We start from the raw sequence: 144179 nt of genomic DNA, 5'->3' as shown, positions 1-144179 counted from the left end.
TCTGCAGTGTTACTACCATCCTTTCACTGGAGCCAGCAGGGTAGCAGCTGTCTGATCCTGTGTGCATTGAGAATTGTCTGTATACGTGCAAATAGTTTGAAGTTTGGTTTGGGGCTTCTTTATTAACAGTATTAAAAAAATGATGATCTTCCTGACACTGCTGTCATGCAGCCTGGTATTTAGCGGATTGAGAATCTAATGGATACAGATCAAGAACTGTGTAGTTCTCATACTTTTTTTTTACCATTTTACTTAATACATTTTATAGATCATGCTTAGAAAATCTGTTTGTAACTAACTCCAGTCTTTCCGAAGATGGGACTGAAATTATGCCTATGGCTCTCCATTCTCTAAATAATTGATTTGTACCTTCAGTGTATTGCTTATCTTTTTTTAGTGCCTTGAGGAATATGATATTACTTAAAAAGAGGAAGTTGGGTCTGCCACAGAGGAAGCATTATATTATGGATTAAATGCTGTCTTTGTCTTTTTTTCTACTGTCTCTCTTGTTACATGTATGCTTTTTTTTTTTTTTTCTTTATACAGTTTCCAGTGGTATATCTGTGTTGCTGAGAGCTGTAGTAGTTTGGGACATTCTGTGTGTAGTTCTCTGGTCCTCTTTTCAGCTATTGATCTTGGAATGTTTGCTTCTGCAATTCTCAATTTGAAACTGGATAGGTAGAAAAGTACTCTTCTTTCTGTTCACTACTGCTTCCTGTATTAGATCTTATATTCGCGTGTGTGCTCTGAAGTTTTGGCTAGAGGTGTCCAACAGGAGAGACTATGAATGCTGAGAGTTGGGCAGAATGTTGTTCTTACATTCCCCATCTCAAAGTGTACATAAGGGAGATCGGATAGTATGATTAGCTGTGTTCCTGTACTGTGTTACCTGCATGTCCTTTCCCACTGGGAGAAATCCTTCTGACACACTACAACTGAAAAATGGATTAGCAACTTGTTACCCATAACTTGCTTGCATTTATTTTTTTTTTTAATAGCAATTTTCAGGAATAAATGGAGCTGGGAGTTAACCTTAGTTAGCTTAGAGAGCTGTGAATGATGTGAAACATTGTAACTTTAAAGATTGCTATCCTGTATGTAGGTTGAAAACTTCCCATCAGTGGAGATTATATCATCTGAAATCAGAGTACTTTTTGTGACATGCATGCAGTTAATAATTAGTGGACTATCCTTTGTTGTTTTATCCATGTTTACTCTTCAGGAGCTGCTTGAGTTGGTTTGGTAGTAAGATTGATATTGTTGTTTAATAATGACACCCCAAGTTAGAAATATGAATCCAGATTTTTAAGCATGTCTTTGGCTTTTCTTATGGAATCTTAGAAGACTTAGAAAACACTTAGAAAAGAGTGTCTTCTTTACTAAGTTTTGTATAGTGTGATGAGCATTTTCTACCTGTAACATTAAGTTGTAAATGTATTGAGGAATATTTTTCTGTTCTTCTGCCATACCTTACTGATGCAGAATGTTTTGGTATTCGGAAGAGTCTTGATTTGGACATGGTGGATTCTTGATAAAAGGATTTTCTTCCTAGAGTTTGGATCTTGCATACTTGGTCTGCAGAATGATACTGGTATTCTGTTATGTGCATGAGCCAGAGATCTAAATTTTAGATCTGTTTCTCAAATACTGGTGTCTGAAGTTCCCAGCTGCAGATGCTACACCCTGCCTTTTTGCTTCCCTTCCTTATAGAACTGATGCAACTGGTTGTGGGACATTCTCTGGCTTAAGATTAAGCCATTTTGTCTCCAGATCCTGTAAATGGTTGCACTGAATGGGTAGTGACAGTGATATACAAGTAGTGCTGCCAGGTGTGCATTCCTGGCAGTAATTCTCAGTGTTGTTGCTGTGGGACCAGCCAGTCCGTTCCCTTAATACCCAAGAGGATCTGCTGGCAGTTCTGAAGCATCACTTACATCTGTTCTGCCTGCTTACTAACACCTAGGCGTGGAGTCACCCACTGCTGATAGTACTAGCTACTTTCCAGGAAGTAAGTGATGAATTTCGGAGAGTTTCTTGATTAAAACTTCCGTGTTTACCTTGATCATTAATTTAAGGAATGGCTACCATATTGGCATTGCACTGATTACGGTTCTGTCAAGCTTTTGCTATGCTGCTGTATATTCTATATACTACTATATATGTTCTGTGTATACTACCATATGCCTCTATGCATTTTATTATCAGAGGTGCAACAAAGACACGAGAGTCAACGTATCCCAATATGATATGTAGTGAAAACAACAGCGTTCTGCTATTACAATTTTCTGACCTCTCTAATACAGCTGCTGCTAAAAAGCGGTGGTTGTGAATACTAACAGTTCACCCTTGGTCCATGTGACCAGCTGCGTTTAGCACTGCAATAATACCAGTGTGTGGAAATCTTTCCGAACTTTCTTGTACTAATTTCTGAGCTTCTTTTTCTTTTAACTACAGTAGGTGGGCTTTTCTCAGTTGTTTTTCTTTACTTGAGAAGGGAAGGTTTTTTATCTTGTTTGTTTGTTTAATATATATTTTGGATGTTTGTTTTCCCAGTCTTCAACTTGTAAAATCAAATTTTAAATTGAATACTTCCCCTTGTATATAACATCATTCAGTTCAGCATTAACTATTGTAAGTGGAATGTTTCTTGTTGTTTTTTTTTTTAACACCACTTTTCTTCCCTTTGCTATCACTTCCTCTTGGAAAAAGAAGACCTAAGTTGCTTTAGATCAATCAGAAGACTTACATAGAGAATGTTGGAATTTTCTGGTTACGCATGTACAAGTCCATGGATTGTCTCCTGCATCCTGCATATAGTTTAGTCTTAACCTTTTTCCTATGATGGGATGCAGAAATCATCTGGTTTCTTTCAGTAGTTGATTATGAGAGGGGTTTGATGTGTTTATACTTACATGGGAGCTTTGCATGAGAAATCTCCAGTGCCAAAATGAAGTGGTTGGGATTAGTCATTTCAGCAGTTTTTTGAAGGTCTTTGCAGTGGGAAAAACCTAATCTGTGGGGGAAAAATATCAGTAGAAGAAGTTAGGAATAATGCTGAATGCCTCGCTCGCATCTTTCATCTAATTCTAACTTCGCATAACCTACAAACTGAATTTGTGCACGATCTTTTGTGTTTAAGCATGACACTGTTAACTAGAATATTTTTAAAAAATTATATCCCAAGGTTAGTTTTGTGGCATTTGAAATAATTTACTTAGTGATCAACAGGAATAGGGGCCTTCCTACACTTTTCTTCTGTTTCTGTTCCTAAACTTTATTACATGTTTCTGTTGTCTTTGACCTGATTTCACAGTCTGATTCTTCTTTCTTTCTTTCTTTCTTTTTTTTTTTTTCTGCCCCAACATGCAATATCAATTTGACATTAAGTTCCGTTTTATACAGAAATATGCATGGAGAAGATATATCAGAACTCCTTAGAAACCATTAAGTCTGCATTAAGTTTAGTTGTTGAACTGTGGGCCGTGGTTTAGTGGGAAATATTGGTGATGGTTGGACAGTTGAACCGGGCGATCTTGGAGGTCTTTTCCAACCTTGGTGATTCTATAAATGGCTCAGATATTGGTGGATAATTTCTGTGCGTAATGGTTTGTTATTATTTGACCTGTTTAAAACTGTGGCTTTGAATTACGTCCAAGCCTTTCAGCCACTGAGTGACACAAACTGTAATTTAATCTCTCATTCTTCTCTTGATATGGCTATGTGCTATGAAAATTCAGATGCCTTGTATGTTACGAAGTTGACTCTTTTGTTTCCTTTATTATTTTATTTTTAGCATGCAAAGTTAACTTCCCTCACTTATGCTCAAAGCCAATCAAGTTCTGTTTCATCAGGTTGCAGCGTGAAAACCCGTTCTCCTCATGAAATATTTCATCCAGAATCTAGCTCTATAATGGTACTTGTGCCACACTGTCATCCTGAAAAGCAATGAAAGTGTCCTTGCATGTTAGACTTAAAATTAAAAATTGCTAATCATGTTCTGAAAATACTTTACAGAAGTTAGAATATTCATTTTAAAATCAGATTTTCTTATGTTTGTTGGTTCTACTGATGTGTCACGTTAATTGAAAAGATGAAGTTTACTTTGTTCTGATGTTTCTTCTTGTAAGAAATTTCTTGTTTATTTTTGAAGATTGGGAGTCAAGAATTTTAGGTCTATTTTTACTATTGTACAGAAGGAGAGGGGAGATTAATTTCAAGGGATACCTCAATGAAAGAGCTGCATTTTTAGCTGCACAACTATGTTCTGTAGCCATCCCTCTGCGTACCCTGGCGTTAGTCAGGTGAATTACCTGCTTGATGTATGTAGTCAAGATGCCCCAAACTGGATGAAAGGGGCAAGAGCAGTAGTACATCATTCTTGACATGGAATGATGTCTCTAATTCTGAATATGGAGTATGACAGGCAGAGTATGGCACTTGTGCTGGACCTCACTGCATTGCAGTGTTGTCCTCCTGCAGATGGAAACAGATGTGTGGCACAAGAAAATGAGGCATTCCTTTACAGTCTGAATGTGATCCATGGCAGAAGTTATTTACAAATAGGCATGTATATAAAAAATTACATTGCATATTTTAGTAGTGCTGCTATTACTGCCAGGTTATCTTGGGATGCAGTTAGAACATGCGAAAATCCCAGATAAACTGAACGAAATCTGTAATGCTGCCAAAAGACTTATTTTCCTGGATCGTAAAAACTGTTTTGATTTGTCACAAACTGACCCTTAAAGGTGAGCTAGGTTATAGCTCCTGCCAGCAAAACTTGATGAATACTTTGGAAAGATTACAGGAATAAGTTGCCAGCAACTTTTAGATCTAAAGGGACATTTGGAGATGTAAAGACAAATATAAAAACAGTTAAAGCAATTAAATACTTGTGGGGTTATTTTTTGTTTGTCAACTAATCTGAATGGAATTTCAGCCAATGGCAATCTTCCAGATAATTCACACCTCACTGTTAACAATCAGTAGCAGTAAGACTGTATGTAAATGGAGTTAATGTATGTTAATGTTAATGTTCCACAAGCATCTGGATGCACTTTTTGATTGAATTTGGACAAAATGCAGGAGACAAACACAATTAGAAATTGTTTTGCTTTTAAATATTAAGGTGCTAATGAATTAAAGTATGTATTATAATGTGGCTTTTAAACTAGCCCATCATCTACTTTTTAAATAGTAGACGTTTCTGTTCTGTGGCTTATTCAGCTACAACAAATCAATGCAAATCAGTTCTGTCTTGCCAACCCTTGTCCTTAACAAGATGTGAATGTGTTCCAACTAATTACCATTTCTTGTGTCACAAATGACATTCCGTATGCAGTGTGGTCAACTCAGTTCAGCTGCTTTCAGCAGTAAAAATGCCCATTGTGGCACACATTCTGCTTGCGGAGTTCTGTTCTGTAGTTTATTCATCTGGCTCAATTCTTAGGGAGGCCTTTATACCAAAGAAGATATTTTGGAGGAAACAAAAATAATTGTTCTTTTGGGACACTGAGGAAAAACTCTTTACTGCCAAGCTTGCCAAATTGTTACACAGCTGTTAAGATGATATAATGGCTTTTTTGTTTGACTAAGTTTGTAAATATGAACTTCCTTCCGCCTGCATTTATAAATAATGTAGCTGCAGGCAGAGATCAATTTTTTCTGAATTTTTGTTGAGGTAGAGCATCTATACAATGCTTACATATTTACATACACAGTTTATATTTGATTGAAATGGATGACCCAGTTTTCTGTGAACTAGATATAACCTCTTCCCGAGTCCCACCAAAGCAATGTATGTCCTGGTTTTACGTAGCAGAAAAATACTCATTTGTGACAGTTGTTGAACAGAATACCCTTAATTCCAGGAGGTGTTTGCTGTGGTGAAATTGCAATATAACCTACTTAGACTTAAAAAAATCGGCTCAGAGTGGTTAGTAGATACTATTTCTTTTGTGTATGTCTGGTATTCCTGCATTTGTTGTGAAGCCATGTTTCCTGCTGTTTTCCAAATTGTAGTGGAGGAAATGACAGCACTGGTGATCAACCTTACGGGCACAGGCTTAAGTAGTTTGGAAAGGAACTGTGATTGACTACAGTGATACTGTAAGCTGAGGTAATGTTTTGACTTAAGAAGGGCACGGCTCTTTGAGCACTGATGCAAAATCAGCATGTCTTACAGTATAAGTCTGCATTTAGCACTGATTTTTCTAACTCATCTTTAATATTTAGAAATTACATGTAATTATGTCTATGTGAGGATGTGGCTGTTTATAGTCTGTGGGAAAGAAATTGGAGGTAGCATGTTTTGATGGTAAATAACATACATCTATCAATGTTCCTGTATTTGGCTGCTGAGGACTCTTTGGGAAGGTGCTATGTGGTGAAGGCATTGAGCCATACTGTAGGGTACCATTCTTAATATCTTTGAGAGCTTCAGAGCTCCAGACTTTTTGTGATCACAGTTCAGTTATTGTAAAAGGGTATTAATGCCCCACGTGGATGAATGCCAGGGATTGTCTCCTGGTCCCTATAAATTTGTGTTTCATGTGAAAATTAGACTATTATACAGTCCTATTCAGTTGGTCTTTCCTTGGTGTTAGAAACTGCTCGTGTACCTTTAGTATTTAAAGCAAATAACAAGCAAACAAAAAAAAAAAAAAAAACCAGAAGTTTGAATGGAAAAAATTTTGTTAGCCATGCCACTTTCAGATGGTGGCCTTAAGAGTAGCCACAAATCATACAAGTTGTGAAAAAAATTTTTAGAAGTTTGATTTACCTTAAACTTAGTTTAGCCAACTCTTGGCATTGATTTTCTCTTTGCCATCTAAAATCTGAGTTCCGTTTATCACTTTCACGCAGCATTAAACTTAGATGACAAACGAGAATAATAGGATACGGAGTGGTAGAACTTATAATTTCCTTGAAATAATGCTTTTGATGTGGAACACAGTGTGCAGTGTACATATGCCCCAGTATAAGGCTGCCTTCAATCACTTGCTTTGGATTATGTTCCTTCACTGAATAAAATTGGGGTAATTAGTTTTAACCAAGAAACTTAAAAAAAAAAAAAAAAAAAAAAAGTTCAGATTTTTTTTTTTAATTATTCTGTTTGTGAATGGCAATACAGAGTCCATCAGCTCACATTTTGTTTTTTTTGTTATTGTTGTTTTGTCAATTCCCCTCTCCTTTGTCCCCCACCTCCTCTTGATGTGCAGCACCAAAGCAGTCTACTGTCTTAGTTTCCATGTGCAAGAAAAACTCCATTCACAAAGCTGTGGAGTGTGTTGGCAGCAGACTTTCCAGACAGTACTTGTCTATTTGACTCGGGTGCTGAGCCGTTTAGACAAGGCCTCTGCAGTATAGGATCTGAACAGTGTTTCCTTAGGAATGCTGGCCTGATCCCTGTGAATTAAAATCTTTCTGTTGTAAGTCCTTCTTTAACAAGATTCAGCTGTCAGCTTTGTCCTCCATAGTTGTCCTACTGTATAGAAATGTCATGTTCACGTCCTTGGTGATAAGATTTGCACTTTCTTTTTTCCTTTGCTTTTTGCAGTGGAAACTGTGTTTTGTTTTTTTTTTTTTAATGTTGTCAGGAATCAGTGCTTTAAAACATTGGTTCTGTGTTAAATATTTACATTCTGCCTTAATCTCCACAATTAAATCCTAAGTCAAGTCATTTTGATGTGCATCAGTTGGTGCTTAACTGGCTTTTAGAAAAGGTCTCAAACCTTTTACATAACGAAAACCTTTTTATGTTGAGAGTGCTTTATTGTTTAAGCTTTTTTTTCCGGGAAGTAGAATCCACTGCTAGTGTTCTTCCCTCTTCTCTTCCTCAGGCTCTGCTGCCATGATTTTTTTAGAAGCTGAAGTAATGCAGCTTTTCAGCATGAACGTGTATCTGTATAGCACATATTAAGTGTACAAAATTAATTTCTTAAAATATTTTAATAAATTTGGAGTTTTGTGAGACATAAATTGGAAAATAAGAACAGTGTTCAGTGGACAGCACTTTCACGCCTATTAATTGGCCATGTCAAATTTGATACCTTTATACTTTTCAGCCTTCATCAGTGATGAGTGAGCCATTCTGTATCAGCCCAGGCTTTCTCATTTTCAGAAATTCATACAGGCTTAGTGGGAGAATAGTGGTGGAATTACTACAGACTTTGATACTTTACTGGACCAGATGTCTCACAGAAGTTCCTCTGGGATTTGAGGTCACTTCTGGAATGGCTTCTCTCTTTCTGAGGAGAATGAGAGCAAGTACTGAGAAGAGTTTTTGTATAAGTACGGGACTTTTTTTTTTTTTTTTTTTTTTTTTTTTTTTCTTCTTTTTATAGGGTTGTCAGTAAAACAGCTTAGATTCTGCCATATCAACAAAGAAAGAGTGAGCTGTAGTTAATGCAACAGGAAGTTGACCTTCTGTTTTTATTGCATGTGAGGTTAATAGTGATAATGAAATTTTGCTTAATCCTGTTTACTGCCAAATGATCTCTTGGTCTTTCATATAATAGAATACTATTAGAACATATATATAATAGAATTTCTACTAGAATCCAGCCTTTCTGTCCAGTCTTGGCTCCTGGAAGTTCTCTCTGCCGTGTTCCATTTTGGTGTTTCTCCTAGACTCTCTGTGTTCTCCTCAATGCAGTCCTTCCAAGTCTCCGTCAGGATGCAGATTCTCCATGGAAAACTCCTTACATATTGTATCTGTATTTTCTGGTAATGTCCTTGTGGATTTCCCCTGCCAAATTAGTTATCCTTCTCTGCCATGTACCTAAAGAAATTACCCGTTCTTCTGCATTGAAGAAGGTGTTGAAACAATAATGGGGGTAGAAGGGGATTTATGTGTCTGCTTGCAGTTTGCATTGAAATTGGGGGAGAGAAATTGACTGCCAATTTGAATTCCCAATAACTTTGTCTTGCTAGTGGTTTAAAATGCAAAATTAATTGCTCTGGTATAGCTTGTGGTTTAGATAAGCGTAGTTTTTGTTTCACTATTATTGTTCTTTTGCTCAACTTGTTAGGAAGGGATTTAAAGTAAAGCAGATGTCTTGTAAGTTAAGTTGTGTTTTTCCTTTTCTTTGATAATGTCTCAGCCAAAAGATTATTTCCCTATTCATCCTCAAAACATTTTTTTCAAATGCTTGATGACTAATGATAAAACCGTGCTCAAAATGTGCTGACTCATAAATGCTAATAATGAAATGTTAGTGTACTTCAGGTTTCAAATTTAAGTTGTGAGTTTTCTGAAAAATAGGAGGACGTTTTATGGGGATGGTATTTCCAGCTGTTCATAATGCCTTCTTTACATCTGTCTTTAAAAGTCAGACCAACTATCCTTGAGGTACTCTACCGTCTGACCTATGAATCTGGGATGGGGAGCAGAACAAACCCCCACAATTCAGGTGGAAATAGTCCAGATGGAGTTGTAGGTCTCTGTCTCAAGTCTGTGGGACCAGATGGGATTCACCCAAGGGTACTCAGGGAGCTGGCTGAGGTGATTGCCAAGCTGCTTTCCACCATCTAGAGGTGTTCCTGATCGAGGAAAGAGGTCCCAAAGGATTGTAGACTTGCCAGTGTGATTCCCATCTATAAGAAAGGTATTAAGGAGGATCCAGGGAAGGACAGGTCTGTCAGCCTGACCTTGGTGCCAGGGAATGTTATGGAGCAAATCATCTTGAGTGAGATTACACAGCTTGTGTGGGACAGCTGGGGGATCAGGCCCAGCCAGCATGAGTTCATGAAAGGAAGGTCCTGGTTGACCAACCTGATCTCCTTCCATGATCACGTTACCTTCCCATTGGATGAGGGAAAGGAGATTCTGGGCAGGTGGGCATCAGCCTCTTCTCCTGCGTAACTAGCAGTAGGACTAGAGGGAATGGCCTCAAGTTGCATGAGGGAAGGTTCAGTTTGCACATCAGGGAAAAATTTCTCTCTTTCAGAGTGGTCAGGTGCTGGAACACAGTGCCCAGGGAGGTGTTTGGGTCTCTGTCCGTGGAGATGTTCAAAAAATGTTTAGATGCTATACTAAGGAGCACGGTGTAGTGGGGAAATACTGGTCGTATGTGACCATGAAGATCTTTTCCAACCTTTGTGATAATGTAGTCTTAATTCTTAGCAGAAATCCTAAATCACCTTCCAGCCTATTGCAGCTGAGGTTAAAGAGTATATAACATGGTGTGAAATTTTATATAAAGCAACTTGTGAACAGTGTCGTTTCTTTTATCGTAATTAAAACACTGCTCATCATTTTTTGAACTGTGGCTGATATACTGTTCTTATGGAAAGGGATTTGGCAACTTGTTTTGAGTCCTACTAGATAGTAACTACATCTTACAAATTGTTGGTGTTTGGTGTGGTATCTTAAATGAGCACTGGCATAATTATTATTTTTAACCTTTGTCAGGTCCCTTGAAGGTCCCTTGGGCAAAAGATAGTTTTTAAGTGTACTGAATCCAAGTACTGCATTGCTGTCTACATATGATTATGATGGGTTAGCTGAGAGCCTCAGGAGGAAATATGCTCACCTGTACTGTAGCTTATTAAACATAATAAAACATCCCCCCACCAAAATACACATCCCTTCATGCAGTTTTATGCATCATGAAAATGTTTTGTCCATATTTGAGTTGAATTTTGCTTTTGAATGACGTTTTATGGTGCATTCGTAGAATAAGACAGCTTTGCTTTTGTTGTTTGCTTTTGGTTGGTTTTGATATATTCTTTTTTTTCTTCTAATTCGTTTAACTTCAGCAGCTCTTGAAGAAAGAGAAGGCCAAATAGCACACAGCAGAACTACCAGCTGTTAGACTTCTTGAAGAATTGTTTGGACTGTTGCAAATAGTATGTGTGGAAATATTGCCTTTATAGCAAAACAGAATTCTTAAACTGTTTATGCAAAATACCATGCATGTTGCATTTTATGTTCTGTTGTTATATGCAGGATGTTTCTGAAGATGCAGTTATGGATGTGAGCAGTTCTCCTTGAACTGTTTTTCCAAACAATGCCAAGTTTGCTTTGTGTTCTTTAACATGGCTCTTATCTGTAAATTGAAAATTGGAAACTGCCTTTTTTCTTCATTCTTCCAACGTGCCTGCTGTAGGCTTGCTGATAATTGTCTACAAAAATGTGAAAGGCTTGTGTTCTCACTTGAATCATTAAGTGCTTGGAAAGCTCTCATAGAAGTTCAGACATCTAAATTTGTTGTAAATTTCCACCAGATTTGTCAGGAATGATTTGCCCTTGGTGAAGTGATGCTTGCTGTCACCAGTTGCTTAGCTGTAGTCCGTTCTAGCTCTGTCCCTCAGATCAAATTGTCAAGAAATGTCACAGGGCTTTTCTCATTTCTAGTCAGTATAGACTTGAATCACCTCATAGAGGCAGCACCTAAACTATTTTTGCTTGGTCAATTCTTACTTACTGTAGAGGCTTCAGCAACCTTTAGCATCTCTTTTTTTCTGATGAAAACATTGTTGCTGTCAGTATACCTGCAGAAGATCAAGGGTCTGCAAGATTTAGGAAGTGCATTGTTGAGGACTTTGAGGAAGGTTCTGGAAGAAAAGCTCGAGTGGAATAGCATAAGTTGTTGTGAGTTGCTTATGGAATTTCAGTGGGGAAGAAAGACACTTCTTAATGATTATTTACTAACTTAAATTTTGTCATTTATTTGGAAACCTTTAAGACCAGGTGACTTGGTTATGTATTTCTGCCTTCTGGAAATACTGTCACGGTTGTATTCGAAGTATATCTTTGTTGGAGTCAAGTATGTAACTAACCCCGACTTAAAACTTGAATTTGTACCTTCTTGAAATGCATAATAAAGCTTAACTTAACGATGGAACCTTTTTTGACAAGGCTGCAGCTACTCTGAGATACTTTGTTTCACTTACAAGGCAAAATGCATTTCTGTCTACTTCCTACAAAGATGAATTATGCAGATTTGTTCTCCTAGAGGTTGCAGCCTTATGCTCCTGTTAACGTTGTTGTGTAAGGCTTAGTATTGCTTCTCTGTTTGTACGTCAGCTTGGTAATATTTAGTATTTCTTTTTGGGTGTCAGGTGTCAAAGTTAAAACTGAATTGGAAGAGATGCTATAAGTGTGCTACAATTAACTGCATACAGAAGACTGTGGGAAATGGGAACTAATGTATGTTTTTAAATGCATAGCTGTGCCTAATGAAGGCAGGCTGTACTTCTAATACAGATTCACAGCTATACATTTTCCTGGCTTGCATAACCTCATTTTATTTCCGTATTTAAAATTTTAAAAACTGGTAATATGAAGATGTTGGCTTCTGCAGCTGGCGATGAATTACATTCTTTTGGATAACACCTAGGTTTCGTTGTGTTATTTGGAACAGTATTTTTAGCAGACGTGACTTTTGTATATATGATTTCTCTCTATGCAGCTTTTTACAACTGTCTTTGTAAAGAATTTTCTGTTATCTAGGATGCTCCTTATACAGAACTTAATACCATTTGGGTTCTCTGGCTGAAATCTTGGTTCTGGAAATTGGGCACAGTGATGGATGAAGCCCTGTCTTTTTAAAGCAATGCTTGTTTGGCTAAATATGAGACGGGCACTGAAATGTATTGGAGGAAATAAAGGTTTTATTGTGTGCCTTCTATGCAGAGCAGATTTCAGATGCAATTAGATAAATTCTTCAGTAGACTTTTCAGCAATTTTGGCTTGTCCCCTATCAAGAAGAAGCATCTTCTAAGTGTATTTTGGTGTATAGGAGGTCACTTTATGGAGGCTAACTTTAAATTTCATGTTATATGATCTATCTATCTATATAATATAATATATATATATATATATATATATATATATATATATATATATATATATATATATATATAATATGTAAAACTAAAAGTACTACAGTCTTAATGAGAAACTAATCACGTGGAATACAGGGTGGACTTCTACCTGATCCACTTCGTGTTTTACCTCTCTCTTGTAGCTATCAAGCAAAGAAAGGGTGGGGTGGGTATTTTATAGGTGTTCTTGCTGTGGCACATTAGGGGAATTTCCTGTTTGTTGGAAGTAGAGATGATGAAGTAAACATGCTAGGATCTTCACTTAGTTTATTTCAGGAAATTGGTGGGTGACAGAGTAAACTAAAGTTAGAGAGAGAATGTTTGATTAAATTGATTAAAACTTTGATTAAATACAAAAGGAATCAGTAGTTGCAGTGGGTGTGCATGTGAAAAATTGTTTTTATTCCTTGATACCATTAGCCAGAAAGAACTTATTTTCTGTCATTTTGTCTGTGAAGAGTGCTGTGATTTCTTATTCCTGCTCAACAGACTGACTGCTTTAATTGAAACTTTTGGTTCTGAATCTGAAGAAAATTAGGGAGCAACTATGGTACGTTTGGTGTTTTTGTAGTTCAAATCTCTGGGATAGTTGAACAGGCTGTTATAATCTGAAGGGTGCTACAACTCTAGCGTGAACACCTTGTGCTGTTTAGAAAATTTCTGTTTACTGTATACTGCACTGATGTATTTTGGGGGATTCCAAGAACACTGAGACAGTTTGCTTTGATGTCTGATATCTGATTAAGACTTCTCTTGTTCCAGTTGCTTATTCAGACAGTTGTTAAATGAATTTTAGAAACTCTTAATTAAAGTTGTGTTGTGTTGCACAAATATTTGTATTCCAAACTGATAGTTAATGTAAAGAAAAATATTTTTTAAGGGCTTACTGAAAAAGTTATTATTTGACCGGGCTTAAACACAAACAGCTGGAGGCAAAGCCAAGTTCTTGTACAGACATGTGCTTAATTTTAGGAGTAGGGCTAGAAGTCGTGCTGTGTATGCTTGATTGACTGTTACTTTCAGCAGTTTTTAATTGATTGTTTATTGAAATTTCAACCCATCTGCAATGCAAAACATGCACTTCCAGTCGTGAGGATTTCTTTTCAGAGACTTTCTTACACATTACTCACATTGGTGAGTAAAGGAGGGACAGTTGCATGCTGTCTGTTTTGTGCCTCCCAGTTAAAGCTGAGAATAAGGCCTTGCAGTGAGGATGCCTGGTTTTCAGATTTAGTGGAGTTCCACTTCTCAGGCTAACTGCCTGGTCAAGTAAAAGAGTTGGAAATGAAGTAAGTTCAAAATGCATATTGCTTTTTAGACCTTTTTTTTTTTTTTTTTTTTTTTTTTTTAATGCACATTGCCTAATGCTGTCTTTCCTATCCCAATTTCCTTGAATGGTGAAGTGTTATGCATCTTGTGTTTTGATCTTGACTTCCTATGTTTGAAGATCATGATTTTTTGCTGAAGTGCAAAGCCACGTTTTAATTTTGCAGGACAGATTAAAGGTGAACCCCATGCATTACTGAAAACTCAGTGCAGACATTTCTGTCTTCAAATTGCTACTAACTATTTTAATAAATAAGTGAGGAATGAAATAGTTTCCTGAAGTAATGCTGACTCCCCCGTTCAGCAGTTGGGGAGAAGTTGAATTTGACAGGACAAGTGAACAGAGTTGTGGCAGATCATGTTGATTAATTTAATGAAAACATTATTGATGAGTCAGGGAAAAGGGATGAGCTGGAAACAGATAAACTTGGGTCAGAGATTGTCACATTCCCTTATAATCCAGTAACAAACTACTGAAATAGATTCTTGTGACTATTGATGTGATTAAATGCAACTATTTCTTTCCGGATCTTATACGGAGACAGGTAGAGATGGCTGCCAGGGACCTTAGGGGGTCACCACAGTGCTTCTGATTACGTGAGCCTCTTTGTAAGTGCAAGGTATAGCTCTTACTTTTTTCATTTCAAAGCTACTTTGCGGAAATAATTTGTTGTTTAACTGGTAAAAAGAGCTCACAAAAATGATTTTTAAGCTGTAACAATGTATGTTGTCTTGATGCATTAAACAAATACAGAATTTTGACAGAATTACTGCCTGAGCAATTTCAGAAGCATACAAACTTATTGACTGTTCTTTCTATTTTTACTGAAGTGGCTAAAGGTTTTTCTTTCATCAGACATTCCATGTGTTTTCAGCATATTGTGTTGAGGACAAGCCTAGAAAACTATTGCCTGAAGCATGGTTTGAAAAAATAAAAAAGAAAAACATCAGCTCAAAATACTATGTTGAAAGAGGCCTTTCCATAGTACAAGACTTTTATTTGGGATGTCTTGAATTTGATTTTTTAGCTGACATTTTCTACCTCAGCATTGCAATTTGAGAGCTGTTGGAATGTCTCTGATATAAGAGCATTGGGATATATCCAGCCTGTACCTGTGATGTTTGAACCTAAGAACTCTTGTTCAGGTTTTCATCTAGATTATTCTTGATTTAAGCTGGTTTATAGGACATTGGATTATACACAGAGAACTTCCCATAACTTCTAATCTTGTTCCAGATCTTTTCTTTCCTCCTTTTTAATTTTTTTCCCCTGAGAGTAATAGATTTCAGAATGCTTTAAGAGGAAGTGTTAAGAGGAAATTAAGAGTCTTGAGAGGAAACATGGAAATACTAAAATGCGTGATCTACAGTTCATCACTTACTTATTGATTCAGTATTAAAATCAAAGGAGAAATGTTAGTGTCAATTATGGCATAAGAATTCTATATATATATAAATATATATACATTTTTCTTTTTAACTGAAGGGCATGAGGACTTTTTCTTTGGCATGCGAGCAGAGGATCAATATGAAAGAAATAACTTGTTTGCTCAAACCGCCTTTCGTTGTTTACTGTAACTTCAAGGAAATGTGGAGAACTGTGAATATGTGTTTTGGTTGTTTTGCAGTTGTCTATCAAATTCATTTACTCCTCTACAAGTAACCCCCTCAAGCCCGAAGTTGCATTTTACATTTTCTTTAAGCAGTCAGACAAATGAGTGTTATGGGTAAAAAACCTGCTAGAATCTTTCTTGTGTGGTGCGTTAAAGTGGTTTTCTGTCATGTGTAACTTCTTGAACGGGTAGTGGATGCTGGCATAGTCACAAGTGGACACAGAGCTCTAACTTCTGAAAATATCCTTGTATGTTCTGTGTAGTTCTCTGTGTTCAGGAGACTAGGTTTTCAAAAGGCAGAAGTTCAGTTGGTTATTCAGATGGTGTTTTGACCATTTGTGTATTGTTTATCCCTTGAGTAGATTTTTTTTTTTTTAAACCAAATTCCATAGTTGCCTTGAAGAAGCAAATCCTTAATTCAGTAACAAGCATAAGCTTGTACAAAGTTGTTCATGAATAATAAGAAAGGGTGGAGGAGAAAACATCAGTTGCATGGAAGAGAGTTGGTTTAAATATTGGGGTTTTATGCTACCAGTTTTCCTTGAATATACTTAGCATTGTTAGCACAAAATGTGTGTTATGCTGCTTCTAGAAGTACAGTGAATAGACACAATCTTGAGCCTTTAAGGACATTGGCTTTTCCAGTTGTGTTTGCAATTCTGGTGTTTTTTTCCGGTTTTTTGTTGATTTTTTTTTTTTTTTTATTTTTTTTTTTAATGTTTCCATAATTGAGTAAGTGTGGCACGCACAAATTCTCTGATGGTTTTTTCCTTTTTTTTTTTTTTCCCCATAATGACTATTTCAATGCAAAGTGCTTTTATTAAAGGAAGTCCTGTTAATGTAATGAAACTTAACTAATGTCTTGGGCTGGGTAGGTTTAAGGTAAGAAATGCAGTGTTGAAGTGCAAATCTTCAGTACAGGGCCTCAGAGAAAGACACTGGAAATACTTTCAGAACTTCTTGGTGTCCGAGAGATGGGCTGTTGCTTTCTTATAGTAGCAGTTTAGCTTTGGAATTCTGCAGTGGTGTCTGGTTGCGCAAATGTCAGAAGGGTACGTCTGAAACATTGTTTGTGGGCTTTTCATGTTGCCTTACATGTGGGCTTGTGGATTTTTTTTGTTTGTTTTGGTTTTGGGTTTTTTTTTTTTTTTTTTTATATATTGCATCATCTTGTGTTCATCTCAGCATACAAAATTGACAGATTGCATAAGAAAAAATTCAAAAAAGTAAATGCTTTTTTTTCTAAATGAGTGATAATTTTTTACTTTACTGTGTATTTAACATAGTGTTATGTTTAAATGTTGCAACTGTTGGCTTCTACTGAAAGTCTCGTTGCCTTCTCATAAATAACACTGGAGTACTGGGCCTCGTGCTTTCAAAGGTGATCAAACCTAATGAATTGTTTTGGAAACGAGGGGATTTATCACAGATTATGGATCTGCCTATTTAAATAACGTTTCAAACGGATCAAGCTGGCTGATGCACTCCAGACTGGATAATAAGATAATACATAGATCACACTTCAGTGCAGGAAGCCTTACTATTGTGTGGAAGGCTACACCATGTTGAGACCTCATTTTTATAGGTGTCCTAAAATGACATGCTAAGAAGCCCTTTTCATGAGGGGTTAAAGACTGAAAGCTAAGTATTTTTACAGTCTGTGATGTCTTCATATGTTACAGTTGATGTTCTGGAAAAATGAGAGTCAAAGTGCTGCAATGAAAAATGTTCCTTGAAAGGGCACCTGATATTTGCAGCTTAACGTAATCTCATTAGTGTGTTGGTTATTCTCATTCAGGTTAGTCCTATCCAATTTGTTATGACAGCAAAACAAAACCAATGAGGGTTGACAGAGCGTTAGTGCTGAAGAGAAGCAGACATCCAGGAGTCATGTTTATTGTAACTGGTTTAGATGGATCTTACTAAGGTAGAAATAGAAAAATGCTTAAGGTCAGAATTTGTGTACGCCTTTAGAAAAAGTCTTTCTTGAATTGTTGCTTGGCAAGGGTTCTTGGAAGAATAAGAGATCTGGAAAGCTGTCAGTGCTGTTTCACTCCAGAAGTAGGGTCAAATTGAAGTTGTCTCTGCCATCAAGTGCCCCAGTTCAAGGACAGAGTTTTGAGAATTTCCCATGATGGTTACTGTGTAAGTGTTTGAGCACCAAGTTTAGTCACTGAATATGTTCAGGGGAGGAAATAGCCAACAATTTTGAATGTCAGAATCTCTTTAAAGAGCCTTGTTGTGTCATATTTGGGGTGCAACTAGAATCATAACAGGGTATTATGTGAGAGAACAGGTTAGAACCTTGTTGTACAAATGACACATGGGCAGCGAGCCTTTGTTGTGCTTTCTCTGACTTGAGTGCTTTGTCCTACTGAGTCTGTTCAGTTCGTTTTACTGCTGAGCTGCCATTGAGGAGTCAAGCACAGATGAGCATTTGACTGAAATTTCAGTGGGCGCATTCAAAACATTGTTCTGTATTACGGATTGCTCAAATAAAACCTGAAAGCTGCTCATTTCCATTAAATTCTGTTTTGACAGGTGCTTGAAATTAATAGGACAAAAGTGTTGAAAAATGGCTTAAATCTTAAAAGTACTTTGTCATTTCTCCCAGTATGAGCTAAATAGAATTATGAGCTACTTAAATTCTACTAACCTGCAAGTGCTTTAGAACTGTAACTGGCTTCTGTTTTCTATTTCTTAGATTAACTTGGTTCCAAATGATTTCTTGAAGAAGAAGAAAAAAAAAAACCAAAAAAAAAACCAAAAAACATTTAAACATCTGCAGTTGTCCTTTCTTGTTATAGAAGAAAATGTCATAGCCTTAGAAAGGTCCTAGTTTGCTGAAGTATGACCTATGTATGATGTGTTTAACACCAGTGTGAAGATTTCTCTAAACAGGAAAAGTTTGAACTTCTTAATTTTGATTGGGATGTGTACTGGTTTTGAGTTGTTACTGTTTCTAGTTCTGTTACTGGAAAGCTCAGAAAGTCTTAGTTCAGTGTTTTATCTTCTCTGCCTTAATTCATCAGTTTAATTCGTTAGTGGAGCTTGTGTGAAGAGATCCATTTTAGAGGACTAGCAAGTTAATATTTGCCATTTCTTAAGTGAGACACTGTCCTCTGTGTGCCTTTTGCAAGCAAACATTGACAGACTTAGAGGATATGCAGCTGACGTTAGAAAGCTTGGGTGGGGACTACAGGGAGCTGGCAAATACTACAGGATTTAGTGCCAGGCTTGCTGACACAACAGTACTTTGCTTGTAAAAGTTTTCTTTAGGTGGCTAATTCTGTCTTCAGAGTAACTGGAACTGAAGCAGTGTCTCTAATGCCAAGTTAATATAGCAAAAGGAACAACTTATAGGAAATTGAGAATGTTCTTATGACTAACTATTTCTGAAGATTTGAGTTGTGGAAAGAAACCAGCAAGCTCCTCTCATCCTGAAAGGATGAATTATGAACAGTGTCATAGAGTGAATGCACTGCAGAACAAATTCCATCTAACTGTAGAGTGTCATAAACAGCTTGAAGAAGGAAAAGCTAGCTGTGCTGTGTAGAATGTCTGTAAATATTGAGCTCTGTCTGTTTTATATCACAGTATCTGTTTGATTCACCAGTTTATAGCCGTGTTTCCTAAGGCACATTTTTAATAGCTTCCCTTAACCTTCACATAAAAATTCCTAACATCAAGTATAGTTAGACATTGAGAAATGATATATTCTCAAATGAGAACAGTTGCTGTAGTTTATTTACCACATCACCTTAAGTATAAAGTGTTTTGGCTTGAATCTACAATACTTCTGGTCCTCATAAAAGCCTAGGGGCTAATAAAGCTTTCAAGGGATGTGAAAATCCAGCTTCTGTTTGTTTTGCAGAAGGTCAGGTAGAAAATATCCCTCACTGTCTCCAGTTCTGTATGTGGAGAGGGTTTTGGGGTAACATTATAGAGCAGAGCCTTTGAGTGGTCAGGTGGTGGTGGTGGAAGTACGTCTACGCCTGACTTAAAAGGCATAGAAACTGGTGTGGTCTTGGTGAAAGTATGCTGCCTGATTATATGAGCATGTCAATATTTTTTGGATTTCAGTATCACTTGTAGATTTTTCAGAAGAACTTTCTTCCCTTTCCGGGAGTGCCTGAAATACTGAATAGTTTCAGAATAAGTGTGGGGAGAAATAAGAGTCAGAAGGTGAATTTAATCTGTTTTGCAGCTTCACTGCAGAATGCCATGCTATGGTAGCTTAAATATTCATAGAATCATGGAATTGTCTGAGTTTGAAGAGACCTTTAAAGGTCTAGTCCAACCCCTCTGCAATAAGCAGAGACATCTGCAGTTAGATCAAATTGTTCAGAGCTCCATCCACCCTGAGCTTGAGCTCCTCCACATATGGGGTACCCACCACATCTCTGGGCAACCTGTTCCAGTGCTTCACTACCCCTATCATAAGAAAAAAATGAAAGCTTTTCTCATATATCCAATCTAAATCTCCTCTCTTTAAGTTTGAAACCATTTCTCCTTGTCCTATCACCACGGACCCTGCTAAAGAGTCTGTCCCTTCCTTTCTTACATCTCCCACTTAAGATACTGGAAGGCGGCTATCAGGTTTTCCTGGAGGCTTTTCTTCTCCAGTCTGAAAAGCTCCTTCAGACTGTCCTCTGAAGAGCTCTCTCAGACTGTTCTCACAGGACGGGGGGCAGGGGGGAAGGTGTTCCATCCCTGGGATGATTTTTGTGGCCCTCTTCTGGATGCACTCCAACAGGTCTATGTCTCCTCTACTGAGGACTCCACATCTGGATGCAATACTCCAGGTGAGGCTTTACCTGTGCAGAGTAGAGGAGCAGGATCACCTTCCTTGACCTATTGGCCATGCTTTTGATTCAGCCTGGGATATAGTTGGCTTCCAGGGTTGTGAGGACACATTGCTGGATCATGTCCAGCTTGCAGTCTACAGTCCTTCAAGATTTTTGTCAGGACTGTATGCAATCTTTTCATCCCCCAGCCTTTATTGATAATAGGGATTGCCACAACCCAGGAGCAAAATTTTGTACTTGGCAGAATTGTTTAATTTTGAGTTGAAGAAAGTTGTCTCAAGTGATGCTTATGCAAAGCAGCTTTATTCACTAAACCTGTTGCTGCTGTGGTTGCTGTGATATTGGGGAGCAGTGGAGCATTCTCTTGCTGCATCAACAGCACAGTACTTCTAAAACAGGGTATAGTAGCTTCCAGACAGGCTTGTCATGTTTGCATCTGAGCACCTTACCTGAAGAAACTTGCAATTTTATTTTTGGGAAAGGGTAAAGGACTTGATTTACAAGAAAAGATTTAAGATTGTAATGTGGATAGCTTAGTTAAGTAATGTTTAGAAGATTCCGAGAGGAAAAGAGAATGTTTTAGTGTGAAAGACTTGGTAAAATGTAGAGGATTAAACGCAAATAAAAAGCATGATTAGAAAATGCTAAGCCCAGGGAGGGCTTGTGGTGGATGGAGTGAATCTTTCCAACGAAGAAACCTGGTTGCTTGGCATTTTTAAAATTAAGCTGAGGACAATATGTGAATGGGTATTGGGAAAATTCTTGCAATTTAACAAAGATGTGCTTCTGTTTCTGTTGAGGGCATGACTGTGAAAGAGCCTCCTCTGTGTTGTGAAATTACAAACTGATCTAGTGTCATGGAGTAAAAAAGAGCAAGTCTGATGTATTGACAGTTCTACTTTCTTTGAGCTGCCACACTCCCTAACACAGAAAAAAAAAATGTCATGCTGATGAAGACAGCATTTTTTTCTCTTCCTTGTGAAACACAATTGTTACATGAATTAGGGGCTTGGACTCGATGATCTCTAGAGGTCCCTTCCAACCCATACAACTCTGTGATTCTCCTGGGTCCACTGCTCAAGCCTGTCCATATTATTGCCCCTTTAAGATAAGGTCCTGCATTCTTTTCTCCCACAAAAGTAAAATTTCAGTAGGAGTTTGAAGCTGCTTTATCTAGAGCACCTAGATGGCAGTATCTTGTACATGTGGAAGGCTCTGTCTTCTGCTGCCCTCAGAGTAGTAGGTTGCCTCTGGACTTCTGTTGCCTGATTACTAAGGTGAAATGAAATATAAATAATACAGGAATAGAAGTAAAGGTTGTTTTAAATCATGGAGGTCTTTTTTTGCATGAGCTACTGCTATAAATAGTCTAAAGCTGATTGAACAGAGAACACTTTTGTAGTCTTTGGTAATCTCTGTCATCAGTTCAACTCTGCAGTACAGTGATGTCTTTCAGATCAACATTTGTCTTCTCAACATTTGTCTTCCTGAGGACTAGCACTTAAAACGTTGCTTCTAAGTTTACAAAATTTAAAGTGGTGCATTTGAAAGCCTGTATAGCAAATTTCCATGCTGTCCATGGGTTGACCATATCAAGGGACACTGCAAGCTATGGTTTGTTGGGGTTTTTCTTTGAATGGTCTGCTCACATCTCTTTGAGTGTTCTATATAATATTGCAAGCGTTTACTCTTTTTTTTTTTTTTTTTTTTTTTTTTTTTTTTTTTTTTTTGGTGCCTAATCACTCCTGAATTGCTACCTATATCATTTTCTGTCAGAGTATGTTAAAATATCTCTAAATTCTTGTAATGAACAAATCCTGGGTTTAAAAGTGTGGATATACCAAGCAAGGTGTGCGTGTCTTAACCCAGTAGAAGGGGCTTGGAGGATGTGTTTGGGGTAGAGAGGCTTTTTTAACAAATTTTCTTTCAGTTCATAACAGGTAACCTTTGGAGAATGTTAAGTCTACTTTGGTCACTCAGCCTTGTTAAATAAAGGAGAGTCAGCTGGCTGTAAGGGTGACCATTTGTTAATAGGTGAGGGGTTTCTTGGTCAGATGGAAATTGTGTACTATCACTGAAGTGATCTGGAGAGTGTCCAAGATTTAAACAACTTGATTGCTCATATTCTCTGTAGCTTGCTTAAGCATTTCTGTTTACAGATGTGTAAAGTCAGCTATTTGTTGCGTAGTGGGATTGCACTTCCTGTAGGTCAGCTGAATTCTTTGGAACAGAGTCAAATTTTTTTAATGTAAAGTCTGTAGACTTTGCTGATAATAGCTGGCAATGAATACATGTGCAAAGTTGAAGAGAATTCTTGGAGAAAGAAGGCTCCAGGGAGGCCTCGCTGTGGCCTTCCAGTACTTAAAGGGAGTATGCAAACTGGAGAAGGAACGATTGTTTACAGGGATTGATAGTGATAGGACAAGGGGAATGGTTTTTAACTGAGACGGGAGATTTAGGTTAGATATTAGGAGGAAGTCTTTCACTCAGGGGGTGATGACACACTGAAACAGGCTGCCCAGGGAGGTCGTGGATGCCCTGTCCCTGGAGGCATTCTATAAGGTTAGCTGTTGTATTAAGTGTTCTGGACTTTGTCCTTCATCTTTTTTTTTTTTTTTTGCATTATTCTGACATGAAGTGGAATGTAAGAATGGCTAGTTATCTATTGCAACTTTCATGCTTACTTTTCAGAAGTGAGCACTATCATCAACTTAGTGTGAATGTGCAATTTCTGTAGAGCTTATGGACAAACATGCCTTGACTTCAGAATGTTTTTTCAGGAGTATAGCAGCTGACACTAGCTTTCTTGGACACAGATACAGTTTGAGTATTACTCTTTTTTTTTTTTTTTTTTTTTCAGATGGAGCAATTATCAGATGAAGAGCTTGACCATGGTGCAGAAGAAGACAGTGATAAGGAAGATCAGGATCTGGACAAGATGTTTGGAGCCTGGCTAGGAGAACTGGACAAACTCACACAGGTTGGGGAGGTTTCAGTCATGTCATAGAATATTTATAAATAATTATTACATGTTTATTTTCATTTGAAAGCTAACTACTTTAACCTTAACGAGGATCTTTTTGAACACTTCAGGTGAGTATGAATTAAGACTTTTAGCTGTGGCGCTTTGTCAGGGTCAAGTATATATCCTTAGCTGTTTTATTGTGTGAAGATAGAAGATGCCTCTCTTCTCAGTTCATTAGCACTACCACTTGGAGCAAGACTAGATGTAGCATATGACCAACTCAGTGTTCTTAAAAGAGTACTGAATTAACTTATTTTCCCCATTTCCAAGTTGTTAAATTTGTTTTTCACAATCTGATAGTTATACCACTCCCGAAGGGTACAATCCATTTGGAAAACTATGGAATTGATCTTTTGTCCTCATGTACGTAGAGAAACACAGACTTCAGCTGGCTAGTGCTAGGCTGTATCTCCAAACACACAGTTGGGCATTGTCTAGTGGCAATGTAATTGAATCTATTTGTTTGCACCTGAACAGCAATAAGGAACAAGAAAGTGTGAATGATGTCAATGATGATGTGCTAAGGTCACCTGATACACCCTAGAGGACCATTATTCCAGAGTGCTTTTCCAGCATCAGAGTGGCAGCTAACAGGACACCTTTTGGCATTTTTTTTAGTGCTTTTTCTTTTCTTCACAAGCAAATCTTACATTTTGCACGGTATGCCAGAGTTCCAAGATAAAAGTCCATTTCTCTGTGATCTCCTGCTTTGTTTTTTCCAGCCATGTGTGCTGGCTCTCGTGAACAGTATAATTCATTTTCTCATTCTTTGTATAGATTTTAAGTAATGATGTGATGCTCCAAGTTTCAATAAGCTAGATGGGAAGAGGCTTCTCTCATCACTTCGTTACTGTATGCTTGGGGGAAAAGGAAGAATCTTCATCTTATGAGAAGACTGACATAAAATGGAGTTAATCATACAACAGAACATTTCAGATTCAGTCTCATGCATGTTATCTTTGGTTTAAAGGACTACCTGCAACTTCTAAATGCAGATGGCCTTTTAAAATACGGGAAAATGGGGCAATAAGGAATCCTACCTTTTCAAATGAATAGAAGATAACCTGTAATAAGTCTAAATATCGTAATTCTTATTGTTTTTAACTCCCTGTGAAAGATTTTTAATGGTGAGAGTCCTTTCAAAGATCCTATGCCTTCAGATTGCCTCTAATGGGGATCTTCATGTAGGAGCACAGTTGGTAATTGGTTTTAGATTTTTGTTCTTGCTTTCACTTCAGCAAATATGAGTAACTTCCAAATATGTGTGTCTTACTTAGGGCTCGCAGCTGTACATTTAATATACAGACTTTCTGCTGATACCTGAATTTGTGTCCTAATCCATGCAGAATGCTTAAAAGCTGTTTCTCACTTATGTACTGCTATGCAACACAGTCTACAGTTTAGTCATTCAGTTGAACTTCTGTCTTTTGTAACTACTGAGAAGTGACATTTCCCCCAGAACTTTGAATAACCTCATAATATTTTGTATAAACAAGTTAATGCAGTCTGTTGTGTCTCAGATTGCTTGTTTGGTAAATAGTTATGTCTTGATTCAGCTGAGGACCCAGTAAAGGGGCGTGATTAAATTTAATGAGCTCCAAAGAGCGTTCTGGTGTAGTTTTAGCATTTGTTGCTGTTTATCAGCAGCACTCTGAAAACAGTGGGAGAAGAATTTTGTCCCCGAGTTCCTTGAACTTGTAACTTCTTTTTCAAATTTTCTACTTCTATGTATTTGTTTTGAGAAGATTGAAAGTAAGACCTAGATTCCTTTCCAGACAGGAATTCTTTGTTAAAAGATATGAAATTGTTAAGATGCCTTTGAGATAATTTGAATTCACTTTGCCCTTTTTAACCCTTTGCCTAGTAAAAGCATTATAAAATGCAACCATGAAATTTTCAACACATGTGAGCAGTGTCTGCATTAGCAATTGGTGTTTGGTTACCCTGTTCAATGAAGTAAGTATTCTCATTTTCCAGAACTAGTCTTTTAGTGCTGTTTCAGTTCTCAGCAGCTTCCAAAAATGAAATTTTGCATTATTAATTATGGAGATTGTTCTCTAATAATACAAGGGCTATTCCGAAACTAATGCCTCCTATTTCATTATGTTGGTCCACAATGTCAGAGGTGGATGTTGGTAGTATGGTGGTCGGGTTGAACCTTCCCACCAGTATTCAGTTACATTTTGTTGTTGTGTAGCAGATGGCAGCCTTACAAACTGGTGTCTGACATGGAAGTGCGTATGAAACAAAGGTGTGTTGTTGAACTCTTCCATGCAGGAAAAAATGGCATCCATTGACATTTGTCCATTTTTGCTGAATGTTTATGGAGACCAAGCAGTGGATGTGTGTGCAGTGAGGCAGTGGGGGCTGCATTTCAGCAGTGATGTAAATGACATGAAAAATAAGTGATGTTCCAGACAGCTGAGGAGATTTTTACAAGCACAGCGTGCAGGTTTCTGTTGGTTGCTGGTTAAAACAGAACAAAACAACAACAACAACAAAAACAAAACAAAATAAAACAAAAAAACTTAAAAATGCACAGCTAAGAGTGGTGACTGTGTTGAAAAACAGTGTTCAGTAGCCAAGAATTTACTTGATCAAATAGTGTTATTGTGCTCTTTACTTTCATGGAAATAAATAGGAGGCATTATATTTGGAGTGATCTACCTAGTAAGAGTATATCCCAGTTATTTCAAAGGATAGAATCATACAATGGTTTGGGTTGGAAGGAACCTTTAAGATCATCTAGTTGCAACGCCCTGCTATAGGCAGGGATACCTCCCTGTAGCCCAGGTTACTCACAGCCCCATCTTGCTGGGCCTTGAATGCTTCCATGAAGGGGACATTCACAACCCTGTGTACTAACATAATTGTTCTTAAATTTAATAAAACATACTTTAGATGTTTTTATCCAGAATATGTTTGCTTTGCAGGCAATCTCTTGGTTCAGTTGAAAGGAATGATCCCTAATGTGCCTGCTTTGTTTCAAGTTTTCTTTGCTGCCTGTAGGGTTTTAATCTGATATTTTTCAACAGTTCTGTATGGAATGATATATAAGCTCTACTAGAGCTGGTTTTTCCACATAATAGAAAATAGTTCTGGATCACTGCCTTGTGATCATTAACTGATGACTGCCTTCCTTAAGCAAGGACACAGAAAATAAAAAAAGTGTGGATAAAAAACTTAAAACTTTTTGTGCTAGAAGATGCTCTTCTTTTAGACAAACGTGTATTTGGGAAAGCTTTATTATTAGAAGTGTTGCTTTTATTCACACCCTCTGCAGGCCTGTCAAGCAACGCCAGGAGCTAGATTCACCACATAGCACTTCTCACTCTGCAGGTGTCATGCAACTTTTGGGTTACCCGTTGGATCATAGTGCCCTACTGCTTGCTTCTTACTGCTGCTGATTAACTGCAAAGTTCTATGTCCATTAATTACCTTTTGATTTCATGTTCTGTTTTGTGTTATTTTTTTTTTAATCCCTTACTAGATGTTGTGTTGTTTTTTTTTTTGTTTGTTTGGTTGGTTGTTTTTTTGTTTGTTGTTTTTTTGTTTTTGCATATATATTTTTTTCAAAACACTATCATATTTGGGAGGGGGTCACTTTCACAACTCCATATTTTTCACAGAAAAGGCTTATGAGAAAAATACCTAAAATAATTAAAAGTAATTAAAGTAATTAAAAATCTTTTTTATAAAAAAGGAGTTCTCCATTGAGCGCTTTTCTGTGCTTATACCACAGATATGCTCATAATCAAAGGATGCATTTCTTGGGGTGTCACAGTTTGCATGTGTTTAACTCCTGCACAACTCTCTGCAGAGTAGATGTTATGGATAAATCAGCTGTGTTACGTATTAGCTCATTTTGAAACACAGCTGAAACATGCATTCAGAATTTGTTCCCTTTTAAATCAGTAACAAGAAAGATTAATATCTTTTCTGCAGCTAAGTCTTTGTGATGTAGTGACATGTTTTTTAGTCAAAATCCTGGAAAAAAAAAAACACCACGCTTTTGATATGCCAGGAGCATATCAAATTGGTTATAGAGAAAATTTATTTTCATCAACCTTGAGGATTTCTTTGTCAATTTATATTCTCCACCTTTTCTTATCTTTTTCAGAGTTTGGATTCAGACAAGCCTGTGGCACCAGTGAAGAGATCACCTCTCCATCAAGAAACCAACCTTGCCAACTTCTCATATCGTTTCTCCATGTACAATTTGAATGGTTCGTTGACTTATTTACCTTCTAAAGTATTATTTTAGGGGGGAAAAAAAAAAAAAGTTGTTTAACCATAAATGAGAACATTCTGAAATGGTTTCAAAGAATGTTAAAATACACTGTAGCTAGAAGTGAGAATGTGTTTGATAACAGCCTTGCTTTCTTATGGCAGAGAGCTTTGAATGTTCTCCAACCTTGTCTTTTATAGCACCTGGTATCTAAGAATTGTAGTCCGATATTTATAAAGAAAACTTGTACTGGGATCTGGTCTCGTGAAAAAAGGAATTAATATGTATTGTAATAAGTTGTAATACAGGAAGCTTGTAATTTGGAGTTTGAGTGTGTGTATAGTATTTTTTTAGTGTTGTGGGTTGGTTTTTTGTTTTTGTTTTTAAAGTAATGTCACATTTGCTAGCAAAACACATTTCATTGAGAAGCTGAAGCATGATGTATACATTTTTAAATTCTGTTTACAGCAGAGCAGTTTCAACCTTTCAAATGTAACTAAAAATTCACGAGTTTCTCCTATCAGAAAGTATACTTACCCTATATATATATATTTTTTCTTTTAGACCAGTCAAGAATACTAGTGCAAATAAACTTAGTGTTTATCAGTGAGGACAGGTTTTGCAATATAGATGGGAAAATACAGCTTCCTTGGCCCTTGTCTTTCAGCTATTAAATTCAGTAACATAAAATGAAGAGCTGCTTAGAGAAATAAAGCAACCCTGCTCATACTAAAAACTCTTCTTCATTGCAGAAGCTCTGAATCAGGGGGAGACTGTGGATCTAGATGCACTCATGGCTGATCTCTGCTCCATAGAGCAGGAACTCAGCAGCATTGGGTCTCATTCAGCAAATAATACTGCAGTGAAACGCCTTCCCACAGAATCCAAAGTTCAGAAACCACCTAGTAGCCGTCCTTCTACTAAGCATGGCAGTATGAAAGGATTATCCTCTTCATCTGGTAAGGTTACTAAACCATCACATGCCAACGTTTCTTTGGATGACATCACTGCACAATTAGAGAAAGCTTCTTTGAGCATGGATGAGGCAGCCCAGCAGTCTGTAGCAGAAGATGCCAAACCAGTAGTTAATGCCCAGCACAGGAGGACAGCATCTGCTGGCACAGTGAGTGATGCTGAGGTGCGCTCAATCAGTAACTCCTCCCGTTCCAGCATAACTTCTGCAGCTTCCAGCATGGACTCTTTGGATATTGATAAGGTGACAAGACCTCAAGAACTGGACTTAACATCACAAGGGCAACCAATCACCGAGGTAATGTCATTAATTTAATAATTCTTTTGGTGTTTTTTTTTTTTTTTTCAAGTATTTTTTTTTCTTCTTTTTTCCCCCCTTTCTTTTAGGCTGATACTCCCTGCTAAACATGTTTCATACAACAAAACTGATTACAGATCAGGATTGCTTGCACATGGGCTACACACTGTGGCTTTTTTTTTTTTTTTTTTTAGCTTTTGTCTATCTGCAAGGAATCTTAATGTAAAAGGTGTTGTTGTAGTTCTTTTTATTTTTTTTCCAAGAACTTTCCTCATCTTTTCATCTTCCATATCAACTCATGTCTTCTAATGTTTTATATGTAATGTTTTTCTTTTAAGTAAATCCTATATGCTGCTTTTAAATTTAAATCTAAGAAGTATGCAGCTTTGAAAAAGGGAATGAAAAGTTGAAGGACATTACTACAGTTGTGTTACTGTATGCTCAGACTACTGCATGTGTGACACATACTGTGAATGTCTGTCTGGAGCTGTAACAACAGTTCACCACTTCTTAATATTCCTCTTAAATGTGTGGCAAGGAGGATTCTTCCAAACAATGCCCAACACAGAAAACCAATTGGTTCATGGTAGAGCAGTACCAAATTTGAGATTTGTTCGTGTGCATTGGTTAATAATAATCAGATAGCAATTTTTTTTTCCTCAGTAAAAGCAGAGTAAGTTTGAGAAATGTTTGAGAAGTGCTGGTGTGTTACATGAGAAATGGAACATTTTCCATTGAATTTCAGAATTTAAGGAGAAACAAAAACCTGACTTATTAGTCAAAAGACAGCTGTACTAAAACAAATGTTCACTTTCAGTTTTCTCTCTACCAAAAAGACAAGTGGAACAAGCTAAGTTCACCAAATCAATAATAAACACTAATTTGAATGAATTGCGCTTAAACCACGTCTTTATACATCTGCACCAAAATGTCAGCTGATGCAAAGAGTGAGTGATGCAGACTTATCAGTTTCATGGTAACTCATCATGGTGATACTTTAAATTTTTATTTGAAATGGTGAGAAATGTGTTACAGCTTCTTACAGAAAAAGCTCATTATCAGTATTTTCTATTATTTTTGGATTTGTATTGAGCGTAGAAAAACAGAGGTAGATAGAAATGTGTTCTTTTCTCTTTCGAAAGTTGAAATGCAAACCTTTTCAATATTGCTGTAGATTAGAGCCCAGTTTGTGACAGTCTGATTGTATTGGTTTTCATTTGTCAGTCATCTTGTTTCTGTGATATAAGACTTACTTTTCTTTTGGATCCCTGACAGTCATGCTGACAGTCATGGAGATATCTCTTTTAATGATTAACTTCGTATGATAATGCACTCTCCTCGAGCTAAAATGACTTTTCTATTTCTTGAGTTCCTCTCTTCAGTGAGTTGCATGGTATAAGAAATCTTTATTTCACTTATTAAAAATTTAAGCTGTTCTTGGTAGTTGATTTTTGCAGGTATCAGTCTAGATATCAGCCTCTCTTTTTTAAGAAGTGATATGCTGAGGCATCAATAAGGTTACCCTTCCAGTCTCCCATTTTTCAATTCTTTGCATGGAATAAAGGATCAGCAAACCACTTGCTCCGCCTGTGTGACTGGATGTTGTTGAATCAATAGGCACGGTTCCAGAAGTTTGTCTTCACAGGAAGCTAATCCATATTGCTTCAAGTGTTGCAGTTGCTTTCTCAGTTGCTTTCTGAGCTCTTTTAGTCATTGACTTAGAGGCTCAACACTTCCCCCCCCCCCTCCACCCCCCACAAGCTTTAGAGGCATTTGAGAGCTGTCTTTGTAAACTAGGTGATTGCTTCTCGGAAGAATGTGGCTATTGTTTCTTTGCTCAGATAAGCTGCTAAGAATGACTCCTTCAAGGGAGGTAACCAGAAAGTGGTGTTAATTTGAGAGCCAAATTCTGCTCTCTACTTGAGAGCGAAAACCTTTCTAGTGATCAACAGTATTGCTTTGTTCCACACTGTCTGAGCTGTCATCTTAATTTCAGTAGTCTGAGGAAAGTATTTATCTGAGAGATTTTACAGCAAGCTTTAGAATTTATATTTAACTACTCAATATAAAATCTCTTACTTGATGGGACTTCTAGTATGAGGATGTTTTTCTTGTCTCAGTGCTGGTGATCTGGCTAAATGAAATTTGTTCGGAGTTTTGGCAGATTCAGTGGTGGTGGTTTTTCAGTCAAAGTAGTGTTATAAGTGGGCCAGAAACCTAAGGATTTGGGTTTGTAGAATCACTGGGTTGGTAGAATCACTGGGCATCAACAAGGGAGTTTTTTCTTTTGTTCATTTAGTGGCTGAAAACTATTGCTTAGGACTCTATTAATCTTCATGTTTAGGTTGTGAACTGAAACATTCTTCCCTTGTAAGACTGAATTCTGTCCTCTCACCCACATAGTTGATTCGGTTGTACTGTTTCTAATGGAGGACATCATTCAACCCGAGGGAGTAGCTTTGGGAGAGGACCTGCTGCCAATGTGGGGGAAAAGAAAACCAGCAAAACACTAAAACCACTTGGTTTTTTTTTTTATTATTATTATTATTACGGAGAAACTGGGAGAAGCTATACTTCATGGCTTTAGCAGATGCATTTTTAATTTGTTATTCCCACCAAATACTTTAAGTTTGCTCTTTTCTTTTTGCCTGTCTTCCTTGTGGCCTTTCTGGTCTTGAGCTGACCTTTACAATTCTTTGCTGCTATGGTTCTTGTCAAAGAGTCAGTGACTTGGCAGCTCTACCCTTTTGACTGATCCACTCTGTCCTCTCCAGGCAGTGTAAGGACTTAAAAATAAATAATAATAATTTAAAAATAATAATAATAGAAATTGTCTTCCACAACTTAGTTTTATAGGAATCACTAGAGGAAGGGAATAACATAAGTAAAATAGAGGACTTCTGTGCTTGCCTGAAAAAGAAGATTAAGCTTTGTAGTTACTAACTTCAGTATTCTATCTTGGAAAATAGTTCTGCAATGTGTTTGAGCCACTTGGCCTGGAAATGTAGGGAAATGCTGTGAAGGAACGACCACGCACTGGCATGACTAAAGTCATGGATATTCTGGCACCCTTTCTGACCAATAATAGTGATAGATATTATGTAAAGATCTGCAGTTCTATAGCCACCAAAAATGAGAGGGAATGAGGGAGGATTGCTGATGTGTGCAGATACTTGGGGGGGGGGGGGAAGGGGGGGAGTGTGTAAGCAAGAGCTAGAGGGAGTATATCTGTTCATGGTAATGGATTCTTCAAATCTTCTTGACTGAGCAGTAGGAATGGCACTTGCGTTCTTACTTGTCCTAGCAGTCTGTCGTGTATGGACTTCATGTTATGGAAAATGCAGTAGCATCATGACAAATAGTGACTCTCAATGATCCTGTTCACCAGGACCATCCTTGTTGGTTCACAATGTCCTGAATTTGTGTGTGCTGCTTCCAGGGGAGTTGACTGAAATTCCCTGAATTGTCTAAAATCAGTTTTATTTGTAGCCGTAATTATTTGTTTTTTCCTTTCTTAATGATTCTTAATGTTACCTATTTGGATACTGTGAATGTTAATGACTTCGAAGGCTTCTTCTGTAGTCTCAAGATTTTTTGTTGGTGGTACTAAGTGTTGTCTGTCTGCACTTGTGCTCTTATCACTCAGCATTGCTGAGTGAGAAAAGTTGCTTCCACCTTCTCAATGCTCTGTCCCCTGCAGTTTTTACTCAGTTGAAATTGTTTTCCACAAAACTAATTCCCAAATCCGTGCTCCAACTGTATTCTTTTTAAATTGATAGGTTGCTTTTCATCTTCCATGTTTGTAAATCTATAATGAGTGGCATCCACTTTAAATGTTAATTTCTGCTTATCAGATATTTTACATGAACGTAGAACTGAATGAGTGTAGCAGTAGCAAGAATAAGGAAGAGGAAGCGATGGCTGCATGAGTAACTTGTCCCCTTCACCTTCCAGTGCTAATTGTTTCTGCCCTCCATTCCTTCTGTACCCCTGCTACCAGAAATTCTGTTTTTGCAGTGAGCTGTGGTAGATCAAAAGGAGAAGGAAGTAGTGGGGAAAGAATAGAGAACTGTGTTGATCCTGCTTGTATAGCTAGCAAGACGTCTGATGATTTAAAAATAAAAATAATAAAAAAAAAGGCCTGCTCATGATCAGTCATTGTTACTGTCCTGCATATGCTTAATGAAGGCATCACAGATAAGTTTGAAGTCTGCCATCTGGTCTGACTCAGTACAGCATCCCTCACCACCTCCCTCCGAACATGATATAGTTCTTTGTAACCCAATTGGCATAACTAGAGATCCTGACTTGCATACGAAGATAACTTCTAATTTGACGTAATAATAATTTAGCTGACTGTACATTTATATAAATCATAGAATCATCAAGGTTGGAAAAGACCTCCAAGATCATCCAGTCCAATCATCCACCTATCACAGTATTTCCCATATAGAATCACAGAATCACCAAGGTTGGAGAAGACCATAATCTGTATTGGCCAGAAACTCCTGTGGGATAAAGTAGAAAATTTGGAATGGATATAAGGAAAAACGAAGTTTGTGTTTCACAGCCATTTTGCCTTGATTCTCATGTGGGTTATTTTAGTTTCCACACAAAGGAGTACAGAAGCTTTTCTAACCATAACAGAGTATTGTGGGCCATGTTTTCTGTGTGATTACTAAAAGTGTTGTATTGCACAGAAATGTGGCTAAAATTGTGTGGATTTTTTGTTTGTCAAATTAAAATAAGTGAAAGAGAAATAAGGATATAAACATTATCTTTGTATTGGTAGGTCTTGATTGTGTGATCGGTGTATCAGGTTGATTTCATGATTTCATCAGGCTGCAAATTTAGAACTTGTGCAATGTTTTCCATGTAGGAGGAGACTCATGAAATTGTAGCAGGAAGCTGGTTAGTGTAAAAGGAGGAAGAATATATTTACCTTCTGAGATTTCTAGTCAGATTTCCCTGACACTGATGATTAAGCTTAAAAATTTCTTCCCCAGAAAGAACAGAACAGGAAAAGGAAAAGGAATAGTATACTTGTGTACTTTGATGCAGCTGGCTAGCAAAGTTGCTATCAGCACAAAACCTTCAGTTATGGGTTATTTTGTTACCATCATCAGGTTTAACCCTGGCCGGCGGCTCCTGACCACTCAGTTGCTGCCCATTCTCGCTGAGTGGAATAGGGGTGAAAATTAGAAAGGTAAAAATGAAAGAACTCATGGATTGAGTTAAAGACAGTTTGCTAAGTAAAAACAAAAACAATGTGTGAAGGCAAAAAAGGGAATTCATTTGCTAGTTTCCATCAGTTGGTGGGTGTTCAGTCACAGAGCTCACTGTGTGCAGTTATTGGGAAGGCAAGCACTGTCACTTCAAACTTCCCTCTCTTCCTCATTCTGTACCCCAGCTTTTATTGCTGAGCATGGTGCCAAGTGATATGGGATATCCCTTTGGTTAGTGTAGGTCAGCTGTTGTAGTTCTGTCCCCTCCCAGTTTTCTGTGCACTCCAAGTTCCTTGCTGTCAGGGCAGCATGAGAAGCTGTGAAGTCCTTAGTTCTGCTCAGCAAAAACAGCATTTTCTCAACACCATCAACAACGCAAAACACAGCACCATAGATGAGTGTTTGTGAAGAAAATTAACTCTGTCGTAGCTAAAACCACAACACTGAAAACAAAAGGCATTGTTTATACCTAAACATTGTTCTTCTTTGCTGTTCTGTGGTGTTGGAGTCTTCTTTGGACTACCGAATCAGCTGCCTCTGCTGCCTGTTGATTTGCACAGAAACTTTCATGGTAGCCCTTTGTTTGTCTCCGGAAAAGTAGTGCTTTATCAGTAAAAATTTGCCTTTAATATTCTCATTCTTTCTTCCTTTATCTTCTTCTGAAGATATCAGATGCTTAATAGTTTCTCAGGTGCAGCTCTTGTGACGTCTTAAGATGAAGGCACACAGTTCAAGCTTCATCATTCTCCACTTTCTAGTTACCAGCTTCTGTGGAGGATGGTGTATGTGTGCTGTTTTGATGAATAATGCTAAAGGGATGCTCTTCTTATCTGCAGTCCAGTGGTCTTTGTTATCCTTTTAGCTTCTTCTTTTTCGTCTTCACATGCATTGCTTAGAGAAATCACCATCACTGACTTCTGTCAGTTGTGGAAGGCAGTTTAAACCAGGTACTGCCTCAGAAACTTTTTTTTTTAATAGATCTCATTGACTTCATTTAGATTCCACAGTTTTAGAGAGATCCTTGTTTTTGTGGCAGAGTTTACTAAGAAAAAAATAGAACGTTAGTACAGACAAGCTGAGAAAATGCTTGATTAGAGGCTAGAACTCTTAATTGATTAATCTACAAGAGGAAGCAAAACCTGATCAGTGACAAAGTATATGTAGACAACATACATCTCAGAAGAAGCCAATAGACCTGGGTTTGGAAATTCTCGTGCTTGCACTATGATGGTACCAAATTTTGTCAAAAACGCTGGTGGGAGTTGTACTCTATTTCTGTTGTAGAGCAGTACATTCACTGGAAACTACAAGCTGTGATTTAGTGGAGCTTTTGAAACTGTACATTTTTTTTGTAGATATACCACTCTACTTGAAACAAAGATAATCAAAGATAATTTTTTTTTTTTTTTTTTTTTTAACTTATAATTAGACTAGGGAACAGAAATATCACATCTGTAGGAAATATGCAACAGATGACTTGTTTGTCTTTAATTCGGATTGCCAAAAATCAAATTTGGAACAGATGACAAAAACTGAGAACAGAGCAGTCAACTGTGGGGCATTAAAATCTAAGAGGACAAAGGAATTTATGCAGTTTGCTTCAGTTGCATATACTGTTATGATATAGGACAAAAGCTAGGGTTTGTCTTATTAGCAAAGGAGTTTGAACCCACAGAGTAAGACTGTGTTCTGATGAAACAGCTGAGAAGTGATCTTCTAGCTGCATCAGTATTGTGCATGCTGGTTGGTGTTCAGTCCCTAACAGTATAATGATGACTGCCTGTGAATAGAATTGCATACGTTTTGTTTTTAATTAACCAGACTTACAGCCTTGATTACATTTCTTTATGTTGAACATTTTAATTAATCTCATGTTCTTAAAAGTTCTTCTAGGTTTTAGAGCATCCATATTAGTGGGTTCTTATCATTTAATTGTTTTCAGATTTTTTTTTTTTTTTTTTTTTTTTTTTTTTTTTTGCATATGTCCTGTGCCCTCCTAATTGAAAGGGTGAACAGCTCCCCAGCTATGCATATCCATTGTCTTCTAGTGATGGAATTTTTGATGACTTGATGTCTATAATAAGTTTTTTTAGAACTGAGGTATAGTTTAGTTGTCAACAAACATGGAAGATAAGTAAATGTTACTGCATAGTGTAAAAACAAACAAACAAAAAAAAAAGCTACACATTCCTCGGGTTTCTTAACTGCTTTGTCTTGTTTTCTTGTGTTGTAAGTAAAATCATCCATGGTGTGATGTCTTCATAATTATTCCTGTAATTAAAGCAGTCCTTCATCAGTCAATTGTAGTAAAGTTTGTGGGCTTTTATCCTTCCTTTCAGTGTTCCGCTTAAGTAAACATCTCTTTTTGGACAGGACAGACAACTGTTTTCCATGAAGCTACATTTCACCTTATTTTTTTTTTCCTCCTATGTTTTTTCTTTTGGGAAAATTCCACTGCTTGAAACCTCTTTCCCGCAGACATATTTTATTTGGGATTTCATGTTCAGTTTATGCTCATTTTGATTTGTGCTGTTGCTGAGTTAGATAGTCTTGCCCCACCTTGTGTTGGCACTAGTGTTTGTGCAGCTGCCCAGTGATTTGTATCAGCTCGTGGTCTCCCTGAAAAATAATCCTTCTGCGTTGTTCCCTGATCTCTTGGATGATGTGGTCAAAATTGCTGTTGACCACATGAGAGGTGCATGAGCCTATGGTTGAGGAAGGTTAGAATTGACTCCTGAAGCAGTTCTGCCTTAAAGTTCTTCGCTGGTAGTGAAACTAAAATTGAACTGTTTACCAGCATTTACAATCCTTTCTCTCTGTCCTCCTGTGTTTCCCAAGGAGTTTGTGTACAACAAGAAACCTTTACAATGTCTGCTCTCTCTCTTGAGAGGCACATAGATGAACAAATAGTGCTTCTCCTGCGCATAGTTCAGCAGTTTCTTGATGTGGAATGTCTGCAGACTTGTTTCTTTAATTGCAGCATATTTCAGTAGGATTATGCTATAATAGTCAGAACTGACATAAAGTTATAAGGATCCATAACAGTTAAGCAATATGTGCTGTAGATTAGATTTTATTTCATTTTTTTTACTCCTGATACAGTTCAGAGGAAAAAAAAGTAACAAAAACAACAACAGCAAAAAAAAACAGCTTCTAAACTGAACATTTGGAGTTAGGAAATTCCAATTGCCTGTTGTGAGATGGAGTTGCACAAGTTCCAGGAGGGCTGGCCACTTGGGAGTGCAGAGTAATAGTTCTGGATTGTCACTTCCAGTGTCTGGCTCCAATATGCTCTGCAGCAGCCAGGCATTGCAGTTGTAAGAAGATTCTGCAGTTTTTGGTACTCTCCCAACCGTGGCCCAAGCATTCCTGAACTTGGCCAATCTTTTGTTCATGGTTAGTTGTTTGCAGCTCAATTGAAAGACTGGGCAGTGCCATATGAAAGAATTCAGCCTTGAGGTTTTTAATTGTGATGGACTGGGCTTCAGTAAGGCTTTGTAGATTACAGTTTTAATTCTGAAGGCTCCTGCTCAGAAAAATTTAGTTAAGTTCCCATGGACCAGCAGAATAATGGTCTTTGAGGATGTCATTGACAACAATCCATTTCATGGTCAGGCATACAGAGGTATTAAAGCCTTAAAAATAATTCTGTTTTGAAGGAATTAATAGTAACTATCCTTTAATAGTAAACCATCATGGAAAATTTCTGTCTTGGTTATAGCTTGGCAAAATGTGTTTAAAGAGCTGAAAATACGTTGTATGTATGGAAATGTCAGACAATTCTGCTCTGTAATGGTGCAACATTAGTTTCGAAGTGATGGTAAGACCAGATGATCTTAGTGACCTTTTCCAGCCTTAATGATTCTATCATTCTAAGTGTCTGTATTCTTTTTCTGGCGTTTTGATAAGAATAAGCTGCAACTTCCTTTTCATTTCTGTATCTATCAATCCCTAACTCGGTAACTAAGTTAGCAAAATTAATGTGCCTGAAATAAATATCTGTACCTTTGATAGAAAGGGGTAAGCATTGAGTGCCACACTGGAAATCTTTAGACACTTTAGACACTGACTTTTAGGAGACGCATATATCCTATCCAAAGACACTGCAACCTTTACTCTTAAGAAAAAAAATTAGGGAAATAGAAAAATGCTTTCATTTCTTTTTTAAATAAATAATGGTACGAGGGTGCTTGGGTCTAGAGTAGTATATCCAGCTGAAGAAGAGGTAAATCTGTATCTGCTTTTTCTTGTTATGTCTACTAATTGTCACTAAAGCATATTTATGTTACTTCCTAGTATGAAGAAATTGATGCAGAAAGTATACGAAGTGACAGGCTGTTGTGTTGTTTTATTTAGAGATTTTAACACACAGCTGTTATTTAGCATTCTCCTTGGACAAGGACTACCTGGGTTTGTTTGTGTGTGTCTACAAATGTTTTACTGCAGTGTTTTATCTTAAGTTAATGATGATTTCCACTCTTCCTTGCATCCGATCTCTTTCCCTTCCAATAGGATGAGAAAAAACCTGAATCTCGTCTTTGAGTCATGGCTGATTGAAGTCATTGATCATTTGTAAGAAATTGGCATAAGGGACACTGCAGTTTTTAAATGTAGTTTGGTTTCCTTTAATTTCATTAATTGTCATCGCTTTTTTTATTCCCTTTCCTGACTGAGAATAAAGGCTTTCTTTTCTTCCCCTTTCTTTTCCCCTCTTTTCCTTTTGCATTTTTTCCTCCTCATTTTCCTGCTTTTTTACTCTCTCTCTGTGGGACATTCCATTAATCAGTCCAAGCATCCCATTAACTCTTCAGAAGAGGAAGCTGAAATGACTCCTGTAAGTTACTGTCACATCTATGTATAGTTTCAGTTTGTTGGCATTTGTATCAATTTGCCTGTAATATAAAAAATCACATTAATAACTTCATTTGAATCCTCTGGTACTATGATAGCACACTAAGTACATTGTTAAAGTTAGACTTTCTCAATCTGAAGTTGATCATTACCTGTTTTCTAGATAATTAGAGGAGCCTACTTGAAATACACTTAAAAGTTTTTTTCTTTTCTTTGGAAGCATAATTGTTCCTGGCAGTCCGTTGCAAAGGAAGGCATGAAATGAAATCTTTAAGTTATATATTAATCACTTTGTAATGTGTGTTCTTATATATGTCCCACATGAAAACACAATCTCAAAGAATTTGCAAAGAAAAAATTTGGTTCTCCCTTCCCCTCTTTGTACTCTTTTTGGGACAGCGTTTAAAAAAAAGTGTGTATGTGTATATACAAAAAAATAAAATACAATTCTTGAGTTCTGTTTTAAAAATAGTGTATTCTAGCTGTTTCTGCTGATTGTCTAAAGAATTCAATATACTGATGTAGTCATAAACTGTGGTAGTTTCCTTTTTAAGAAAGTTTTGTGAGCGTAGAGGTTTTTATCAGACACTGCTCACTGCATTCTGTATTTTCCTTATTTAAGTTTGGTTCCTGGTGAAAGAGGTAGGCTTTTTAAAAAAAAGTCTCATTGCGTTTCTTAGCTGTCATCAATTAAATTCAAATTAGTGGCACAAGAGTGCCACCAGCTGGTTTAACTAGATATGAGTTACTATTAAAATGTGCTGGGAGAGAGACAACTTTGTGCCAGGACATGAGATCCCAATGTTGCGGTGGGAGCAGGTGGAAGGACACTGGATGGGTTTCACAGTGGATGACCAAGAAGGTCTCTCAAGTAGTAATTCATGTTTTGGCTTTGTTTTCCTAGATTTTATTGGTGTTATTTGTTTGTCAGGGAAAGTACTTTGGACAGAAGATTATTTATAGAAATTAGGCATTTATGTTGTCAGAACTTTGATTTAAATTTGAACTTTAGGAGTAGGGAGGAGGGATGAGCCATTTAGATCCTCATCGTGGTTCAGTGTAGTCATATTATCTTATGGCATTATAACAGAATCACAGGATCACCAAGGTTGGAAAGGACCTGAAAGATCATCCAGTCCAACCGTTCACCTATTCCCAATAGCTCCCACTAAACCATGTCCCTCGACACAACATCCAATCTTTCCTTGAACACCCCCAGGCTCGGTGACTCCACCACCTCCCTGGGCAGTCCGTTCCAGTGCCTGACCACCCTTTCTGAAAAGTAATACTTCCTCATGTCCAGCCTGAATCTCCCCTGCCGTAGCTTGAAGCCATTCCCTCTGGTCCTATCACTAATGACACGGGAGAAGAGGCCGACCCCCAGCTCACTACAACCTCCCTTCAGGAAGTTATAGAGAGCAATGAGGTCTCCCCTGAGCCTCCTCTTCTCCAGGCTGAACATTCCCAGCTCCTTCAGCCTCTCCTCATATGGCCTGTGTTCCAGACCCCTCACCAGCTTTGTTGCCCTCCTTTGAACAGAATATTTATCTACCTCTGAACAATGGAGTATTCCTGGGAAGCCTGTATTAAAAGGCAGCATCAGTTCCCCTCTGGCATTTGATCTGGTCCATCCTCTAAAATAGACAAAATATTTTACAATTGCAGTTGTAAAGGAATAGCACATTGTTCCAAAATGAAACATCCTCTAATTTTTTTTTTTTAAAGGAAACTTTGTTTATAATCCCTGTCTGCTTACTGCATGAACTAATTTTTTTTTTCTCTGGGTTTATGTAGATCAAACATTTGAAGTGATATGCACATGTTTAGCCAAGCTATGTAATATCTCAGAACTCAGCTGGTTTGCTTTACTCCATCTAATCATTCTAACTTCTGGTTATCTGGAGTACTGTAGAAATGTGTTACATAGAAGTAAGGAATTTGTCAAGACATTGTCAAAAGATGCATGTGCATGATTCTATATGTTTCTCTCCAGCTCAGACTACGCATTTTATTGGCAATACTTATTCTTATGAAGGACCATTATTCTTAACAGCCAAATAATTTTACTGTGGTTATCTGTTTTCATATTTTGTTGCAAGTCTAGCAAAGCAGTATTAGAATAGAATAAAAACTTATTACTGGATAAATATGGTGCTGTTCTTCAATATAAGATGGGAACAGCCAAAAGGAACAGTGATAGGACAAAGGTTAAATTATCTCCCTTAAGCTTCTCTGTTGGATAAGTATTTTCTGGGAAATGGTATTTGCTTTTAAATAGATATTCCTTATACTAAACCCTAGGAAAGAGGTTGTGAATGTGCACTGTAATGTTCTTTTTACCCTACTGCACAATTCATTAAGAAAAAGTGATGCAACTTGTCAGAGATTGTGATCAGTGATTAGAAGTCCATCCAGAAAGTCTTTGAAAGAATTGCTTGAACTTGTCTCTCTCTACGTGGTAAAATCAATCAACATGGTAGTAACAGCTGAGACATGCAGCCACAAGGGAAGAAATTTGCAGTGTAGTGATGGTATGTGAGATACATTCAATATTCTTGTTTAATACCACGTATCAATCTGATTTCCTCAGCAGAATTGTGACTGAAATTCTGTAGACCGAGCTGATGATTTTGCTGTTCTGTAATAGATGCTGCAGATGATGATCCCTCTAACTCTGTTATTCTTCAATTTCTATGTTTAAGAAACGTTCCTTACAGGTTGCTGCTTGTTTTGTTTCCTTTTTGTACAGTTTAAAGTGTATTTTCTGAGAAACTTGCGTTATTTTAAAAAAAAAAAAAAAAAAAAAAAAAAAAAAAAAAAAAAGGTGGGGAAAAAAAGCTTAGTTGTCAGTAAAGTTTAGATTATTTATGGTGACATCTTTTAAAGTAATAGTCAGCATAGAAGGCATGGAACCAGTTCCTTGCCTCCATGTGACCAGCTTTTAGTAACTTTGTACAGCAGAAGCAGAATTTTCAATTTTACAGGACTGTACAGGATTTTTGACAAATGAATGTTTTTGTTCTGAATGTTCTTTAAAAATAAGTCGTTTCTTGCAGAAAAGAAACCAGTAGCAGGTAAGCAAAGCTCTTAATTCTATTCCGTGACCTTTTGTTCAGAGAAAGTTGATTAAACTTGTGTCCTCTTAGTGTGACTGCTTTTATATGAGTGTTAGGTTTGTATTATTTGGGAATGTTCACATTTTTATGGGAGGGAAAAGAACAGAAGATGTAGGTGCATTGTGTTGTTTTTTTTCCCCTTAAACTCTGCTTATCTTCTGTAGTCAATATGCTATAAAATTACTGACTACTTTTGACCTATGTTCTTTCTCTTTCTTTCTGAACAAGCACTCCTATTTGGACAGGGAAACCTCCCTCCTTCTGAGAAACATTGCAGGAAAGCCTTCTCACTTGCTGACCAAGGTGATGCTTCTTCTTTCCACCTGCATGTGACTGTTCCTATGTAGAAAGTAGCTTTTGCGGTATGCTGTACTCCTCCCACCCCTGCCCTTTCCAGGAACTTTTGCATTTACTTAGATTATTTTCCTGTTTGCCCAAGGTGTTTTTGAAGAGCATTTTATTGTCTTTGCACGTTTATCAAAGTGTTCAGTTTCTTGGCAAATACTTAATAATTATATCAGCAGGTTAAAAATGTGTTAGCTACAAAGGAAACATACTGAGCTAGGAGCTGTTTTGTTCCTATTCCCATTCAATACTTTAAGAAAATAAAGAAGAGCTGCAGTGGTAGAACATAGGTGAGAGTATTCTGTGCTGTTAAAATGCACTAGTATCCTGTACGGAAGCTCAGTCGCTTTATGAAGATAAACTGTAGCAAGTAATAGAATTAATTTATTTTAAAAAAAGGCAATTTAGATATAATATAGGGTGATAGTGTTATAATAAGACAATGGTATAGTGAGCCAGGTGTAGACAAAGCCTGATCATAAATACATTTTCCTTATGGGTCAGTGATCTATTAAGAGTCCACAAATTGCTGATCATTTCCTCTGGTTCAATTTAAAAGTTGCAATTTTCATATGTGTTTCCCTTTGAAACTAGATTAGGAGAGATAGAGCAAGCCAAAAATCTCCCAGATGAAAAACAAACAAAAAGCATGCTGAGATGAAGTGTATGCACTTTCACATTGGTGAGAAAACTTTGTTCGATATCTGAAGTGTCAGATATGTCTGATGCTATTTACCTACTTATCTAACACTCCTTGTGTTATTTTTCTAAAAGATGACATGGAGAAAAAAAAATATCTTGAACAAACCTGAATTTGCCAAGGTAGATTTTATCACTTCAAAACAATAGAGAGAATGTTTGATTAGCTGAAGTAGTTTGTATTTTCCAATAAAAGTTTGGAAATACTGCTTCCTTAGATATCTGAAGATTCTTCCCAGAATGCCCAGTGTGCATCTTGTGCAACAGTTTTTGGCTCTCTAAATAGCAGATGAAGCCACATAGTTTTCTTCTTTTGTGACTGTTTCTTCTAAACCTCAAGTCTATGCTACTTTCCCTTTAGCCTGTCAGCTTCCCCCATTCCATCAATATATACACACACTTCCATAACTCTAGCATCAGTAACGAAGCAAACAGCCATCAAGCCAGCAAATCTTGCTTTGTTGCAACACAAACAGAAGCCATAATATTTTTTTTGCCTCCATCTGTTTTCATATCTTCCCTTTAGGTTATTTAAATACTGAATGTGTATTGGTTACCATATGGAACTTCAGGCTTATTTAAAAAAAAAAAAAAAAAAGACAAAATATCAAGTCTATCAGATTATGTGAGCACAAACTACTTTGTATGAGTAGTTCTAACAATACTCGTGAAGTTAATTTTTTGGATTTTTAAACCTTTGTCTTATTTGGCTTCAAAGCCCTTTGAGTCAGGTGCTTATGATGATTTTCCTGACATTCTAAGGATACTATTTCTTGTTAACTCAGCATAGGATTATCTTAGTATAGCTGAGCCCTCTACTGACTATCGAGCATACAGTTCTGGTGTGAATACCTTTAGTGGTTCCCATCTGACCTCCTGTAGACAGAAGTTTTGTTAGTAAAATGATATGATTCGTAGAATCATAGAATGGTCTATGTTGGAAAGGACCTTAACAGTCATCTAATTCCAACTGTCTTGCTATGAGCAGTGATTACATTCCACTAGATCAGGTTGCCAAAAAGCTGCATCGAACCTGACCTTGAACACTTCCAGGGATAAGGCATCCATGGGTTCTCCAGAAAACAATTCTGTTCTTCATCTCAAAAACCTCCAACTCCTCCTCACTGTCCAGCTTGTATTTGTGCTTGGAACTGTACCGACCCAGGTGCAGGGCTTTGCACTTGGTCTTGTTGAACAGCATGTTTGTACAGACCTATCTCTCTCTATCTCTCAAGTCTGTTGAGATCCCTCACAATGGCATGCCTTCCTTCGGGCATATCAATTGCACCACTCAGCTTGATGTTGTCCAGAGTACACTCAGTCCCACTGTCCATGTCACTGACAGAGATGTTAAACAATACCAGTCAGTACAGACCTCCAAGGAACGCTGCTCATCACTGATCCCACTCAATCTGGACGTGAAGCCTTTGGCCACAACACCTTGAATTTGGCCATCCAGTCAATTCCTTATCCACCAGGCAGCATGTCCATTGAATCCACATCTGTCCGTTTTAGAGAGAAGGATGTTGTGTGGTGCAAAGCATTGCATGCTTTGCAGTCCAGGTAGGCCTCATCCTTTGCTCTTTTCCGCTAATGCTGTAATCCTGATGTAAAGGCTACTGAGTTTGTCAATCACGTTTTGCCTTTGGTGATGCTTTCCTGGCTGCCTCTGATCACCTCTCTGTTTTCCCTGTGCCTTGTGGATCATCTGCACCGTGATCTTGCTAAGTACAGAGGTGAGACTGGCTGGCCTGTAGTTCCTCAAGTATTCTTTTTTCCCTTTTAAAAATAGGGGTTATCTTCCTCTTTTTCTAGTCACTGGACTGCCACAGCTTTTCAAATATGGTGGATAAGTGACATTGTTGTGACGTTAGATAAGCCTCATTATGAGAGATGCCATCTTAAGAAATAGGGCTTTTACTTGCAATTGTACTTAGGTATTAGATCTGTTAAATGTATGATCACATTACAGCTCTAATCTGGTGGCTCTGGCCTGCCAATTAGTTGTTTTATGTCTTACTGTTTCTTGTATTCTTCCCCTTCATTTATCTACTCCTTATATTCAGAATAAGGAGATTTTGAGAAAGAAATATAAATCTTGTTCTCTGATAATGTAACTCCTTTTAAAAATTCTGGAAATGAACTAGGTTCCTGTTGCTTTGCATTCGTGCCTAGACACAATTCATTTTGCAGCACATGGAAGGTTACAGCCCCCCCCCCAAAATATATATATCTTTTCATAGTGCTGGTCTCTTTATTTTTAAATGTAGTTCTGTGCTTTATTGCTCACAGCATTTACCCCACATCCCACCCTCTTTTCTTTTTTTTTTTTTTGTGAAACAGAAGTGAATATATATCAGTGAGATAAATTACAGAATGTTGAAAACAAAGCAATTAATCTTTAAAGTCTAAGCTTCAGGCTTGTTTGGAAGTAAGCCATCTAACTAAGCTATAGATTTTGAAGTCTGTAATTCTTTATGGCTATGAAATACAGAGCAACACAGACACAAATATTTTTGGGAGAGTATTCAGAATATATTCTAGCCTAGGACATGCAAATGGGAAATAAAATTGCATGTCACATTTCTGAGTTATCGGTTATTTAACTGTTCTGATGTATGTGAAACTTAGACTACATTCAGGAAGACAGGTGATGGTGATTTAGTGATGTAAAGCTGCAGATACGAATGTCAGCATCTTCAGAAAATGTCTAGTAATGTCTTTCTCGTTGACCTGAAAGGGAAATAATCTTGTTATAAGTGCAGATTGCCCTGGTTTTGTAGGTTTTGGTTACTACACTGTGTAATCCCTCCAGACTTTAGAATAAATCAGCTGCGAAGTGATCTTCATGCATCTCAGGTCAGTCTGGTTCAGATGTGCTTGTTACTGAATCTGTGTAAGTGAAATCCTTTGCACTATTTTTTTTTTCCCCACTCTGAAATCACTACTGATTTTGTCAAGCCTAGTATAGGCACTTTTTCAGGGAGACAGCATAACATATGTCCTTGTTGCATAAGATTCTCCTCTGTCTTACATTGAAGTATGCCTTCAAAATGGTATGAGGTCTAATTGGAGGCCAGTACCCAGTGGTGCACTGCAGGATTCAGTAGTGGTCCAGTACTGTTTAACATCTTTGTTAATGATCTGGTTGATGGGTAGGGCATACCCTTAGCAAAACTAGGAGGAAGGGAGGATATACTAGATGGTCATGCTGCTATTCGAAGGAACCTCAACAGGCTGGAGAAGTGGGCTGACAGGAATTTTGTGAAGTTCGTTAAGGGGAAGTGTGAAGTCTTGCAGCTTGGGAGGAACTGCCACAGGTACCAGTGTATGCTGGGGGCTGCCCAACTGAGAAACATCATGGCAAAATAGAACCTGGGGGTTTTGGTGGGCATCATCTTGACAGTGAGCCAGCAGTGTGCCCTTGCCACAAAGAAAGCTAACAGTATCCTAGGTTAGATTAGGAATGTTGCCAGCACATTAAGGAATATGATGCTTCCATTTAACCAGCACTGGGGTGGCCGCACCCACTGGGGTGATTCTCCAATGTATGATAGTTATGGAGATAGTGAATGGAGCCCATTAGAAGATTCTGAGGCTGAAGAAGCGACTGAAGCTTTTATTCTAAGGGGAAAAGCTGAGAAAGTTCAGGGGTGATCACATCAATGTCTACAAATACTTGAAGGAAGTATATAATATGGGATGGAGGTGGGCTTTTTTTCACTGGGACATGACAAGAAACCATGGATATGTGCTGAAATGCAGGAGGTTCCCTCTGAACATCAGGTAGACACTGAAGTTTACTGAGTGCTGGCACAGGTTGCCCAGAGAGGTTATGAAGTCTCAGTCCTTGGAAGTATTCAGTAGCCTTTTGGTCATGGTCCTGGGGAATCAGCAGTAGGCGACCCTGTTTGAGTAGAGGGTTGAATAAGCTGACCTCAACCATTCTGTTGTTCTCTGAAAAGTGGGAAAAGCAGGTTTCCCAGAAGTAGAGAGATACATTTTCCACATTTTGGACAAAACTAATTGTTTCATGCTATATGATGTCCTGTGTAGCAGTAAGAGCTGGGGGAAAAGGCAAAGAAAGAAGAGGGATATTTGGAATTAACTTCCCAGTTAACTGTTGTATATAATGAAGAACAGTTTTCCTGGGAAAGACTAAACATCTTCCTGCAGATGGGAAGTAACAAATAAATGAACTTATTTTGCTTTGCTTGCACACACAACTTTTGATTTATCTGTTAAGCTCTTGTTATTTCTGACCACGAGTTCTTCTCTTCACTTCCTCTGAGTGGGATGAGGAACAAGGAGCTATGTGAGGCTTAGCTGTGTACCAGTGATAAGCGCACAACACTTAAATACTTGTAAATTTTGATCAAATGTGGGAGGCTCTGGAGAGGTTTGTAGACGCGCTTCTGCACTGAAGTTCATAAACAACAGCTGTCTATCTCTTTCCCTTCCTTCTTGTCCTTAATAGATGGCAGGGGAAAGATCTCTTCTCTAAGAGCTCTTGGTAAGGGACAGTGTGACTTTGAGATGCAGTTAAAACGTGACTGCTGCTTTCCACTTTTCCTTCAGAAGCCATCATCTGTGTTGGACTTGGTCTTCTAATAGCAAAAAGCTTGTGAGTGGTGCATAGATTTTGGGGAAAAAAGAAACAAAACAAACCTGCATTCATGGGAGCTATTGAGACTGAGAAAAGAGGTCTGTCTGCTTTTGAAATGATTGATGGACACTGAGTGGTCTTCGTAAATTTTTCTCCTCCCTTTTCAGTTAAAGTAAAAATCGCAATCTTGTGTGTCCTTGTTTTCTTGTGTGTTGTATCATCATCATAATTCAAGCATTTCAGGTGAACCATTGTCTCAGACAGTCTCAGGCACAATCCCCAAAACCACCCTACTGTTTCACGTGCGTTTCCATGCTTATTAATGTGATAGAAATGCTGTGACAGGGAGCTAGAGGAAATGCCGTATTGAGTTGGGAAGGGAGAAGGCAGTATGTGGAGAAAGGGCCTGCCACCTTAGCATGGTGAGCTTCTCACTGTGGAAGAGGGTGCTGTACTCTCTAACAGTAAGTGAGCTTTAGAAGAGAGGAGTGTCCTTTTTTTCCCTCTTGCTTTCCGTGGATTTAGATTATTCTTGGTTACTTTGAGGCGAAAATACAATTTAAAAAAAAAAAAAAAAAAAAAAAAAAAAGTTTGAGAATGATAAAAAGTTAATTCTGCAAACACAAATTCAGTGTTCATAAGTGGAATATTGCTACACGTTGTTTGTGTTTTATGAATCTTAATGAATTTGTCAGGAAATCCAAAGCTGTAGTTAAAAATCACTTTTTGAATTGGGGCAGAGGATGATTCTGCTAGCTTATGCACTCATCTAACTTTTGCCTTCGAATGCTGAGTGCATATACAGTTGTTCTAGTAAAAAATAAACAGAAAACTCTTCAGTGATATTCTGATTGATATAGGCTAAATATAGGAATAATAAAGATGTCTTGAGGTTTGGGGAACATGCAGAATTTAAGATGTTAGTATGATGCTTTGAGGCAAAAGGAGCTTCTGCATTAGTTAAAACCCTGGAGTAAAGAAAATCATTTGCTAAACAAGCGATTTCCTTTCTACCTGAGGTGAGATTATAGTTGGAAAAACAAACACTGGATACATGCTTCTAGTTCTTCAATATTGCTTATATACATCTAATTATTCAAGTAAGACTTTACTGAAATAATTTGAAATTAAACATTAAACACATTTCTTCTTGTGTGCATCTTATGATCTCTGTATCCTCCATGTCACTTCAGTGAGGTATGGACTTAGCTGTTTACCTCTTGTTGTTCAACTGCTAGCTTTTCTAAGCACTGTAAACTTTTTCAGTGATATTTTCCTCCTTCCTTCTGTTCTGCCTGGCAAGTAAGAAAAATCGGTTAATGACCTCTTAAAAGCATACAATGAAACAAAAAATAAATCCCTAACCTAGAAACAGTAAGCTTAATTTGAGCAAATTCACCCCTGCCGTAGCACATACGTTGCATGCTTAATGTTGAAACGCAAGCAGAATATCTTTTAATGCACATTTAACTTGGAACTAGAGCAGGAGATTAACTGTCATACTAATGAAATCTAAACTTGAGATTTTTGGAGTTATTTTTTCCAGTGTTAAAGTATAGGGTAAAATAACTATAAGCTGAGTTCTAGTTTAAAAAATAATTTAAAAAGTCTTGAAATTGAAGACCAGCGTGTTGTGGAGTTGTTCTCCTAGTTTTAGTTTGCAGTATGTCAAAATAAACAAGTTCTTAGCGTAAATGTATTACCAAGCATTATTTAAGCAGGTTTACTTTTGTCTGTAACTCCATGTAAACTCAGCAAGGTTTAAAGCCAATGAAGGCTCAAGACCTAAGTGCAAGTATACATATATTCAGTACACCTGAAGTTGTCTTTTGAAGAAGGAATTTATGTGGTGATTGAAGTCATGCATACTGCTGCTAAAACAGTGACCTTTTCCCAGTAGAGGTGGAGAGAAAACACCGTGTTTTGTGGTCTTAGACCTCTGTATGTCCTTTATGTTTTTATATAACGCGACTGTAAAAGCAATCCTGTCTAAATGGGAATTCTGCTGAAAAGCAGTATTTATGCTGTGTTAATTTTCAACAAGGTCACCTCCCCCATTGTTTTTGTGGCTGCAGCAGCTCTGTGAGGCAGACGTATCAGCCATCCCAGGGATTTACACTTGTACATGTCACTTGTGAAATGACTTAGGCAGCAGTTCTGCTTGCCATTTATACGTGTGTTTATTGACAATTGGGCAACATGACTCATATCACTGATACTAAAAGGATTTAGCAGTGAAGGGGAGGTTTTGGGAGTGGCTCTCATGGGGAAATATGGATGAGTGGTTCTACTTGGGCAGTTAAGAATAGAATAAGTCACTGTGAGTTTTGAAGAATGCAGTAGTTACTCTGTCATTTAAGTGATCAAAATAGATAGTTCTTTCTGCTGCTCTCCTGAAACAACATGTGCTGTATCAGCAATGCTGTGGCCTTGGTCTTAAAACTAACTACAAGGTCAAAATGAAATAATTTAAAATGCTTGACTGTCCTGTGCTTTCAAAAATTCTAATTCTTTCTTCCATCCAGACCTCTCTTTATGATTTATAGCTGGCTAAAAACAATTCTTTGTTTTACATCTTCAGTCTGTTTTTTGTTTAAATTTGAACTGACTTTGTTAAAATGTAACACAGTATAAGAACTCCTGATCTCCGAATCCTTATGTAGGTGTAGTGCGAATTGAAAAGTAATTGATGGTAGAATAGTAAATCCTTGGAATTGTTTATATTCTAGCATTTTTAAAAGCATTTTAGGGAGTAATAATGGATTATGAACTTTGAGATAAACAGAGAGATTGGTTGTACTGGCGCAGGTGGATGAGAGGTCCGCAGCTGATTGCTGCTTTCTCTTGGCTGTTGCTGCAGGTACCTGTGTTCAGTACTATGAAGTGCTCTTGCTGGGACGAGCTCTCAGTAGCTGCATTGCACAGGTGCACAGTGAAATGGGGTGGAAAATTGTGCTGCCTGTTGTTAGCGAAGAGCAAAACCAAATGTGCTGTCAACCTTTGTACAGCAATAAAAGTTTATGGTTGAATTACTGAGCAGCTTTTTAAACTGCAAGCCAAGTCTCTCAAAAAATGTGTGATAACTTCAGAAAATCTTTTGTTGATTTTTAAATCAACAAAATCATCCATGCGTTTTTAAATGCATGAATGCATACCATCACTGTTAGAAATATTTTAAACCTCAGGTTTTGGTAATAATTTATTTCTGTAGATGGAAGCAACCAAGAAAGAGTACTGTAGAATTCTAGATGTGTTTTGCATTGAAACAATTTGAAGTGGCACTTTTTTTTTTTTTTCTTTTAATAGAATGCTATTCTGATTTAACCTTTCTATGTTCTGTGACACCGTTCTTACGATAAATAAGAATTTTGGTTCCCTGTAGACTAATTAAAAATGTGTTTTAAGGTAGTTGAGTTCCCAAATAGAGTTTCAAATCAATATTATTTCTGATCAGGTGAAGTTACTGGTACCTTTTATTGTCAAACATTATATTTCTGTGAGGGCAGCTGATTGTCTTACCTAGTTGATGTTTCTTTCCAGTGCATAGTATGGGCACAGATATGAGGGAGTAAAAGCTGTTAAGTAATAATACAGGTGGCAGAGGAAATAGCGTTTTGCAGTTGGTAGGAATGTTAGTAGCTCACTGAGAAGTGGAAAAAAATAGTTCTATGGTTTTGAGTAGTCTAGTTTTAGTAAAGTGTCCTGGCTACTTATTGCTAATTCTTCTAAACCCGTGCGCATAGTGTGAAACTCTATTTGAAGGATTTGTTTTCAGTACTTTCTTTATGCTCTTGTATTTGTCGTATGTCTGTTGGTTGCACTCAGTTGTGAACTGTTGTTGAATGTGTCTTGTCCAAGAGAGTGACTTTAAATAAGTATGGTAAAGTACCTGGTAATAATGTGCCAGGCTACTTAAAATAAAGAGAATAGAGATAGACCATGTGTGCATATATAAAATATATACCTCTAATATGTTATTTTGGAGGCAATGGCATTAGTGTTTCTAAGCGTCAGACACGTAAAGTAACACTTTCTAAAAAATAAGTCTTCATCATTGCTGACAATAAGTTGTGGAATTATAGGTGGGTGAGTTTCAGTTGTGTTCAAGTGTGGTAGCTTCAAAATGAAATCCACTAAAGCTCACCTGGAGTGTGTTTAACTGTAATTTGGTGTGTCTTGCCCCCTCAGGAGGAACAGGCTGCTAAACTGAAAGCTGAGAAGATTAGAGTGGCATTAGAGAAGATTAAAGAGGCGCAAGTGAAAAAGGTAAATTTTTTATGCTGTTTTATGAGATTTTTTTTTTTTTTACACTTTTTCACCTGGAAAATGCAGGCATAATACTTCTCATTTGTGTCTATTACCATTGCAGTACCTTAAAGAAAACAGGAACGCTGTAGTGATCAGATCTGATCTAGAGTGATAATGTACCTTTTCATCTGGACGCCAGTCAAAAAATCCTAGCATATCTAATACAAATATGTTTTGCTTAAGGAATTTTGCAGCCAGTGTGCTGTTAGAATAGTTTGCCACCACAGCTGAAACAAAGATTTAGCCTCCTGAGACTGTCTTTGTGTATTAAGCACTCTCACCTCAAATGTGAGTTTCTTCACAAATCCCTTCTTTACACACGTGTGTCGTCAGATTTTCCAGCGATAAATAGAATGCAAACATTTCAGATTACACAGAGAGGTTACAAAGTGAAGGAAGTCTGACACCACCTGATGCAATATCAAAGATTTTAAGGTGTTCCTTCCAGATTTAGCCTTCTTATTTTAATTTTGAAGCGTTCCAGTAATTTTGTCTTCTACATTTAGTGTTTATAAATCAAAACCTGAAAAAATGTCCTGAGTTGGAAGATGGGAATTAAAACTTAGTACTACTAGTGTATTACAACTACTGCGTTTTAACTTTTGCAACTGAGCAAGAAGTAAAAAGGAAGCAAGCAGCATAATGATTAGCAAGAAAAATCTATTGACTTCAGATTTTTTTATTAGTTGTAAAAATAAGTGCATTTTTCTTTCTGGGCAGTGACCTCTTTAAAGTGGACTCTGAAAAGCCGCTGTGTTTTAAAAGTATATTTGTTGTATACTAATGCTTAATGTCTCCAGGAAAATAAGACAGTGTAGGTGTGCTGCATATATGATAACGTTGTTAGAAAATAGAGAAAAAGCAGGCAGAAAGCTTGACTTGCAAATCTGAGGAAATATGTTCTGTGTAAGTTTGTATAATTCTCGATCTATGCTTGTGCCACCTACATATTTTTCTCTTTGTGAGAAAATTGTCACTCAGATGTTTATGGGTTTTTACATTTTGAGGAGAATGTTGAATGATCTGAATATTTTGTTATTTAACAAAATCTTAGAAAAAGGCCTTAAAAAGTACTTTTTTACTTGAAATGTAGAAAATGTGGTAAGTTGAACCTCTTTGTGTTTTTCTGATTTTCTGCTCAATAGTTGGTGATCAGAGTCCACATGTCTGATGACAGCTCAAAAACAATGATGGTGGATGAGAGGCAGACAGTGAGACAAGTATTAGATAATCTGATGGACAAATCACATTGTGGTTATAGTTTAGACTGGTCGTTGGTGGAAACCATCTCTGAATTGCAGATGGGTAAGTAATTTATTTATAAATGTTTATAATTCTTATCTGTTGATGTGGTACTTATGCATATCTATGTCTTCAGAGTAATTTAAATTCTTAACTTCATAGTATTTAATATCCAGGGCTAGTAATCTTCTTTCATCATTGTGAATTTGTTTGCCAGACTATAATTCTGCATGAACTTCACTACACATTGTTTCAAATGGACGTGGGAATGTTTTCTTCCTTGGTATTAAAACAGTGTCTAAATTTGAAGGCTTGATAGAGGAATTGTAGTAATGTCTATTGACTGAGCCTCTTGGTTTTGATGTGTTCTTCATGTAAGAGTGAGACGAGGAATAAAAAAAAAAATCTCACCATACAAAAAAGTCTGTTAGAGGATAACTCATTACCCTATGAATCTTAAAGATCTCACCCAGACCTTATTAACTTCCTGTGTTGTTCCTCTGCTATCTTAAATCTTAGTTCATTCCCTACAGATGGCATTTTGTTGCATTCACTCTTAGTATTCTTAATTACTGAAGATTTTGAGTTGTCCTATGTCATCTCAGGCTCCTTTAGTAAGAGCTCCTTGATCTGGATATGGTGAGTGCCATATGCTCTCTGTAAAAATGTGGTGTAATTGATTTGGAGAGGAATATGTTTGGTTTTAACAGGCCAATTATATGTTAAGCAAGTCCCAAAGAATTCTGAAAACTTTTTTGCCTGAGTGACAATATGGCCTATGTGAAAGGGGAAATAATTGCTGAGAGCAAGGTGTTACATGAGAATCGTTTAGAGAAGAGTGTTGGTCAGTGATTTCCCGAAGACTTAGGATAAGAATTTTCAGATATTTCTCTACCACTTCAGTAAATTTTCGTCTTTTTAAAAATTCCCCTCTTCCTTTTTGCTGATTTTTCATTGTCCCATACTGGTGATAACCATCTCAACACAGAGGCATAATCCATTTTCCAAATTCTTCTACCATACTCCTACTAACTGTGGTTATTCTACCTTTCAGAAACATTTTGTTTTCCCTCTAAGCACTGTTTATTACTTTTTTTGACACTTTGAGTGAGACAGCAACTGGGGATGTAGATACAAAATTAATGCTGAAAAAGCCGCCTAATAAATTCTTCTAAGAGCTCTGTTAACCAGAGTATATATAAATGTGATTGGTTTTTTTATTTGTTCTTACAACATGTCAGATATTTGTTTGAATTTGTTGTATTCATGTGGGATAGTTAGCTTTGTCAAGTTCAACAAATGGGTTATTCAGGCTTGTTATACGGATGGTTACGTAAGCCTGAACAGAGAGAAGTGAGAATAGTGTGTGTGTGTGTGTGTGTGTGTGTGTGTGTAAAATTAAGCTGGGCACTTGCAAACGTTCTCTAAATTCTTTCTAGTTTGTGTTGTAAATTTCTTCTTCATTTTAGTAGGTCTGGAAGTGTATTTTTTTTCATACGTGCCTCATCTCCCTGGTGAAATTACAGTGTAGCTTATTTCACAGAAAGTGACAGATTAAAATGTTTGCTCTTTTATTACTGCTGCAGAAAGGATCTTTGAAGATCATGAAAATTTAGTTGAAAATCTTCTCAATTGGACCAGAGACAGTCAAAACAAGCTAATGTTTGTGGAACGTATAGAGAAATACGCACTTTTTAAGAATCCCCAGGTAAGCCTGAGGCGTATGTTGAGTGTATGTATGTGTATGTCTGATGGCAATTTCATAATGCTTTTGTTAACATTCATTTTAGTATTTCTATTTTGATACTTGTGTCCATACAAAAATGCCAGGCAACCTTACATCTCAGTGCCACATACATCCATGCTGTGATTGATACAAGATCAGATGTCTAACAGAAAAACCCAAGCCGAAGCTGTTTCCTAATGTATTCATGAGCAATTGTAATAGTGATAAAGGCAGACAGTTTCACAGCAATTGCACTTAGTGCTGTTCACAAAAATAAGTATACAAGCAAGGTATTGGCAGGTTTTGCTGAGAGTATTGCTGCTCCACTGTGTTCTTTGTTTACTGACAAGGTGAACATTCTGAAGAGGATATCCACACACTGTGGTCAAGTGACACGAGAGGAGGACTTACACTTCCCTGTGAAAGTTGGGACTTGCCTCTATTCATCCATGTTCCCTGTTTAGGAAACAAAAGGGTCCTCTTCTCTTGGGAACTGATTATTGAGGGATGGTAATGGAGATTTCAAAATGTTAACTACATATTTGATATCCAGCAGCAGTTCATTACCAAGGAGGCAGCTCTTTGAAGAATTTGGAGCTGAAAAGTTTTGTATGTACTATAATTTGATCTCTTCTAACTCTTAGTAGCGACTTGCCACTTGAGGTCATGTATTATTTTTATATTGATATGGCATTTATGTGGTAACTTCTTGGATCTGGACTCCCTGTTTACCTAGTAAGCTGAGTAGCAATTTTGCATGGACATCCTTTTGTACATTGTAAATTTACTTTCAAGCAAAAACTGAAAATTGGGTCTTACTCCAGTGCTTTGTCAGGAAGCTGCAAAACTCTGCAAAAACAAATTGTTTTAAGACTGTGTTGATAAACATTTACTACATTACATGCAGTATGCACTGTCAAGAGCACAAGACACCAGCGTAAAACCAATTTTTTAAATACACATATTTCACCTTTATTTGAAGGCTTGATCTGGAACTTATGAATATTGTTTTCTTTTTTTTCCAGTAAGATCTAGAGGTTGGGAAGAAGATTTTCATCGCCTTTATCCTTTCCAAGCTGAAGAAAAGCATAGGAGTAGTTCTTAAATAAGATAGAGTACCTGTTGCTTAATAGCTCCTTCTAATAAGACAAGGAGTATTTAGTAGTTTTGTGAAATATTTTTTTTCAGAGAAACTATCAGCACAAGTTGAAAAGACGTGCATTTCTTCTGCGTGTGCTTCTGTCAACACACCAGTAATGTCAAGATTTAACACGTTTTAAGATCCTGTGGCATTTTCAAGTTCACACTACTTTTGTTTCTGGATATGTTACACCAGTCAGCTTGTTGTGTGGAAAGCCAGGAAAATATTATTATGAGACTATTGCTTTAGGATAAGAGTTGGGACTGATTGGCACTTCTGGAAGAGGTGGTTGTTTATTAAGTTCCATGTATGATGTAGCCATCTGATAGTTTCATCTGGATTATAAAGTTTTGTTTAATTAGAGTATCATTCTTAACACCTTGTTTCTTACTCCTATAGAAAGGCAAATGAGAAATGTTATTTGGCTTTATTTCAGAATGCCTATAGAAATCCTGACCTCTCTCTTGTTACAGAACTATCTCCTGGGGAAAAAAGAAACCTCTGAGATGGCAGACAGAAATAAAGAGGTGCTGCTAGAGGTGAGACTGCCAAAACAAAAAGAACATCAGCATTTGAAACTAAACTCTAAAACTTTATGGTTATTGAATCTAATGGATGGATCTGAATGGGAAAATGGAATATGTTACATTTGAGGAAAAATAACTATTTTAATGTCACTGTATTTCATATAAAATAGGTTATTTTGAATGTGTCTTTATTTTCTTTGGCAACCAAAATGAGGTTACCTGTAGTGGTGGTTAAATAGTTGAAATCTGGAGAACTACTGCTTATCTGTTGACCTGAGATGACAGAATTTTTTTGAGCACCCTCCGAATTGCTACTCAGTACGAAATTCTGTAGTGTTGGTTCAGTGACTAGTTCCATGTTAGAATCTTGAGTTTTGTTAGTGAGCAAAGTAGTTAAAAACAATTTCAGTTACACTTTAAAATAAACCACTAAAAATTAGATTTAAAAAGAGTGACAGAAAGGGAAGCTAGGTAATGTGTTCAATATTAAACAGTTCACAGAACTAAGGACAACAAAAAAGGAAGCGTGGAGCAAAGAGATCAAACAAGTTGTAGCATTCATAAGCTGAAAACAGAATAATTTTGAGACTTTTTTGTAGAGACATACCTATGCTGAAGTGTGATAGCTTCCACTTGATCATATTGCACAGAGAAAAACCTTTCCTTAATAAGTGTGCATTCCTTAGATGTGGAATTTCAGTCTCAATAAAAAGCAAAACAAAACACTGCATGCTGTACGTTCTCTTTGTGTCACTTTTCAAACCACCGTTTTTTATCTCCAGGAATGTTTCTGTGGAAGTTCTGTAACTGTGCCAGAAATTGAAGGAGTTCTGTGGCTGAAAGAGGATGGTAAGAAGTCTTGGAAGAAACGTTACTTTCTTCTACGAGCTTCAGGAATCTACTATGTTCCTAAGGGGAAGGCAAAGGTATGCTATTTTAAAGCAATTTACCTGTCTTGTTTATTGCTGAGAAATCATTCGGGCACAAGACTCAGCTTTATTAGCTGTGTGCCCTGCCCAGAGCCTTTAATTAAAAGTGCAGCTTTGTTGTGCAAGTGAATTGTAGATTTACTATAAATTACTGTGGTAACACTTGACATGAATTGCCTAACCCCATATTTAAAAATGCAAGACAACGGGGGTCTGTTTTTTGAGTGAGTTTGGGCTTAGGTGGTCAGAAACACCCAAGATTCACTGGGATTAATTAACAGCAAATGTAAAAGTTCCCAGTCAAATCAGTCCTATTTAATCCATTCTGATAGCAATGCTGAGTAATTGTTAGCAGTCTGCTGTAATTGGTTGTCAAGAGGCAAAATACAAATGAACACACAATAGACAGAATTTGAAAAAGAATATCCTGATTAAAAAGGTTTGATGGAAGAGTTTATGCATGGCTGTATTCCCTTGCTGTACTGGTAGTGTTAGAATCAGATTGAAACTAATGATAGTATCCTATTAGTATTGAATCTTAACACTAAAGTGGTTTTATTTTTTTTTCTTCTTTTTTTTTTCTTTTTCAGTGTTTGTGGTTTTCTTACGTAGCTGTTTTGTAAATTAGTATTTTTGTACTCAATAGGTCTCGCGGGATCTCGTGTGCTTTCTACAGCTAGATCATGTCAACGTTTACTACGGACAGGACTATCGGAACAAATACAAAGCTCCCACAGACTACTGCTTAGTGCTGAAGGTAGGAGAATAGTTGTTGCCTGTTCTCTGTGCTCCTCATGACTTCGTAAACATTTAAATATTGCTCTGAATTGCCAGACTGACGATTCCTACTCTATTTAATCGTTCTATTTAATTGCTATCAAGTATTACACCAAAATCTTTGGCAGCTGCCTTACAGGAATGCAGATTTAGTGGATTTAATGCTCTTTGAAACACTAATGTCGGGGTTTTCCTGTCCTCTCAGAGCATATGTTCAGAGTAGTGCACAAATTGGTATTAGTGTCAAGCCAACCCATATTGCCCAACCTGGGGAGACAGGGATGCTGTAAGGGAAGAAACTTCTTAGTATTAAGACAAATAAAAGTACAAGTAGAAAAAAACGTTAGGAAATCAGTGACCTAATCTTAAACTGTAGAGTTATTAATTAATGCTTTTGGTTGTTTTAGATTGCATCAATTTCATGGAATCATAGTATGGTTTGAGTTGGAATGGACCTTTAAGCTCATCAGGCTCCAACCCCCCTGCTATAGGCAGGGACACCTTCCTCTAGACCAGGTTGCTCACAGCCCCATCCAGCCTGGCCTTGAATGCTTTCAGGGAGGGGGCATTCACAACCTCTCTGTGCAACCTGTTCCAATGTCTCACCACCCTCACAGTAAAGAATTTCTTCCTGATATCTAGTCTAAATCTACCTTCTTTCAGTTTAAAGCCATTTCCCTCCTCCTGTCACTACTTGCCCCTACAAAGAAAAAAACAAAACCAAAAACCTTCCTTAACTCTCACACATTGTTCAAAATAGTGTTAGTTCCTGCAAGATAGCTAGCTACAAAGCTATTTAACATATTTTCACAGTATGTTTGTAGCAAGTAAAGTATTTTCATGAATTTGAAAATGGCGCAAGTAACAAGATAGTTACAGTTCGACTTAAATTTTCCTTCTAACTTGATATCATCTTGTGTCATGTGGTGCTGGGTACTGACATCAGTACATTAAAATGGTTGTTGTGCCTGGAGTGTGTGGCTGCCAGTCTGTGATGTGAAGAAAATGTGTTGCCCTTCTTTTAACAGAGGGCATAATGTTTGGGCCCACTGACAGGTAGACATTGAGTGTCAAGTTTGGGACATGAGATTAAGGAGGAAGGCGTAAAATTAAGATTGGAAATATTTTCTTTGTTCTTATAAGTCACTGGAATAGTTAATTGAATGCAATTAAATGCAAAAATACCACTGTTTGTAGGTATAATTATAAGTTACTTGTGTAAAATTGATTTCTTATGTTTGTATGCCACTTTCTATCTGTATCATTTTTATGGATGAATTATTTTTTTCAAGTTTATTGGTCACCCAGAATAAACCAAAGTTTTATCTCAATAGATTTTAAAAAAGTAATTTATTACTGTTGTGAGCATAAGGGAAGACATGAGAATATAGAAGAAGAGTGTCCTCCACGGAACTGTATGTCGGCGTGAGGGAAGATTTGAAATACTGTTTGTCTCCCTGCAGTGGTGGTTAGTCCATAGGGGGGCAGTAAAGGAGACAACTCTGTGCGCTTTGGCTGTCTTCTGCTTGCAGTGTTTTTACAAGCTGAGACTGTTCTGACCACTTGGTTTGAGAGTAGGAACATGTATGAAGAGCCTCAGGGTATAGAAGGCTCTGTAGGTAGATAAAAGGTGCAGAACTAAAATACTGAAAGACTCACCCTTTCCTAGTGTTTCATACCTGAAGTCAGTGCTCACTGACACGCTGCCAACTGTGTAAAACAGTTCCCCTACCTCCTGAAATGCTTTCAAATATTTGTAAGTGAACTCAAAACATATACTACCATTCAAGAGCAGTAAATTTGTCTTTATAAAACTTAGCAGTTAAATAGCTCTCCTTACCTTCCTACCCATTAAAATAATGGTAATTGTTAATGTTTTTATGCAGCATCCTCAGATCCAGAAGAAATCCCAGTATATCAAGTATCTTTGCTGTGATGATGTAAGAACTCTACACCAATGGATCAATGGCATCCGCATTGCTAAGGTAACATCCTCCAGCCAGTCTTCCATTGTTGTCATGGTCTGTATGAAACTATTTGCAGTTATTTGGCAAAACACGTGCTGAATCCATGCGAATCCTTTCCTTCTATTTCTGGTAACCTTAATTGTCAAATGACAAAATTGGTATCTTGTCTTAATGTTAGCCAGCTCCCTTTTGGGTTTCACATAATTGTTTTCTAATATCTCCAGCTTGTGCTAGGCCCACTTCTTGCATTATCTAGCTGGTTTGATGCTGTCTGTTCTAGCATAAACAATTTTTAATTTTCTTTTAGCAATTCGTTAAGTAAAATGCAAAAGTTTGTGGGGAGGAAGTTGCCACTGCTGTTAAGTAAAGCAAAATGAAATTTGCACTGAATTAATTCTGTGTGAAATCCTTCACAGAGAGCATGCTTTTTTGTCTCTGGGTGTTTCTCCTTTTTCTGAGGGGGGAAAAAGGTGGGACAAAGAAGCTAAAGTTGAAGATCAACAGACCGAAAAGGGTACACAGCCTATATAGTAGTTAGCCTATAGAGTAGTTAAATTTGTTTGTCATTTCACTTAGTATGGGAAGCAACTGTATATGAACTATCAAGATGCACTAAAGAGAACAGAATCGGCATATGACTGGACTTCCTTGTCTAGCTCCAGTATCAAGTCAGGCTCCAGCTCATCTAGTTTGCCAGGTAATTATGTGACTTGTCTCTTAATGGAAAGATTTAATTACTTGTTTTTTGTTACCAAATACTTGGAGACTGTAAGTGAAGGTATTTGAGGGGGGAATGGACTATTAATCTAAAAATGTGTTTTACGTTACTTGCAGTGGCGTATTTTCAGAACTTATAGTACTTTGTCATGAGCTTCCAGAAGAGTTTGTTTTTCTGATACTGATAAGAGGAAGCTTCCTTTCAAATTTGTGATGCCTCTATCTTCATGTATTTGAAAAAAATAATTTAAAAAAAATCCAGCTCTATGCTTTAATGATGCGAGTGGCTTTTGCTGACTGACATTTTTTGAACTGGTAATTGGGAAAGAATCACTGCCCAAAGAGAAACTTCCAGACAGTCTCATCCCAGATTCAAAATGGGGATTCTGCTTCTGGGGCAAATTTTGTGTGCCTGCAGGAATATGCTCTGTTATTGTGTTTTGTCGTCTAGACAGCAGTCTTCAGTGGGCTGGCTGTGAGTGGGAACATACAGAGTAGTTTGTGGGAACAGTGTCATTTGTTGGAATTAAATGTTTATGTAGAGTTCCATTGTAAGCATGGTGGCTTCACTCTTATGTTCAGAAACATATACTGTTTCTTCACTTTCTTTTAAACAGAATCTCAATCAAATCATTCTAATCAATCTGACAGTGGAGTTTCTGACACCCAGCCAGCTGGACATGTCCGTTCCCAAAGTATTGTCAGCTCCATGTTCTCTGAGGCCTGGAAGCGAGGCACGCAACTGGAGGAATCCAGCAAGGTAACAAGAAGACTTTAGTTTGAGAATCAACACACAACAGAATGCACAAGACAGAGCATTACCTCTTCCACCTCTGTCTGAAGTGGGGATGGATTTTTCTCATCTTTTTTACTCTATGTTATTTACATACACTGCCATGTAATTGGTTTGTTTTTTTTTTTTTCCCAGGAATCACTTTTTCAGGGAATTCACTCATAGAACTTTCTGTTCTTGTTTTTATTAGTGTGCTCAGAAGCCTTTTGGTCTTTGAAGGCATGCAGCGGCCCTTCACAATAATCTTATTAATTAGCGTTGTATAAAGAACAAATAAAAAGATCAGCTGTTAGAAGCTAACAAATGAAATTAATTCGCTAAGATTTTCTTCTGTTAACTGGCCACATCTTTCCACTGTAAATTCCACAGACAACTGAGACCTGAAGGCAGGTACACCTGTATAAGGTGCACTCTAGTAGTTTGGATTCCAACGTTTGGTATTATATTGTGTGGAAATGAAGGCGGTAGACACAAGTACTGTTAAGCAACAGTATTAAAATTGACTTTGTTTGAGATTAAAGATTTGATATCTCCTGTTGCTGCTAGAAAGTTACAAAAGACACTAATCCATTTACTCCTGGGGCCTGTGGTGATTTGGTTAGTTTTATGTCTAGTAGTTGACTGGTGTAGTGAATACCTTCACAGACAGCAGAACTGTCCTTTCATCTGGTTGGTTGTCAGGCTCAAAGGAATTTCCTGAACAGCCATAATACTGGTATTAACTGCAGCAGTTATGTACGTTGCGGGAAGGTACCTTCACTCATGCAGTTTTGAATCTTTCTCAGACTGTAGGTTCAAGACAGAAGCAGGTTTTTTAAAAGAAAACCATGGGTCACTACACCTGATGTTGGTGCATCAGATGAATAACTAGAAATAAGACACAACGTTAATTACATGTACAAATGAAAAAGTACAGGTGGCACAATGTGAAAACTGACTTGGCTGTTTTCTTTGAGACTTGGAAATTTTCTGTAGTGTCTGCAGGCTTGGAAGTTATCTCAATGTAATAGCAAAGTAGTACACAGCCCAGGAACATAGCTTGCTAAACTCTGACCCAGATTTTTCTGCTGCATGTGTGCAAAACCTGCTGCATGTTCATCAGCACATGGCTTGTGTATGTGTACAGGATGCATCATTTGTGCAGGGGCTGGATGGATCAAAAAGACAGGGCATGTGAGTCTGTCTAGCATGTTATCCAACAGAGATGGAAGAGTACTGCTATGAGACTGTAATGTCAGTGTTTTCTGAGGTTTTGGTTTTCATACGAGATCTTGCTTCTTGCTTCTATGAAATTTTGGAGAAAATTTGAATTTTAGCACCTTGGACCACCGCTGTTCTTATCCAGTCCATAGTGCCAATGGCAATTGCTCATTTACATAAACCCCAATAATTTTTGTTATCTGATTAAAGCATTTTTACAAATAAAATATTCAGACTATTCCCTATTAAGAGCCATCCATGTTTCAAGCTTTCATCAATTCTAATTCCTTTATTTGTACAAACTTACTACAAGGTGTGTTTTTCTTCCTCACACATAGCACAGGTGAAGGGATCAAAGCAAAACATCCAAAGAATTCAAATGAAATTAACCTTGTAAAATTATTGAAAACCTTGAAGCCATGCTAAGAAAATCCTGAGTAAATTGGTCACAAATTTAACTTAAGTAGAACTACAGTACTTTTTTTTTTTTTTTTTTAACCTGTGCAGGTCTGGCCCAAGGAAGGGTTAACAACAGATAATATTTAACTGTTATGAGAAAGGAAACAACAGTATTGATACAATGTAATTGACATGAAAAAGCACCTGCAATTGTAGATACTGAGCCGTGCTGGTTTAGGGAGATCAGTCTCCAAACAGGATCTTCAGAGTTAGTAATTCTCCAGTGCTTTAGCTTTTGGTGACAGAGCTTGCTTAAGAAATATATAAAGGCAGGTTGCTGCAAGTGTCAAAATTAATGGAGGCTTTGCTCGTTCAGTTGTCCTTTCCACTTCTGCAACTGTCTCTTCCCCATGTCACCCTTTTCTTACCTTCTTCAACAAGCAGGGCAGAACAGAGCACCTCTTGGCTCAGCAGGTTGATGACATTGAGGCTGGTCGGGATGTTGCACTGGTTGGTTCTGCCTGCTTTTCCCCCATTTAAGGGTGCCAATAATTTCACTTCCATTTTTTGAAGTTGAAAATATACTGAGATTTACACCTATCATGTTTGGCTGAAATTGGCCAACCAGTCCAAATGCAACTGTCACAGGAAGAGATTGCAAACAATTCAAATGCAAAAGCTTGTTTACTTAGGAAAAACAGCTGAAGAAACCTCACAGTTACTATTTTAAACAGTAGTTACTGTTATTTTTATAGGATTTTGGGGATTTCCAGATAGCCATGGTGATATATGATAAAAATATGAATTGAGATAGTATGCAGTGCAGTAAGTCGTTTTTAAGATACACAGTTATCTGTTTCAAGGTTTTTCTATAAGCAAAGTCTGATTGAAAATTTTTTCTGATTGTGGAAATGTAATTTGCTTATATGAGAGTGGGAATAGATTGCCATCCTGCAGTACAGTAATCTTTCCCATTGCGTGCTCAATTTGCTCACTGTGAAAATGACTGTCTTCAATGGATGAGGTAAACCAAAGACTTAAGTGGCTGCCTTTCCAAAGTGCCAGTCCGTCCAGTTCGTATTTTGAAAGACTACTCTGTCTAAAGAATGCTGTGTTCACCCGCACACATTCATCACAGCTGGGCAGTGAAAATCTCATTGTCTTGTTTTTCTTGTTAGATTTTGAAAATGTTATTTCAAATGAGATGCTACACATGGTGTCAAAGTGAGTGCTCTGTGTGTTTACGTGACAAGGCATGAGGGACAGTTCCCTGTTTCAGATTCTCTAAAATCTTGCTGAGATACAGAGATAGCTGTTCTTTTTATGTCTCAGTCTCCCTATTTGTTTTATGCTGCTTTTATTTTTCCTGTTGCCTTTTGCTGTCTCAGGTATCAAAAGCGAAGCTCAGCACAGCTAAGGTCAGCACACCTGTGGTGCCTTATACAGGGCAGAATTAAGGTCAGGGGCTGCTACTTGAAAATACATTAACTTGAGTGATTGGGAGAATGGTAATTACAGACTAACAATATGCAAGAGATCAAGATTTCCCCTTGCTTGTGTGAACACGTTGATGTAGCTCCAGAACTATGTACACTCTTGCTTTACATGCTTAATATGACAGGTAGAGGCACACCTACGTTAGTTGTAAATTACTATTTATTGTTTCTTACTCTAACATTTGTGTTATTCCTGTGCATATAGAAACTGCACACCTGTGTTTAAAACAACTATAAGCAAGCTTATGCAGCACAAATGAGCATAATTGGGCTAATTTGTGGCATAATACATACCAGTGAAGTTAGGTTCGGAGTGTGCTTAGTTGCCGTGTTGGTGTTACGTTTCTAATGCATGATTTTAAGCTGTACACTGTGAAGATGACAACTTGGCTTGTAGCAAAACCACTTTGTACTAGGTGATTGTAGTTCTGATAAACTTGAATAATGTCATTACCTTTTTAATTTTTAATAAGAATGTAGGTTTACAATTTTAGAGAAACAATTTAACAAGAAGAAAACCCAATAAGTAGACTAAAGCATTGCCTGCTGCTTTTCCATTGCTGTTTCACTTATACAGTTCTCCCCAGTCTTTCTTTTTTCTAATGACATAATAGCTGCATGCCTAGCTTTTCCAAGCTAACTGTCTCTAAGCGTTTCCTTCTGGGGAAATTTTCTTAGGAGACTTCTACTCCCTCTTTCTGCTCTTTTTTTTTTTTTTTTCTCTTGGCAGCGTTTGATGTCAGAGCATGTGGAATAGAAGGATCTCAGAATCTCCATAGAGCTTGCTCTTCATGTGTTTTAGAGCAGTTCAGGATTTCTGCACTCTGTAATGCTAAGCAGTATTAAGGCCTAAGCTAACAACATGAAGGCTTGCCAGATGCTCAGGGAGGCCTGGGTATGGTTTAACTCTAGTTTTACTGAGTGAAAAGATGCCTGCAGGCTCTTGCTCTGCATGGTGTCATTTGTTGTGGCCAGGGGCACTCTGGGCAACGTTCAGTCTGGTTCATTATGCTTGCTCACAGGAGGATCAGTGATTCGCACTTGGTACAACTGCCTGTCCCCCAGAAAAAAAAAACCTATTTTCTTCCTGCTGTTCAGCATAGATTGAAGTAGACCTGGCCCCGTGATTCTTGCCAGCTCCTCCTACCGGCCTGGCTGGCCATACTGTACAGTTCAGGCTTGTCAGGGTAAAGGACTATCTCTTGCTGCATTGTTTTCCTAATATTCCTGCATGCTATAATCCTGCCACTTAATTTTTAATGATAGGTTCATTTAGATCTTGACTTCATAATCTCTTTGTCTCCCTCCCTCCCTTCCTCTCTATCTTTTTCTCCCTCTCTACTTTCACTAAAAATCCCTTCTAAATAGGTGCGAATGGAGCCTGCAGGTCGGCCCTTCATCTCTGTTGCACCTCCCGTGTCCCCACAGACAAAAGTGGTGACCCCTTATTCAGCATCACAGCCATCCCCCCCACTCCCCCCTCCCCCCCCTCCTCCTCCTCCGCCACCACCTCCTCCTCCTCCTCCGCCACCTCCGCTCCCCAGCCAGGCCACCCCATCTGCTGCCTCACCTGCTGCCATGTTTGTTAAGTACAGCACCATCACCAGGCTGCAGAATGCTGCCCAGCACGGTGGGCCTTTTTCCAAGGCCCCTGCTGCTGCACAGCAGCCCCCCCTGCCCCCTCCATCCTCAGGCAAGCCTCAGATACTGGTGCCGCCCAATGGAGTCATGCCACCTCCCCCCCCTCCTCCTCCTCCCCCCACACCGGGCTCAGCCATGGCACAACTGAAGCCGGCACCTGTTGCTCCCTCTGTACCACAGTTCACACCTCCACCACCCCCTCCCAAAATCCATCAGGTTCAACCAAATATAAGTCAGGTGGCTGCTGCTGCCTCACCATTGCCACCACCTCCTCCCCCTGTGCCGGCCCCACCACCACCCCAAGCACCCCCAAAGCCTCTCATGACAGCTCTCCCCCCACAGCCTAGCAGGAAGGCAGCGTCACCAGGGGTCTCACACATCACCTCCCCTGTGCCAGTTCCCTTGCCTCTTGCAAGTAAGAAACAGCCAAGTGTCACATCTCCCCAGGTGCCTCCGCTGCCCCCGGCCCCTCCGGGCCCCACTCCTCCCCCAACATTTCCAAAGCAGCAGAGTTTTTCTGTGAAGCCTCCACCATCACCTCAGTCCCCAGTGCCATCAGTAGTGAAGCAGATAGTCAGCCAGTTCCCACCTCCTCCCACCCCACCTGCCACTGAGCCCCAGCCTCTGAAACCCCTTCCTTTGAGTGTGGCTCCCCAGTCACCTCCAGCGGTGAAGGCAAAACCCAAATGGCAGCCTGCCTCTGCTCCCTCACCGGATTTCCCACCTCCTCCACCAGAGAGCAGCTTAGTGTTTCCTCCTCCGCCTCCTTCCCCAGCTACCTCTGCAGGTTCTCCCCCCCCTGACAAATCAGGGTCTCCAGTCAAAAAGACCAGCAAGACATCAAGCCCTGGAGCAAAGAAACCGCCTCCAACACCTCAGCGGAACTCCAGCATCAAGTCCACCAGCTCCACTGAGTACAGTGAGTCCAAGAGACCTTCAGTGGACCGCCTTGTCAGCAAATTTGCACACCCACCAGAGCCATCAGGGTCTCCATCAAAGGAGTCATCACCTCCTGTGGCCCCTCCAAAGCCCGGAAAGCTCAATCTCTCTGGTGTGAGCTTGCCCATCGTCCTTCCGCAGGGAGGGATCCCGGCCAAGGCTCTTGCTCCAGGTGTATCAGGGAAGGAACCTATGGTTGAATTTCCTTCTCCGCCGTCGGATTCAGACTTTCCACCACCACCACCTGAAATAGATCTTCCTCTCCCCCCCGTTGAGATACCATCTGTGTTTTCAGGCAGCACTTCTCCAAAAGTTGCTGTGGTCAACCCTCAGCCTCAGGCGTGGTCGAAACCATCAGTTAAAAAAGCTCCACCACCCACACGTCCGAAGCGGAACGACAGCACTCGGCTGACACAGGCAGACGTCGCAGAGTCACCGGCAACACCTGGCCCCCAAGTGCCCACTTCACCCAAGTCTAGCCTTAGCGTTCAGCCAGGATTCCTGGCAGACCTCAACCGGACGCTGCAGCGGAAATCCATCACCCGGCACGGCTCCCTCTCCTCTGCCCGGATGTCCAGAGCAGAGCCCACTGCCACCATGGACGACATGGCCTTGCCACCGCCCCCACCGGAGCTTCTGGCCGATCAGCAGAAGACGAGCAGCTTCGGGGGCAGCCACATATCTGGCTATGCAACATTACGGAGGGGGCCACCCCCCGCGCCTCCCAAGAGGGATCAGAACACTAAGTTGTCACGGGACTGGTAGTCGGTCACCCGGGGCCGGTGCTCTCCATGACTTGTGGCTGCTCTGTGACCAGCCAACCCGTGATGTTGTGCACTTGGAGAGAATTGGGGACGTGGATAATAGGCCCTGTCAAAAGAGGTGATCTCAAACTGTAGTCAAGGCTAAAGATAGACATTCCCCCCTCATGGCTAGGCCAAAACAGTTGGGGGCAGGGGATTGTCAGTATTTTATTGGGGGAGGTGGGTAGAGAGGTGTTGACTTAACATTTTCAATTTCTTTTACCCTTCATATGGATTGGACCAAAATCCCTTTTTCTTACTTTTTCTGCATTTGGGGGGGAAGATAATTTTTTGTAGTGTCTGTCCATGTGAGACATGTTTGTGCATGTATTATAAGTGTAGGTATATAATATATTGTGATATATTTCATTGCAATTATAGAAGATAACCAGAATGTTTTTGTAGATCCGTATTTATTGTTTCAGTCGCTATGTTATTGGGAATCGGACTCTGTAACCAATCTGATTGTAAAGATGAAACTGTCGGGGGCACTTTAAAGAAAGGAGAAAGGAAGAAAGGAAAAAAAAAAAAGCAGGGAAAACAAACAAACAAACAATTTGGCAGTTTGTGATGGGTAAATGGTGCAGAGTTGAGTCTGCTATAGTAACTGCACGCTGGTCATTGATTAAAAATGCAAACACAACATACCAAAACATTCTGGTCATAATACTACTGAAAACGAGTATGTTATGAGGAAGAAAATAGATTTTATATATAGTGGGCTGGAGTGAAATATATTTATACTATAAAGAACCTCCCCCTTCCTCCCAAATAGTTTAAAAATATACACTGCTACAAATTAATTTGAAGTTATTTGTCCATGAATAACTAGGAGAAGTACATACTATTCCAATCCATTATGCATCTTGACTTTATAGTAGGCTTGATCATTTGTTTTTATGACACAAGGTGACTATTTCTGTTAACCCCTTCTGAAAGCTGCCAGGACTCCTGCAACCAGTGCCGACCCACAAGGCTGACCCCTGTGGACGCACCACTTGTACGTGTAACTCTTTCCCTGAACAAACAGGTAGGTTTTGGCAGTGTTATGTTCTCAAATGAACATACCTAGCGCAGTCTCATGCTGTCTGTGCCCAGTAAGATGTGTTACCGTTACAGAAACAAGTGTCTGGAAACAGTTAAAAGTACTGTTTGTAATTCATTAGTAGCTGTCAGGAAATATTACTTTCTAGAAAGAGAGAAAGTATTGGTAACTTGAGGCAAACACAGCTGCAGTTCTCTTTTCTTTGACGTGCCAGGAACTGTGACCAACACATAGAGCTGTTAATTATAAAGTTGCACTTCTAACAGCCAAGGGGAGGACTGGAAAAAAAAAATCTTTCAGAGGCAATAATGTTTGCAGACAGTTTTAAGGGGCTGCATGAGTAGGAAATATTTGCTTTGGTGTTTCTTTTGTTTGCCACAGAGTCACAATCATGGCATCAGGTACCACAGTCCTTTTTTTGTACTTGGGAAGTTTCACGATGCTGCTTTAGCCATGGCTTGGACACAGTAAGTTAGTGCAGTTAGCGTAAGTGCTCTTGTGTGTTATGCATGCTCTGTACAGGGTAGTGGTATACAATCTATGTAGGTTAAGCAGAATATCGGGTCTGTACCCAGGTCATCCTTGGTTGTTATAACTTCCTTGGTCATGACAGGGATGCTGTCAAGGCTCAGATGTCAAAAGGATTTTATTATTGTTTACCTTTTCTCTAAAAGCAAGTATTATTACATGCTTTCCTTCCCCCAAAAAGTGAAACAAAGGCAGTAGTTTAACCTGACGGTGTCTTCAAGCGTAAAGTAAGGTACAAGCTAAGCTCGTGGTAGAGAAATTCTGGCTGATAGAAATATTGTGAGAGGGCTTGCTGTTCCTTTTTTATAAGTTTTTTTAAATCTAAATAATAAAATAAATGTCTTTGTGAATAATTTATCAATAGGAAAAAGTTTGCCAATTAGAAGGAAAAATGACGCATCTATAACTATATAATTTTAAATAAGTGCATCATGAAAAGAGAAAAATCAATGGTGCTGTCTCTGCCTTCCTGTTTCATATCCCTTCTTGAAATCTCTTTCAGCACCTCTGGAAATTATGTTAGTATTTCAGACTAGTTTTTTTGAGCAATAAGGATATACCATTGTGTGCATTTTTAAAGCACTGCTGTGGAAAGGCACTTTTTTTCTATCTTTCAGATTGTTCACAAATTTCTGTTTCTACTACTTTTGTGCTTATGAAGTGTCCTTAAAAGCATTTATGTTGTTGATTTTGAGCATGGTCAGTATAGCTGGCTAATAAGTTAATAGAAAAATTGTTAAGCTATACTGGAATTCATGGGTGCTGTAATTTTCTATCTTGGTCCTTCTGCTGCTTTGTACTGTATACAGCTCCAGGGGCTCGTACCCACCAGTGGTGCAAAATGTGTGCAGACACAGTTACAACTCCCCAGCTGATACTGGCAGTAGGCAGGTGGCACATTCTCTGCTTCCTGGTAGGGTGCAAATGTGAGTTGATGCAGTGCGTGCTCCCAGACGAGAGCAATCAGGGAATTCTGCTTATCTCCTCTCTTTTTTTCTCTGCAAAACAGTTCTGTTGGTGTGTGATGGTTCCGTTTTTTTTCTTCTGTTCATTCAGTGCAGGTGCCTCTGGGATTTGCATTTGGCAGAGCAATGTTTTGAGTGCAGGTTTTTCTGAGGTGTTTGAGCTTTGTTCTTTTAATGTTCCTGTGCCCGAGTTCATTTACCCACTATCTCCCACGAGATTGGTAAATCCATGCTTAATTTTGCAGGCTACTAAAGAGCTTGCTGGGAGACAGAAATTGAACACCAACTTTACAGCACAAAGAATGAGCATCAGCAAAGGTGGCACCCTTCTTAGTACAACTTCCTTCATTAGTAAGCAGTCATATAGAAATGTAGCAAGTGGCTGCAGCTTTCCTTCTGATGAGCACTGAAATCTGGATACAGAGTGGTTTGGAAAATCTGGATGCCTTTTCTCCTTCTGAGACCTGTTGACATAACTTGCTTTTCTAGTGTATTTACTGCTTTTATGACAGCACATGTGCATGCCTTATTTACAAGCTGTTTTTTGCCCTTGTGCACTGGTTTCAGAATTCTACCATTTTCTTTGCTAAAATCATCAGAAAACAAAGGAGCCAAATTTCAGATATGCAGGAAGATGCTTCTTGCTGCAAATGCAGGGCTATGTTTTGGCACTGTTCAAATGAACAAGTGAGGGCCGAGCTAGCACTCTCTGTACACAAAGATGGCACATGGTTTCATCCTAGAATGCTGAAAATGGATAGCCCTAATTACATGTATGTGTACAATTTGACTCAATGTCAGGGAAAGCCTTGCTTCTGCAGGAGTTGGTGAAAGCAGATAGTGGCATTCTGTACTCTGTTGCAGTGCCTGTTCTTTCAGATTTCCTCCAGTGGTGACATCTGCCTCTACGGGTAGCTGGGCTCTGTTCATCCAGCAGAGAGCAGAGTTCTCTCCGTGCAGTGTGGGCATAGAAAGCAGGGGCTCACTGACTTCCCTTTCATTCTGCTCTTGGGGAATTGCTTTTGAAGGGAAAAACTAGGCTCTCCTAACAGCAGTAACAAGAGGAGAGAAAAGATATAACAAGAAAGCTCTTTAGCAAGTGGTTCTAAACAAATAATTGGTAATACGTTTGAGATGGACATGCCAGTCTTCTGTTTTGCCTTTCAAACCAGGAAGGAGGCACAAGACCCACAAAAAAGAAAGTAATCTAGTTATTTCAATTCTTTACATGGAAATTACCTGCTTTCCTCTGCGCAGTAGCTTCCTCGTGCAACAAAAGACTACTTGCTCTAACGTGGTGCACAGCCCCAAAGCCAAAGAGCTCCTCTCCTGAACTTACTGTGCAATGTCCTGCAGAGCACCAGGGAACAACTGACGCATCAGGGAGAGACAACAAAGGTACCTGAATCACTTTGTCTTCAGGACTAATGGGAGAGGGAGCAATTTTTTAACAAGTGCATTTTAAGATTTACTGTTGTGGACTTGCACGTGTGGAGTTTTGTTGTTGTTGTTTTCCTGATTTCTTTGTTCTGTGCTCTTAGGCAACCAGGTAGCACAGATCAGAGTGGCCAGTCTTGCTCTGGGTTAAAATTATTTCTTTACACAGTTAAAGGAACCAAAAGTGCTGTTTCAACTGCAGAAGGGCAAAAAAGATTTTTTTTCTGCTTATTACAGAAAACTGCATAGATTTAAATTGTTGTACAGTAGTAAAACAGTACTACAATGCAGTAGTGACATTACTGGTAAAATTCTCTTATTCAAAGTAAGATAAACGGGTCTTACTTGAGCATTACTGCCAGTAGTGAGTCACATTAAAATCAGTTGCATCTCCTTGATTAACTGGGACATTGTATGGCTTTAACTATACAATGTTCTCAAGATAAAGATTTACCATCTGAAAATATTGTTAACATAGAGCCAAATTCTTAGAGCTGTAGTGGTATTTTTATTCAATTTGTTACCTGCAGAATTTTCAACACTTGATGCTCTTCCTGGTTTTTAGTATTTACTTCCAAGTAGCAGCAGTAGTTTGTAAAGGTATTTTCTGTTTGGCATAAATATGCTGATAAGATGGAAGTCACACACGTGTGCTTTCTTGCAGTTCTGTCTCAGTCCAAACATGAGCAATGTAAACTCCTGCCAGAATGTAGTAAAGATAGTGAAGATGTGATCAGAACATATGAGCATTTTTGTTTTCTTGGTGGTGATTTTTCCTTTTTTTTTTTTTTTTTTTTTCCCCCTCTCATTGTGAAGATGTAGAGTTATATTCTTGTTCAAACAGTGCTCCTGACCTGGGGACAAGGGCAGTTTTATTTCTTTGGCTGTAGGAGCTTCCTTATTTGTGGCTCCTGATGTTCAGTTTTGTGTTCCTTTTTTCACTTGGAGTAGACTGCAATCCAGAGAGCATTTAACACTACAGCTTTCCCTTACAAGCTTCTATAAAATGCTGGTGCTTTTTAAACTTTCTATTTTAGAAATGTAAGTACATTTTTCTAAAATAATTTTCCTTTCTGAATTCCTTTTCTCCTTCAGTTAAAAAAAATAAGCGACAAAACCAGCATTACAGTGCAGGGGTCAGCACTCACTAATACTGCAATCCAATGAGACACAGGCTTTGTCTAGTTTTGAAAAGTTTTAAGCCACTAAATTGCAAATGATTGGCCATCATATGTAAAATTAAAGTAACTGCCACTAATGTGAGAAAAATAAGTAGGACAAGGATTCAGTGAGCTCTGTTTGTGGGAATTGTATGTCCTCAATGAGGAGAGCTAGAGAAGAACTGGAAGGAACAGGAGCTGGTGCTGCATCTATGCCCAGTCCCCTACAGCAGGAATTTAGTGAGGGGAATGAGTGAGAAGAAACTCAAACAACAGATTTTGGAAACCCCCTTAAGTGTTAACACTTAAAGGCAACCTGTCTGTTGCACTTTGGAATTGAACCAACTGTTCCCTGGAGTGGAAAATAGTTCTCTCTCACTCAGGAATTCCTAAGATGCCAAAGATGCATTCAGAGCTACATTGCAGGTACGCAGATGTGCTTGCAGCAGCTGCTCCTGAGGCTAAGCTGCCAGGGGCTGCAGCTGCTGTGTGGCAGGAGAGCAGGGCTGCTGCTGTCAGCTGCCCTGCAGCCCTTGCTTTGACTCACCATTGTAGGTAAGTGAGTACAGAGTACAGATGTGCAAGGGGCGTGGGCAAAGGCCGGTTTAGCTAGAGAACCTGTGCTCAAAGACTCCCTTGTTGCTAATTTGGTGCAGCACTTTTACTTATAATTTAAAAAGGAAAATCAATACTTTCACAAGTTACAATTGTAATCTTAGCTTTCATCCTAGTGGACTGCCATGGAGCAGAAATTAACTGGAGCAGCGGTTTGTTTTATGGCTTACAGTAACTACTGGTAGCAGCCACTAGTGATATCCTGTACGATACTGGGGATGCAAATGTAAGAAGAAAGTGTCACTGCAATGATGATCTGTCTATACAGCAAACTTGTGATGAGTGCTGTAAATACATTCATGTTTACTGCTTTAAAAAAGAAAATTGCACATTCTGTCTTTCAATGGGATTGCCTCCCCTCTTCTTCCCTTTCCAAAAAAGAAATATCAAAGCTCTTTTAGACTGCTAGCTTCAGGTTGGGGGGAGCTTTGCCATATTATAAATATATATAAATATATGTATAAATATACTTTTTTAAGCATGAGAGAGGACAAAAGAAATACATTATAGAGTACCCAATATAGATCATTATACAATGGAATATGCACAATTCAATAAAGATGTAGTTAAATTTAATAATTTGTTTTAATCCTCTGTCTTGCCCTTTTCCTTTTTCAGAACCCACCTTCTGTTCTCAGGGCAGCAGCAGCTCCCTTTTACAGGGCTCCTGCTTCGCTACAGGGTGCTCATTCTTGATAAAATTACTATTTATTGTTCCTTTGCACAGCTCTTTCCAGTGGATCAGAGCTGGCTGTATCAGTAGCATTGTACATAGCAGCCACAGGTCTAAAGAAGACCCAGAGTGAAAGCTCACCTTTTCCATCTGCCTGTTCCCTCAGATGTGCAAGGTCCTGGCATTACTCAGTTCAGCTCTGCTCAAACAGCTGATGGCTGGTAAGCGCTGGTGCAGCCCTTCACTGGGGTCCACTGCAGGGAATTCATTATGCTGTACCATGGGGGATGCACAGAGGCTGGTTGTGCAGCACTTGTGAGCTGCTACTGCAGGGATTTGAAAATTAAGATTAAAGAACTCAGACTGAATTCCTGCTCATGTAGGAAGGGCACTAATTCTGAGAGGCTCTGAGGTACTTGGGCTTACGTGTAAAACTGAAGTAATTTCTGCCTTGAGCCAGAAGCAGCAGCAGCTGCAGCAGTACAGCAGTACCAAAACCAGAACTCAGCTGCATGAACAGAACTTGAACCACAAGCAGAGCTGCCCTGCACCACAGGGAAATGAATTGGAGTGTCATGGCCCCAGGTCACTCATGTCATCACTGAAAGAAGAGAAGCTGTTTGTTCTTGCAGGTCTCAAGGAAGTAAGCTCTGCCTGAATGCTGGAGATGCAGAGTGGTGTTTAGGAAAGGTGAACAAGAGCACTCCAGCCAGCTCAGAAGAATCTTAGCCTAAAAGTAAAGTTGTTACTAGCGAACAGCAGCTCAGAGCTGTGAATGCAACATGGGCATCCGTGCTGGAAGAAGAAGCTGGTGTCCTAGCACTAGCCAATTACAGGAAATACAGTCACAGAAGTGGAGATATGAACTGCTGAAGGCTGCCAGCTGGATGCCAGTATTCAAACCTAGGCTGGGGGAAGAGCTGAGCTCACCTTCTCTGAACAGGGCTCCTGCATACACACAAGCCACGTCTCCCCATCCCTCAACACGTTTCAAAAAGCCTGTAATAAGAGAAGGAAAGTGACGCAGTGGTGGCACACTCACAGAACACAGTGTGTGCTTTGTTCCTTTTATTCAGGGCTTGTAACAAGAGGGTTTAGTACACAGCAACAGTTAATTCCAAGTACAATTAAAAAAATTTAAAAATTGGGTTTTGCACTCACTTGGGAGATGGTTCAAATGGCACACACAATAAAATGTTACCGGCAGCACGCAGCTCCCCAGACTCTTGCAGGCTCGATCATTTACAGTGGGCTCTGCACTTCTCCACTGCATCAGCAGCACCAAAAATCAAAAAGCACAGAGTGCTTCCCTTCCAACTGCAACCCAAATGTGTGTGAGGGGGGGTTCTGCTTTCAGAAAAGTACATGGACAAAAAAAATCCATGTTAGACACTAACATTTCCAGAGAATTCATAGAAACTACTTGTCCATGCAAGTTGCAAAAGACACTTTTTCAAATGTGAAAAGAAGCACTTGGGCTTTCCAAAAAAAAAAAAAAAAAAAAACCAAAACAAAACTCAGATGTCAGCACTTTAGCAAGGCGCTGTAATGGAAATGAATTTGTACACAGCTCTTCCTCATTTTGTAAATAGAAGGACTTTTCTGAGGTTTTAAGAGAAACAGGAAACGTACTGCCACCACATACCTGTCCAGCAGGATGCTGGGTGTAGGCTTACCTCTGGCCAACAGGCTCCTGCTGTCTTTTTACCTTCTTGCAACCCATGTTGGAATAAGCAAAGGTGTTAATGAGGATGTTCAGAGCACCAAAGAAAACAAACAGTTCCTGCATTTGCAGAAAGTTGCACAAAACACATTGCTGCTTTGAATTAATGCAGAACATCATGGTTTGAATTACTTGCAACAGCAGTTGGCAAAACTTGGCTGCATCAAGTGCTCAGCAAACCTTCCCACAGACAGGAGATGAGGGTCACACTAGTTGCACAATCGTAAAAATCAAGATGACTGTTGCTACGCACCAACCAGCTATTGAAAAGAAAAAAAGTTCCCTCTTGCCCTATTCTGACCTCTGTATAATATACCATTTTAGCCACAAAATGTGGCTGTGCCTAATACTGAGTGATGCCAAAGGGTGGGGTAGGTGGAAAATACATTGTAAGCACAATAAATTCTTGAACGTGGCTCCCTATAAGCTATAGTCCATCACCTACCTTCCCATGCTGTTTGTTTTACAACACTGCCTCTTCTCAACATGAAGTATTTGCCTTTGTGAATGCAACAGTTCTGCACGTTTCCCACTGCCACTGTTGTTGTCAACATAGGAACTAAAGCCTCTGCATGGATTTTGTAACATTTCATTAAATACTGCAGTCCTCCACACTCAGCAAACCCAGTTGAAGCCACAGCACTACACTCTTTCCAACAGCATCCTCTAACAGCTTCCAAAAAAGTTGTACTGATGCTGCTGCTGGGTACCAATCAACAAAAAGTCCTGTCCTTGCCAGAAGGAAAAGGTAAAAGTTTTGCATTTGATTTACGTCTGATGCTCATTTCTAGGGAAGAGGTGCATCTGCAGCATTTGCTAGGAACTGGTGGAAGCTGCTGGGAAAAGCACAGCAATAACCTGCCTTCCGGCATAGGCACAAGATAGCACAGAAGCACAGCAGGCTGCACCAGCACAACCCTCCTCCATCAGGCGAACAGCAGGCAGCACACCCTCTGCCAGAAAAAGACCATCAGTCCTGCTACTGCTTCTCTTCTCAAGCCCATCTAAAGCATCCTAAATAAAAATGCCACTTTGCAGAAGCTGCGTTGTTGCCAATTGAACTTTGGTTATAGGCTGTCACAAAAGTGCTGGAGAACCACACCAGGCAGGGGGCCAAGCATTCTGCCTACTTGCAAACAGTGAGGTAGGGCTACCTCGACAAGACCAGTGTGCTGGTGCAAGTAGAAGACATGCACATCCTCTTAGTCACAGAAGCACTGCACCGGGAGAGCCCTTGGCAGCAAAGAACATTCTCAGGAGGTGTGAGAAGTGAACAAACCGCTGTGGCGAGTGCTCACTAGTTCTCTGGTAAGCCATCCTGCCATAGCCTCCGTGGACTGTGCAGGAGCTGAGGTGCAAACCAGCAGCAATCTCCAGCCATTTCAAGGAACCTCCAGCTCAGCTGCTTCCTTGCTAGCGCATACCACAAAGACAGGCTGAGTCCCAGGGCCATGCTCCACCTCTTGTCCTTCACAGGGAGCAATGGCTCCTAGTGCCTGTTCTCTGGTGCCTGCTCCAGCTGGTGGGCATAGAAGCACCATAGGGATGTCAAGCATAAAATAGGCTGCTTGCTTTTCCTGCCCCTCTCACCCCTCTGGGGCAACAAAGAAAAAAGAAAGAAGAAACAAAGATGATCAGGACAAGGAGAAAGAAGAAAAAGATAAAAATCAATGGGTGAGATACATGCAACCTTAGCCACCTTGATGCTCAACACAGATATTAAAATAGCCTGCTTCTGCACTATCTGGGGACAGTCTGTGACATCCTTTCCACACAGGCACATGTCAGAGGGGCAGCTCTAGTTAATAGATTTGTCCCAAGAGGGCTGACAGCAAGGAAGAAAATCTCTGCTAGAGCAAATCAAAGCAGAAGCTGCAGCTGGAGTCCTGCCTGTTTAAGCACAATGAAAGCAGCTGGCTGCAGGCAATGTAGCTCTCAAGAAGGGAGAAATGTTTCTTTTGGCCATGTAGCACTCTGGGCTATTCTGTAGTGTCTCCTTCTGCCAGCTCTCTGGCATGCATACCCTCTGCTCTGATTGACAGCTGATGCTGAACATCTCCAGGTGTGGTAGAACTCAATGAAGAGAAGTTTGCACCTACAAGGGTGTTGGTTTTTTTTTTTCCACTTCCCTCAACCCCCTTTTAGAAGGAAACGTAAAGAAAGTGGGGAAGGAAGGTTTCTAAAAAGGAGATGTACAAGGGACAAAATTAAAAACACAACCCTCACTGACTTTGACTTTGCTAGCATGCAGTCTAGGCAACATTAATACAAAAAGCTTGTTTACCTTGGCCTGGTCTATGAACATAACATCACATCATCCCCAAACTACAGAATTAAGATCTGTACAAAATAAAAAGTATGCATAAAACTCTTTTCTTTGCATTAGTACTGCATAATAAAGCATAAAACCAGCAGGAGGTGACCCAGAAATTCCATCCACAGCAGCTCTTAGAGAATAAAAAAACTAAATGCTATCAACAGAGACCAGACTAACCTCTCAAAACCAGCCTTCCATGGAGCTTCCCACATTTCACCTTCAAGGTTTTGCAGTTTCATCTTCTGTCCTGAGCTCCAACAAGTATGCAGCACTTTCTGGAGTTCACACTGCTCTGCTTTGGCAGCTCTCAACACACAAAGCTTACATGATACACAACTAGGTGAGTGTATCACACACTATGCAAGTACACACAGCCACCACCTGTCTGTCAGAAGTATTCAACAAGCACATGCTCTTGACAGACTGAGTTAAAGACACATTCCACCAATTCATCACCTCCCAGCTGGAATGTGGGTGCACAAGAAGAGAATATTAGCTGTCATGTAGTAACTCATTAGGCTGCCATAACTCAGTACATTTGAGCACTGTGTGCTGTCATCACCAAAAACACAACCAGGACAGAAGAAGCCAGGGAAGCTTTGACGGTCCTGGAAAACACAATTCTTTGGTGCTTAGGGGGTGGCTATGGAGCACTGCTGCAGTGCAGTCGCCCCACTCTCTAGCCAGGCTGCAAGAACCACTGACCTGTGCAAAAAGTGTAGGCACGGCCCGTGATGCTGGAAACACACATCCCAGCTACAGCACAACCAGTGTTTGTAGGTGTGCTCCTAGAGAAATGATGGGCTGAAGGAGCTGGATGTGGCTTCTTCTGCTGATCTTGCTGTAAGACAGAAGCTTTTGCAAAGGAAAGTAGAAAAGCATCTCTCCTGGCTAACATCTATTCCAAACAGTAATGCTGCCAACTTCCAGAAAGAAAAGACTAGTGTTTTGGCTACACAGCTGTGGACTGAACAGGGGAGAAAGTAACTTCTATGTTTGCACAGGTTCCTTCAAAGCTGTACTTCTTGTAGGCTTCCACTGAGCTTACTCACTGTCACAGGATTAACACGCTCTTCTGCGAGCTCACAGCAGGTGATCAAGTTCACTCACCTCCTACAAGCACACCGTCTGTTTCTTCCCCCTTGAGCAGCTACTGCTTCTCCCTGAGTGAGTCTGTACCAAACGAGTGCCTCCAACCTGGCACTGCACTGCTTACCAAGGAGGGGCAGGGGGCTCGTGTCAAGTACCCAGCCCCACTGCCGATATCATCACAAACTCAGCGCCGGCAGCGCTCTCTGTACTGCTGTTTTACATACATGCTTCAGAAGAAAGCTGCAGCACTACCTTGCCTTTGACAGTGTTGGCTGGAACCTGGTCAGATGTCAGTCAGGACTGTGTCCCTGGCCCAGGAGGCTCTGGCAGTACAGAGGTCAGCTCCATTTGTGGAGCAGCAGGACTACAACAGGAGGTTTAATCGGTTTGTCCTGATAATGCATGACGTTCAACCAAAGGCAGCATTTAGTCCTTCCTGAGGGCAGACTAGCATAGCCATCATTTTACACTGACGATCACCGAGCAGCATTTTTAACAGAGACTTAAAAAGCAAACTATCAGCCCAGGGCCTCCACTTGTTATTACTCCACCCTGGATCCACAAGTACAGTTAAAATACCTATTTCTTCATAATAAACATTGGAGAAGACTAGGAGAAGAGCTAGGACTACTTCTAGTTACTGCTTGGATTTCCATGGGAAACCAGTACACAACAACAGCCCTTTTTACTTCCACTTAAGAGATTTTGGCAATAGACATGAAGACGACAATTGCCGTTTGTCCTGCCTCCGCACAGGGCTCTCAAAGTACATATGCAAATCTAGTCATCAAGTACAAAAAAGCCAATTTACAATACCTGATTGGATTTTTAAGATTATATTGTGCATAAGACTAAAGTTGGGGGTATGTTTCTCTAGTGCAAGCAGGTGTGAGTAGATCTGAACCTTAGATCACAGCTCCTAGAGTTTATCCTCAGACCCCAGGAGGACCTGTAAATTTCACCTTCACTGTCAATGGCATCTGTGAGTTCCGGACAACCCAGCAGCACCCATGGCAGGTAGCCTGGTGTGGAGCAGCACATTCACATCAGCACATGACCAAAACCAAACCTGTTGCATTCAAAAGATGAGGAGATGGGGGCGAGGGTCCTCTGGGCTGCAGCCATCAGAATTGTCTAAACTAAAGGGTGAGTGAACCAAAGCCAGCTCTGCGTGCCTGTGTCAGCCTATAAAAGCAGAGCAGCTGCAGAAGTGTTTTTGCTAAAGATGCAACCAACTGTAAGGAAGTCAGATACATGAACAACTTTGCATACAAATCCCTGTGTTTGCTAACACACAAGCATTTTTCCAGCTGCACAGGAGTGTAGTGGAGAAACAGAAGGGACATCCACCAGCCAGCAACCCTTCACCACAAGCATCCAGGACATCCCCAGTGCCAGGCACTGCTGCCAAATGTAGTGCCACCATGGTGCACAGGATTCCTGAGAGAGAGATCCCACAGCCTGTCAAGAAGTCAGAATGGGAGTGAAGGACATAATAGCTAATCAATGAGTTTGTTAGATCTGAATGGGTCAGCTTACTTCAGCATCAGATTGCTCACGATAGCCTCTGCTGGCAACTGGAAGAGCCGTTTGTTCAAACAACTCAAAACACTACTGTTTTATAATGAGGAGGAAAAAAAAAAAAAAAAAAAAAAAAAGAGTGGTTGTTACAATTATCCTTCATTCTGCTATTTTGGATGGGGCCCCAGAGGCTGGTAGAGATGAGGAAGCCCTGACAGCTCCTGCAGCAGGAGATGCAGCGCTCTGTCCTCTAGTCTTCACTCTGAGTAATGCATGATGGATTCCACATAGTTCCCTGGGAAGAGCCCCGTCACTCCATTCATGACCCCTTCGTACCAACCATCATCATTCTTCTTAATGACATAAATGATGGCACCTTCCTGAAATGAGAGCTCATCTTCTTTGTCCTTCGTGTAGTCATAGATGGCTACCACTAGAAAAGAACAGAGGATGGGCTGTTAGAAGAAGTACAAGCACACACCTCAGTCACCTCCACGCTTAGATCTATACAATGCTCAAATGCAGTTCCCTTACTTAATGTCATTCCCATGGTACGTAATAGCAATGTAAGTGAAAACAAATTATGAAATAGAAAAAAAAATGCAGCGCCTCTCTCTAAAATAAAATGCATGCCTACTATATCAACATCTTTTTTATACAGGAACAAAAGAACTTTATCTTACTAAACAGATGAAAGCTGCTTCAGAAAGTCAAAGAAATGCAGTAAAACAACATTGGCAAATACCAAACACGGAAGGTCCGTGCACATCACATACAGCGAACTTTCCAGTCTTGCCTGTGTAGTTTTTAAGAAGCTTTATAGGGAAAAATAATATATACATACGTATAAGTAGCTACATACATAAATACATATACAGCATATCTACATACGCACATACCTACAAAAGAAGATATACAATATACCCAAGAGATGCATCACGTACGTACACCACTAAAAGGAAGAACTCATGTGCCTTGCAGACGCTCTGCTTACTGACCCCTTGTAATGAGGCCATTATAAGAGGCTGCACGTCCACACGTTTCTAAGATTCTTGGTGCACTTCCCAGGCCCTGTACCAGGGGTCCACGCATGTCTTTAAGGCACAGGCATGATTCTAAAAGAGAAGTGCCTGAGTCAAATTCATCCCCCTTGTAAGTGAGCAGAGAGCACGCCCACTGTCTCAGTGTCAAGAGTCACATGGCTGCCCCTTAGGAAGAGGGGCACCAGTTTTGCGCATCTGTCAGAAGCAGTTTGAACGGCCGTGCATACAAATTGCCAGTACAAAAAGAATCGCACTGTTCCTTGCAACTTTAAACCCACCCTTTTCCAAGTAGGTACGCGGTGCCCAGGGAGGGTCCTCCTCTGCGTATGGATCACTGTACTCCACCACTGCTGCCTCTTCCTCCTCATAGTCCTCTGGAGGTGGGGGTGGCGGCGGAGACTCATCAAACACTGGCTCATCCACAGGTGGGGGCGGGGGAGGAGTATCTGAAACTGAAATGGAGCAGCCCTGTACCTGGGAAACGGCCCCTATCACCATGGCTGCAGGTTAAAGAAATGCTTCACACATCCAGGCTAGTGGCTACAGCACCCGCGTAAGGATTGGTGAAAATACACTAGAGACAATAAAGTTCAATGAAGGAACTCACTGAACATTCCTGCAGTGAAACCAATGAAAGTATTTCCTTCCCCCTTGCTTCTTTGGAACTTCTGACAAATTTGCAGACAGCGAAGAATTCTGGCTGCACACAGACACATCTCTCATCCACTCAAAACAAAAGCACAAGAAAGCGCACACTTACTGTTTTCTTGAACTCTGGCAACAAATCCCATTAGTGGTAACTGTGGAGTTACCTGTAGGATGGAGGGGGGAGGAGGAGCAAGGGATGCTGCCACAGAAATTAAAAAAAGAGGCATTCGGTTAGAAACACAAAGCAGCAAACAGGAAAGTAGACATCATCACACTCAGACAATGTAGCACGCTGCCAAGAAGCTGAGATAAAAAGGACAACATTCACCAAAAAATAGTTTAGGGCGTGTAAGCACATTCCCAATCCTTACTTCAAGGAGATTCCCACATTTTTAACTCAACCCATTTCCAACCCATCTCTTTTCCTAAGATCACGAATCTATGCTGAAGCAGAAGTTTGATCTCATGAAAAGATTCCTTCAAGTTCTTTACAGCAGCACAGGACTCCACAAACTGGCCTACCTAACAAAGATATCAAGAAGTTTCGCCCCTGTAATCTTCCATCTTTTAAATTGATTTATGTTTATAAATTGAATGTCTCTTCTATTAAAACACCCACAAACCCTTATTCCTGAAAATAGATATAGCTAATTTTCTCCAAAACACAGGCAAAAAGATAAAACAGAAAATTAATTAAATGAGGCAATTTTAGGTGAAACAGAAAGATACCTTTGAGAAACTTTAGACTTCCAGACAGAAGCCCTGTAGGTAGAGCAAAGCACACTTTGCTGTTGCAGAGCAGCAGAGACTAGTCCAATGTGCTGCCTTCCCTTTCTGCCTTATTCTGCAAAACATTGAACTCTGAGCAGCTGGCTTACTGCTAATGAAAGTGCTGTCTTTCTACAAGATGTGCAAATTTTTACACTTAATTAGATAAGCAAGTGTATTGTCTAAGTACAAAAAAATTAGTTAATTCTAGTTAACAAAACTGTAGTCTCACCTTGTAAGGATAATGCAAGACAATTTTTTTTTTAAGAAAGTTCTTGGAATATTTTCCAGAAAGCACACCTCAGGAAAAGCACAACCATTTCTTGTTAGCGTGGTATACACAGACATTTAATCATGTCCAAGAGAATACCAAGGAAAAAAAAATTTTTTTTTTAAAAATCTACACTTCCTGTACCAGTACGTTTATTTACCTTACCGAGCTGAGCTAATTAAATTTCAGTCTAGTCCCACAGCTGCAATGTATGACTTAGCATTATTCAGAATTAGTACACCTCATCACAGCAAATGGAAAAAAAACCAACCCAAGTTATTTCAAATTCACATCTCAAAATACAGTTTGCTCATTTAGCAACTATTTTCTATTTAGCGCTTTAATTTTCTTCTGCCGGTCATGTTCCACCTTCTTTTTTTCTACCTCACATCACAGACAAAAAAATATACACAAAAACCAAAATAGAGCAACGTTTGTTTTTGTTGCAAGAGTATCCGTGTACCTCCATATAAAGCAGGCTCCATTACCTCACCACTTAACTGGTATTTCTTGAGAAAATTTAAAATACATTTCTAATTACAGCTTGTTTGACTTGAGTGAGGTGACCTTGGAGAGAATATATTCCTTCAAATGTAACCACAACTGCTGGGAAAAGATCTGGTCTTGCATTTCTCAAAGAGGAAAAGGGAACATGAATTTGAAATACTAATGAAATGCAATAGCATTCAAGAATACAGCGTTCCTGTCCAACTATGAAGTTGCCTCCTTTTTAATTACGTATACTATAAAAATACTTAGTTTCAAAATGTTTCCTTTATTCAAAGTCACATGAAATCATACACTTCCTATCTACCATATGAGACTTGCTTTGGTCTCCTGGGTCCCTTCTGTGCACGTTGTGTTCTGCATGCAAGTCCTTGAAGGAGATAACAAGGCTTTCCAGGTAGAAAGACAAATCACCCTAGACAAGCACTCTAGGCAAGCACAACAAAAATCCCTTTGTTTTGTTTGGATCACGCAGTTTAATCAAAATGGTGATGCTAACACTAGCTGACATCATTCCTTGTTTATCTTAACCATAATCATTACCTTCCTTTTGGGTCCACAGACTGAACTGCAGTTATGCAACTTATGTAAAGTCTATTTGGTAACTTTATTATTACCTGCAATACTGTTATATATGCTGTCTAAAATGGCATATATGTCTGAATACAGTGAAAATTCTCTTTACTGCAAAAAGCAATGTTGAAATGTTTCCTTTATAGTTATTTTCCCTTCCTTCCCTTTTATTCCCTTTCAGATTTCAATGTGCATATAATGTGCCTAACAAACACCACGTATTCCAAGCAACAGAGCAGCACTTCACTCGATCAAACTCTTCTACCCTCTCTGCCCCCAGCAGTACCATCCGCTTCCTTCTCAATTTAATCGCACACATCTCTTTGCAGACTGACTCACAAGGAGTAATATTTGGATCCGACCAGATCCTTTAAACACAAACTGCAGCAGCTAACCTAATTCCTGATTCAACGCTTCATCTAAAACAAAGCCAAACAAATCATCACCAACAAAAACACCCCCACAATAGCACTACAGTACTTTCAAATCAACTTTCAGACTTGCTTTGAATAGAGCCTTTGCTAACAAGGAACTTCTACAGCATCCCTTGCATCTTTCTGTAGCTTTGTAAGAAAAGGCGCCCCTTACTGTCATATCAATACCTTCACCTCCCCTCACAAGCTCAGGGAGAAGGACACCAGAGACGAACAGCTGCTGAGTTCCCCAACATACAGGACAATACTGCTTGTTAAAATCTCATCATGCTTTTGAGGACAGGTCAGCCACCAGAATAACTTCCATCACATATGGAAGTTCACAGAGGACGTTGCTTCCCTGCACATTATACCAAGCACCACTGATGTCTAAAATCTCTAACACTTACCTCTATATAACAAGCAATTTACTGAACTGGTGGTTAATCACAAGGAAAAAGCACGCAAGCACACAGACTGATTAATGAAGAATCAGCGTTTTGCTGCAAAACCAAATGCCTATTGTACACCAAAGCAGCTACCTGATACACACAGTGCAGTAAAGGACTGAAGTTTGTCCAACAGATCCTGCAAGTCCTGGGAGATCAAAAGGAATTTATCTGACAACAAAAGCCTTATTGTCCCAAGCTGCATGCCATAACAACAGCTGCATGCTCTGTGCTCACACCTCTGCTTCAGCACAGCTTCCAGCAATGTACTGGAAGTTACCTCAGACTGACTGCAAGAGCTGCACCAGAGACAGAACATGGGATTTCAGAGATCTGAAAGCCAGTCAATTCAGCCCTGTGTTGCATCCATCACAGCAGGCAACCTTTCTTACCTGGGTTCTGGCTATAAAAAGGTCCTCCGTTTATCTGGTTCTGAAGGCTCGTCTGTGACGTGATCGAAGGAGGACGCCGATATGGCAAAGATCCCCCTATTGTTGGTGGTGTATGTCGAGACGCAGGCCTGTTCATGCTGTAGAACTGAACTGGGTGGCCTGGATTAGAAAGAGAAATGTGTTACCAAGGGAAGAATTAGGCTTGCTTTTTTTTTTTTTTTTTTTTTTTTTTTTTTTTAAGCTCCATTCAAAGTTCAAAGGCTAGGAAAAGTTTCTGTTCTCTTCGAGTCAATCTACATCCTACAAGCAGTCAGTGCAGCTACCAGAACACTGGATGTCTCAACAGCACTACAAAAAACAAACAAACAAAAAAAACACTCCTCCAACTGCCTGTAATCAGCACTAATCACACACAAAAAAAAAGAAAATGCAAAGGTACACAGACATATAATATATACATATGTGTATATATTGTGTATACATACACAAAGTAAAAGAAAATCATTTTCATTTACCCATTTTATAAAACATAATAACTGAATTTATAAGAAGTTCTCATTTATAAACCTGCAAAAAATATCACTTTGCACTCCAGCTGTCAAGCAACACAACTTGTACAAACTGCTCTTATTCAAAGAAAAACATAGTACTAAGTATCTTGTTGCTACTCATGAAATATACAGAGAATCATCTGGGGAGAAGAGAACGCTAGAAACTGCTTGAATGGATGGAATAAATGAAATCAAACTCAAAGGTCTGTTATTAAGGAGTTACCCATTGAAGCAACTCCTTGAAAACTTGCTCTGAAAAGCCTCGGACCGTGATCACATCTGGGCTCATCTGCCCGCACAAGGGAGCAGACACTCACCTGTAGAGGCCGTGGAAGAAACAGCAGGGGGAGTTGGAGAGGTGAAGCCATCAGCAAGGGGCTGGGCTCCTGCAGCAGCAGCAGCATCTGGGGTAGAGGAGGAAGGGGCTGGAGCAGGAGGGGTGGGGGCAGGAGCAGAGGTAGAAGGAAGGGGAGAAGTGCCAGCCGAGCCAGCAGGGGCTAAGTGAAGAGAGGAGGAAGAGGTGGAGTTAATAAGGAGATATGTTAGCAAGGATTAGAGAAAGCCTTTGACTCTTCAGTGTTAGCTACTTACTAGATGCATAGTATTTTAGAATGCACGAGGAGATGAGGGAAAAATGAAGCTACTAATGAAAGACTCATTCTTACGTAGACAGTTCATGAGGGTCAAGCAAACCTGCTGCTTCTTTCCAGGTCTGAAGGTAACAACCTAGAACTTTCCAGGGAGAGCCATTACTTTTGAAAGATGTCTTTAATCTTTGTTATTTAGGCTGCAATCTGTAGCATAGCTACATTGGGTTTTTGTACAAATTAGAAAATACACAAAAGAGGAAAGCCAAAAGTGCTTCTTTGGTTCAGAAGCATCATGTATTTCAGCTCACAAAGCTAGCCAAAACGATATGCTCCTTTTCACTGAAAGTGCCGAGCAAGGAGTACTAAGATCACTTCCTGTTTCTGGGAAGACCAGTGTAGTTACAGTAAATGAATGCCTTTTCGTGACAAGTCAGCTAGGCTTGCATTGTGTACTAAGGATTTACGCTCTGCCTGCCTCTATTTTAATCTAATTGTCTAAAAGCAAGCTGCTATAGATCTGCATGAACAGCCGATGAAAAAGCATCAATTTGCTTAAAAGGGATAAGTTTCTCCCCACCCACCAAAAAAGATATTGTTCCTATCTGGTTCCAAGCAGGCAGCCAGGCAAAAAATGCTCAGAAGTCAAGTAGTATATAAAATAAACACTAAAGTGCCTCACACACTTTCAGAAAATACATTACATTATTCAAATTCACGTTACCAATAGCAAGCAATTTTCAATGATTGCATGCTCCTGGAAAATGAATTCTGAGGTTCCTCATGAGGCTTCCTCATCACATCTGCAAATGCTAAAGTTAACACTGAGACAGAAAGAGGAACAGCAAGTTTCCATTTACCTGGGTAGACACTGGGAGGAGATGGTGTGGGAACAGCAATAGGAACACCCACGCTGCCACTTCCACTGTTCTCACGACTACTGCTCCGACTGCTTGGGTGGCTTCCTCCACTACTCCCGCTGCTGCTGTAAGAAACCAAAGTAACGCACAAAATGAATATGCTGCTCTACATGCTGAAACACAAAGGCCTCAGAAAGCACTTCGCTAATTCAGAGTAGTAACAGGAAACAAGAAAAAAGAAATGATGATATAAACCTATATACATCTAACTTTTCCAAAAAGTCCTCTTCATTTTGATCACAGCAGAATTTTTTTTCAGCTAGTCCTAGAGAATTTGCCCAAAAATAAAACACACAAATACAAAAATTCTAAAATGGTAAAGTCAGATTTTCTTATGCTTTAAGCCCATCTATTTCACTAGCATCAAGTACTTATGATGTTCAAAACGGAAAGATTTCAAAAGAACTAGTATGTCAAGAAACTCTTCTTGTTATCCTAGAAAGAAGGCTAACCTTTTCCACAACCTTCGGTAACACAGCTCAGCTTCATTCTGTTTGCCACTACCAGAATCCTCAAAATGCAACACTCTTTTTCAACTGTTCAATCTAAAAATATCAAGAACTGTTCAAACAGAGATGTGAAATATAAATTCAACACAAGGTCCTTCAATGTGAAGGACACAAGTTTTCACAGAATCACAGAATTGTTCGAGTTCATAGGGACATTTTAAAGGTCCAACTTAGTCCAACCCTTCTGAACAGGGACACCTGCATGTAGATCAGGTTGTTCAGAGCCCCGTGCAGCCTGACCTTGAACATCTCCAGGAATGAGGCATCCAGCACATCCTCAAGCAATCTGTGCCAGTGCCTCACCACTCTTCCTTATATCCAATCTAATCTTCCCTTCCTTTAGTTTGAAACCATACCTCCTTGTCCTATCACAACAGACCCTGTCCCTTTCTTGCTTACAGCTCTCCCGCCCCCCTCCCCTCTTAAAATACTGAAAGGCCACTCTCAGATCTCTCTGGAGCCTTTTCTTCTCCAGGCTGAACAGTCCCATTTCTCTCAACCTGTCCTCACAGGGAGGTGTTCCATTTGTGGGATCATTTTTGTGGCCCTCTTCTGGACACACTCCAACAGGTCCATGTCTCTCCTGTACTGAGGACTCCCCATCTAGACGCAGTACTCCAGGTGCAGCCTCACCAGCACAGAGCAGAGGGGCAGGATCACCTCCCTCAATCTGCTGGCCAAGTCTCTTTTGATCCAGCCTTTTCCCAGTTTTTAAACATTTAATAGAATATTGCAAATTACCTACTTGAAACAGTACATAATTTTAGTAAAACATTAAGTGCTACCACTATGTTTTAATATTAAAATCAAGGTAATCACAGGATTACGTTAACAATGTTAACACAACTCACTACTCTGGTTTCACTAGAGCACATTTTTGCCACGCCAAATGGCATTGCCAGTCCATATCATGAATTAGAAAAAGCTTTGCTTTTCGAGGCGCAAATGGCTTTCAAGTTGTAGCATTTTTATCCATACACTTCTGTAACACCAGCCACGCTTGGCTCAGGACTACGCTAGATACCTGTATGTGCGATTCCTCTGGTTCACAGAAGCCGTTCTTACAGGGCTCTGCTGTGAGGGAGCCATATTGCGCGTCGGGCTAGGCACGTAGTCATTTGGTACCACCGGGGGACGTACCGGCTCCAGCGTACGATAAGGAGAGTGACGCCTACACAACAACAAGCATATTAAAGAAGCAAATCAGATAGTACAGACAAAGCCACTTTTTGGTCTTTAAAAATTTAGCTGCATCCTAATCAGTATCAAGAGTTAAAGAAGTTATTCTGTAAGTTTTCAATACCTACTTTGGAGGATGACAAAAACATTTAAGAATGTTCTTCATGTAGTTCTATTTCCAGATGTTTTCCTACTCATAAGCTCAGATGCATGTTCCATTCTTGTTTTAAAAGTAATCCGTATCTTATTTTAAAGGTAAAGCACTGCAGTCTGTACATACATACATAATCACTTACTAGCAAGCAGCGTTCCTTCTGCTTACAGCAAGTTTCCCAAGGACTCTGCCTGTAGAAGTTGGGTCAAATTCAAGTTCACAGTCTTAAAAGGAATTATTTTTCTTACACAGCACAAATCAACAGTGCCATGTACCAACTTTCCAGTTGTTTAGCATCACCTCTCAAAGCCACACAGCTGATGATTCTTCTCTAAAGCATGCTCATGTGTTTTGCAATGATACAAAAAGGTTGCCGTTGGGAAGGGCTGATGATGCCTATTCTGGCAGAAATGTGTTCAACAGGATGTAACCAGTGACATGATCAGTGCAAGATGCTGATGTACCACCTGTTGACCTTTGTGGATGCTTAAAGCAGAACCAGGCAATCAAAACACACCACACGAAAATCATCTTTTGTTCCTGTTCACCTAAGACCTTCACATGCTTGGTAATTGCACTTACCCAATAGTTCCTTTTCCTGACATTGGTGGACTTGGTGGCTTCTGGGTGGGTGGTGTTGTACGTGGCAACCCACCCATCTTCATATTCTGTGTGCTGACCTGCATGAGAGAACGAGGAGAGAAATGGCCTTCTCTAAGCTCAGCGTCTAGGGGGAGAGATGCCTTCAGCAATTAACTCCAAGTAAGGGAAGGTTTAAACAAACAAAAGATCAACTGAGAGGCCATGCATTCTATGTGTAATTTCCACTCTGCTGAAAGTCAAGAGTTGTGCTCAAAGGACTCTTTATTTCTCAGGGTTTTCAAAAATGAGTGAATTTGCCTTTAGGCTATCACAAACATTAAATCAGTGACAATACAGGCACTGTATCTGACTTGCTTAAACCTCCCAGACAACCTTTACGAACAAAGGCAGTTAGTTGATGTTGCCCTATTCAGTAGTAAATTTCCAAAAATATTTTTAAGTACTCTTTAAAACTATTAAAGCTTATCTAGTAGGCCACAATTTAGTATACTAAATATAAAATGCACAACAGTCAACATAATTTCCAATATGTTTCATTAATGTTTTAACATTTTCACTTATTTAATATAGTATTTATTATAAATATTACCAATACACATTTAAAATTATAAAGAAAGCTATATAGACAAAAATAAAGATGCACTTTTTTCCCACATCATATTTGTAGCAAATTAATCTCTAGTAATTGATAAATGAATGTATGGGGAGAAAAATTATTTGCAGTGGTGTGATGTGACTGTAGTCACCCCTTCCCATTCTTTCAGGTTTAATTACTAACAAAGAAACTTTTATATAAAATAATTTACTGTAACCTCCAGAGAAAAAGAAATCATGTGCATTCCTAGCTGACCGCTCAATCTCGCTATCATAAACAAATACCACCAATGGCATTTTGTTTACCTGTATGCTGTCAGCCAAGCACAATTCTCTCAATGCATTCACCATTATAGGAATCTGTACGCAGCCTTCTTAAAAGTCTGTGTTAAACAGCTTTTGATCTACAAATGCTCCGACTATTGCTTGGATATAGAGATTTTCAACAAACTAAAGTAAATACATTCATGTCTCTTTTTCTTTTGTTCCTGTTGTGTTTGATTTCATAGTTTTTCTCATTTCCAAAAGGTAAATCTTGTCTAATGTCCCATTAAAAAAAAGAAAAGCACAATGATCAACACATTAGGAACATTTGCAAATATTATTAAAAAGGCAAATTGCTCCTTCATAATTTGTCCATAACAATGCATTAAACCACTAACAATGCTCGCTTTTTTAAACTTATAAATACTGAGACAGCATAAAGAGAAATACATTCAGCATTCTAACTCTCAAATTTGATTTCCTAGCTCTAAAGAACCCCACTCTATCACAATTTGAATTACCTGGGAGGAAAAGAAAACCAAGTACTGCAAGCTTGGTGACTTTTCTGTTTTGTGTGTCAGATTCAAAAACCAAACATTTGGACTTAGTTGTGCAAAAGTGCTTTCCAACGTCAATTTAGGAAAAAAGCATTTTAAACAACATTATAAAGTCCTTTAAGCCAACTCTAAGCAACAAGAATTCTAAAGTTAATTCAAGTGAGGAATGGGGTAAGCACTGAACTACAATTACTTGAAGGGAGGATGGAAAGTGTAAAATGAAGAATATTTTATTCTATACACGGAATATTAATAGGTATCACAAAATCCTCTTTTTTTCTTTTTTTTTCTTTTTCTTTTTTTTTTTTTTTTTTTTTAAAGTTGCAGCAGCCCTTGTATTTCCTCTTTCATTAGAGACACCTATTTCACTCACCTACTTCAGTTGTAGAAGAACAAAACAAACAAACAAACAAACAAACCCAGTCACCACAACATCACTCATTACAGCTTTTCCAAAGAGCCCCTTAGGCCCAGCAGGACAGGGCTTGAGGGTGTCTTTAGACAACAGCCAGCAGCCCAACCCACGTGCATCCCAGCAGTCCCTGCAGGTGTTTCAGCTGGCCACTCTGGCTTCTCCCTACATAATGCCAGCACCAACTACCACTTTACAGTTAACAGGACATCCCAAGTATGTAACCTTACTTTCAAAATTAATATTACTTGCATACAAGAAGTGAAGTGTTAGTCTTCCACTGGGCTACAGTAACATGGGAAGGGAAGGAAAGCGCAGTTAGAGACTACAGCAACACTGCACAGCCAACAGTCAGCAGAAGCAATACTTGTCTGATGGATGCACAATTCCAGTTATTGACAGTTGCTTTTGTTATTACTGCTAACAAAGATGTCCCTGGCACAGGAAGGGAAGAAAGCTTGAGAAAACATGGCTGAAGAAAAAGTGACCCTTTGTTAGACAAGGAATTTCAGTCACAAAGACTCCGTTCTTCAGAAAGAAGCTGAAAGATGGGGAAATGCACTGACAGCAAGCTCAGTTTCAGGCTCTTTGGAATGACTTTTCATGGTTGAAACTGAAATGCTGAGAAAATGAAGTTTACAGGACTGTCTTCAAACCTGCCAGGACTGATGACTTGAAGACCAGCTACTGAAAGTTAGACAATTCCATCTGAATAAAATCCCCTTTCACTTAGAGCCAAATAAATTATTTCAGCAATCAAAATGGACAGATCTCTGGAAATGCTATTACACAAGACACTGAAAGGCTACAGACTAACTCAAGAAAATAAAAAGAATCACTTTTAGAACCGTACTATAGGTAACCTCTGTTGAGATACAAACACTGTCAGATTTTAAATTTTTCCCCTTTTGACTAAGAGGCAAAAAGAATAATTATTAATAAAGCTATCAACACCCCCCTGACCCTAACAAATCTTTACTCTGTCGTTACTGCCTTTCTCATTTTGCATATATGGTTGCAAATATAGTTTGAGACAAAACCTCATCCACAGTCATCCCTCATAGATGATTCTACAATCCAAAGGAAGCTCTGGAACTCATGGTCACATTTACAGTTGCTGTCAGTTTTCAAAAATCAGTGTTCCAGTCAGAATTCCCAAGTAAGCTGGAGCTTTCTAGATAAAAGTTGCACTGTTTCTGATGACATTTCCCCTGGTTCCACACAGCTCTACATATCCAGCTGCAACTAGCTTACTGGAGGGAAAAGCAAAGGAACACATCTGCCTGTTGGTGGTTTGTGTAACTTCAGGTCTCCACAGATACAAACCAACCACAGATCTAAGAGCTTGCAAATTCTTTTAGGAAACTGCATGGCAAAACAGAGCCTGCAACCAAAATCACAAAGCAGCTCACTGTTGGGCTAAAAATGAGAAAAAATTAAGAGAGGCAATAATGACCGAGGCACAAAGTGTTGGAAAAAAACACTGACTGTGGTAAAAGACAATCCTGTGAACCCAGAGCAGCACTGCACATGGTCTACACAGAGTGGATGAAGGGATTTTTTCACTGTTTTGCCTCTTTCCAAGGAGGCAAAAACACAGAAAACATCACCCATTGGAATTACATGGAAGGACTCCAAATAATTCTAGGGAGAGGACACAAGTACTCTCAGAAAGCATTTCTTTGACTGGGTACCTTACAGAAGCTTTTTTATTTTTTTTTTATTATTATTATTATTTTTTAACATGCAGTAGCATGCTATAGGGCTACAACCAAAAAGTTCTAAGGACCAGAGCTGTAAGTCTGGCAGTGCTGGATCTAAAATGTGATGCTTTGCTGAGGAAGAAACTGCGTAAACAACCTAAAACAAGCAGCTCCTTGCTAGCAACACATCTTGGAGGATGCCCTGAGACTCAGCTCCACAGTAACAGCAGTAAAACAAACTTTAAAGAAACAAAAGGTCCCCAAGTGACTGAAACAGACCAATCTGTTTAAAAAAAAAAAAGAAAAAAAAAAAAAAAAGGCACTATTGCTTGAACAAGAACTGCAGAGATATATGGCTGATCTGCACAGCTTCAAAAAACTTCACTGCAACAAAGATTCAAATCCAGAACACATTCACTTTTCGGCCAAGCATCTCATTGTTAGATTCATTACCAAGATAAAATGATTTCCCCCTAAAGACTGAAGAGCATATACTCCAAACCTCAGGAAGAACTAAACCTAAAGTTGGACTCCGCCCAAAATTTTGTAAGAGCTGCTTTACTGTCAAACTAAATTTTCTAGATCTTTCAGGTCAGCAAAAGATTTGGCAAATCTAATAAAGTGTCCCCATAGTGATGCTCCACAGATTACATTCCGAAGACCCAAGCAGCTATCGAGCCTTCCTGAGCAATTCAATACCTGACACTGCAAAAACCACCTGATGCTGAACAAAAACTTCCCATGCCTCACTTCATCTTGTGAAAGGTCCAGAGAGGACAGACTACACTTTTTTGCCTGTCATCTGCTCCCTCAGAGTAAACGCTTTGCCAGGTTGGGCTTGGCTACTTGAGTAGTTATTCTAGAAATCTAATTAAGCTGTACATCCATCAGTTGATAAACAAGTTGATATGGAAGAGAAAGTCTATATTTCAACCTTGTCTTAGCTAACGACCACAAGTAAAAGCTTCAGCAAACAAGTTTACCTGCTTATACTATGTTTACTTACATAAAGTAATTGAAGAACCAAGTCCAGTAAGAACAAAAAGGCTTCAAAAATGTTGTTCTAAATTCATGTGTTGACAGGAGATGGTGCAGATACTACTCCTCTGACTGGTAGCTGTAGTTTTCTTAAAAGTGTCTCTTAAATTTAAAAGCAAGCTATGCAGACAGAAGCAAGGTTTGCCTCATCAGTCAGTTTAATGCTGGAGCTCTCAGCCAACACTAAGGTTTCTTTGTAGCCATAAAAAATAAATACAGACCAAACATTTCATATGAAGTCTCTCAAGTGAAGTAAAATTCATATCATAACACATGGAACTACAGTTAGTGGCCTTCTTTCACTTTTCTCCTTTCAGGCTGATGCACTGTGACTATAAGGACTCCTGAAGAGTAACATACATCCACTAATGGGGTTCTTTTTAAACCCTCACAGTTTTGGTAATGAGGAGATGCCTGACATTTTAGCTGCCAAATGGAATTTATGATCAGGCTCACACCGATAAAATGGATAAATACTCCAGCTGGTGTTATAACGAATAATGTTACTTTCATTCTAAACCCATAAAAAGAATTTTTTTAAAAATCTGACAAGTAGAAGAGATTTTCCACCACTGCAGACAATGCACAGATAATGGCAGTTCACGCATGATCTGTAGTTACTTTTCTAGGATGGTCATTACTGGTTCATAACTGCAGAAGGCAACAAAAGGAACCCACAGTTTGCCCATTCCCATTCTAAAAGCATCATCTAGCATGGGCTGCATGCAGAATAAGGCCTGATCAGCACCAGAAGTATCCATTTCATACAGACAGACAGTAACAGACAGGGAGGAGATCTATTTTATAACCCTCAAAAAACAATTAAACACTACACGACTCTACACCTTACACTGACGTGACAAGTCTCCTTTTATTTATTAAAAAATGTTCATTGCTGTCAGATGTGCTACATACACAGCAATACCTTACCACAGGTATCAGCTGGTCAACCCCACAGGGGCATCATTAGGATATCTACACTAGCAGCTATTTAACAGGAATGTGCAGGGTTTTCTTTCAGCTTTTTAGTCACAGGAAATACTTAGTAATGAAAAACATTTCACATCAACTTGGAACTTCATTTAATTAATATTTTCCATGTGATGTCTTAGTATTCTACGCTCTCAAATGCAATTCCCTCTTTAAAACCATGGCTGCCACTAAAGAAATTTCACTCCCTCTAACCCAAATGCCCAAACCAGATGCACTTCAAGAAAACAACAGTGCCAAAATGCTCAATAAAGGCTACAGCCTATTTACTACTTAATGCATCCCAATGCTGGATCATGCAACTTCATCCACTTCTTGTCAAATTTTAAGGCTTTTTGCTGTTAGTACTGCAACCACTAACACTACAGTTTGAATATCTCTGAGATCCTCAGCAACTTGCCATACTCCAGTCTGAATTTCTGATACATTAGTCAATTAATAGCCTACCAGTCACCAAGTGGCTCTTCATATTTAAATACTGCTAGCAGTTTCTGAAAAAATTAAGGATACTGCAACTTTAAAAAATACGTACAGATTTCAATTATTACTATTCTTTTATTTTACACACCTTTAGAGCCCCCTTATTGGAGCAATGCTTAAGCTGAAACATTAATCCCAATCAAATAATAACTCATACCGTATATAGGATAAAAAGAATATTACACAGGGGGAGGCTCATGTCCAGCTGCTAGGTAGTCACTATTTTTTAAAAATGCAGTTAGCACAATATTCCTCCTCTATAAATGATCTGGTAGATACATTTAAGATACTCAATATTTTGCCACAAAGCTTTTAAAATGAACTGCTAGCTTCCTAATGCAAATACGTCAATCTCCATCACAAAATGTTTATCTGCAATGAAATCATTCAACAGATTGTCTGATACACAGGAAGGAGAGCAACATTGTTTTAAACAATCTGTAACACTCACATAACCATTTCCCCGTGTGTAATAGTCTCAGAAGAATAAGAATGGGAATCCAGCCCTGGGATTTCTTACCTTAAATCTAAGCAACCACTTAATGCATAAATGGAGCAAATAAAAGAGGTAAGGAAAAAAAGCATTGAAAGGTTAGTTGGAACTTCAGGATATGAAGAGAAAGGAAAAAGAAAGAAAAAAGTTAAGCATTCAGCATCAACAAAATAATGTATCAGTAGATCATAGAAAGAGTGGCTAAAGCAGAATGTGTCATGAATAAAAGATTTTCAAGCTGAAACTTTCAATATATGTTGATCACAAAGCCCTTACATTAACACTTCAAAATTAAAGCTCAGTTGTCAGTACACTGTTTACTCGAGTTCTTACAGTACTAACTGTAAGTCACCATCCTTCAGAATGAAAAAATAAGACCTTGATGGATTAATTTCAGAGATTATTTTTTGGAGCTGTCAAAGAATGGACTTATCAATACTCTGAGCTCAACTGAATTCAGTTACCTGCATTAGCATACTCACAACCAGCTGAAAAAAAGCCTCTAAATACTGATCTAATACATGCTGCTTCCTAGACAGTGCTAGTAGTTAACTCTTAATCTGGTCCAATGAGAAATCTCCTGAACAAAGACCAAGAGTAAATCATCATGTCTTGTGCTTTTGGCATGAAGTCACACAATATCTCACTGGCATAATACCATATATTTTCTTTCCCCATAATAAAAATATCAGTACAAGTAATCCTCCCATTTTAATATCTTTTGATCTGTTTTCAGTTCAGCTGATCTGAACACATTGCACATCACATTTCTTCAATTTCTTGTAACACCAAATGTAAAACACGGCAGAATCTCAACAGCCGGGACCAATCTGGTTCATTCACTTAGCTTATAACAAGAACCTAATGTAGCAAAGAAAGCATAATCTGATTTACTAGAAAGCAGCCTTCAAGTTCAAAATTCCATGTTGATATTAACCAAAAAAGTCACTGCTTCACAGGAAAGCCAGGTGCCCTTGTAGTGGCCAAAAAGATTGTCAATTCCATGAAAGGGTCCAGGAGGGGGTGATCCTCTCCTCAGCAGTACTGCTTGGTAATTGCAGAACCTTAATACAACTACACACCACTTCAAATGGATCAAACTTTTTTCTTTTCCATCCTCCTGACTAGAAAACCTCATGGAAGGAAAAGCAGAAGACTCTGTAACCCAAGAAACATTCAAAAAGAATAAAGCAAGTCCCTTTCAGATAAGAAGTTCTTTGTATTTTTGCAGCACTGTGGCTTCAAAGAAGCAAGATGATGAGGGACCACTTAGAACGATATAGTGGCATTTAAATTCTCTCCCATCATTCTGTAAAGCACCTTCTTCCAAAGAAATCACCCACCAATGTTTTGAACTTCTGAAAGTGACATAGCTAGTTAATAAACTGGTTAAACTATTTACTTCAACTTGGCATGCTGGATTTCTTGGCCAACGATGCTCCTGTTTCCCCTTTATTTTACTCTCAGTCCAGTTCACAATCATTTTCAGGGACCGCAATGAATGCATGCTACACTACTTTTTCCATTGTCTTAACAATAAATAACTTTGTGTCCCAGTGCTAGAGGGAAAGCCCTACAGCAGGAAAGTAGACAGAGGATTAATAATAACTACAACTTCATTTATTCACTAACTTGTCAAGTACTCATTTTAAGGGAAAATGCTCAATTGCAAAATTGCTTTTAAGCTCAAGCAATAAATGACTATAAATAAGCACACTTAAAGCTAACTCTCATCTTTTTTCTCTTTCTTGTCCAGCAGGAGATCTAGTAAACTATTCTGCAGTTACTCAAGCAGAACAAAATTAACAAGCTCATAATAACACAACTGGACACTTTCGCCCTACCAACAAGAGGGTGGTTCCTTCTTCAGCACTGAACACAGGATTGGATCCGTATTTTAACGTTTGCTTTAATGTTTCACTAACCACACAATGCTTTTCTAAGGCTTTTCACATTCTTTTCTAGATAAATACAGTACATTGCAAACAGTACATTTGGATGCTGTTTCAAGTATATCACAAGCAGAACAAATGGATGCCAATACACATTTGACTCATCAGCCACTGCATCACAGTGGGTCTGATTCTGCTACACTGAGGTAAGTAGAATAGCAACTATAAGGGTTTAAAGCCAGTGGGAAGTAACACTGTGTTGTAGAGCAATTAAAACTTTTTTTAATGAGTTCTAAAATAATTTCATTAAAGTGATCATAATTATATATATATTATCAAGAACAATATCCAGACAGAGTTCTGTCGACCTGCAGATATTCAGAATTTGAATAGGTAGTAGATCTTAAACACAAGAATTACAATGATTTCCTAGACAAAATAGGAGCTATTACTGATATTGCAAGAGTTGTTTTGGTTTTCCTTGTTTGTTCATATTTTTTCTCTAAATTAAGGAGTTACTTGTCTGTTGAGAATCTGATTAAGGTCACAAACTGAAGTTGAATGTTCTGGTAAGAAATGGTGAAAAATCTTTTCAGTTGACTAACAGGATGTGAACAAGACTTTAAGTAAAATTGTTCTGAAAAAATACTTAAACAGGACTGTTAAGAATTTGAATTTTATAAGTCAGATTAAGCAACTTGCTGTCACCTAAATCCAAGGTGACAGTTTGAACTGAGCATCACAGACAATCCAATGCAGGTAGGTATCAAACAAAAAGAAATTCTTGTGTAGTTTGACTGGAAGAAACATCTTACTGTACCGCTAATGCAGAGGCTTATAGATTTGTAGGTTTGTCACATACAAATGACACAGCTTTGTGTTATTTACCTTTCTTCTCCTGGAACTTTAACTCTGTCAGTGTTCTCATTTCCGTATTTGTTTTCCTGGCAGCACAGTTTAACAACAAGACAATGACATGCCTGCTAAGACTCTGCTTGCATTCAGGAAATGCTTCAAAAAAATCTACATACATGTAATCCCACACTTGACATGACTGCTGTTGTGCTGTTCTAAGAGTTGTACAGAACAGCCACCAATTGTGTCTTGTTCTGATCTTTACCCCGAAATTCACTTATCCTAGTCTTAAAAGACCAGGATCAGCCAGCTTTGAGCCTGGCACCACTATTCTGAAACCCTATGTGGCAAAAAAGTTGTAGAGAGCTCACTTTAGCAAAGCACATTACAAGATATGGGTACGACAGATTGACAGAAGTTAGAGAAGAGAGCAACTAGTACTACTTATGCAAACACTTTCTTCAGATGAGCTTCCAATTAAAGCTGGATCATATTCTGTGTTGCTAATTCAGAGAGAAAAGTGAGAGATCGTCATTAACCTTTCATTACTCAGGTATATCCTGACAACTGACCCAAATAGTAAGAGCAGCATCACACAAGAACACATTCAGAAGCATCGTCAAAGCTGAGATGTACAGTCCCAAATACCCTCAGAAATAAGATTCAGTGAGCTGTGAGGTTCAAGGAGAAAGGGAAGGGGAAAGAGTAACTGCAGTCTTGCAGAACTCCTCTTACACCTATAGACACACTGGCCAGGCAAGAAGAAACTGGTATATTACCATGAAAAACATCAGGTTATTTTGTAAATACACATAGACAAAGTATTTGCAGTTTGGCTGTTTTAACAATATCACCTACCTTCACTCCATGTCCAATATCATCTAGAATTGTATAATCAATAGGTTTCCTGATGTAGCGAACTGGTCGCTCCAAGTTAGCTGGTGCAATGATTTTGTGAGTTCTTGAGGTGTTTTTGTTTGTAGTCAAGATACCAATTTCTCTTCTAGCAACTTTCTCTTTGTGAATGTCCACCGTCTACAAAAGACGCAGTGTATTTACTAACAGTGGTATGCATTTGAATACAGAGTCAGTAGACAAAAAAAAAACTCTAAATCAGTTCCAATGTTTTGATACTGAGCTAAACATATCACTATATATACTTGCTTACATCATCTTTGATTTACTGTTGAACTTGTCACCTCCAAACCTACACTAACGGCCACAAGTCCTTTGGATTTTCTATTACTCTCATTCTTAACAATTGAGCAAAATATTTTTTATTTCCTATGAATTTACTGACACTGATTTATACAATTCTATTATCTTTTTAAATTCTACAACTGCTTCCTCAGCTGGTCTTTGAAATACCCTCCATTGAGATGAAGCATAAGGATATCTTCCCAAACCTGAACTTCTACAACCTGAAAAACAAACTGTAAGCTGCTTTTCTCACACTAAGAGAGTTTGCTAAGCTAGCACTGGTAGCTATACAGCAGAATACAGCTTCTCTCAGACAAATCAGATAAGGTGCTTTAATCATTACAAACTCATTATCAAAAAGCAATGGTGAAATTTTAGGTCGTTAAGCCCAGTGCCTTCATTTAGAATGGGTAAGGTTTCTACCTCAGAAACAAGGTCCTACTGAAAATTCATTCTTTGAAAACATGTACTTGAATTTTATTTATTTATTTTAATAGGAGAAGGAAAAAGAGAACATCATCAAAAAAACCAACCCATCTCTTGCAGGGAGAAAAACGACCCTCTTAAAGCAAGGTGCACAGAGTTGCATGCAGCATTAACCAAAAAAATCATCATCATCATTTGTTGACAAAACAACTTTGCCTACAAAAAACTTCACAGATGTGAACATTTTAGTGACAGGTTAAAGTGAGAAAACACTCAGAACTACCATCATTAATATTGTTAATCATTCATAAAATTTCTTCCGATTGCGAACAGTACCAGAGAGACTTCTTGTAGCCAACACAAATGCTCTGTAGCAATTATGAAGGAACAGGTACAAATGAGAAATTATTTTCATAACAAAAGTTTTCTGAATTTTACTTTTCTGTGGGCAGGCACTGGAACAGCAGGGTTGGCTACAATGTTTTACACTTCTGCTTGAGCCAGCGGTAACAGAAGCAGCAAAAACAATCTTGTATGTCTGTATTATCTATGAAAGTAATTCTAAAACATGAAACAAATGAACAAAAAACCACAAACAAAAGCATGCAAACAAAATAAACATACAAAACTCCCACCAAAATAAACAAACAACAATTCCTAAAAGCCGTTTCTTCAAACTCTTTCCAGAGAAGAATTTCCCCAAATGTTCAGGGCACAACGTGCAAGTTTAAACTACTATCTATCAAGATTACCTATTATTTCCCAGCAACTTATTTTCAACATCTTGCACCTTACCTAAACTGAATCAATTAATACAGCTTTGTCCTGTCCATTTCTACCACTTCTGGTACCACCTGCCTACAGCAATAAAGCTTCTACCAAAGCTACACAGCTATTTCTTCAAACAAAGCTACCAAGTAAACAGATTATTTAATCTTGGAATATGTTGGCAATCCTGTCTTTGGAAAAGCTCAAGTTCATTGGGTAACGACTGGAAATCTATTAGGGCAGTTAAACTACTTGGGATACATTCTCCATCACCCTTACAGAAACCCACCCAAATCTGGTCAACACATGAACCTTTGCAGAAATTCAGTTTGTGCAAGCTTAATTTAAGAATTAAGCTGCTCCACAACTAATTTTGCCAAAGTCCCTTCTGAAGTTTCCTGGGATGACCAGGTCTAGATACTATCCCCCAGGGGAACAGTGCAAGTCAGATTCTTCATGTCTCATACAGTGCTTATGGCACCAGAGCAAACAGCACATACATATGTTCCAATCCAACACAGGAAAAAAGTACCATTTTGCATCAGAGTAAAATCTACTATTCATCTTCTGACGTATTTTAGTCCCTACCCTGTGCCAAACCTTCACTTTGACAGTTCAGCAGAGGGAGAGGTTCAAATCACCATTATACCCAAGAGGTGGTCTACAAAAACTTTGCCTCAGCAGCTGGAGACTTAGCACAAATTGTTTCGTTTGTTTTGTTCATCTTGGTTTTTATAATCTAACTGCATGCATCTGTAACAACTTGAAAGACAGTTTTAAGTTTAATACCACAGAAGAATTCCATTCTTTACTGCTATCTCAGACTTCATCTGTGATCTAGACGTGACACTAGAGAAGCGCAGAAACATTTTATGTTCTTTGTCTCATGGGCCTCTGACCACATTTGCTGAAAAGTTAAACAACCCCAGCTGCCAGAGCAACTGCTTCTCAATTGCTATATAATGTTTCAGATGTACAGCAACATCACAGTCCTGTGGCTCTGAATCAGAAGTTTATTTCTAGCTCAGATGCTATGTTCTTAGAGTTTTGACTTCAATCTACAAAACAGAGAAAGTAATTCAGCGCAGCGTTGGGAAGTTTTTCTTACCCTGCATTTCAAGTGCATCTCTTCAGCAAACTTAATCATGCACTTTTAGTATTATATTACACAATTATCTACAAACATAAGGTGAATGAAGATATTTAACGCACGTGTTACTGTAGAGACAGCATCTTGGCACTGTGGAAACTTGTTTCCATGAATTATGAGAGGGTTTTATTAATAATTAAGTAGGAATTGTAAGAACATTCAGTTTCCTTAAGGACTACTGTGATAAACGAGGCACGACTTCAGTAACAAGCAACAAAAAGCATAAAACCTGATTACAACCTGAAGCTCATCTAACAGGGTTCTCTTGCATTATGATTCAGAACATCTCCTTTATCTTTAGCAGCAATGGGATGATTGACTAAGCTCATTAAAACAGCATCCACTTCAGGCAAATATGCCCCAAATTGTAGTGTGTCGGAAGGTTTTTCAAAAAATTTCATTTTCTTGATTAGGTGACTACTGGAATTATAAGATCTTAAGACATTTGTATAATAGCAGAAAAGAACATTAAGCTATTTAATTAGTAGAAAACACAACAAAGATTAACCTGCTACTAAAAATCAAAATATTTATCTACAGCACAGATAATTATTGTCTCCAATACTAGCATAAATCCCTTAAGAAAAATGTCAAAAGAATATTTATTCACTGATATAGAAACTTCTATTGAGAAGCATCAATTTCAAATGATTCTCTTCAGAAAATCTCCAAGAATATGACAAAGTGTGTTTCACTGTTGGGGGTTATAGCTGGATTAGCAGAATACTGAACTTGCGAAGTCCAGCAGGAGCAGCAGATGGGATATACTCTGTACTTCCATAATTTAAAATATTATTGTCTGTCTGATAAAAACTTTCTAACTCCTGACAGTGTTATGCATTTTTCCCCCCATCACTCCAGTAGGCAAAAGCACTTACATAATAGAAAGTTCATTAAAGGCTAGACTCATCATTACCATTTTTTCCAAATACTCTCCATAACACCTGCAAAAGGCAATCAATGGCTTAAGGAGAAAAACAAAATTAATATTATTCACCACTTTACTTAGAAGTCAGAGTTTAAAAAAAATATTTATTGCTGTGAATGAAATTTCCCAGAATACTAAGCTAGCACATTGGAAGCCCAATCTGCTGTCAAATTTCAGAAACAAAAGTCTCCACAGCCTTCAATTTTTCCACTACTCAAAACATCCTCATTTTCAATTATCAATATACTGTCAGTCTGTTTGGGCTTTTAAAATGCACTTTAAAAACACCTTCTGAGAAAAGGCTGCTTAAGCACAATGATGCTAAGTTGTTTGGTGAGTTGTTTTTTTTTTTTAATATAACTATCTTATTTCAAATTAGCTTGAAAAATGGACTATTACTTTAAAATGAAGAACTGACATCAGAAATGTGACATCTTTGTTGCTTCAACATATTTAAATGTGTTCTGTACAGTAGGAGGTCATAATGACACTAAGATGCTGAAGAGCTACCTACCCAATTAAGTGGTAAAATCTACTGTGCAAAATTAGACTTGCAATGCCATTTTCAGACAAGTCTGTCTATTCTTAGAACTTGCCACTTTTAGAAATGTCTGGCTATACATAATTCACAAGAAAAAGACAACTGAAAACAGTTACCAGCCTTCACCGACAGCTCAGTGGAAGATCCAAGGGAACTTCCATGCAGAGACCACCTGGCTCACGCACACTGCTGCAGTTCAACCAAGCACCATGTGCTGACTACAGAAGAGTTCAGCCTGTGATCCATTTGCTGCTCATGACTGGCAGCACCATGGGAGACAAATTCTACAAGAAGAGGATGAAGCAGGTTTCTCCATCCTACAGCACCACTGGGGACAACACATCACTCTTACTATATTTGAACTCTTTGTGACAGAACACTTGTTTATATAATTACCGGCAGAGAATAGCTTTAAAGCTCAACTTTCTCACTAAGAGTATTTTATAACTAACTCTGACCAAATCATATGAATAGTAAAACCTGAAAATCTGCAAAGTTACTTTAAAGAATTTGGAGATGATGTTTCACAGCATCTGCTAACTTGAAAAAATTTTAACAGAATTTTTCTAACGAGTATAAATATTTATACAGAGATCTGTATTTAGGATTGAAATTATTCAAATATAAAACAATGCATATTATCTATTACTGGACAAAGATCAAGAAAGCAAGTAAGAACAGATAGATTCATCAGGCTTCAAACCAAAACAAAGTAATCTAGATTTTAGACTAACAGGATTTAATCACTTTCATTAAAATGATTTCCTTATGGAGGACCTATATGCAATTTGAACATCCACAAATGGTCATCAGTTTCTGTCTCGGTTCTTTGATTAAGTTGACATTTATGAGGAAATACAAAAAGTGACATAAATTTGCATTCTATGTACGAGCAGAGAACTAGAATGCTTTATCCTCTGAAGTTATTGCGACTCTGAGTTGGAGCTACATTTAAGCAAAATAAGCACTTCTGAAAAAGTTTTTGTTTTTTTTTTTGTTTTTTTTTTTGTTGTTGTTTTTTTTGTTTTGTTTTGTTTTGTTTTGTTTTTTTTACTAAAACCCAAACACTTTTAGCAAAACACCAAAGACTTGGGTTTTGCTCCCCTCTTTGGAGCACCCGCAGGATTTTGAATGAGAATCAAAAGCAGGGCTACACAACTACATATCATAACCTGAACTAGTGTTTTCTAAATTTAAATCTCACTGTGTACTGACCAAAGTATTAGTGCAATAATGTGCTGCCAAATGTGAGCAGATGGTAGTCACCAATCTGTTCTATGTTACTGATATCATTTCAAGTCAGAGAGAAATGATAATTTGGCCATGAGGTATTATTATACCCTGAAATGTTTAATGTCACTTGACAAACAACAAAAAAAAGATGGCAGAAATTTTCCACAGGTTTGACTTGTTCCAGAAGTACAGTCAAAGTTACTGAACTGAAATTATTTATTACATAGCAACTGTGACAAAAATAAGTTTTCTAAAGAAAAGTAACTACTGAAGTTAAGAGAGAATATAACACAACATCAGTATTGTCAGATGGACCCATTTCTGAGGGCATTAAATACAACTTAGTCTTAAGTTCCTAGGACCAGCACACTTCATATAAGTGTCTGTTCTGATATCACTTCTTCCATGAAGATTTGGGGAGCATCCTATATATGGATAATACAGTAAACAAACAAAAAAGGTAATAAAAACAACCTTCGGTTTTCAATTCTACAGAGATATTTAAAAAACAAATCAGAAAAATTTAATTTTGCTTGGTTGTACAAATGCAGACCGTAACAGGTACTGATAACTTAGCATTCCATTTTTAGTAACCATGCCTTTTGTATAAGAGACAAAAACATGTGATCTAAACATCTCAACCTGCACAAAATCCAGGTTCTCAGAAGGAAAAAGTTAAAAATGCTACGAACCTTTCCCCAGAATTGCTTTACAGAAACTGCGTGACAAATATACTTCATGTATCTCTAAAATAGAAAATCCACTGAGTTCAAGTAGTTTTATTCTGTATTCCATGCTAGGCTCTCAAATAGCCAAAATACCTGTCAGCTGGCACTAGCCTCCTAACAACTGTATACATGCACCCAGGCTCACCCACCACACACACACGCAGAAGTATATACACACATCCAAATCGCAGAATGACTTGCGTTGGAAGGGACCCCAGGGATCACCAAATTCCAACCCCCCCCGCCAGAAGCAGGGCCACCAACCTCCAGATCTGGCACTAGACCAGGCTGCCCACAGCCCCATCCAACCTGGTCTTGAACATCTCCAGGGATGGAGCATCCACTGCCTCTCTGGGCAGTCTGTTCCAGCACCTCATCTCTCTCTCTGTAAAAAACTTCTTCCTAACACCCTAACAGAAATACACAGCATAGACAGACACAGCATGTACATAGCTCATATACATACAGACATGCAGAGTAACTTGTGACATTTTCTGGAGAAAAAAAAACAATATATATTGAGTTAAGGATTACAAGAACTATGCAGCAGAAGAAATGAAACTTCTCAGGTTTTTTCTAAGGATGCAGCCACATGAGATGGCTGAAGCCATCAAGTAGCGTGCCACCAGCAGGAGGGAAAATTCAGGCTGCCCCCTTCTTTGTACCTGCTTGGAATTCATCTGACCCCCCAGAAAATTAACTCGGCTCATTAAGAGAGCACAAAATGTTGTTAGTCTAGTCCTCCATCAGTTTAGCAGCCCTTCCAGCACAAGCAAGTTAACAGATCTCAACCCACTCTACAGACAGAGTTTCAACTTTTGGAGAACTATAAGAGAGATCATCCACAAGAGAGAAGATGAATCTCAGGTGGAGAAAAGGTAACCATAAAGGAACAAGGCAGCCAGCTACAACATTTTCTTGTTAATAGATTGCATCCACCCACTCTCACTGACCTACTGATAAAAATAAACTTCAATCATCTGTTGGGTGTTTTTTTTTTATAGTTCAGTAAGGAAACCAAGTAACTCTACACTAGTAGAAAAACAGAAAGTTCTGTATCATTACTCTTTCTCCTTTTAATCCATCACGGACACGTAAACGTCCAACAAAAATAAACTGAGAAGGAATTATAGATTTGTTATCAAAACTCCCTCATCAGTGTTGTGGTCACACATGGCTTCTTGATAACAGTAAACCACTTTATTGTTGCTCTGTTAAACCGCAATGACAGGCATTTTGTAGCCGTACAGAAACTTGAGACGTTAACTCTGCCATCTATTTGCTCCATTACAAATTATGAAAAGCCACATGTGCTTTTACCACCAGATGCCACCAGTATGACAGCAACAGGTAAAGGGAAAAGATGACAAGTATTGTTTTCCACCATCTATTTCACTTTTTAAAATTTATTCTAAAAATCTGCCGCTATTCAATACCACATACAGGAATACAAGAGTTGGAAATGATAATCCATCTCTTAACATAGTTTTCTGAATTTTCCATTAGCTGTTTACCTGTGCTTTTCACTTTATACACAGAACAAACAAACCCATTTCCAAACAATAAACTGACCTCAGCTACATATCCTATGTAAAATATTCACAATAATACAAGCATAAAAAAAAATAATAATAATTAAAAAAAAATAAAAAATCACACAGACACCATTCCTAGGTTTAATACTAAGAGAAATGCATCCCCCAGTTTTAAATCTAACCATTTTTCTTCTTCACAAAATGTCAGGTAAGTTGCACACTGAGAGTTTTTACTTGCTGTATAATTTCAAGAAAAGACAACAAGAAAAATCAGGAAAGAAGTCTCACTTGTGAAATATGGTTGATCGAAGATTCCATGCGTCGAAGTTGAGATGCCTGGATATCCAGCATTTGAAGAACATTGTTTGCCAAAGTGTTGATCAGATAGGCTACGCTTGCTAATGACTGGGTTGTGTAGGCTTTGGTTTCTTCTAGGGCTCGCTGCTTATCTGCTGACTGAAAGCAGAAATAAAAGGTTTATTCAGTAAGTCTCTCACACAAAGATTCATGGAATTAACTCATTTTGCCTTTCTTTAAAGGACAATGAATTACAGAATTCAAACTAACTGTACATAAAAGCTACCATTTTTCCTCCTTTACATTTTTTTCCACTACACAAAAGACATTAACTTTGTATGTTAACAGTTTCAGGACTTTATAAAAGGAATTAGGATAGTATACAACATGCTGATCTTTTCTAGGAACATTTTAATATTTTAAAGCACAACTTCTTATATCACACTTCCATAAAAAATTTAAAATCACTCCAAAATACTTAATGCTCATCATAGTTGCAATTTGGTTTGTTTCTCCAATGAGACAAGAAAACATTCCTATTACAGAATTCAGGCTCCCTTCTAAACTTTGTACATATTCCTCATCTCTCTCAATCATACTGACCCCACTATTGCCACAAATGGTTATTAAAAATGGAGGCACTCAGCCACTGTGAATTAATTACTACTATTCCCTTGAAGTGGTAGCTGAATTCAAACATGAATGGAATCACATAAGTTCTTGTTGTTCTCCTGAATGTTTTGATCATTTTCACTTTGTATTTTCTTCTGCAAAGAATTTGTATGACCTACGATTCTAGTAGAAGAGCACTTAAAATATATAATCTGTCAAACCAGAGGATCCATATATAAAAACAAATTTAATTTCAAATACCATGAGAATTAATGAGCTAAAAGCCTAGTCCTCAAAGCATTTCTCCTAGAATTAGTTAACATCAGTAGAAGCTAACTCAGCATAAAGAATACAGCTTAAACCAATGCTAAAACACACCAAATGAGACACTAATAAAATTCAGTTCCTGGTTTGCTAGGGCTAGGGATACATTGAATTTCACTTCAGTCATCTTTATTCTCCTTACAGGCCAATGATGCTGTTGCTAAAGTAGCAGGTGACAAGTGCTCTCTACACCCACCTGCCATTGTAATACTCCATCTTACAATTTCTTTTCCTTTATATATTTTTCACAAACATTGAGTACCAAGGTTCAAGAAACATGCTTTTATTAGAGAGGGAAATTAAAGTAATTCTGCATGCTTCAACACAAGCTGAATCTACCATCCATTTGACAACATGTGCTTTAAGGTGGCACAGAAAGCAACCCTACCCTTATTACTGGAAAGTCATTCTTGTAGTATGAAGTATTTCATCAGACCTTGCACTAAGATCCTCAAAAGCAAGATTTCAAGGAAGAAATAAATAAATAAATAAATAAATAAATAGATAAATAAATAAATACCAACACCACAACACAAACACAAGCATAGGACTTCAATTAAATGCCCAAAAATGTTCAGTACTCTTCGCAAACCAGTCATGGCAATGGTCAGCCTGCTAACATTCCTCCTCCTTCCTGGACTCACTAGTACCACTTTCCATTCTGCTTCCCAAAATGAGGACAGCAGCAGAGCTCCCATGGGCTGCAGAAGGGGCAGTCATCATCATATCATGCCTTCTCAGGGCACAATATGATGATGATCTCCAAGCAAGGATGCATGTAATGGCTCACACCTAGCCATAAAGCCCTTAGAAAAGTACAGTCTTCAAACCCCATTTAAGAATTGCTGACTTTCAGCCATCTGGGTAACATATATTTTATCTAAAAGAACTCCAAACTTAGCTTAGGAACTCCCAAACAGAGGAATACAGAACTCTCTGCATCAACTCTCACACCATCAGCATCTAAAACATGCTCCCTTCCCACTCGTAACCTCAGCTCAGCCTGCTAATACCACATCAGTGAGCGCACACACCAGAGGACATTTTCACAGCTATTCAAACAACTTCTGAATGGCAATAATAAAAATGACCAGAAGAGTGTCAGTTTTGCTCTGCAGCTGCTACCGAAGCCTATTTATAGAAGCAAAAACTGCTGATTTACATTAGTACACTCTACATCCAGAATAGCTGAGTAGAAGCCAGCAAGCACAATTTGCTTCATTAATAGCCAAAGTGTTTGAGAACAAAAAGAAAGCAATCTATCGTTTTAGAAATTATGAGCCTCTGCTATGGTTTTACTGCTTCAGGAGGTTCAAACATAAATCCAAGTTCCAAGCTAGTTCTTCCACTGATGTACACCCAATACTCAAATTCAAGTCACTTCCATTTACACCCTTTCAACAAGGAAATGGTTTCTCAAAAGAAAACCTACAAACACATCTGCATCCATTATACACATGAAATCCCTTCTTATTGAGAGCCACGTTTGGGTGTTTGGTTGATAACCTGAACAAATATGATTTGCTCCGCATGCCATTATACAGAGTCCCCAGTTCTACGACACAAAGTTTGAACTTTCCTTGAACTTCCAGCTTCACCTCGCAAGCAGTACTAAGAAGATATCTGAGCATCACAGCTGGATCACCAGGAGATACAGCCTTCAGGAGATACCACCTCTGGATCATCTATGTTTGCTGTGCCATCACCAATCTGCAAGCTTAGCATCCATCCTGGTAGCATTCTTCTCCCCCACAAACCCCACACCAGCCAGTCCCCCCTGAGCCATAGCACAGTGTACCTCCCTCCAGCTCTCAGCCCCGAGAGCTTTGCTTTCCCTCAGCACAGAGCTCTCCAAGAAGGATGTGACACCTGCTGGCAAGAGCCACCGGCCCCACTGCAGCAGGAGCAGGACCCAGCCATAACACTGCCCAGTAATCCCTGGAAAAAGTTTCCAGTTTGTAGGAAGCACCCACTACTAATACACTGCTTGGCTTCCTTGAAAAACAAAACAAAATTATAAGCTTGATATATTACATGAGATGGATTGCCTTAGAGCTACAACCTAGATTACAAATTCAGTCAGCAAAGGTGCAACAGTACATGCTTGGAAAAAGTCATTACTAGTTACCACTTCAATATGCAAGTCCAAACTAAGCCTAACACTCTTCAGGAATGACAGTGCAAATCTTCACCAGAAAATACTTTTTTTTTTTCCTCCATACCAGAGTGTACAACAGAGTGCACAACAGTAGAAAGGATGTAAAATTCAACCAGCAGCAAGAGCAAAGCTGACCGTTTTTCACTGCAGGATGCAGTGCCTATGCACCACTTTTTTGAGCCACCCTGAAATTTCCATTTACATAGCACAATCACATTAGCAGATCTGAACACAAAATGGCCTATACAAGATATCCTTTTCCTTCAGGAATTAAACCTCTCCCATTTACTCCCATTTACAAGAAAGGTCGTAAGGAGGATCCGGGGAACTACAGGCCTGTCAGCCTGACCTCGGTGCCAGGGAAGGTTATGGAGCAGATTGTCTTGAGGGAGATCATGCGGCATGTGCAGGGTGACCGGGGGATCAGGCCTAGCCAGCATGGGTTCGTGAAGGGCAGGTCCTGCTTGACCAACCTGATCTCCTTCTATGATCTAGTGACCCATCTGGTAGATGAGGGAAAGGCTGTTGATGTGGTCTACCTAGACTTCAGCAAAGCCTTTGACACTGTCTCCCACAGCATTCTCCTGCAGAAGCTGGCAGCCCGAGGCTTGGATGGGTACACTCTCGGCTGGGTGAGGAGCTGGCTGGAGGGCCGGGCACAGAGAGTGGTGGTGAATGGAGTCAAATCCAGCTGGCGACCGGTCGTGAGTGGTGTTCCCCAGGGGTCGGTGCTGGGGCCTGTCCTCTTCAATATCTTTATTGATGACCTGGATGAGGGCATCGAGTGCACCCTCAGTAAATTCGCAGATGACACCAAATTGGTTGGAAGTGTGGATCTGCCTGGGGGTAGTGAGGCCCTACAGAGGGACCTGGACAGGCTGGAGAGCTGGGCTGAAGCCAATGGGATGAGTTTCAACAAGGCCAAATGCCGTGTCCTGCACTTCGGCTACAACAACCCCAGGAGACGCTACAGGCTTGGGGCGGTGTGGCTGGAGGACTGCGTAGAGGAAACGGACCTGGGGGTATTGATTGATGCTCGGCTGAACATGAGCCGACAGTGTGCCCAGGTGGCCAAGAAGGCCAATGGCATCCTGGCTTGCATCAAAAACAGTGTTGCAAGCAGGAGCAGAGAGGTGATTGTTCCCCTATATTCAACACTAGTGAGGCCACACCTCGAGTACTGTGTCCAGTTTTGGGCCCCTCACTGCAAGAAAGATATTGAGGCCCTGGAACGTGTTCAAAGGAGGGCAACAAAGCTGGTGAGGGGTCTGGAACACAGGCCATATGAGGAGAGGCTGAAGGAGCTGGGAATGTTCAGCCTGGAGAAGAGGAGGCTCAGGGGAGACCTCATTCTCTCTATAACTTCCTGAAGGGAGATTGTAGTGAGCTGGGGGTCGGCCTCTTCTCTCGTGTCATTAGTGATAGAACCAAAGGGAATGGCTTCAAGCTACGGCAGGGGAGATTCAGGCTGGACATGAGGAAGTATTACTTTTCAGAAAGGGTGGTCAGGCACTGGAATGGACTGCCCAGGGAGGTGGTGGAGTCACCGAGCCTGGGGGTGTTCAAGGAAAGGCTGGATGTTGTGCTGAGGGGCATGGTTTAGTGGGAGCTATTGGGAATAGGTGAACGGTTGGACTGGATGATCTCTTAGGTCTTTTCCAACCTTGGTGATTCTATGATTCTATGATTCTATGATTCTTTCCATGGCCTTTTTCCTGCCTAGGGAAATACAACGTTTATGCTATAGAAGCAATAGTATAACAATTGCAAAGAAGAAAAAAATAACACTGAACAGAAAGCATGAGACAGGTGAGAAAAAAAAATTACAGTATGTATGGAAAATGTCAACATAATTAAGCTATATGAAAGCTAGAAGAAAGTCTAAATGCCTACAGACCTCAAAAAGAAAGACCAGAAAACACCTGAGAATTTACTGCATCCTCCCAGCCTAAAGTGTGATCAGCCAGAGCAGTGATGAAATCTGCCAGGCCACTGCAAGAACCTGAATGTTCTGTGCATAAAGGCAGCCTCTAATGCAGAAAGAAGTACTAGAAGGAAACTAACGATGGAGGCAGCATGAGCACTATAGGAAGATTTACTCAGTATCAACCTAACTAGATAAAACAAGAAATGCTACCAGGAGAAAATTTAGAAAGACAGCAACAAAAAGCTAATTAAGAGAGGTCTGAAAGCGGTGTATCACAAGAAGTACTAAAAGACATGGGTAGCTTATTTGGCCAATGCAGCTACCTTTTTTCCTCTACTACCGAACATTTCTGGCTATCCAACCACTGGCCATCATCAGCTTGGGACTGCAAAATTTTCAGCTGGGCTAACAACACTTACATAACAAATTCTGTTATTAGAGCCCAAAAGTTTAGACCTGCGAGTTGATAAACTGTTCAATTCTCAGAACACCAGTTGTTGCCTTTAATATCGATGTGACAATTTTTTTCAACTTCTTGTTCTGAGCTTAATATTTTTTATTTTTAAATTAAAGGCAGGGAGACTCTTCAGTGTAATGCTTTACACAGCAGTACTTCAGTGTCAAAAGGAAAGCTGAGGTTCTGTATTGTAATATGGGACTAACTACACTGAAGTACACCCACAATCTCATAATCATTTCTCTGATATACACAGCATCCCTTGATATCGTTCAAAATAGGACTGGCTAGTGAAAGAAAATTCATACTTCATACATGGGATAAAAACATAATGGTGACATGTTAAGAATAAGACTTTGTATTTAATCAATATGACAGCTGTGGTTTCCCTTGATTAAAACCCAAAAGGGACACCTGTCTGTGACCAGCAGTCAAAACTCCTCAGGTTTCTCTCTAGGTTGTACCAGCTTCAAGAAGCCCCAAAAACAAAAGCTGCAGGACACAGAGTTCATTCAACAAGTTTTTGTTATTCAGAACAAAATGTGCCCTACAAGTAATTAAGTATTTTACACATGTTTATTCAACTGCCCAGATGGTATTTGCTTAGTCTATCTAAATGCTTTCCAAGGACCTTCGTTATGTGAGAAAAAATGATGGAGGAGAAAACTGAGCATCATTAATCCAATAACAACACAGAGTCATGCCAAAAAGTTATGTAACTGCCAGTGAAAAATACAATAGCTTTGTTTTAACAAAATACCTCAATAAACACATACTTGATAAAGAACATTCCTTACCCTTCCATTACTAGATCTGCCTATTTCCTATACAAAATGCATGTATCTCACAATTTGTAAGTAGTTGGTCTGCAAGGTGAAACGGGTATGAAAAAGCAGAAGAGGCACAACAGACAAAACAAAATAAGATCTTCCAGAACTCTTAAAAAAATTAATAATGTAGAACAAATAGAAAACTTCAGTATCTCCTTTTCAGATGTTCTGGAGGAACCATACGCTCTATTAATACATTGAACACAGAAGGAAATCCAGTTCACCTATTTTTCAGTATACCCAGCATGCCAAAGTACTTGGAGCTGGGGGAACTTTCCTTTCTGCCAATTGTAATCCTGTAATCTCCAAATTATTCCTCTCTACACATACACACTTTTCTCTACAGATTTACTCATTTTGATTAAATATCACTGTTACCATTATTTTAGCAAAGAGTCTACTGAAATATCTACATTTTAGTTTAAAAACAAGGTGATAGCCACCTTGCTCATTTACTGTCATACTGTACACCCATTGAATCAAGCAAATGTTAAACATAAGCAAATGGGAAGCTCTTGCTAATGCACACACTTCCACAAAAGCACTGCCATTGCACTGTGAACTGGGAATATTCTAAATCTAATCAAACATATTACCTTCTGATCTGAGATCACATAGTAATTTAGAGTACATCAAGTACATTAAAAGGCTGCACAAGGAACTTTGGCATCTAGGCTAAACTTAGTAATTACCGTAGCTACTGCTTTTATAATTAAGAATATAATAAAACCCATTGTTAGATTTTATCATTCAAACAACATTCAGAAAGGAAGCGATAAATGCAATGTTAAAAAAAAAAAAAAAAGAAAAGCCATTTCCAAATGCAAGGTCATTTCATCGATATGATTATAAATACAAACATATTTCCATTTTTATATTTAAATGATGATAATTTAGTTTAACTTATCTGAACGCCAATAAAAACATGCCAGCTGAGAAATTTACTACTTATACATTCATAAAGTCTCTGACATCAAGCTGCTCCATTTTTCAGGTTAATGAAACATTTAATAATACACTAAGCATTATTAGAATTTCTTGATCAAAAACATGACTTCCTAACTTTTAAGGTAATTGAAACTCAGAATCAGACAGCTGTTGTAGTCAGTATCAGGTCATTCTCATTAAGGTAAAATCTTCTGGTTCTATTGCAGTTGAATCGTTTGGTATTAAGCCCCAAAACATAGGTTTGGTTAGTAGCTAGGAAGAAACGATACTCCAATCCTAACTAGCCCCTGAGATGAGAAAACAGATTTTAAAATATGTACTGCATTCAAGGCTACCAGGAAGGACAAAACTAAGCCACTAGTTTGAAATTTCTGACGAGACTATCAGTCTGCCGCATCCAGAAAAGATGGTAACAAATGACAGCCGCGAACAAGCACAGCTTCCCTCACATCTAATCACTTGCACCACTGTTTCTATGCCACCAGCACCACTGCAATAAATGTCCTCTGCTTCCCTTAAATGACACCAGGATCAAAATTAGAATTTATTTTCCCACAGTCACAAGCAAGCTTTTCACATGCAAATATCCTGCTCCCATCAAAACTCGCAACTTCCTATTCTTTGTAAGTAGAGCCAAAGTCCTGTTTGTGCCAAACAAACCAACAAACAACCTCAGTATGCTGCATTCATACAAATCTAGGGGACAAGTTTGTTCAACACAGAAATAATATATTTAAAATGACTTATTGCTAGAAATTGAACAGCATGCTAGCATCCAAATGCATTTGCATCTGAAATACAGTTAATAAAGTTATATAAATAGTAACTCGTAATTGCCTTACAGCATCAAACATAACTCTTCCTTGAGAAGCAACAGCAACAACAGAAACCTATTCTCCATGTGTATTTAAAGTTGTCACCGCTCTTTTTGTTTGTCAGTGAATCCTTTCTCTTACTCTGTTAGCCCTCCAGCAATAACACAGCTGAAAGAAGTGGATAATTTTCTATTTCATAAGGCAGCATACTTATCAGAGTTGCAAATACAAGGCCAATTTCAGCTTTAGTATCAGTACAAGCTCATCATATTTGTTGCCATCAGAGAGTACTCCAACACAGATGTGTTGAGTGAAGATCTTCAAAAAAAGAGCAAAGCTCTGTAGACTTGCCTCTGTTTCATGCACCTGCTGTCCTACAGCTGTTCACTCACTGAAGAAGCTTTAATTTTCAATGAGTGTACAGGTAAAAAAATCACTGATTAATTCAATTCAGCTCAAATTTGATTTTTCAGCTACTTGATAATGACATCACTGCAACATTTGCAAAGATCACTTTTCAGAATCAAAGTGGCCCTAGAATTTGTAACAAACTAGAGTCAGACCACAATCCCACTCCACCATGCAGAAAACGTTATTCATACCATTTCCTTCTTAGCACTTATCAGCAAAGCAGGTTTTTTTCCCCTCTTTCAAGAAATTTGACAAAAATCAACCATTTCTAAGAAAGGACGCCTATTTCAGATTCCCAAAACTTCATCCAACACATAAGGGTTTATGTAACGTTTCAGTTATTTCCCAGCTTTGCCAGTTTCTCCACTCAACACTAAATTCTGACATCGGTTCAGTACATGGCAGTGACTGAGGTCAACTAACAGCTTTAATTTTTAATCACAAGCAGAGAGATGTGGCAGTAGAAGCATGTTCTGCTTCCAAGTGTCCACTGCCAGACATTACAATCTCATAGCAAGAAAAGCTAAGTAGGACACAGCCACGTCATCCACCATCATACTTTACAGCCTATGTAATTAGTCAGATGGCAGGACAGCCTGTAATTGCCAGAGTGTAACTGCAGCATGTAAGGGTAAGATATACACACTATTCAGCCAGCAGATCCCAAAAAAGAGGCAGGTGGAGATGACAACCACATCAGTTACCACAGCTTACATCCAGCTGCCATCGAGCTGTGCTGCAGAGTGCCACGTGTTTGGGCACTGTAAAAGATGCAAGCAGCCCCAGGAGCAGGCTGCTGGAAGCCGCTGCTGCCTGCTCACAACAAATGAGCTCACAACTGCTCACACGGCCAAGCCAGGAACACAGTCCCTCAGCTGGCTTCCACGGTCCCTATCTACTTCCTCGTCACATTAACAGGCCCCCCAATGTTTTCAGTGCAGAAGTTATCATATTTTAAATTAACCACCTTTGTGTCTGTGGCTAAAAAGTGCCATAAGAGAAATAAGGCATTGACAGGAGTTTGACATTTTGGAAAGACAGGCCTTAAACTAACCATGGGCCAGAATCTGCATGAGTGCTCTTCCATTTCCAGTAAATAAGTGTGCTTCGATTACACAACTGATCATTGTGGAAAGGTTTAACTCTAAACTTGAAAATAATTTGAAATGATTATTTGTTACATTTTAAAGCTGCTACCGACCTGGACATACAGAAAAGAATAAATTTATCAGATACATAGGCTGGCAGAATAACAAAAAAAAAAAACTTCTCAAAATAAAATAGAAATCAAAATAAGAAACCTTCACACAACAGTACAAACATACAATGTTCCTCTCTAAGGCAGCAGAGGCACTGCCAGCACCCAAAAATATATGCTTGGACTACCAGAGCCTCAGAGAGCTGCAGCTGAACACAAACAAGAGAACTCAGAAAACAAGAGGCTTCCCTATGTTTACCCACAAAAAGTTCCCCAATCTCCTCTGTCTTAAAATGACAGAAAGCCTCTACTGCTTACTGCAGAACTTTCCAAAGGCTGAAGCCCCCGTCTCCTCCAATGCTACACTGTCATGCGTGCCAAGCCTTACGACTGAAAACACACACCTGTACCTCAATGCATGACCAGACACAAATACGCTGTTGTCCAACTGAAAAAATCACAGCAGTGCACACAACCAGCAGGCCTTTTTCCTCTCTTCCACTGGAAGGGTTTACCAGCCTGGGAGCAGATGCAGCACACAGGCCAAACAACTTGTCTACAATGCCTACAGCCAACTGCGTAAAGCCAACCTCTGTTGCACTACTGCTCTGCCACAGCTGGCAGTGACACTCAGTGACAGACAGCCATCAAAGAGTCAAGCATCACATCTAACTAAACTAACCACCAGCCTCAACAAAAAGAAGTGGCACAAAGTCAGTAAAAGTTCACTCTAAAAAGTGCTGAACAAAAGCACTCCCTCCTATTCAACAGATTTGTTCTCTGCGTGCCCCCAGCGCTGTATCTGCTCACTTTTCTGGCAGAGAATGTTTTCACAACCTTTTGCTCCTGTTACCATAGCATTGGAAAAAACACAATATTGGCAGAGTGAGAGTGGGATTCAAGTCCCTTTTGCAGAGGGGCCAAGCTCTGCATCTGTTCTACAGTCCTTGAGTGAGCAACTGATAAACTAAGTCATCTCTGCAAGAGAGGAGCCGCAGCTTAATAATCAAGGGTAGATTCCTAGAAATAAGCATTTTTTCAAAATTCCTTCCATTTTATTTGTGTTTGTTATCAACACACACACACACACACACACACACACACACAAAGCCAACACAGAAAATCACAGGAGAGTTTCCATTTTAACCAGATTCAAATTTTGCTATGCTTCTACAATTTCAGTATCTGGAAAGATAAGCAGGAAACACACAAACAACCCCTCATTTTTGCAGGCACTATAACAAGCTGCTATTCTCTTTTTTTCCCCTGAATTTAACCAGCAGCTTTGGTCCACGTGCTCCATAATTAGAAGTAAGCCTTCTGTCAGTTAGTATGTAGCTCCAGAACAGCAAGCAGAGACTTTATTCAACCTGCAGTATATAACTTCACACCACAGCATCAAGTTTTCTGTAATTATTTCCACTGAGATCTGTATTTTACACAGATTTTCCTAAGCATGACCTACTTTCACACTAATTACATTGCTTCTTGCCCAGAGATTGTTTTATGCCAGCAATAACTCCATTTTCCAATGTAGTGTAAGGGCCTTTTACAGGCATCAAACAAAGAGCATTTAAACTCCCATATTAATTGCAGCATACCTGTAATGCAGTCGTCTCCACACAATTTAAATACTAGCTCCATCTGCAAATTAGACACCATTACTTCTTTTAGGAATTAACAAGTGTCACACTGCAGTATAAAAAACCATACACTTGGTAAACAAATGTAACTTGGGCAGCAATTCTCCACATACAGTAACTTTTACAATTCCTAAACTGGAAAACACAAAGATTCTCTTGCAGGTCATGGAGTCATTTCAGAATTTCTCTCTAGCAACATAGAGTATTTTTTCTCTGCCATAGAAAAGCCAGATCTTGAGAGATGTAAATGTAACAGCAGCAAGGGGCTTCTTGCTCAGCCACCAAGAGCCATGGTTCAGAACACCAAGTCGGATGAGCCTGAAGGGATTACACTTTTCCGAATGTTCATTCAGAATAATACCAAGGATTTCAGATAACGAATTTTTAACACGACTGCTGCCAATTTATTAATAGTTACTCAGTGTTTATGACATTCAGAAATGCCTGATCCCCACCCACCTATTTTTCTATGTTTGAGCACACAAAACAATTCAAACCCATTCGAAGATAAAATGCATTAGCCAAATTTACTTTTACCCAATTTCTATAGAAGAAAATAAAAAAAATCAGGTCAATACATGATCTCTCTTCTATCAAAATATTTCACTAATCACTGTGGAAGGAAAAGAGGACAGACTTAGACCAAAGAAACAGCAGCAGACTTCATGTTAGTGCTTTTCATGAGGAGATGCTTTGGAACCGAGTGCTTTTATTGGTACAGGTTTGCTACTCCAAGAAAACCTATCTGGAGCAGATCTCTAAAAGCTGTACATAAGTGATAATAACTGACAGCAATTCTATGTTGCAAGGTGCACATGACAGACCCAAGGTACAAATTCAACTCTGTATTCAAAGGAAAAACGTAACAGAACAGCAACATCAAGGAAGCGCTCAAAAAAACCACAGCACTGGCATTAACTGATGGTCAAAATAACAGAAACAGACACTTCAGTGGAAGTCCTATGAATTCTACATGGCTGGTCCTATTCTTGCACCCAAAGTGTGTGGGTTATGTACCAAATACCAAGAGCACAGGAGACTAAAAAAATTAATATGCATGGAGTTGAAAAAATACAATTTCAACAACACTCCAGACAACATCCAGAAGAAAAATCTCTCTGCAGGACCTTGTAAAAAGAGCAGCCACAGAACATGGTTCTATCAACCTACCTTACAAAAAGCATGACACGATCAAGCAATTTAGGATCAGCACAAGGCTCTGAGCTTCTACCAATTCTGTCACAAAAGCAGCTGGTTATCACCAAACCTCTCCAAACGCAGCATAAAGCTCCTGCACTGCCAAAGATGAGCAGCTGACCATCTCTCTACAAAGCAACTAAGCATGTTCTAGACCAACACTCTACTGAAGAATTTCTTTTTAAGCCACAAATGCCATTGCAGGGACCACGTTTACTTTATTTCCCAAAAACATTTCTTTTTCTTCTCTTTCTCTACTAAAGAGACAGACTTTTACAAAGCCTTTTCGACTTGTTCAAATAGTGATTTCTGCGTGTACCAGTGCTGTTCTGCCCAAGTCCTGTACAAATATCCCCTAGTTGCTCTTGCATCAACAAAGATACATTTTTCAAAGCTATGGAGCACCTTTTTTCCTCCTCCAATCAATATATATACAGCAGAAAGAACTCATACTGGGCAGATGAGACACCATCTGTCACATGCATCTCAGCAGAAGCTAGAAATGTACAGCTATTTTTCCCTCAGAACATCCTTAGTCCAATAAAACTTCAACTCAGAATTTCCACGAAATAAATGAATCCATTATTATCTTCTTCACTTAAGTTCCTACTAATGAATTCTTTCACATGCAATATTCCCCCCAAAAATCAATACTTTTTTTACATATAATTTTCAAAGAAGAATCAGATATAGATTATGGTTGCCTCAAATAAAGGAAAACAATTCCTTCCCGCTATACGTTCTAAATCAGGTCATAAATACCTCAGTAAAAGAACAGCATTAATCCTATAGATAAGAACTACTGCCTTTTTGCCCATACAGGCCAAATTTCATCATACTCAATCACAGCAGCAATATCAGATATTTTTATGCATTCAGGAAACTCTCACAACCGTGATATCTCAGCCACAAAACACATTGCTAAGGATTATGTGCAGCCTTGAAGCCAGCCTACTTGAACTGTACCCCAGCACACCTGCAACTTACAAGCACACGTGCCTACTTTTCTCCCACAAGCTCGAAATCCAAGGAGAGCTGTCTCTGACTCGCAAACTAGCCAAACAATGGTAAACAAGTGTGAGGACTGCATTCAGAAGCACTACCAACTTAGATTTATATATTTGTATTAAACCCAAGCAAATGGTTCCATATCTTTGTTAGAGGTAAGGAAACAGTAATCATCAAAAGGAAGGGGGCAAACAGTAAAAGCCAGAGTGCTCTGACACCTCTGCAGAGGTAAAGAAACAAGCTGCCCAAAGTCTAACACAAAACCACAATAACACAAAACAGGCATTCACATAGCCACCAGAATCTTTTTCCTGCAGGACTGCTATCTCTGCTCGAATTAATCTGGGCTTAAGGAAAACGCAGTCTTCAACCTCAACACCTTTTGTTCTGTGACTCACAGCACTGCAAAGGCAGTCCAGTAGAAACCTCTGCAGAATGAGCTACCGCATCTGAGACAGCAAAACAGATGCCCTGCATGCCAAAGTGAAGGACAACGTGGCAGCCAGCAGCACGGCCCAGCTGCACACAGTGATGTGCCAAAGCCAACCCACAAAAGTAACAAGCCACACTCAAATATCAAGTCATAGATAGGAATCCATGCATCACTGCTGGCTTGTTCATTACTGGTACCAGTCTTCCAGCAACGTCTTGGTTTAGAAGAAGATATAAAATCATGAGGCTCTTCTCACTGTATTTTAATGTAGTTATTAATTAACATCATTGTATTGCAGCACGACATGGCATCCCATAGTCTTTCATTTCTATAACTTCAAACAGTGACACTGCCAACTAGCAAAAGAACACAAGATTTCTCTCAGCAGTTTTACTACAGTTCGGAAGAATCCCAAGCTTTGATTTTACATTCACCGTAGTTCTGACATAAAGTCTCAAACTTGCTTACTCATCCAATTCCAACATTACTGTTTGGGTAGCTCTGAGCTTTCGTTTAGTACAAAAACAGAAACAGCAGGGAGATGCAACCACACAAGAGATAACGTTTCAAATGCTGAATGATTTCCTTATTTCACAAAAGGTTCTCTTGCTTCACATTCTGTCATTCTCTGGATGTTAATTCACCTGTTATCAAGTTATCCAAATAGGCTGTTACAACACTATCATCAGCAACTTCTACTGCCATCACAAAAACACAGCTTGTCCCTAAAACCTGCTGAATCGGAGAGCTGCACAAATGACCTTTTAACTTGACAAGATATGTTTAAATAAAATTACCACCATACCTATCTAGTTGTACCAATAAATGAAACTATCCTGAAAAGAAGAGTTTCATGTTATAAATGACAGGGAGACTCAGACAGAAAGAGGCACAGAAGTAGAAGGAATTTCCAAGCTGCTTTTAGTCAAGCAATTTTCTTATTCATATTGCAGGATGCCCAGCCAACTGCATGAGGTCTAATTCTTCACCTCCCTGACACTGACAACTGATTTTCTGTAACACTCGCCGTTTTCCAACTATCTTACTCAACAGCTTGTCCCTAAAACACAGGAAATATCAATCTTTCCCCCCTCCCTCCCCCCATTCCCTAGAAGAAACATGAAAACAATCCTTAAAGGACTGTGTTCAAACAGAGCCACAAGTGCATATGAGATCCAGTCTAAAAAGCTGGTGGAGGGGGGGAAAAATAAATAAATAAAAAGTAGACTGCTCAAGTTATGGCTGTGCAAGTTGTGATTTGGCATGAGGAGGCATGTAAGGAATGAAACGGCATCACAAAAGACTCTAAGCATTCATCAGAAATAAAAATCAGCTCCTCACATTTCAATCTCCACAGCTTAACACCCTACATCTATCTATATGACAGGTGTCATTTACAGAATTTTAGCCGTGTGAGTTTCATTTAACATAGCATTTATCATGAGCTAGTGCCAAGAAGGCCCAACGCTGATGTCAAATCCGCTCAAGAAATGCCACAGTAAGACATAGTACCATTTCAAAATATGCCACAGATGGGCTTCATGAGGTTTACAGAGGCACACCCCTCAAACCTCAAGGTCTCTCTAAAATGTTTTACTAAAATCAATGTAAATAATATCCATAAAAGACATGCAATATTAAAATTTTAAGCAGATCACAGCAGTTCTATTAACTCACTCCATGAAGTCTCTTAGGGATTTGAGAAGTGCTCCCAAGTTGGAGATGGTTTAAAGTAACTTTCACCACCAGCAGACAACTGTAACAGAGGTACACAGTCCACAGATACCTTCCTACCTTCTGCTACCCAGACTTGTTTGCTTACAGATGGGCATCAGATACAAAGAGATTACAGTGGACAGCAAACACTTCATATAATGGGCATAAAGCTCCATTGTGGACAAAGTCAGAGCAAATACAAAGTAAAAACATACAGAAGCAAAAGATAAAACTGCTTTTATTCTGATCTATTATTTATAATTTAAGATGTCTTACCATTTTTTTGGAATCCCATTAAACACCACTCCTCAGCCGTAGCAGTAATTCCACAGCTTACACTGAGCAGCACTCACTACCTATCAAACCAAGCCGCAAGCCCAGACTTTACTCAAGAAAAGTGAAAAACCAGTGTATGTTATTCATACTCTTCACAAGCTTATTTGCATATTACTATAATCAGACTCCTTGATTTATTATATGTCAAAAATAACTGCCCTGTTTTCCAGGTGCTATTGACACAGATGTTTTTCAACATCTCTGATGTGTCACCCACCTCAGCCTCCTGTTTTGCTGCTACCAGCGTGGGGAATAAGAGGTTGGTTTTTGTTTTAACCACTTCTCCTTTTAGATATATTTACAACCACCAACACTGTACAATTTCCATAATGGCACGGTACCTTTAGTAATATGTTATATAACAGGTATTTTTGGCTAAGCGCTTTGCACTCGTGTCCCCCTCAACTTATTCTCCAGACAGATACACGTACATTAACTGATAGAAGAGAGCTATTCAGTTAGGGATATTTCACATACTTACCTTTCCCACAAGATGCAGAGGCCTATAGCTTTTCTGCTCAGGCAAAAGACAAACCGCTCCACTTCTCGTACTAACATACAAACTTACCACCTAGTTACAAAAATCAGCACAAATTGCAAAGATGGCAATTTCCACTATCTCTCAGACTCACAGCATTGAAAGGACATGTTCCAAAGTCATTCTGAGAATCGGCACTGTACGTTCAGTAAACACACAATATTTATAAGTTCTTCACTCAAATCAAAACAAACTAGTGTGCCTTGAATTGACAGTAGGCTGCTCACTAGTAAATGGCTTTGCATACTCTGTTTGGGAAAGAGACTAAAATTTTCTCTTCGGAAATTGACTCGAGAATACAAATTCAGTACCTCAAGAAGACTGAGATTTCTCTATCACACAGTTGGTACACAAGGACAAGCCCTCATTCTGTTTTCAAAAGTCACACATAACCTAAAGGCTATCTGTCATGATCCTTCCGTGTTTAACAGGTTCAGCCCCAGCTACTCAGTTTTCATGGCGATGATCCAACAGGCAGCCTATTTAAACCCAACACTTCAGAACTGGACAAGCCTAGGGCATGCCTTCACAAACCTCAGCCTCTTAGTATTCCTGCCCCCAGCACAAAATGCAGGGCCACCACCAGCTGTTAATGCAGAGAACTGCTATCTGCCCTCCACTGCTGGACAGACCGGGGCAGTCAGTCTCAAACCCTCAATTCCATCAGGGAAACTTGGAATCCAACACCAACAAGCAAGTAAATACATTTCCCAAACTTCTCTCTCCTAAGCCACTCTGAAGCAAAATTTACTTCTTTCTAGGTAGTAAGGACTTCTTCAACTCTGAAGCGCAAATTGAAACCACTTTCTTCTTCACTGAATACAGTGAATCTATTTATACTAACATCAAAATACAAAACCTCACAGAAATTTTTGCAACGTTTATCTTAATACTTCACCAAAAAGATTGGCCAAAACAACAGAAAATAGCATCTAGTAATGTAATATCTAATGAATTGTATCAACCTCCCAGTAAGTTGCCTAACAATTTTCTTTCAAAAAACACATAAAAATGGGAGAGGGCCATCAGCTTGCTTATTGCTATTTTCCAACATAATCCCAACATAATATGACAGATGGCATACAGATACAAAAGAACAGTACTTCACAATACAGGAAATAGTATTTATGTAAATATCAGTTTGAAAATTGAAAGGAACAAACTCAAAGCACTTTGATAATCACGGCACGCAGACTGAAATTAGCATCTTCAAACAAAACCATCTCAGCTTTCCCTAAAATCTGTTGCAACAGCAATTTAATGGCCACGGTTTGATCTTCTAAATGTACAGCTTTAAACACCTGGTACGACCTACAGTATAAATCAACTTTGCTAAACTAGCAGCCAGCTCAAGAACAGATAGAAAGCCCAAGAGTTATTTCCAAGAACTCCCACAGAGTTCACAAAAATTCAAGCAGTAAGTTCATAACTACATTACAAAGTATCCTAATACCAACATTCACAACTACCTATAACACTTTTTAACTTTAAGGGTTTGATTTATGAGTTCAGCACAAAACCAGCTTCGACAATATGCATAACCAAGACACGCAGGCTAACAAAGCCCCAAATCTACTAACTTCCATCCTTCACCCTGAAATTCACTGAACATAACGCACCTTCACAATGGTAACAGCAGGCCAACAGTACAAAAAAGACAAGCATGTGTATTTCAAACTGAAAGCTCACTAAGAGTAGATATTACAATGACACCCACTAGGAAATAAGATACAAAAAAGTGAACACATGTAGAATTATGTTTAGAGCGTATCACTGTAAATTTGATAGAACTTGTTAGTTGTATTTAGAAACCAGAAAACCAAAATTTCTTATCAAAACAGGCAAAATTCATTTGCAAGAACACATTAGTTTAGTCACTTCAAGAAAAAAAAATAAATTGCTAGACTAACCTTTGAAAGCCCTTATGGGAAGAAACGTACCCAAATTCAATATTCAGTCCTTCATGTGCCATTACCCAATCCACAGCTTTGCTTCACAAAGCACGAGAAGTCCAAGAACTGAAAATTCCAGATAAGAGCTGCAGGGGACCGGTTTGGGCAGGACTTGAAGTGGTGATGGAGCACCTGGTGCAGGGCTGTGTCTGGCCCAGGGAGCACGGGCAGATTGTTTGCATCTGTGCTCCCCAGCTGACCAGGAGGGGTGGCACAGGTGGAGACCGTGGGCTCATTATAAGAGCCAGCCACTGAAGGGAGAGCATCCCTTGGACCTGGGCTGTTGCTAAGGAGTGCTGCGTGGCCAGGAGCCCCTTCACCAGCTGGGTGAGTGCTGTTATTCTTTCTGAACAGGGCTATTGCTCTACCTGTAAATACTTTCCCTAGTATCACCAAAAGCTTGTTAGAAGCAATTGGGTTTTTTTTTGTTTGTTTGTTTGTTTTTGGGGGGAGGGGGGTTGGAGGGGAGCAGAACACGGGTACTGAACAAAACTTACAGAACTTTGTTTACTAACCAATGTGTTAATTTCAGGTGCACAGTTAAAGGGAAAAGCAGAATGTGTGGGGGAAAAAAAAGCCCACTAAAACAGGCCATGAGGGTTTGGCATGTACTTTCTACTGAACATTTGTTACAAAGCACGGCAGATAAAACTCATCTGTTCTCTTCTCCAATGAAATAATGTGCTGAATAAGTAAGACTTCATTTGTTCAAGTACTGACTGGAGGTCTTGCTGTACATCCCCACAGTGGTACACCACTTCCTCCTTAACAACTACAGTGCTAAGCCACAAAGATTAATGGCTGCAAACTCCGAGCAAACACAAGCAGTAGAAAACAAGTGTCAGCAAACTTATTAGCAGCAAGATGCAGGAGACTGTTACCCTGAATTACAATTCTTATTCAATCTTATTTAATGGCATTCAATTACTACAATCAGAAAACAAGCTGTAGGAGGGAACTACAAAAACACAACTTGTAACTAAAGGTGATGCAAGACTTACTTCTTAATGGCAACTTGTGTTTCATAAGTTTTACTCTGTCTACATGCAGTGTTACTGTTATAACTCGTGTTACTGCTGATAAAATGGCTCACCCTATTACCACAGCTACTCAATAAAAAATCAATTCCACTCTTTCCGAGCCCCTGTTTGAACTCATGACCCTATTAAATGAATTAAATTTGCTTTCTCGGCAAAACACAGTGCAGTTAAAGCAGATGGAAGTAGTGACATAAATTCTTCACCAACCTTAGCAGCTACTCTGACTCTCAGAAGAAAACTCAGAGGACTGATCCTATGCTTTGATTAACCCACAAAACACACCAACCTCCCAGCAAGTACTCCATAAGCCTTGAGCACAGAGAGGTGCTGTAGAAGTTTATGCAACCATTTCATATAGTTGCAACCCAGGAAGGTACAGCGTGTGCCAAACTACTGCCTGACAATTTTATTTGAGAAAATTCAGCTTCAAGATGCATAAGCAGTGCTCTTCTGTTACTTTTTAATACTTTCAGCACAGTGACCTTTTGTTAAGGTGATATGTATCTCAAGTCGAGAGCAAAGATCATTCTAGAACTTCAGTAAGTATATAAGGTATTGACAGTTCACAGAAACAGTCCTGTTTCGGGACTCAAGCTGTCATGATTACAGAAATTGCAACTTCTATGTTAATGGATGTTCCATTCTCTTCTTCGCCCCACTAGAAGACGCTGTTAAAGATACAATGACTTGGTTTGGCTTTACAGGACCAGGTAAAATAAACAGACACATGGAAAACAACAAGGAAACCAACCAACCTGTGGGCTATAATAAAGCTACTGAGAAACAGGTAATTCTCACCATTATGTTTATTTAAATACAGCTATCTGCAGGTCTGAAAGCAGGTAGTTCTAATACTAGAAGGATGGAATACTTCAGAACAGGAATAAAAATACTTTTCCTAGCCTTTCCCCTCCAAATATGAGAAAGGTGTTTCTATGTACAAGACTCAATATCCACAGCAACCTGAGGGCCATGAAGTGAGGGGAAACGGGAAGTTCCTTCTTCCTCTTCAGAAGACAAAGCATAATAGTCTTGAAAGACTAAGAAATGCAGATCCTGTTTGAAGAATCTGGAGAACACAGCACACACACCTTCTGCAAGCTGGACAGGGCACAGCTTTTCACCCAGCTCTGCATGCTGCTTTGCTCTCTTGGGCCTTCCCATCACCCTGAATCTGGTCCTGCCAGATATCCAGTGGCCAAAAAACAGTCATCTGGGAATTCCTCCTGACTCTTTCAAAACAGTGGGTTCAGGCACAAGCATTCCATTACTCTAGAAAGTTCAATGCATTAAGTGAAAAACTGATTTCATTTTCAAGAGTTCCAATCATTAGAATCAAGGTGGAGATAAGCCCAAAATAGACTTGCTCAGAACAAGCTCAAAGAAAGTGGAAAGGCCAATGCAGTGCTGGAACTTACACTGGTATACCAGTAATAAACCAAGCAAGTCACACCAGTGCTTAAAAGGGTATTTGTCGTTTACTTCATCATAACCAGACATTTTCTTTATGACAGTCCTGATCAAAAATAATGCAGGAATATGAAAATCTTGTAAGCACAGAGCACTGTCCAGTTAAATCATTCCTGCTTTTCATGGAAGACACATAAATCGATACAGACTGTAAACATGTTTTTATAGCAACAAGCGCATCAAATAATTAGATTTTATAGAACTACTTTGTTGCAGTTTACACTGAGAACTCAGTATCAGAATACAGCATTAGTACACAAATACAAACAGTATACAATTTAACCTATGATTAACATTGTATCAAATCCCACAAAAATCTCTTCTGAAATAAAAATGCATATTTACCACCTCCTTAAGAAGTACACAGAGAAGTAACTGTGGTTTCTACAGTAATGAGAAGAGCTACCTGGTAAGCAACGTTATTTGATATTAGTAGTAACAGAAGCAGATTGAACTGTCTGATTTGTGCACTTAACACTTTCCAAAGATACATGCTGATATTCTTATTTAAAGTAATCACAGAAAAGGTACTGAACTAACTGTTGTACTATGCAGGTGACAATCATTCTTTAAGTTTCTTCTTGCAAATTATTTTCCTATTTCTGAATAGAGCCTGTTGATAAATACATCACAAGGCAGCTGGCTGACTGGGGAGCTGGGATACAGAATTACCCCAAGAGAAACTTTAAAAGGAACAATCATTGTTGAAAAATATTGAATGAAAAAGCTTTTTTTTTTTTTTTTTTTTTTTTTTTTGATCCAAACAAGTAGCTTTTCATCTTTCACTGCTGCAGTTCTGTTTACTACATATTTGCTATATTTCCTAGTGACTAATCACAAAATTTTAAGCTGATGTGCACTGATATGCTGTTGTATCACAGACTTTAGAGAGCCATAACAATTCATTGAACATTTTCTGTTGCTAAAGTAACTGAGCTCTCTAAGTATCAATCACAATTTCTACAATAAACCACCAATATTTAAGGAACATTTTTCACTTCATAAGTAGAAATCAAATGAGTTGTGACCACCACAGCTCTCTGACTATGGCCTGTCAGTCCCAACATGTAAGAGATTACCTGTTCCATTATCTGAAGCTGTTATGTCATTGCTAATGGAGGCAGAGATAAAACACATTTACCCTAGCGCTGAACTTCAAATTCTCTAAAAAACTGACCCACGCCTCTGCTTTTTGCAACAATTTATGTACCTGACAATAAAATAACCTCAAAGCACCAAATGGGTTTGTCTACTGACAAATATAGGCCAATGCAATTCCTGCAAGCCCTGATTGCTGCGCTGCCTATCATCTAGCAGATCAAACTCAGATCTCAGTCATACGCTGAGCCCCTGCCAGGAGGCCTCAAGAATATCCACGATAAGACCTTCTGTCAACAATGGAACATTAACAGATTACAGTAGAACTAGTCAATCTTCTGGAAGATTTTCTGACTTTCTGGAACATTACTCCTCCCACGCATCTCCAAGCAATTACCTGCACATCTTCACTAAATCCAAGCTTTTTAAAAATATATAATTTAGACTTAATTGGGTACATCGATTTTTGGAATTACTATTATCGGAAACAAAATCCCCAGTGATGTTAATTGTATTACCTATTTCTACTCTTGCAGAAGAAAAACAAAACAGCTTTGGATATTTATCCCAATGAAGAGTTTATGCAGTTCCAGCACGGAGAATGTGGGGTGAGTTCTCCATCAGATTTGTTACAAGGACGCTCATGTCACTAAATCCCTCAAGTTGGACTCCTCTGCAACAACGTCACCTTGCAGTCTCTGCCAACTCCAAAGGCCAATGCCATCACCTAGCTACGATCATCCGCTTCCCATTTGTTTAAAATCTTTATTTTTCCAATCTGTGATCCCATACAGCACCTCATAGTCAGCACCACAGCACAGTTTCTGCCGTCCATTCTCACCTCCCTCTTACAGCTCTGTGTTGCAGTGATGCTTGGACAAATTGCCAACAACCGCGGAGTGCTGTACAGCAGCCAGAACCCAGTGGGCTGACCAACCAAGCCTCACTCCCTGCTTTCCCTCACCAACTGGCTGCACTCAGCTCAGGCTGTCCTTATGGGCTGTATGCCGGCTGTGGGAAGAACCCTCTCTCTTCATTCTCTGCATAAAACACCATGGAATCTTGCTCTGCAGTTTTTACTGAAACAATAAAAGTGGAGCTGTTCAATACAGATTTTATAGTCTTTGGTTTACAAGAAGGGAATAAAAAAGGTCATGGGAAGAGCAAATCAACAAGCTAAATCCACCTCTTCCTATCCAGTTCTGCCTTTCATGCTCCGCTTCCAGAAAAAGATCCCTTTCCTTTTTCTTAAAACAGCACAAATTTAAACGCACGTATGTCCGTTTATGACAATAATACTTCACTGCGTTTCTCTTACAGAACGTAAGTCAAGCTAAGTCACGCTGAAACGTTATTAATTGCATCCCTGTGTTTGGTGAATGACCCCAGATCCGCAGCGATGTCTCACTAGCGGTCGGTCGGCGCCCCAGCAGCCCGGCACACCGCCGGCGCTCCCCACACACACAACTCTTCCCCTCGTCTCGCCCACCCAGGCACGGCCGCTCCCCCCGCCCCCAGCCGCCACACGAGCGCTCTCGGGGACGGAATGCACAAACGCCGGGAGCCCTCGCACTCGGCTCAGCACCGACACCGCAAATCCACGACGTTACGACCCTCGGCCGTTACTGATCCCGTTTTGCATCGGGGGACGGTCTTCCATTCGGCCACGCGATCGCGACCTAAGCGCGTGTCGCCGTGCCGAGCGCTAAGGAGCGCAGCCGCCGAACGTACAGCACAGCGCTGCCTCCTGGGCTCGTCGCGGCGCCTCGCAGCCGTTAGCCGCCGTTAGCAGCCGCACGCGGCCGAGGGGCACGAGGCGGCACGGCCCGCTCCCTCAGCGCCCGCTCCCCCGCCCTCAGACTCCCCGGGCCCGCAGCGGCGCCGAGCGGAGGAGGACACTCGGCTGCCCGCCCGCCGCCTCAGCACCGCGTCGCGCGGACGGCGACCGTTATGCGCCCCGCCCCGCCGCACCTGGATGTAGTTGGTCTCGCAGTACTCGGCCACCCGCTCCAGGTTCGTGTAGCTGTCGAACAGGGCCCGGCGCCCCCCCGGGATCTCCTCCTCCAGCAGCATTTGCAGCTCCGCCATCTTCACATCCTCTCACCCCGACCGTCCGACCGTCCGCCGCACGCCCGCCCTCCCTCACGCCCTCCCGCCGCGCCGCTTCTCCGCGCCGCTCCCCGCCGCCGGGCCCGGCCTCGCGCCGCGGGCAGGGAGCGCGCCAGACCCCCTCCGCGCCGGGGGCGGGGCGCGGCCGGCGGCTGCTCCTGCGCATGCGCGCGCTCCCCCTGCCGCCCTCCTCCCGTCCCCGCGCGCCCGCTTCCGGCGCGGAGGAGCGGGGCCGGGGGCCGCAGGTCGGGCTGAGGGTCGGAGCTCCGGCCGCGCGCCTGCCGAGTGCCGCTCTCGCGCTTCCAGCAGCCTGTGCCTCCTGACCCCAGCGTCTGTAAAGCAGGAGTTCCGCATCCAAACACGCGGGTTGTGCTGTAGTTAAGGAATAAAGCCTAAGCGTCGGTCCTCCTGCTCATTGTTAACGCGCCTTTCGAGAGATACAGTCTGAGCTCCTGCTGCAAAGAAAGAAAAGCCAACCAACATCAACCTGCAAAGTGATGCTAGGCAGCACGGGGCTCACATCTACAAAAATGGCTTCCCGCTGGTGAACGCCACCTCCACCGTCGGGTACCAGGCCCCATCTCCCTCCTGCCCCCATCACACTGCCTGCCACTGCCCCAGCAGTTGCTCACACCCATGCTCCCGTGGGCCAGGCTGAGGCTTCCCTTCTCCCTTCATTTACTGCTCAGGTATCAAGCCAAGCTGTCATTTAGGCAGCTCCCCTATGATCTTCCTCTTTGCAAAACAGGAAAGCTGTCAAGATACAAAGAGGAAGGTTCTCCAAAGATGCTGCTCAGAGTTTGCAGTTCAGTTGGAGACAACCAGGCTGAGGGAAGGGGAGAGCTGCCAACGCTGTGCTCCTGGTGCTGTCGGGGCCTGGCTTCACCAGAAACATGTGAGCGCCCATCTGCTCACAGATCAGCATCAGCAGGAGTCACAGGAGCTCCCATTGCAGCCCAGGCACCCCCTGACCCCGCAGTGACCCTGCCAGTGACTTCTAGGATATGAGAAAAGGCCTCATTTGAAGTACGAAGTACGTATACACAGCTGCCCAGCAGAGCAGCTGGACTAACCTGCCCGCATAATTAGCTGCTTGTTATCACAGCATGTTTACAGTTTAATAGGGTACTCTTTCGTGGATTTAAATTTAAATACGAAGAGCCCTCTTGGCAGAATAATGGTTATCCTATAATTCTCTGTACATGTACTGAAAATGATTAGAAGCAGCATTTAAATTAGACCAACCAAATCCAACTACCACTCTCCTAGATTTACATAATCGACTTCCCATCTGCCAAGTGATGTGCTAAACTAATTTTAAGTTTTTACACTCTCTGAGCCTCAATTACAGTATTCCACATTAACTTCTCCAATTTTTAAAAATTCTTTTGTGCAATATTTTCCCTTGGTACAACAGCTTCAAGACTGGGAAGCAAATGTATTTTCCACTTAAGCACACTGGGAAAACAGTCCCTAGGAAAAAGAAAGGTAAGCATTTAGCTTACTCCAAGCTCCCTCACACACATCAGATTTTTACCTCTGCCCATCACCCAAGGGAGTCCCTGTGCACAAAAACTTGCCCAGACAAGCAAATCATTTGGTCATGCGCAATCTCACAGCTGGGCACTGTGTGTGTCCTACATACTACAGTCTGAATTACCAATTCTTAATTAGAGAGAAGTAATAACGGGATAGCTTGAAGGCCGCTATTTTTGGCACCATGGGAAGGCATTGCAATCAAAAGTCTCTTCTATTTTCTTTGCTAAACGTGCTATACGGAAGACAGAATGGCACAATCCCTAATCCCATTTGGACAGATGACCTGGTCGGACTTCTGACACATCATGCTGCAGGATTTCACTTAATTTGTGTAAGGAGCTCTGATATAGTTTTATGATGTTTTCATTTCTGAACATTTTTTCCTTCACAAAAAAAACCCACAATTTTCATGTTTTGTAAACAGCAGAAACAAAAGCCTCAAATCCCTGCACCACTGTATCAAATGGAGCCAAGCAGATCTGCAGCTGCACAAAGGGCAAAGCACTTTGACACCGAACAGGTGGTCATGTGTACTGACCATATAAATAGGCCCATGCCCTTTAGCTGGCAGGTAGCATTTACTGCAGGGATGGCGGAAAGAGCAAAAACAGGAGGAATGAAAAAAATAATCTGTAACTGAAATATGTACTTTGTTGCTCCCTCAATAAAAACTTAGTTGTGCCATCCTGGCTAGTTTAGATAGTGTTGATCTGCCTCTGGCTGGATGCAGATCTTTACTAGTCTCACAATGCAGAGCACCCAAAGGGAACAGTGGCACATTTAACACTCCAGGCTATGCCACAACCTCAAGGTGGCCTGGTACAGAATGAGGCTCATACATCCAGTGCCTGCAACAAATACTGTTGGGATCCTGTGGCATCTTAAGCACTCAGCTGCCAGCCCTTGCTGTGAAACAGTGAAGAACCCACACAACCTACAGCTGCACATTCTCCTCCAATTCCCCAGGCATTCAGCAATTTGCTGGGCAATCAAGATCGTAACCACAGATAACCTTTCTACTCATGATAAACTTGCTGCTGGGTAAAGTGCCTACTGTTCACAGGGCACAAGTTACCCGTGGGGTAGTTCACATCTTATGGAAGTGTTTGCACTAACATCACTATTTCAGAAACAGACAGAGGCAGTGAGTGACTGACATCCACCACCTCACAGCACCTCCGGAGAGGCACAGGACATGTTGCAGACACTCTTGTCTTTCTGTTCTATGACTCGCCTCATTCTAAATATCAAGCTTTTTTTCCCTAGGAATTCAAGTTTTCTCTTTAACGTTATTTTAACATAGCATTGTGTGAGAAGGATGGGAGGCAGTACATGGGAAGAAACTCTCCAAGGCAGGAAGAGGTCAAGCTAAAGAGGAAAAATAATGATCTCTTCCTAACATTTCAGCTTTAAAAGAACACAGGCAACAAATGGTCTCAAAGACAAGCCAGCACAAAGCACAGCTGATCATCAGGTTCCCTTTCAAGGTTCAAAGAACAAAGCACTCAGAGAAGGAGGGAAAGAAAAAAATGTACCAATTTGTTTTTCTTTCCTGCTCGTATTCCTTCTCAAAGACACCAAGCCAATTTTCAGTCCCTTTCCATCCTGTCTTGACCCCTGTGGCATTCCCCTGGTCCATCTGACATGACTACTGAGAAGACAGACCCTACAGGGCTGATTATACAGTTAATGTTCCACTGCAGTGCATGGGAAAAATCACCCTCTCTCAGCTACTGTTTCAAGCTTGCTACAGACTCAATCAGATCTTACTGGCCTACTTATGCTCTCCTCATACTTGCAAGTTTCCTCTTCAGCTACAATAGTTAGAAACATTCTCGGAGGTTTCAGTTTCTTCCTGGTTTTAATTAAAGTTCAGATTCTTAGGTACTCACATAACTCCGGGAACTTGGCCCCTGGAGATTTTTTGATCCTGTCCTGTTTGTAATCATGTTTTAACCACATAAATCACTTTAAAAAGTTTGTAGGGCTTTTTATATTCATAGGAGCCAACAAACAACCGTGTGTTGTATCTGAAATGAGCATAACTGCTTTGCATGGGAAGGATAATAAACCACATCTGTGAAGCCATCCTTCCTGCTTCCATCACACATCTGGTCAAGCACTCTCACTATCTGTGAAGACAGCTCCTCTTTGTACAGCTTCTGTTTGCCATCAATCTGCACCTCCATCTTTATCCTTTCTGCCCTTGCCCCCAGCCAGCACCAGGGATCATTCCAGCCCTTGCTGAACCCACAGGTGCCTTAGACTGTATGGTAACAGCACACATCTCAGGGATGCAGTACTAACAGGAGATAGAGAACGATGGCGCCCCATCAGCTTCCCCCACCTCAGCCTGGAATTGTTTTGACAGAGCATTTACATGCAGAAGGCAGCCAGGCCTTCCCATGTTGTCGTCTCTGAGAGGGACCATAAAGAATTCATTTATCTCAAAATCCACGACATCTCTGAATCACAAGTGAGCTTCCAGCAGTAAAGAGTTACAGTCTAAGCTATCCCCATCCTGTCACAAACTAGTCAAGAGTCACAAGGTCAGCACCCTGGTTTGTTCTGCTGAACAGAAGTAAGAACAACAACAGTTCCCAGGCAGTGAAGAACATGGCTGTGATACAGTGGACAGGGCCAAGCAAGAGGCTGGTATTGTTAAGTGGCTCTTTTTGTCTGGTTTGAAGGTGCAGACACCAAAGGGTCAGGACTTACAACTAAGGCAGGTTTGATACTGATTTGGTGTAAGGCAAATTCAGCTGTATAGCTGTCAGCTCATTTATATCATGTCACACACACACTCTCTCCCACTCTCTCCATCTCTTTCTACATCTCTCTCTCAGGGACAGGTTGTGGATGATGCTTATTGCAAGTGACATTTCTGAATGCGTGTACAACAAAGGACTGAATATTACAGTTATCTACAAACATAGTTGAGAAGAATAGTCCAGTAGGGGCTTTAACACATATGATTATGGAAAACCTGAGAGGAATGTGACACAGGTGACCACCACTGCCCAACCTTTCTCCATTGTATGAGAAAACACTTGGTCACCAGTCTCCAGGTTCTCCGAAATGGATCCAGAGCTACATGGAACAGACTTGCAAGTAGAATTTTGTTCTCATCTCTTTTTTTTTTTTTTTTTTGCTTCTAACATCTATTCTGACTCCTTCCTTCATGAACACTCAAAAAATATAACAGGGATGCAACTTCTTATGCTCTTAGGAACAGTCTACATTTTAGATTTCTGGGTTTTTTTTGTACCCTAGACTCTGTGCCTTTATGTGGCAAGTCATGCAGAGATGCATCCCCACAGGGCTGAGCTGTAGCAGAAAAACAAGTATTTCAGATCTAAATCATTTTGAACACAAGGGGCCAAATTCTTCCCCCATGTAAGCCGGTAGAGCCAAAGGTAGAGGATGACCCATTTCTGCTTTCTGCATTTGAATCTCCCACTGAAGACTACGAGGATGAAATCTTGTCCTTGTTAATGTCTTTGAATGTTCAGGCATTGGTTTGATGGGACTTGGGCTCCTAACTGGGCATGCAGGAAAGACACAAAATGCATGAGAATGAGAAATTCTCTCTCCCCCAGCCAGCCTGCTTTGGCTGATAGCAGTGCAAAACAAGGCACATCGTGTGACAGATGTACTGCAAACATCAGTCACAAGTGAAATACGCATGCTATTCCAACAATAGCCTTATCACTAGCACTCTTCAACAACAAAAACAAACACAAAAAACCCCATTCCCACAACTCTAAGTTGTGAACTTTTTCTCCCCACCTAACCATTTTTACTTATTACCCTGGAACTCTGACTTCGTCCACATAAGTTTCACAGCTCTACTTAGTTTTCTATTTGTTGGGCTACGGGATTTTCTTTATTATTATTATTTTTTAATATCATACTTGCAGACACGTTTTGCTCCTTTTCAAGTTTCATGAATTGGACTCATTGTTTCTCAAACCACAAGGCACTGATCAAAACACAGCTCCTCCGCCTCGTCCTCCTCTCTCTGGCTGCAGACTGCCACACATCTCCTTTCCCCCAGATGATCAGGACACTGCACAATGAAAGCTGACATCTGTATGTTGGCTTAAAAACATTTTACTTGAGGTCCCAAGAAGACATTTCCTCTTTCCACCACCTTGTCTTGCACAGGAGCTCAGATTTAACTCTTTGAAAAGAATACAAACTTAAATGTTTCTGTGGGCATGTAGCCTTACTGGTAGATAGCTGATCACCCCACCAAAATCAGCTTACCTGTCTAGCTATGAAAAAAAATGTTTCTCCAGCTCTTCCACCAGAGCACTTAAAAGCACCACCCTGCATTGGTGTGATTTGCACACTACTTGCAGATCAGCATAAGGTTGCTTTTCGTAGTTAAAGCAGTGACCTGATTCTCAGGTAGCATAGGGTCACTGCACACATCTGGCACAAATTTCTCACATGAGACAAGCTGTCTCTCTGCAGCTCTTTTCCTTCCCTGTGTATGAGCAGATTTCTGAAATCATGTGCATGCAATCCTTCATCTTGGAATCATGATGAAAGCAGGAGTCTAATCATGAGAAAGCTCCATTATTTATGATTTTATGATGGACATACCCAAGAAAAACACACCTTCCCTTCCTTTGGCAGCCCACATCAGGCCAACTTACTGCACTGGTGCTATCACCTCATGGGCAGGCAGAGATTCAGGACAAAATGTAGTCCTGGAGTACAAAACAGGATCCAAACAACCAACTACTACATATCAACCAGCATATAGGGTTTAATCTGTCTCATACAAGATATTTATTTTTTCCACATTTGTCTCTTAAGCGCTGTGAGCAGTTGGGATGTACAGCAGCTGCAACACCGGTTTCAAGAGCCCTTACTGCTTCCACATCCAGGTAATGGTATTGCTGCAGGAGACAACCCTCCTGTGGGGCTAGAGGTGAACGGCTCAAAGGCCATGGGTTGGTCACCCTTCATCTAAGCGTCTGTAGCTGAGCTATTACTGAAGGATAAATAAAGCTGAGCTCTGCTGTTCAGGGACATCATACAGGTCTGTGCACAACCCTGGCCTCACACAGAGATTTATTTGAATCAGGAGCACCAAGGCAATTCATTCTCTAAATAGCCTCATTCCTTGCACTGTGTGCTCGCTTACCCACGGAGCCCAGCTATGCTTTAGTTCCCCTCCTTCTCTCTGCGCTTTTCTGCAGTGCATATCTGCTAAATATAATCTGACAGCTTACTTACTCAGGTCCACAGCCTCAACACCCATGCAATGCTTCTCTGTGCCAGAAGCTCTATCTTACAAGTCAAGCTGTAGTCTCCCTCCCACCTCATCTTGCATGAGAAATGAGCACATCCTCATGTCCCCTCCATTTTCAAACACATCTCTCTTGTCCAAAGGGGGTCACACAGCCATTTGGGTGTCATCCCCCTCAATTATCTAGCAGCCTCAGAAAAATTAATTCTTCTGGCTGTTCTGCAAATGCCAGCCAGTCCCCAGCTCTAATCAGTTTGTCTGCTTCCACTAGTATACTAGCTTTGGCTTAATTCTGTGTGATGGTTTCAAGGAGACATGTATGAATTCACTGCATAAGGTTGCTTCCACATTCATGTAGTATCTCACTATTCTTTAATAATTTCCTGCCCCAACAGCTCCAAAAGATGCCACATTCCTCCAGTGTGCATCCACTGAAATGTCTGCCTGGTAGCAGTATTACACAACCAAACCTCAGTGGCCTATTATTTGTTCTAGAAAAATCTGGTCCTTGGTAACATTTCCAATCAACGGGCTCATTTAGCCACTTGGTAGCTGTGCTCCTTGATTCAGGAATCCAAAGCTCATTAGTGAGTACTGAGTGTTAAGTATATACATTGCTAGGATAAAGAGATTGATTTGGGGCACAGACTGGCTATCATTTCCAGTACGTAGGAAGGGGAGGAGAGGAGCACACACACATACACAGCTGGTGTACTTTTGTTCCTCTACAGCCAATTTGATTTTTCAAGCTATTAAAAAAAAAAACAAACAAACAAAAAACAAAACAACAACAACAAAAAAAATTCTTCACTTAAATAAATGTCTGGGAGCTTGGTGAATTCAGCAGCTCTTCGGATAAAATGCCCACAGTGGCCTCCCCTCCCTCCCTGCTCCCCTGCCTCCTCAGGTACCAGCAGTATTTCTCATTGCTTTACATTAACTACTTTTATTATCAGAACTTCTGCCCAAATGAGTAATTGAGTGAGTCACATCAGCAAAAGACTTGGTGGAGTTTTATGAGGAAGCTGCACTGTTACCTTTTTTTTTTAAGTCACGGTTTAATTTACAGAATGAAGATTTTTAGCTCTGATGACAATTTCGAGACCAGCACAGCAGTGGGAGAAAGAAACAGGGAGGTGATAAGGATTTCCAGTTCTTGAGGGTAATTGAGAAAATGTGATTGCTCGGCTCAGTTTACCACACCGGAACGGTACAGCTATAAAATACATAAAGGCTAATGCAGGATGTAGGTTTGCAGTATTTTTACCTTTACTGTGCAGAAGTCACCATCAAGCTTCCTTAAGCATAAAAGAGGTTCGCTACGAACTGTGGCATATACAGCAATAAGCCCTAGCTAGCTATTGCTGCTATGCAGCTATTGGGATATCAAACCAGAGTCCTGATCCAGCAACCACTATATATCATTCCCTTTTTCTTTCCGTTGTTGCTATACTGGATTTGCAGAGACTTCTAGGCACTTAGCCAGGCAGGTGCTTAGTGGGGTATTCAAAATTCAAACACCTAAACAATTTCAAAAACTTGGTTTGTAAAAGTCACAGCTATATGCTAGGCTAACATATGAAAGTGCCCCTCAGTGCAATCACACAGCATAAATAACAGTCACAGTCATACAAAGGTTTGCAGGCACAGGCCCACGCCGGAGGTTAATTTAGAGCAAACCGATAGCAAGCAGTGAGTTTGCTCCTTCCTTTTAGAAGAATACCACAAAATCGAGGTGCACACTCCTACAAATTTAATATCAATTCCGCACAGTGGAAATGCTGAGTGCTCCAAAATACTTTCTGTTAGCAAATACCCTGCTCACCAGTAAACATGGGGCAGCTGTAACCATTGGTTCAGCTGCTTTTTCATAATACGCGATGGTGTATTCTTGCAGGCATCCCTGTCAGCTCCCATTAACTCACACACTTCATTCTTCTCTCAAGGCACTTTTCCTCCACTCAGGCTCCTGGAAGAGCTTGCAAAAGCAGGACAACCGCATCGGAGCCAGGACGTGGTCAGAAGCTAATCTGCCACACAGCGGGCAACAAACAATCTTTCTCCCCAAGCACAAGCAGACAGCCTGACTGAAGGAAGGGCTTTTTGGCCTGGAAACTCTATTTGTGGGGCTTAGAGCTACGTGTGGACGTTCATAAGTGGTGCAACAAGAGAACTGCTCCCTGGCACAGCAGCAATCCATTTACAGCCATCTACTGCCCATGGTGTCCTGAAACCCATTTTTGTAATAGGCTAACTTACAAGCACCTGAGGATGAGTAAGAGTCAGCTTGTGACACACTGGATGCTGAAGATTGCCAAGCAGGGACTGAAATTCCTGCACTTCTGTTATTTAGATATTCCAGAGTTTCTGCATCTTCCAGGGTTCAGCTGTAAGGCAAATGCGTGGAACAAGAGCACCAGTATAGCAGAAAAGGTACAGCGGCCTTAACTAAAGCGAAGGAATAAACATGATATATTTAATCAATAACTTGCAGCTAATAAGTCCTGCATCAGCAAGTCAGTTGCTTTTCAGTCCAAGAAACTACAAATGCATCGTCATGTTAGTGCTGACATCAGGACATGAATGTTTGTTCCAAGACTGAAAAGAATTGACTTGGTAACACTGAACTCCAGTAGAGAATCCAAGAGTGACAAAATTCAGATTTTTCCACGCTGCCCATTAGGCTTTATCAATGAAGATGTAAGGATGTTGATAACTTGCCTTACCTAGATCTGAGTTCATTCTGTATCAAGGTCTCAGACAAAACAAAACAATACTGAGGTGCTGATTTCCATAGTCTGACAAAATGAACTTTGCTTTTTCAGACATTCTTATTTGCTTCCCCTCGCTACCTCAAAAAATAAGTGCCCAAATATGGTTTACTGCTTTCCTCTTTAGTGTTGTTTCCTCGATTCGTGGCCAGGCATATTGGGACAGAGCCTGAGAGCTAACAGCACCCTCTCTTTATGTGCAACTATTCTTTGCCACCCAGCCACCCCTCCCCAAGACTGCTGAACACAAATAGTTTGTAGGAATCATTTTGTCTACTGCTGAAGCACAGACTCTGAGCCAGCAGATATATAGCACTGTAGGAGCATCAGTTCGATCTGTTAAATTAAAGAACTGAATCCAGCCAACAGCTTTGCCCAGCAAGCTCTGGCTTTTCAGAGAGGCCACCCAGGGCCTTTTGCCGTAAAAGTCTGAAAGGGAAGATGATCATTTTACCCTTGCTGCAGTGTCTGAGTCATTACTGAGTTGGAAGTGACTGTTTAAAAAAAAAAAAAAAAAAAAAAAAAAAGCCTCTTTTGGTGAGATGAGAAAGTTGGCAGCCAAGCAGGCATAGCACTGGCTGTCTGTCTCACTGCCAGGCTTGTGACAGAGCTGACCTGCCTGGGTGTTAGCAGAGAGGTGGGAGCACAGCATGCCAGTGCCCACAAGGAGCTCAACAACGCGGAGATGGAAGAAAAAAGCTTCAAGGAGCAACCCCAGCACTGATACTCAATAAACAGCACAAACATGTCTTGCCTAATAGCGTCACAGGAACATCCGCTGCTTACCTGCAGTGATGTTTCACTGTCATTGCTGCAGACAAGGCACTCACCAGGGACACACTGCGTCTGGCTCCTCTGCATTCAGTTCTGCTACATCCCTTCGTCTTTGGCCAAGACCTCTATCACCCTATCATCACTATCACTGAGCTGAGAGTCATCTGTGTAGATCATGCTCTGAATTACATAGCATTTAACATGGAATTTGTCCTTGTGGCTTCTTACTGGCCTAGCACTGATCTAATTAAATTACTTTTCCTATTAAAGAGATGATCAAATGCTTGGGCCAGAGTTGCCAGTGCAAATACAGAACTTTGACCAATACTTCTCGCCC

General features: G+C 39.6%; 2 protein-coding genes across 49 annotated transcripts; one reads left to right on the top strand and one right to left on the bottom strand.

The window, feature by feature from the left end:
- Positions 1-23438: 23438 nt before the first annotated feature.
- Positions 23439-68510, top strand: RAPH1 (Ras association (RalGDS/AF-6) and pleckstrin homology domains 1; the record flags this gene model as incomplete). 4 transcript variants are annotated; one of them, XM_079538905.1, is made up of 15 exons in its annotated part: positions 23439-23558; positions 27724-27829; positions 28584-29101; positions 39080-39160; positions 42522-42596; positions 52132-52209; positions 53397-53556; positions 55080-55201; positions 56834-56899; positions 57670-57813; positions 58463-58573; positions 60480-60578; positions 61137-61257; positions 61895-62037; positions 66534-68510. In XM_079538905.1, 15 exons carry the CDS (start codon positions 23439-23441, stop codon positions 68508-68510), a joined length of 3921 nt encoding a protein of 1306 aa, XP_079395031.1. The 4 variants fall into 4 exon arrangements, with proteins under 4 accessions (XP_079395031.1, XP_079395033.1, XP_079395032.1 ...); XM_079538907.1 differs by lacking the exon at positions 39080-39160; XM_079538906.1 differs by lacking the exon at positions 39080-39160 and having other exon boundaries at positions 28584-29106; positions 42458-42596.
- A 13371-nt stretch (positions 68511-81881) lies between these two features.
- Positions 81882-133474, bottom strand: ABI2 (abl interactor 2; the record flags this gene model as incomplete). Of its 45 annotated transcripts, none has more annotated exons than XM_079539037.1 (12): positions 81882-82057; positions 82946-83119; positions 83428-83514; positions 86689-86847; positions 87557-87736; positions 88687-88811; positions 90280-90426; positions 91171-91268; positions 97750-97767; positions 101328-101504; positions 109267-109434; positions 133358-133474. In XM_079539037.1, 12 exons carry the CDS (start codon positions 133472-133474, stop codon positions 81882-81884), a joined length of 1626 nt encoding a protein of 541 aa, XP_079395163.1. The 45 variants fall into 45 exon arrangements, with proteins under 45 accessions (XP_079395163.1, XP_079395185.1, XP_079395174.1 ...); XM_079539059.1 differs by having other exon boundaries at positions 82946-83113; XM_079539048.1 differs by having other exon boundaries at positions 88687-88808.
- Positions 133475-144179: the final 10705 nt, after the last annotated feature.

Source organism: Tetrao urogallus (genome assembly GCF_951394365.1).
Source record: "Tetrao urogallus genome assembly, chromosome: 8".
NCBI classification, from domain to species: domain Eukaryota; kingdom Metazoa; phylum Chordata; class Aves; order Galliformes; family Phasianidae; genus Tetrao; species Tetrao urogallus.
This window is presented reverse-complemented; position numbering and strand designations above follow the sequence as displayed.